A 129,046-nucleotide genomic window follows, 5' to 3' on the forward strand; every position below is an offset into this window, starting at 1 on the left:
AGATATACATATACCAACACTTTTACTTTTATGGTTTTGGAAACCATTAAATGGCTTTTTTTTAATAAAAAAAAATTGAAATGCAGCCAAGTAGTCATGAAAAGGGGACTCTGTGTCTTTAAGCTAGGGAGAAAAATAAAACCCAATCATTCCAAATGTATTGCTTTAGTCATCTGGTTTCATTCTATTAATGACCTTTAACATCTGCAAAAATATTGTGAGAAGCTAATTTTGTTTGTACTGAGGTGGTGCAGAACAGTTTCTGGCTGTCAGTCTAGGATGTGCTATAAAATAAAATTGTCTTTCTGGGAGCCTGACAAAAACCTACTGTAAAGGTTCAGTTTATTTACAACAGGCTGAAATGAAAAGGGAATTTTACAGCATTCTAATATTCCCCTCTAAAATGAATAGTACTTACATATTTATATACTTTTAAAAAAATACCGAAGCTTCCAAGATAACCAACAAGATTAAGAGCCCTATTTTGTACTTTGTGGTGCTCCACAAACATTCTAACTTGCAAGAAAATAAGCATTTCTCTGTAATTGCTCTTCACTTATATTGTATGAACGCTTCTTTTAAATAAGCCATTACACTGACTTCAACAGTCCTTTTATTAAATGGAAAAAGCCCTCTCTTTCTACTCTTGTTGCAGTACATTTAGTGCAACATCATTCCTGCACTGATCATGATGAAGTATGGAAAGAAACAGAGCAAATAAATTCTGCTTCTAGTTTGCTCACTTAATAACACTTAACATTTATATACTACTTCAGAGCGTTCAGATGGCAGTACTTAAAACAGCCCAATCCTTGGCACCTTTATTTGCAAGTAACTCTCACTGTCTTCAGTTGGACTTACTTCTCCTAAGCAAATCCCATCGATTGCTGTTCTCATCCCGTGCTGCAGATGGAAATTAGATATCAGCACCATAGGGGGGAATCCAATATGGCAGAGGCAGGCAGACTTCAGAGTTGCTGGATCTAGATTATTACCTTTAGTAGAACCCCAAGATCCACCCACCAAGTTCTACCAGTCACAGCCAGCTGCAAGGGACACCCAGTTAGAATGGATAAGCAGGATGCCTGAAGGACTTTGTTTTCAGAATCAGATCTGGAGTGAGCTCACAGTTCAGTTCATCAGCCTAATTCAAGTGGGGAAAGTTGTTTTGCTGTTGCTGTTATTAAATGACTGGCAGTCAGAAACCCTTGCTGAGCCCCTGCAAATCACCCAAAGGTCTACATAAATCATGATCTACCTTCTACCTATCCCTGCTGTACAGGGGGCAAGTGGGTGGGGGGGAGGTAGACTTTACAAGGGGCCATGGGAAGCATGCCTGAACTTCAAGCTAAGAACATAGGAAGCTACCCTATTCCTACTCAAACTATCGAGCTCTGTATTGCCTACACAGTCTGGACACAACTGTCCAGTGTTTCAGACAGGGTTCTTTTTCTAGAGACGTGAGGAATTGGCTCTGGGGTATTTCTCTTTCCTCTTGGTTTTAATGTATCTATGTTGAATTCGTTGTCTGGTTGTCTGGTTGGTTGGTTGGTTGGTTGGTTGGTTGTCGCTTTGTGTCACTCTGGGCAAGATAAAGTGACTAACAAATATAAATCATCAACACCATCATCATCATCATCATCATTATTTATCCTTTGCCCCAGCTATGCTCCTGATACTAATCAGGTACAGGGAAGATGAGTCTGCTCCTTCCCCTGGGTGGAAATTTGACAATGGTACTAACGAAAGCTTTCCTTCCAGGACAAATAGCAGGTGCAGGGGGTGATTTTGGCTTGGAACCATAGGAGCCAGCTCCTAGGGGCCAAGGTCCCATCACCCCCTCTAATAAAATATTTGAGGGGGCTGAGAGTCCCCAAAGATAATGGGGTCTACCATTCAAATGGTGTGTGTGTACTGCATCTTCTGATAGATTATGCAGAGGGTGGCTTCCCTGGGCCTCCCCCCTCCCCCCAAATTTTAATCAAATTGGCACCCTTGCTTGGGACTATGACACCACTGAAGGGTTAAAGCCCTTCCTAACCTCATGTAACAGCCTGAACCATTTTGTGTGTCCCCCTCCCCAGGCTGCTATCTTAAAAACAACAGCCATGAAGAGTTAGCGATGTGGTTAACATGGTGTTCTTTTACCATTTGAAACTTTCCAACCTCTGTGGAAGAACCTATTTGATCGCTATTCAGTGGAAAGTGGAGAGTAGCTAAGATACCCTGGAGGTGAGGAGTCCTCCTTGGAACCAAACTCTCTTCAACCTTTGAAAAAAAGGGTACCGTTGAGGAAGGAGCTTTAGGTGGAATGAGACCCAGCAAGTGTAGAAAGGGAAAAGGCATTGTTGTGTAAGAAGCTGAACATTCAGTTCTGGTAATGAAAGCAAATTACTGGGCTGAGCAGATAGGGATGGGTGGATATGTCACTTTTGGTTCTCTCTGTATCTCATTTTCCCAGTCAGCTTTCCACCTTTCTGCAGCATTCTGCAATTAAAAAAAAATACTCAAGAATATTCACCAGTTTCTTAGTGCAAATTTCTCCTTATAAGTACATTTTGGTAAGCAATTTTGCCTAATATGCATGTTTTTTGCCAACCAGCTTTACTCTAATGCAATGCATTTTTGCAAATATCTTTGTATGCAATTTTGCCGAATATATACCTTTTACCGCAGTGTGTGCATTTTATACACATTACCATGCTAGAGAACTTGCACTGCAAAATTAGGAGAAGTTCAGTTCACACATTGTTTCAGAAAGTGTGAATTTAGTAGGTTAGCCTTTAAATGTGACATTAATCAAATGCCTTCCCCATTCCTAATGTGGTGGAAAACGCGCAAGAAAGATTGAGGTGTAGCTTTGGCCTTGAGCAGCCAACCCTTCCTGTGAGTCCTCACAGGAGCACTCCTGCCCTTGAGGGTGGCCCAGCAGTGGCTTGATTGACCAGATTAGGAGCCCTAATTGCCACAGGTGGCAATCTAGCCCCGCCTGATTTGGACAGGTACATATGGTGCAGGGCAATGTAGTTGAGTAGGATAAGGATGATGGACCAAATACTGCTGAGGCTCCCTATGGCTGGAACTGGTGCTATGTGGGTCAAGGTCTGGTGAGGGAATTGTTTCTTTGGAGTTGAATATGAGAGTCTGGAGAAGGTTGATCGCCGAAGAATTGATGCTTTTGAATTATGATGCTGGAGGAGACTCTTGAGTCCCATGGACTGCAAGAAGATCAAACCTATCCATTCTTAAGGAAATCAGCCCTGAGTGCTCACTGGAAGGACAGATCATGAAGCTGAGGCTCCAATACTTTGGCCACCACATGAGAAGAGAAGACTCCCTGGAAAAGACCCTGATATTGGGAAATATTGAGGGCGCAAGGAGAAGGGAGCGACAGAGGATGAGATGGTTGGACAGTGTTTTCGAAGCTATGAACATGAGTTTAACCAAACTGTGAGAGGCAGTGGAAGACAGGAGTGCCTGGCATGCTCTGGTCCATGGGGTCACAAAGAGTCGGACACGACTAAATGAATAAACAACAACAACAATGAGGGTCTGGAGAAAATGTCTGTGATTTTCTGAGCTATGCTTGGTAGAACTAAACTAATATTTGCACTGAATTAATGTGCCCAGTCTTCTGTATTGGCATGGTGATCTGAATTTGAATGTTTGTCTAAGGAAACAAGTAGTTTGTAAAATTGGCAATGGGTAGGGGTTGTTGTTGTTGTTCCTATTTGCCTTTACATAATCTAGGTGTTGCTAATGATTTTCCTAATTACTGCTAAAACCATAAGTTACACTCTAATAGTCTGAAGGATCCAACAGATCATTTGTCCGCTATATCAAAAGGTTAATTGATTTATTTTAATTCTTTCCTCCAGGGACTATATTAATGTTTATATTTCTTTTAGCATTCAAAGGCCACTCATTATCCCACAAATCTGAGGATGGCATATTTATTTCTTAACTCTGTTCCAGGTCACTAACAGCTTCATCAAAAATGTATTTAGACAGAAATTATCCCTTCAGCCCTGTGACATGTAACTTCATTTGGTATCTGCAGAGAATTTTTCTGCACTGAAACCATGGAAACATTGAGGTACAGAAAACCAACACTAATTCTGATCGGGAACTCCAGATTCTATTCACATTGTAACATATTATGTTTATACAGTCTTCTCAACATGCACAGCACAATAAACTATACAAATAAAATTGCCTCCTGTCTTCACCATTCTCCTGTCCACACCTCACTTTCCTCCCATCATAACACTTACCTCATACATTCTGTCAACCCTGTCCCGATCTCCACTGACACTCAAATCCACCTCCTCCAACTCCCTATCCTCCAATTCCAGATGATCAGTCGGGAGCCAGGACAGGCACCCACTACTACACAACGGTGTAGTGCGTTGCTAAAGTCAGCTGTGATTGTATATCTCAAAATGTTAGATGTTTCCATGATTAAATAATTGATTGATATTATATAGTACCTAAATAAAGTAGTCTCTCAGTGGTTTAGAAAGATACAACACAAAAAAACAAAAATCAGTTAACACTACAAAATCAAATTTCAGTTAAAATGACTGCTTGAAGTTCTGTTGGGAGGGAACCAGTCTGACCTCAACTAGAAGGGAGCTTCATAATACTAAATGCATGGATCCTGATTGGTACCAGCCATGAATCCAAGTCGTGGGGGACCATTAACAGTGACTCCCCTCAAAGATGTCTGTGACTGGGAAGGAATATAAGGGGTTAGGCAGTCCTTGAAGTATTTTGTTGTTGGCATCAGTCTGTTTTGAGAGACAATGAAGTGTGCCTCCAGAGTGGTTTAAGTCAAACTACTGGAGAATCAGGGACGCGGGTGGTGCTGTGGGTTAAACCACAGAGCCTAGGACTTGCCAATCAGAAGGTCAGTGGTTCGAATCTCCATAACGGGGTGAGCTCCCGTTGCTCGATCCCAGCTCCTGCTAACCTGGCAGTTCGAAAGCACATCAAAGTGCAAGTAGATAAATAGGTACCGCTCTGGTGGGAAGGTAAACAGCGTTTCCGTGCGCTGCTCTGGTTCGCCAGAAGTGGCTTAGTCATGCTGGCCACATGACTCGGAAGCTGTCTGCGGACAAACGCCGGCTCCCTCAGCCTATTGAGCGAGATGAGCGCGCAACCCCAGAGTTGGTCACGACTGGACCTAATGGTCAGGGGTCCCTTTTCCTTTACCCTACTGGAGAATCACAGTGACTGCTGTGGCTGCAGAGGTCAGTAACTCATAACTGCTGCCTCACACATTGTTTTTGCTGTGTTAGCACCATAGTGACTTCTCTGGAGTGTAAGCCTGGGCAGTGTGTTGAAGGTCCTGGGCTGCCCAGACAATAAGCCTTTTCTTCTCCTGAAGCAGCAGACATGGAATTTTCCTCAGGGTTTACTCCTGAAGCCTTTCTCATGAATGAGTATAGCCACAAGGCAGTCAAGGTTTACGACCAGAGTTCTTCTCCATCATGGGCTGCCTTCCCAGATTGATAAGTCCCATCTGCCCCTCATTTCCCTCTACAGCATGTGCTGTAACCCTCTTCTTGACCATTGGACCCACTATTGATCTTATCCACTCAATCTGCTGGAGCTTGTCTTCACCTGCAAGGGTTTGAAACCCAACGACTACCCAGCCAGTCAAAGCCATTCCCAGCCTGTGGCCGCTGTCACATGCTGACAGCTTCTAGGAGCTGCAGGTGAGAGTTGAGTGCAGGGTGGGGAGCAAAGGTGGACAAACTACCCCAGAAGGAGCATGACATTTCCCCCAACCGAGTTACTACCCTTCCCCTAACACCCCATACACCCAAAGAAGGGCCTTATAAATTAATACAAAATAATACAAATAATTGAACATGACCCAGTAATCTATGGACAGCCAGTGCAGTCTGTGGAGCACTGGAGTTATGTTCTAGTGATAGTCTGTGCCCATTAACAGTCTAGCTGCAGTGTTTTGTATCAGCGGGACGAGGCCCAAGAGTCGCGCCAAATAGAGTACATTGCAATAATTGAGTCTTGAGGTTACCAGTGCAAGAACAACAATAATTGATATTCCAGCAGTAGTTGGTAAAAAGTGCTCCTAGAAGAAGCAGACTCGCATTTCCCCCGTCCTGCTATACAGGTCTTCCATTCAGTTCCAAAACTGCACCTGAATGCAGATTGAAACAGATCCAAGTAATTCATATTCTCCAGGAGCTGCCTGGGTACTACCCCCTCCACCACCTTACCCAAGAAAAGGGTATTCGTGACCAGATTGTGTATAGTTGTTATAAACCATAGGATCCAGGTGACTTTCTACACTATCATCAATGTTATTGTCTGTTTATCTCTGTGTGCATCCCACTGTATTTTGTCCATACTGGGTGGGCCCATGCTCAGCACATAGTCATTATAACACTTGTGGGTGTCATTTTATATTGTTTTCAAATATTGCTGAAGCATTTTATGGCTATAGTCTGCTATAGTGCTGTAACTGCTATAATATTTGTTTATTAAGGTGCAATTGCGCTGTAACACCATACTCCAAAGATGTTACAGCATTATGGTGTTTGAATATTGTACATCTCTTTTCTCTTTTACTTAAATGGCCGGGGAAACATTTTAACAATCATTTAAAAATTGATTGGAAAAAACCAAAAACAAGGTCATGAAATGCTGCTCATCACAATTGTTACAGTATAATGAATGTGTGATGAGCTGGGACAGGTCCACTTTCTTGATGTCAAAGTTCCACCCCTTTGAAAAGATTGAGGAGTAGCACTAAAAGCATCTACAACTGCAGATATTATGCTAGTCTCCTGTTCCAGTGAAAAAAGTTGGACTTTCTGCAATCTGAAAAAAAGAGATGGAAGAACCACAGGCAAAATACAGGATGACAATACATGGATGATGGTATCATATGGACGTCACATAAAAAGTGATTGAATGAAGCATGGCAATTCCCCACAAAATACCTAGTGTAGAGGCACCTTTGCTCCTTAACGGGTGTGCACAAGTTTGAAGCCTGAGGAATGAATGTGCTTCTGTATTGTTCAAGCTGTTTTTCTATAGACTACAAACCAGCAGAGCTGTATCAGCTTAACAACAAAAGAAGTTGTTGTGGTCTGTAATAAGTATGTTTTATTGATAGTGTTTGATTTGCTTGAAATGGTATGTTTGGACTCAAGTATTTTGGAAGATAGAGAAAAAGATGACAACTTATTTACTTCTTCCTTGTCCTTGTAAAATAAAAGTCCGTAAGCATCATTTTTGTGCAGAGCTCCTCAAGGGCTACATTTAGGGATATTACAGCTAGTTTTTCACTGGTGGTTGCATATTAATCATAGTATCATGACAGACATCCCCTGGGCTAACAGGCTGTTCCAGCAATTCAGACAGACAAACAGCACAAGCAAGTCTAGCTTAAGCTCTTTGTTGCACTGGATCAGCCCAGAGAAGGTTGCAGTTCATCCATCAAATGAACACTCAGTTGCAAATCTAAAATAAAATTCCCTAGCCCAGATCTCATCGAAATGCCAAAACTAGCCTTTAGCTGAAACATATATGTAGAACTACCCCCTTCCCCAAATGCATTCCAGTGTTAGCTGCCTCAAGAGCTCTACTTATATCACAGAGGAGTGGTGACTTTTTTTAAGGGACTGGAAGAATGGCAGCTCTATGAAATGTCAAATGTGAAACTTCAGCAACAGGAGCTTTCAGCTGAAAATACTTTCACCATCAACCTTATTTATGCACTGTCTCGTTATATGTGCTACGCTGCCAGATTACGGTGGAGACATGCTTGAAACAGCGGTTCTGAAACATCATGATGCTTAAATGCAATTAGCTTTTGGCTCTGCCAGAGCGAATACTGTCAAATTACTCAGTGTGGCCTCCCACCAAGAAAGCTTTAATTGTAAGAAAATCAATGAATTAATTATTACTGAATAGATGCTAGTGTGTTCCTTCTGAAGCAAACTCTGCCACTGTATGTAGCGTTTGTTCTTTGCGAAAACAACAACTACAAAACCCTCCAAGCCCAAATTTTCATTCCAGCCCATTTTCCCCCTTTGCTAGCATTAGCTTTTCATAATGTAAAACATTTCTTCATTTCCAACAGTTTCAGCTGAAAAGTAATTTTTGAAGTCTATTACTTGCATTCTTAGTGAAGAGCACAATGTAGCATTTTGTTTTAATATGCCATTGAAATTGTTTGAGTAGATACACCATGGAATCAAACACAATATGTCAAAATGGTTTCCATTAACGATGCACATTTGCACTGCTTCAGTTAATGGGTATGTTTTTGTTCTTCTCCTTCATCTTTGCATTCGTAAGATGAAATGATTCAGTTAATGTAACTGAAAAGTACATTGGGAAAGGTAGAGCAAATTACAAAAGCATCAAACCGCAATTCCACCCACGTACGTTATTTTATAATGAAGTTTAATAATGACAGAAATTGTCTTTAGATTTGAACATCAGTCATTCCTGCAATTGTAGTTAATGTGAAAATCTCACCCACGGTAATGTTTTATGAAAACATGGAAAAAACAGTACATCATATTTTAGACTAAAATGTCACCATAAAATCTTAACTAGATATTATTGAAATATATAGTATGTTAAAAGTAATTTGCAACAATTCCAGGAACAGAAATGGGGGGCTTTGGTTACCATCAACAATACAACAAGGGTGCAGATTTTTTTAAAACCAGTATTTATTTCATGAACCCGATATTGTGCTTTTCTGCTATTATGGCAAAAGAGCCTTTGGTATAAGGTATAATATAAAATACTGTTATAATATCTAAATGACTTGTTTTGTGCAGATAGTGCCATAAAATGGAGAGGCTTTTTATGGGACTGAACATAACTATGATATTATTTTCTAAGAAAGATACAAAATGGGTGTATCTATTATTATATTCAGAAGAGAAATGTCTTGTCCCTGCAGTGTTTTCCAGAAATTGCCTTAGCTCCCCCAGTGATGTCTATTACTAGGCCATGTGGGCTGATTTGAGAGGAAAGATTTGTGGCCATTCATGGTCACAGACCAGGCCTCCATATCTGGTTAGGTTATTAATAGGAACAACTTCAGAATGTTGTAGTTCTATAGGCTTCTCATGCAAAAAGCAAACCAGAAGTGGAAGTTCTTGAGCAATTCTGTGTCCAGTTCAGACGACATGAAGATTGCACTTATCTGGCCAAATGAAGTTTTAGATATTGAAATTTAATTTGGGTCAAGGCCAGATTAATGCCACTAGCTGAATCATGCTCATTAATTTCAATGTGTCTACTCGTTACCATTCCTTAGTAACATAAACACTAAAGAAGGGCCATTAACTATTTCTGTGCATCCTATATAATTTGTGCCCATGCTACTGTTTCCATAATATAAAGACAATAATTATTGTCCTTTGCTCCAAATAGACCAAAGATCCATGAGTATCTTACCACCAGACACCAGATGGCATGGTGAGAAAATGCATGTTATTTGTACAAATAATGCAAAAATGAGGGACGCAGGTGGTGCTGTGGGTTAAAGCCACAGCGCCTAGGACTTGCCGATCGAAAGGTCGGCGGTTCGAATCCCTGCGGCGGGGTGCGCTCCCGCTGCTCGGTCCCAGCGCCTGCCAACCTAGCAGTTCGAAAGCACCTCCAGGTGCAAGTAGATAAATAGGGACCGCTTACCAGCGGGAAGGTAAACGGCGTTTCCGTGTGCGGCTCTGGCTCTGGCTCTGGCCAGAGCAGCGATGTCACGCTGGCCACGTGACCCGGAAGTGTCTCCGGACAGCGCTGGCCCCTGGCCTCTTAAGTGAGATGGGCGCACAACCCCAGAGTCTGTCAAGACTGGCCCGTACGGGCAGGGGTACCTTTACCTTTACCTTAATGCAAAAATGGGTTCAAATTACTCTGGAACGGTACTACTGATCAGTAATATGCTGAAGGGATAGGTCTTCATTGTTAGCTGAAAAAAGATGTTTTTCATATATTCCTTATTCAAATATTTCTTGTGCTTACATTCAGAAATCTGGCTGCTGATAAATTGCAATTGACAATGAAATATATTCCTTCAATTGTCACCAAATGGATTTCTGAAAAGTGGAACAGTCAAACAGTCATATGTTTTTAAAAGACATGATTTATATTCTTTTGATGGAAATAGTCATAATGTCATGGACTGGCTGGATGCAGAGGACTAGTAGGAGGCACCAGCTGGGGAACCCCCAGTGAAGAAAGCTCAGAGCCAGGGAACTGGTGGTGGGATGATGATGATGAGTGGTCAGAGGGAGAAAAGGGGGCAGACAGGGAGGATGAGGTGTTGGAAGCTGAAGAGATTTAGTGAGGCTTTAGTGAGATGGAAGAGGCCACTCCAGACTCAGAGGCAGGAGAGGAAGGGGGCCAGGAGACAGAGATGAGACAGTCTGCTGAAGAATCTAGGGAATCTTCCCCTCCTGCTGCAACTAGCTCCTCTCCCCCCAGTCTGGAGAGCCAGTGTGGTGTAGTGGTTAAGAGCGGTAGATTCATAATCTGGTGAACTGGGTTCACATCTCCGCTCCTCTACATGCAGCTGCTGGGTGACCTTGGGCTAGTCACGCTTCTCTGAAGTCTCTCAGCCCCACTCACCTCGCAGAGTGTTTCTTGTGGGGGAGGAAGGGAAAGGAGAATGTTCAGGTAGTGATAAAGTGGGATATCAAATCCAAACTCTTCTTCTCTTCTTCTTCTCCCAGAACACGCAGAGAAATGAAGAGGGTGGAGCGATAAGAGGCAAGACGACAAAGCCTTGGGCTGCTGGGGAAGGAACCAGGGGGAGGAGCCTTAAAGAGCAGTGGGAAGGTGGGGACCTTCAGTCCTCACAACAGCTTCATTGGGGCAAGATCTACTGGGAAGAGTTGCTGTGACCACTAGGACCGAGCTGTTTTGTTACTCTGGGTGGCGGCTTCCAACAAAATATTAAAATACAATAGTCCGTCAAACATTAAAAGTTTCCCTAAACAGGGCTGCCTTCAGATGTCTTCTAAAAGTCTGGTAGTTGTTTTTCTCTTTGACATCTGGTGAGAGGGCGTTCCACAGGGCGGGTGCCACCACCGAGAAGGCCCTCTGCCTGGTTCCCTGTAACTTGGCTTCTTGCAGCAAGGGAACTGCCAGAAAGCGCTAGACTTCAGTGTCCGAGCAGAACAATGAGGTGCTTTAGTGTTTTGTTGCTGACCCATGCCTGACTCCAGATGCTGGCACCTCTCTTGGCCTTTCTGTGCTATATCACAAAATAATAAGATGACAAAAGCTGATCATATGTAGTCCCGTCAATGCCTCCTGAAACATGTGGTTGGTTGAGAAGCTTCTTAGTGACAGGTGAAAAATAAACAAGCTGTGTGGTTACAGTTCGTATAATTTTAAATACGATGAGGTTTCTATGAGGTTTTTGCTTTCAGAACTGCATTACTCACCCACACACATCATCTGAGGGATGATTACACAGCCACTGCCTTTCTTTACAATTATAACTCTCACATATATGATTGATGCACAACTCATTTCTTCAGTGAAAGAGTAAGAACTTGATATGATTGAATGTAGGGACACTGTCACTGCTCAAAAGGCTCCCACCAATAGGGTGGCCCTGTGTCCTACTTTACAGAGGCAGCCCTCTATTTCATTGGCTGTCAAAGGACAGTTCTCTGTGTCTGAAGGTCTGCAGTTTTCTGGTTCGAGTTCAGTTTAAGGATATCCATAAGAATTAACAGCAGAGGCCTTGAAGTTGTCACTCAACAATCAGCACTTGGACAGCAAACTGAGCAGCCACACAGAACACCTGTTGAGTCTTACCTACTCTAATAAGTTTATTTAGATTATGGTAATTTTTTATAAATGTGTTTCATGCACATAAATTAGAATATGAACATTTTATAGGAATCTGTGTGCCATTTTTGCTGAGGGACTCACATTGACTTTCCCTGATGAGGCCCCTCTTCCCTGTTGAGAAGCAATTAACAAGAAAGTAACAGTTCACTCTTATCCATATGTTACGACCTTGTAAATCTGAAGGATAGACAGTGAGAAGTAAACCTCCCTTTCTTTTCCCAGACTCCAGTATTTATCATCTATGAATGAAATAGTAGTCCTTTGTTCCATGGGTCGCTCCTCCCATCTTGCAGTATAAACATTGTTTCCTACTCTATATGAAAATCACTACCCTGATTAATATCATTCTGTTTTCTTTGTTTTGCACCTTTAAAATATATGTTAAGGAAGGAAGCTCTGAGCTTTGGTGTGTGGGTGGGTGTAGTTCCTCTGTACCTTTCCAAGATGGACAACTAAGAATATTGTGATAGTAAAGTATGTGTGTATAACTGTGTGTGTGTGTACCTGTTTTGATTTATATATGAGGTGATGCGGATTTTATTCTGTATCCCAACAGTATAACACTCTTTAAAAAGGGGGGGGGCTAATAGCTCAAATGTCTTAAGGCACTCAAAAGAAATTGTGAGGGCTCAAACCATGTAGGGCATGCTGTCCCTATAACAAACAACCCTATGTCCACTGATTCTGCTTCATCCTCTCCAAAAGTTTTGCACATTGAGAACAAAGATCTGCAGTGAGATTCTGACCATATTCAGTCAGACATGGTTAGAACCCTCCCTTTCATCATGAATTCTGCATGTTCCTGGTTGTAGATTCCGATATTAGAATCTCCTGCAGACCTTTGTGCTCACTGTATGAAAGCTCAAGAGAGGGCATGGAGAAGCAGGTGATGACAATCAGGTGCAACCAACCTGCATATCCTTGTGCTTCTACACAGTTTGCACCCCCATCTGTTCCTTTGAATTCCTGAACGAGGCTTCTGTGAAAAGTTCAACTGCTTAAGACTGTACAGCCCATGGAGGTCATTTGCACCCAGAAGGCACATTTTCTTCCAGTGGACTGGTAGCTGATGAGCAAGCTCCACATGAGAAGACCCACCCATAGTTATCAGAACTGAGCTGTAGGTAGCTTGGGTTTCAGATGGATGGAGCTCCAATCCTGTAATCATGTAGGTTCTACACCAAATGCCTTTCCACAAAGACTCTCCTCCCTGAAAGAGAGGGGAGTGGTTGTGGGCGGGAGCCTGAACACCGACCCTCGGTGACAGCAGGGGTGAGCCTATAGTTGGATTAGCATCAACAGGTGATGAACCCCTGGTGAATAAACCCACTTGTTTCGCGATCCAATGCCTAAGCCAATACCTTTTCATTGCTGTAATCAATAAAGTTGTGGCCTTTTCTAGCCCATTAACCTTATATCACGTGTCCCTGTGTCTTCTTTTCACATCGCGGTGGTCGGGTCCTCGTACCACAATAAATCCTGCGTTCAGCAGCAAGGATTCCATTGACCTCAACAGAGGCACGCTTTTGCTTCATGTACTTAAAAAACTACTACAGTAAATTACAACTAATTTAATTGGTTTAATTTTATGGACATTACAAACTAAATAAATTCCAGGTGCCGTGTAGTTTTTGAGCCAATGCTTGGAAACATCTGGGGCCAACTTTCAAGGCACAGTAAATGCTCCTGCTTTCGGGCAGCTGTGGCCATGTTTCTGCTCTTTGTTTATGCCACTTCAGAAGAGACGCAGACATCGAAGAGTCGAGTATGTAGAAGAGCCATTACATTGGCTGGGGTCTTTGTTATTTACTCCCCAGTGGATTTAAAGTCACAGATTGTACTGCTAATCTTATTAAGTATGTCCTTTTAATGGAAGTATTAGGTAATGGGAGTTAAATGAACAGAGCTAGAGCTAGCTGGTTGCAATTTCAAGTGTGTGAGGGTTGGATCACTGAATACAGGCAAATAACCATTTGCAGGCTGTTGTGGGATAATAGCAAAGATTGCAGATCCAGAGAAAGACAGACTTTGAAAACTATGGTGTCTCCAAGTACAATAAAATATGGCCCTGGTACACAATGCATTCTGGTATCTGACCAGCTTTGATAGTTTTATCATTTATTCAGGAATCAAAGGGAGTATGTCAAAGTAAATAGAAATATGCAGCTTAGGTAGAATAGTGAGTTCCATCATGTTATCTTCTTACTAGCACCTGTACTAACTTTGTATATAAAGTACTCCAAGGGAGCTAAAAGGGTGGGCTTTGAGCCTGGTTATGCATTCTGCTTTGTAAGCAACAGAACATGAAAGTCATCTCAAAGTTACCTCTTGTCCCCTTGCTCTGGCACTGGAACCTAGCCTTGTCAGTTGTCCCCAAACAGCACCAACTTCCAGACCTACATGATCAATGTTGCTACCAGCAAAGTCAGATACTTAAATGAGTATATAGCATTCCCTAACCTGATGTTCTCCAGAAATTTTGGACTACAACTCCCATCATCCTTGGCCATTGGCCAAGCTGACTGGGGCTGATGGAGGGTGCCAACTTGGGGAAGGCAGCCCCAGAAAGAGTCTGATCCACCAATCTGAGTACAAGTTAAGTACAACCAGGAACCGCACAGTTTTTACAGATCAGCTGTTATTTCCAGTTCATAAGCTGTTTTTTATTTCTGGTTAGTCTGATTTTCCATAATACAAACTTGTTTTTTGTTTAGAATCATAGAATTGTAGAATTGGAAGGCACCATGAGGGTCATTTAGTCCAACCCCTGCATTGCTGGAAACTTTTGTCCAATGTGGGGCTTGAACTCATGACCATGACATTAAGAAGCTTGTGCTCTACCGGATGAGCTATCCACACCTGTCACTGATATGTATTTCATCTAGCCCATTCAGTGGAGACTGGTATGTTAGACCAAACCTCCATCTTCCATCAGCCATCCCTCACCTGTCTACCTTCTTACTTTCAACCAGTGCAAAGAGTGGCCCTGTCTGTCTGCTTCCTCCTCATGGATCTCACTGTGCTGCCCTTGTAGAACTCAGCAGGCAGCGGGAAATACAGGAAAGATCCAAATCTACAAGGAAACAAAGTGAATGAGCATAATGTTAGCAAGGAATTCTGAAAAAGAGGATGGGAACAAACATACTTTTCTCAGTTCCTCATTAGAGCAATCCTGTGCTTGGATGAATGAAAGGAGATCAGGACCCAAAATTAGGATCAAGATTTCACTGCCCATGAGAGTTCAGTTCTCCTAATCCAGTAGGCAGCCCTGCAATAGAGAAATTATCTATTCATTGGTCTGATCTCCAACAAAGCATTAAATCTGCTTTTTGAGAGCAACGTGAAGGTGTATGGACATTAACCCATGCAAAACGGGAGTGGGGGTAATGACATGAAAGGGAAAACAACGGTTTCTATATTGTCAACTTTTTTACTTGTGATGCCTGGTGTAAATTCTTGCATTTGCAGTAAGCAAGTTTTGCCTTACTAAGCCTAAGATGTCAATGGAAATAAAGAAAGATCTTCTTTTTGGACATTCTTATAACTACCAACACATTCTTAGGCATGTCTACTTGAAAGTACATCCTACTGTTATTTGCCATCCCAATCTCCACAAGCGGGGCGAGATTCCAGGACTTGCAAGCATGCCTTAACGAAGGGTCTGTGTTCCTTTTCGACAAATGAGGCACAGCGGAGACTGTATTGTCTTTATGATATATGGTTTATTGACACACACATACATATGCAACCTGAACTTAGATGGAGGGGCTCACAGCATGGGCACCCCAAAAGGTCCCTGCTTCTTCCATAGCCGTAGCCTTGCATCCAGACAGCAAGCATCAGGCCCTGAGCCCTATCCAGCTTACATCCCTGTTAAGTCAAGCACACTGGTCTAAATCCTTGGCTTTTTATCCCCTGAGGGAGGAATTCTATTCAATTTACACCTTTCACACTTAGCCCCTTTGATGCTCTGAACTTCCTAATTGTTAGCCCATACTACCATCTCCAGGAAGCTCTCCTGACTTAATTAGCACCTAACTCATATTCATTTTCTAGGATTAAGGAGGGGTCATAATTTAAGACTTCTGCCTGACTTAATTAGCTGTCATATCTGCTAACAACAGAGGCTTATTGGGGATCCACCACACCTCTGATTACACCATAATACATATCCTAATACATCCCAACCTTAATTAAGAATTCAGGGTGTCTCGCATCACCAGATTGAGTTCCTTTGGACTTACTCTCATACAAGTATGCATAGGATTGCAGCCTACAGAATTTTTCAGCTGTGTGTTTGGGGAATAAGCAATTTTATTTTAAACTTGCAGATCAAGAATGAACAATATCTTATTTAAGCAGGGCTAGGCATCCTCCCTAATCTATGTATGCAGTCATCTACTACTCCAAGATACCATCTCAAGTGTTTAATATCATTTGGAAAACAAAAGACTACAAACCTTCCAGACATCCCATTAAATTATTTTTGAATGGAAACAAGAAACTCTGCAGTGATGACTAATGCATCCAGGTCTTCTTTTTGACCCTTTCACTGGATTCAAGGCAAAATAAAGACCCAAACACCTGTCAAAAATATGACATCTGGCTTTTTATTAAAGAGCAATCTCGAAGGTACAAAATAGCACATGCATTCATCTGATGCTCAGATTAAATAAAGTACATGAAGCTTACAACAGTAATTATCCTGTGTTTGCTTGACTTCTGTAACTAGGAACTCAACCCATAGATATGCATGGCGATCTGAATACAGGTACTTGTTAAACAGATTGGTGTTAAACATCTGTGAAGGAAGCCATGGAACTGGATCTTGCATGAAGCTGACATTTATCTATTTGGTATCATATTTGGGAGCTGATCCAACATGGATTCGGGTCCCTCATGCAGAAGTTTGTAGCACAGTTTTACACCTGTAGGATGCACTTCAACAAAGAAATAAAATCCTGCCTGTACTGCAGCTTTTGCTGGATCAGTTGCATGCCAACACTGTATTTTCATGGATTCCCATGGTGCATTTTTCTCAGGGCAAACAACTACATATGGGAAGAAAGAGACTAACACTAGTATTGTGAATAATACTGTCATAACCTTTATCACTTACAATTACAGTAAGTACAGCAGAGTGGGTTGGGGGATTTCCAAATCTACTTCTTAAACACAGATCAGGTTACAGTCCATAAGTTCAAAAGCAGAGTTCTAAAATACATAACTAAGGTAAAGGTAAAGGGACCCCTGACCATTAGGTCCAGTCGTGACCGACTCTGGGGTTGCGGCGCTCATCTCGCCTTATTGGCCAATGGAGCCGGCGTACAGCTTCCGAGTCATGTGGCCAGCATGACTAAGCCGCTTCTGGCAAACCAGAGCAGCGCATGGAAACACCGTTTACTTTCCTGCCAGAGCAGAACCTATTTATCTACTTGCACTTTGATGTGCTTTCGAACTGCTAGGTTGGCAGGAGCAGGGACCGAGCAACGGGAGCTCACCCCTTTTGGGGATTCGAACCGCCGACCTTCTGATTGGCAAGCCCTAGGCTCTGTGGTTTAACCCACAGCGCCACCCGCATCCCCAAAAATACACGACTAAGCACAAGCTAAAACATTGTATCAACACCTGACAAACACCCTGGGCTCCTCTTTTGAGGAGTGGGGCGGGCACAGTCATTTGCTTTGCTCTCATCCCAAGCAATGGGATTGGGCAAGCAAGTGGGCACTCCCACAAGTGGGTTGGATACACTCACGATGATACACCCTTAATGTTGTGTTTCACATTGCAGTAACCCACCTTGCAGTAGCATTCTGGTGAAGGGTGGGGAATCATTGTCATCTCTATGGAAAGCTGCTACTATTCCCAGGAAAAAAAACCAGCGTGTCATCTGAAAAACATGTGAAAGAAGTTATTTCACAGAGAAGTTCACAAAGGCTTCCTGAAATCCAAAATACAGTATTTATTTGCAGCTTGGATGATGGGGAGTGAGCAAGGCTTGCTGAATGCATTCCATCTTTCATAAATGAATATTGAAACAGCCGTTACATTCATTTTTGCCGCCTGTGTTCTTAAGGATCTAATGTATCATCTTTTTCACCCTTTTTCTTTTTTTTGTACCTGAATCATACATTAGGTCTGGAAGCATACAGACGTCGAAAAGCATGAAGTCCAAATTACAGCAATAGAGCTGTTGCCACCGTAAAAAGTGCATCATTTTTTTAATATAGATTTTTGAAATGATGGAAAATGCTGCTATCATTTCTGGCTTCCTTTCCGAATGGACACTTATTTATAAATGAATGGCTCTGTAATAACCCAGTGGCACCTTCATAAATCTCGGCAATGTATAGCAGTCTGTAACACATCTGATGAGAAATGTGTTTACTCTTTCAGGATTAAAAATAGAAAAACACAATGGAACAAGTTCATTGGCAGGTTCAGGTGGCCACTTAGTATATAATAGAATCAGGAAATGAAACTGCCCTGTGGCACAGGAAAAGTAACACTACAAGAACATATTTTCAGAGGGTGCGAGCGACCATCTTAACCGTGTTTTCTTAGTTGCCAGCATAAAAACAAAAAATTAACTCTGCCTCCCTGCAATCAGCTATATATTTATTCAAATCTTCAACTTGTTATTTCTTCATTAGCAAGCTTTTCCCTGCTGCTTGGTGGAATATGTGAGTAACTTTGCTAATGTCAGAAGCACTCAAGTTGAATCAACTGGGGATGTGCTAACAAGGCTCATAATCAAGTAGATGTACAGTAGCAGCACATTTCAAGCTGAGAAATAATTGATCAATACAGAAAGTTCTTCCCCATAGGACAATATTGCCATTTGTTCGTATTTTGAGAGTAGTTGGGGGACTTTTGCTCCTCATATCAAGGGGGTTAGAGTGGGTTTTCTTTTAAGTCTCAGCCAAAATTACTTTGAATCCCCCACACACACATACAAAATTTTGAACTTTTTCTTTCTTCATGCTGCTCCCAAGTCTTTGAACAATTTCTGTCCACTCCAGAGAATATTTGGCAAAATGCCTTCCCACCCCTGAATCTCGCTCTCTGCAAATAGTATTGAGAATTTTAGGAAGCTATGTTCACATAGCCCTTTTTTATTGATCTACAAGGTTTAAAAGTTTTAGGAGTACTATTTTTTTAAAAAAATACCTGCTGAATGAATGCCATTTTCACATTGCATTCTAATGTAAATGAAGTGAAACTGGATTCAGAGTAAAATAAAGGAATTGCACAGTGTAGTAGAGATGCTCAGGTACCTCTGGCACTGAAGCTCCAGTTCATACAAGAAATTCCAGGTCCCTTTCATTGGAATGTCAGAAACTTAAAGCATGATACTCTACAATGGAGATGAGTGTTCAGTGGAGGGGCAGACTGAACTCAGAAATTCTATGCAAGGTCTTGCCCTTCTCAATGTACCACAGTGCTCTCAAAATGGTGCTGGGGGTGAATCTGCATCTAGCATCTACGCACATGCACACACACAACTACCACAACACAGAGTGACACTATTACTGATGTCATTGATCATTTGTTTGGACTGTGGGACTGAATCTCATCCCTAGCTACCACCTTATTTTCAGCAACCTCAGGTGGAGAAGGGCAGATTCTCATATACAGTCAAACCTCAGTTGTCGAACGTAATCCATTCCGGAAGACCATTCTGAAACATTCAACAACCGAGGCGTGGCTTCCGATTGGTTACAAGAGCTTCTTGCACTCAAGCAGAAGCCGCGTCGGACTTTCGGGTTCCGAAAAACATTTGGAAACTGGAGCATTTACCTCCAGGTTTTCGTCATTCAGGAGCTGAAACGCTAAAAAACGGAGCCCTTTGAGAACCAAGGTTTGTCTGTAATGCCAAATTAAATGGACAAAGGATACTTTGGCAGTCTATTTGCTTGCTGGTATGTTAGATTGATTTTACAGCCACAACTCTTTTCAAGGGCTCAACCATAGTGTACATGATAGCACTTCTTTCTCACTAGTTCCCTTTAGCTAATAATGATTATATTCTTGCTGTTGCTAGTACCCATTATCACTGAACAAAATTTAATTAGGTATTGTATTCTGTTTGTACTCTGTGGAAAGGAAACACATATGTCTGAAACACTATGTTTTGATTCTGCATGTCTCCTTCAGATCTACTAAAATATTAAGACCAATAAGGCAAATAAATTGGATTACCTACTCTAGAAAATACAGAGGGGCCAGTCAATGGATGCTCAGGTTTGGAGGTCTTTTTCTCATCTGAACCTTCAGCTGATACCAGTTGAAATAACTTCACAGAAAGGGTTACAAATACGTTTACATCAACTGTGAGCCAGATTCTCTTTTCCCATAACACTCACTTTTTTCCTCCTAGAAAGTAAGGGGAAATGTCTGTGCGTGTTATGGAGGGAATGCCTACGGGTGGCATGCCTACGGATTTTCCTTCTCTAAAAACTACGTGCGTGTTATGGTTGGGTGCGTGTTATAGAGCGAAAAATATGGTACATAAATATTCAAGTAAATAATAAAGTAATGCTCTAGCATACATTTGTATTCAAAATGTCTAAAAAGAAAGAAAATGAAATACTGAAGCCAATAGAGAAATGATAGATTAATGCATTTCTATCAATCATTAAGAAAGCTCTGGTGTACAGTCTCTAACATGTTACACACATCCATATAATTCTTTAAATTCAGCAGTGGTCAGAAGGAGAGCTCTTTCAGATATCAGTTGGGGCAAAGAAACTCACAGCAAGGTTCAAATAGCTTACCTTTGTTAAGGTAAGGAGGACTCTCCTGTATGTGAGTGTCTGAGGGCCCTGCTCCTTCCTGCCACTCACCATCTGGCCTGCCACTCACCATCTGGCCTGGGGCAGGGCCTGAAGCCTCACAGGGACTGCTGGACTCTGCTGCCCAGGAGGACTCTCCTGCGTGGGTGTCTGAGGGCCCTGCTCCTTCCTGCCACTTACCACCTGGCCCAGGGCAGGGCCTGAAGCCTCACAGGGACTGCTGGACTCTGCTGCCCAGGAGGACTCTCCTGTATGTGAGTGTCTGAGGGCCCTGCTCCTTCCTGCCACTCACCATCTGGCCTGGGGCGGGGCCTGAAGCCTCATAAGGACTGCTGGACTCGGCTGCCCAGGAGGACTCTCCTGTATGTGAGTGTCTGAGGGCCCTGCTCCTTCCTGCCACTCACCATCTGGCCTGGGGCGGGGCCTGAAGCCTCATAAGGACTGCTGGACTCGGCTGCCCAGGAGGACTCTCCTGTATGTGAGTGTCTGAGGGCCCTGCTCCTTCCTGCCACTCACCATCTGGCCTGGGGCGGGGCCTGAAGCCTCATAAGGACTGCTGGACTCGGCTGCCCAGGAGGACTCTCCTGTATGTGAGTGTCTGAGGGCCCTGCTCCTTCTTGCCACTCACCATCTGGCCTGGGGCGGGGCCTGAAGCCTCATAAGGACTGCTGGACTCGGCTGCCCAGGAGGACTCTCCTGTATGTGAGTGTCTGAGGGCCCTGCTCCTTCCTGCCACTCACCATCTGGCCTGGGGTGGGGCCTGAAGCCTCATAAGGACTGCTGGACTCGGCTGCCCAGGAGGACTCTCCTGTATGTGAGTGTCTGAGGGCCCTGCTCCTTCCTGCCACTCACCATCTGGCCTGGGGTGGGGCCTGAAGCCTCATAAGGACTGCTGGACTCGGCTGCCCAGGAGGACTCTCCTGTATGTGAGTGTCTGAGGGCCCTGCTCCTTCCTGCCACTCACCATCTGGCCTGGGGCGGGGCCTGAAGCCTCATAAGGACTGCTGGACTCGGCTGCCCAGGAGGACTCTCCTGTATGTGAGTGTATGGGTACCTGCTCCTTCCTGCCACTTACCACCTGGCCCAGGGCAGGGCCTGACGGGCCTCACTAGGACAGTTGCTGTTACTGCTGGAGGGGTGCAGAGTGCTTTTAAAATGTTTTAAAATTTTTATTTTGAATTTTTTGTATGTGGGGGTGGGGGTGGGGTGGATGTTTATTGGGCCTGGGAATTTGTTTGATTTTATGTTTTTGTATTTTTTGTAATTTTTATTGTTTTTTGTTTGTATTGTTTTATTTGTGTTGTTGTTGTTTTTTTGTTTTTTAAAGGGGTTATTTTGTTCTTAATGGGAGGGGTCAGGGCTGCCGGGGAATGGGCCCCAGCCCACAAAATGGCTGGGATATGTTTCACAGGGGGGAATGCACTGGGACAACCGATCTCAGTGATCACGGGTAGGAGGAGGAGTTACGCTAAGACCAGACCATGTCATTACAGAGGAGGCAGGTTTAGTCGTTGTCTGAGGACTATTCCTGCCTCCGGGTCTGGTCCTGACCAGATGAATACTAGAATCAGCAAGGGATACCCACATGACCTGAAAGTGTTGCTGTGCAATGCCAGGTCAATGATTCATAAGACCACTGCCATCCATGACTTGATCATGGATGGAGGACTTGACCTGGCATGTGTAACAGAGACTTGGTTGGATGAAGCAGATGGGCCTGTCCTTGCTGCTGCTTGTCCACCAGGTTTCTCTTACGCACAGCAACCCAGGTCATGTGGGCGGGGAGGGGGGGTTGCAGTGATTTTTAGGAAGTCATTAGTTTGCACCAGGCGTCCTATTGGGAAGACCCAGTTTTCTGAGTGCATGTTCTGGAAGTTGGGCAATAGGGGCAGTACAGGATTCCTTTTGGTGTACCGACCTCCCCGCTGCACCAAGGATTCCCTGCCCGAGCTGCTTCAGGTCGTGGCGGATGTTCTCCTGGAGACACCTAGCTTGGTCGTCCTAGGGGATTTTAACATCCATGCCGACACGACCTTACAAGGGGCCGCTCGGGACTTCGTGGAAAGCATGGCCTCCATGGGGCTGTCCCTGAATAAGTCTGGCCCAACCCATAGCCGCGGACATGCCTTGGACCTGGTGTTTACCTCTACGGATGTTGGTGATCTGACACTAAGTAAAAGTGAAACGAAAGAAGTGCCATGGTCAGACCACTTCCTGGTGCAACTGGACTTCTCTGCGACCCATCCCCTCTGCAGGGAGGTGGGACCGATTCGGATGGTCCGCCCCCGCCACTTAATGGATCCAAATGGTTTCCAGAGAGTGGTAGGGGATGCTTTATCCCATGTTGATGGCCTTTCAGCCGATTCCCTGGTGGCCCGCTGGAATGTGGAGTTAACCAGGGCTATTGCCTGTTTGGCTCCGAAGCGCCCTCTCCGATTGCATGGAGCCCGGAGAGCCCCGTGGTTTTCCACGGATCTGAGGGCAATGAAACAATCGTTGAGACGGCTAGAGCGCCGGTGGCGGATAACCCATTCTGAATCTGACCGGACACAGGTTAGAGCTCAACGTCGAGCCTACCAAGTGGCGATAGCGACGGCGAAGAAGACTTTCTTCACCGCCTCTATTGCATCTGCAGAAAACAGCAGCAGGAGACTCTTTCAGGTGGTTCACAATTTAGCGGAACCACCTGTAACATCGGGGCCCAGTACGGGCCACATGTTCTCCTGCAATGATTTTGCAAATTTTTTTGCAGATAAAATCGCTCAGATTCGGGAAGAAGTAGACTCCACCGTGGGAGCAGGGCCGGGGCGGGAGAGTGCTAGAGTCCTGTCTGGTCAAGTTGTGTGGGATCAATTCCAATCTGTTACCTCCGAGGATGTGGACAGGCTGCTTGGACGAGTGAAGCCAACCACCTGTCTCCTGGATCCTTGCCCATCCTGGCTTATAAAAGCTAGCCGGGAAGGACTGGGCGATGGGCTTCGTGGGGTGGTGAATGCTTCCCTCCGTGAGGGAGCCTTCCCAGACCCGCTGAAAGAGGCGGTTATTAAACCGCTTCTTAAAAAACCATCTCTAGATGCGGCCACGATGGCCAATTATCGCCCAGTCTCAAACCTTCCATTCTTGGGCAAGGTGATTGAGCGAGTGGTTGCTGAACAACTCCAGGCACGCCTGGAAGAAGCGGACCATTTGGATCCCTTCCAGTCGGGATTCAGGCCTCATCATGGGACTGAAACTGCCTTGGTCGCACTGGTTGATGATCTCCGGCGGGCTAGGGACAAAGGTGAGAGCTGTTTCCTAGTTCTGCTGGATCTCTCAGCGGCCTTTGATACCATCGACCATGACATCCTTCTGGACCGTCTTGAGGGGCTGGGAGCTGGGGGCACTGTCATACAGGGGTTCCGCTCCTTCCTCCTGGGCCGTGTTCAGAAAGTGGTGGTGGGGGATGAGTGTTCAGACCCCTGGGCTCTCACTTGTGGGGTGCCTCAGGGTTCTGTCCTCTCCCCCATGCTTTTCAACATCTACATGCAGCCGCTGGGAGGGATCATCAGGAGGTTTGGGCTGGGTGTTCATCAGTATGCAGATGATACCCAGCTCTACCTCTCTTTTAAATCAGAACCAGTGAAGGCGGTAAAGGTCCTGTGTGAGTGTCTGGAAGCGGTTGGAGGATGGATGGCGGCTAACAGATTGAGGTTGAATCCTGACAAGACAGAAGTACTGTTTTTGGGGGACAGGAGGCGGGCAGGTGTGGAGGATTCCCTGGTCCTGAATGGGGTAACAGTGCCCCTGAAGGACCAGGTGCGCAGCCTGGGAGTCATTTTGGACTCACAGCTGTCCATGGAGGCACAAGTCAAATCTGTATCCAGGGCAGCTGTTTACCAGCTCCATCTGGTACGTAGGCTGAGACCCTATCTGCCTGCAGACTGTCTCGCCAGAGTGGTACATGCTCTGGTTATCTCCCGCTTGGACTACTGCAATGCGCTCTACGTGGGGCTACCTTTGAAGGTGACCCGGAAACTACAACTAATCCAGAATGCGGCAGCTAGACTGGTGACTGGGAGCGGCCGCCGAGACCATATAACACCGGTCTTGAAAGACCTACATTGGCTCCCAGTACGTTTCCGAGCACAATTCAAAGTGTTGGTGCTGACCTTTAAAGCCCTAAATGGCCTCGGTCCAGTATATCTGAAGGAGCGTCTCCACCCCCATCGGTCTGCCCGGACACTGAGGTCCAGCTCCGAGGGCCTTCTGGCGGTTCCCTCACTGCGAGAGGCCAAGTTGCAGGGAACCAGGCAGAGGGCCTTCTCGGTGGTGGCGCCCGCCCTGTGGAATGCCCTCCCATCGGATGTCAAGGCGATGGACAACTACCTGACATTCAGAAAACATCTGAAGGCAGCCCTCTTCAGGGAAGTTTTTAATATGTGATATTTTAGTGTATTTTTCATCTCTGTTGGAAGCCGCCCAGAGTGGCTGGGGAAACCCAGCCAGATGGGCGGGGTATAAATAATAAATTATTATTATTATTATTATTATTATTATTATTATGTTCATGATTTAATTGCACAAAACACTAGCAGATGGACAGACTGCAGGGTCTCTCCAATGGTTATTCTGAAAGATCAGCAGCTTTTGGCTCCTCCTTTCCTTGAACATTATTCCATTCCAACTGGTCATTACAAGAATTCTGTAACTAAGAACTACTGTCTGAGTTTGCTTTCCCCCTCTTCTAACCTGCTCCCTCTTCCTTTCATGCCATGACTTTTAGATTGTAAGTCCAAGGACAAAGACTGTCTTATTATTGATATTTGCTTTGTGAGCATTTTTGTTACCTTTTGTTTTACCAAAATGCAAGGTAAAAGGTGGCCAAGGAAGCTGCAATCCACAGCTGCCATCATCAAACAACATCCATATAGGATGGGCCTATGTACGTGTTGGCTACCACAACTAAATAGCTACTGGGGAAGAACAGATTGCTGCTGCAGACATTACTGTACTGTGTACATATACAGAGATCAACAGGCATCCATGTTCCGTGCATGTCAGTATCATCGCTAGGCCACAGCTTTTGCGATCACCTGTTTCAGACATAATTCCTCTTCCTGTTCAAGATGGTTGGAGATAGCATTTAAGGCTCATTAAATACCTACTGAGAAACCTTCCTAAAATAATGGCAGGCAGGCAGGTTACTTCCTGGTTATGAATCATGTCTGCATACTTTTGTACAGATCTGTATAAAACCCTTGTTTTATTTGCCTCTTGTTAATATTTTCATTCTCTTTGTCCAGGAGAATGGGAGGGAGAACAGAGCACCTCTGAAAGAAAAATACAAGTTTATCAGCATGATGTGCATGACTGTTACTGGTCAGGCTTGGAAGCGTTGCTGTAGGGACATGTATAAATGGGGCCGACCACAACATCCAGGGACATTTAGGTGAGCTGGAGCATATCCTGATAGCACAGCTGGAGTTGGGATCACAGGATGCAGCTTTATACATAATCAGACCACTGGTCTATCTAGCTCAGTATTGTCTACACCGACTGGCAGCAGCTCTCCAGGGTTTCAGACTGAGGACATTCCCAGTCCTATCTGGAACCTAGGACTTTCTATATGCAAAGTTGGATGCCCAACAACTGAGCTGTAGTCCATCCCAGTTGCAGCTGTCACTGGAGATGGGAATGTTATGGTGTACATCTTGTTCAGGTGTTTATCTGTTATGGACTCACCAGATTGCTCTGGTGCAAGACGGTTTGAGCATATTACACCGATCTTTGTCTGACTGCCATGGCTACCAGTTAGCTTCTGTTTTTTGTTTTTTTTTAATATAATTTTTATTAATTTTCCAGCATAGATTTAAAACAAAATAGCATACACACATAGACATACAAAAACATATAAACAAGTATAATTTCAGATCCTCTTTTCATAAACCTTCTTTCTCGGACTTCCCCTTACCTCCCCCTCTCTGCATCCTTATTTTAAATTTTTTCAACAACCCTTCGTTCCAATTAAATAATAACTTATTTTCTTTTTCAATTTTTTCTCCTAATTCATCAACCAAATACAGCTATAATTCTATCTTTTCCTTTCCTTTGACATTTTAGCACTCATCAATTTTACAACAGTTCTTAAGATATACTTTAAATTTCTTCCAATCTTCTTCCACCGTCTCTTTCTCTTGGTCACAGATTCTGCCAGTCATTTCCGCCAGTCCCATAAAGTCAATCACTTTCGTTTGCCATTCTTCCAATGTGGGTAATTCTTGTGTCTTCCAATACTTTGCTAAAAGAATCCTTGCTGCTGTGGTGGAGTACATAAAAAAGTCCTATCCTTCCTTAACACCAGTTGGCCGACCATGCCCAAAAGAAATGCCTCTGGTTTCTTATGAAAAGTACATTTAAGTACCTTCTTAATTTCATTATAAATCATTTCCCAAAAGGCCTTAATCTTTGGGCAAGTCCACCAAAAGTGAAAGAAGGTACCTTCAGTCTCATTACATTTCCAGCATTTGTTATTGGGCAAATGATAAATTTTCGCAAGCTTGACTGGGGTCATGTACCACCTATAAATCATTTTCATAATATTTTCTCTTAAGGCATTACATGCCGTAAATTTTATTCCGGTGGTCCATAACTGTTCCCAGTCAGCAAACATAATATCATGACCAATGTCTTGTGCCCACTTAATCATAGCTGATTTAACTGTCTCATCTAGTGTATTCCACTTCAACAACAGGTTATACATTCTTGATAAGTTCTTAGTATTGGGTTCTAACAATTCTGTTTCTAATTTTGATTTCTCCACTTGGAAGCCAATTTTCCTGTCTTGATTAAACACCTCCAATATTTGATAATAATGAAGCCAATCTCGTACCTTGGACTTTATTTTCTCAAAACTCTGTAATTTAATTTTTCCACTCTCTTGCTCTAAAATTTCCCAATATTTTGGCCATTTAGCTTCCATATTAAGCTTCTTCACCCCCTTAGTCTCCATTGGTGATAACCACCTAGGAGTTTTATTTTCCAACAAATCCTTGTATCGAATCCAAACATTGTATAATGCTTTCCTAACAATATGGTTTTTGAATCCTTTATGAACTTTAACCTTGTCATACCATATATATGCATGCCAACCAAATCTGTTATCAAATCCTTCCAAATCCAGAATGTCTGTATTCTCAAGAAGTAGCCAGTCTTTCAACCAGCAGAATGCTGCCGATTCATAGTACAATCTTAAGTCCAGCAGGGCAAACCCCCCTCTATCTTTTGCATCAGTTAATATCTTAAATTTTATTCTGGGCTTTTTGCCCTGCCAGACAAATTTAGATATATCTTTCTGCCACTTCTTGAAACAGTCCAATCTGTCCACAACCTGTAAAGTCTGAAACAAAAATAACATTCTAGGCAATACATTCATCTTAATAACAGCAATTCGACCTAACAAGGAAAGTTTCAAATTTGACCATATTTCTAGATCTTTCTTTACCTCTGTCCAACATTTATCATAGTAATCTTTAAATAAATTCACATTTTTAGATGTCATGTTAATCCCCAAATATTTCACTTTCTTCGCCACCATTAACCCAGTTTCACTTTGAAACCTCTCTCTTTCCACATTTGTCAATTTTTCTCCAAGACTTTGGTTTTTTGCTTATTCAGCTTGAATCCTGCTACCTGACCAAAAACTTGAATTAATTCCAAAACTCTTTTCGTACTAGTATCTGGCTCTTGTAAAGTTAATACTAAGTCATCTGCAAATGCCCTCAGTTTATATTGTTTGGCTCCGACCTGAATTCCTTTAACCAGCTGATCCCCCCTAATCATATTCAACAAAACCTCCAGGACTGATATAAAAAGTAATGGGGATATTGGGCACCCCTGTCGTGTCCCTTTTTCTATAAGAAGTTCTTCAGTAACCACATTATTTACAATTAACTTTGCTTTTTGTTCAGAGTATATTGCACCTATACCATTTTCAAACCTTTGACCTACCCCCATCCCATGGAGATTCTTCTTCATAAAACTCCAAGAAATATTGTCAAAAGCTTTCTCTGCATCCACAAATATTAAAACCGCCTTCGTATTGATATTAACTGTTAATAATTCCATAATGTCAATTATATTCCTTACATTATCTGACATACGTCTCCCTGGGAGAAAACCTGCTTGGTCCTTATGAATCTCCTCCACCAGCATATTCTTCAATCTTTTTGCTAAAATGTCAGCAAATATTTTGTAATCCACATTAAGTAATGATATAGGGCGGTAGTTCTTAATCTGATTTTTTTCTGTCTCAGTCTTTGGTATAAGTGTAATAAATGCTTCTTTCCACGATTCGGGTGCCTTTTTCCCCTCTAAAATTTCATTGCAAACCTCCTTCAACGGTTGTACTAACCATTCCTTCAAAGCTTTATAATATCTGGAGGTTAGTCCATCTGGTCCTGGAGATTTACCTAATTGCATATTTTGGATGGCACCCTCTATTTCTTGTTCTGTTATTTTCTCATTCAAAGCCATCATACTTTGTTGCGAGATTTTTTGTAGTCCATATTTCTTAAGAAAAGCTTCTATTTCTCCTTCTTTTTCCGGCCCTCGTGCATATAGTCTTCTGAAATAACTCTGAAAACAATTACTAATCTCATTTGGTTTATAGATGTTCTTTCCTTCCACCTCCAAACTTGTAACTGTATTCAGTTTTTGTCTCTTCTTCAATTGCCATGCTAGAAGTTTCCCACATTTATCTGCTGATTCAAATGTCCTTTGTCTCATTTGCTTAATTTTCCATTCTATCTCTTGGTTCATCAGTTCCATATACTGCATCTGATAAAACTTAATTTCTCTCAAAATTTCATGAGACTTTGGTTTAGACCTCAATTTCTTTTCTCCTTCTTTTATTTTTTCCAAGATCTTATCTTTCTTCTCATTCTGTTTCTTCCTCTTTAAAGAGTTCTGTTGTATTAGGAAACCTCGCATCATGGCCTTACTTGCGTCCTAAATCACTCTTTTCTCGATGTCTGTCTTCAGATTTATCTCAAAGTAGTCCTTCAAAGTTTTTTGGGCCTTTTTGTAAATCTCATCATCTCTGAATAGGGTGTCATTCATTCTCCATCTAAAGGAGCCAGCTGTTGTTAGTTTCATCTCCATCTTTACAGCGTTATGGTCGGAGCATGTCTTTGGGCAGATTTCTACTTTTCTTCTCTTTGGAGCCATTCCACTAGTAACCCATATTTGGTCTATTCTTGTCCATGTCATTTGTGCTTCAGAGAAAAAGGTTCCCTCTCTCTCTCCAGAGGGTTCCTTGTTCTCCAAATATCAATCAAGTCCATATTTTCAGTCATTTCAAAGAAGGTCTTAGGTAATCTCCCATCCTTAGAGACCACCTGTCTTTGTGCTTTGTCCATGTTTGTAGAAACCACACCATTCATATCTCCTAACAAAATTACATTGTAATCCAAATAATCCATTAAGGTCTCATGCAACTTCTTAAAAAATTCTGCCTTCCCTTCATTAGGTGCATATTGTTGGCTATTTGCAGTATGATAGCGCTGCAGAGAGCTTGCTGGGGAGACCATGCATTAAAAAGAAAGGGACTCAAAAATAACTTAAGCAAGGTTTTAATTACATAAAGCAAAAACTCCTTATACACTAAATACATTAACAACAAACCAGACCCAACCACCAACCCAACCCCCAGGGTAAAGGGAGAGCTAGGTGCTGCTCCTTATATACTACATGCAAATGCTGACACCCCTTAATCAATGCAACTCAGCAGCACCTGCTATGTTTCACAGCTGTAAAGCTGGGTCTCGTTATCTTGCTCTGGCCCTTGCTCTGGCCCCTTAAAGACATACACATTAGGTGGAACAATGATGAACCTTTACATTTAAAGAAACCATTCAACACATATATCCCAACTGTCAAAAATTTTTCTCCTTGAATTTGTATCTCGATTGCCAAAAATCTTCCTTGTTCATCTTTAAAAATCAATTTGGGGGCCAACTTCTCCTTTGCATAGATCACCACTCCTCTTTTCTTGACTTTATCTGATGAAATAAATTCCTGTCCTAATCTTCTATTTATAAGCAATTTTCTATGTGCCCTTGTCACATGAGTCTCTTGTAAACAAATCAAGTCCAATTGTTCTCTTTTCAAAATATGAAAAACCTCACGCCTTTTTCTGGGAAGGTTCAATCCATTACAGTTCCAACTTAGAAATTGCAGAGCCATTGTTATTTAGTTAGTTCCAGCTGCTCCCTGCAGCTGTTCTTCTTCCGTTGGTGATTTAAGTCCAAATGTTAAATTCGCAAGATCTGCTTCAGAAGTCAGTTCCACCACTCCTTTCTGAAGGTCCTCCTCGTTTCTTTCCAGGAATTGTTCTTTATCTTGTACTGTTCTTATTTTAACTTTCTTTCCTTTGTAATTAAAAGACAAACCTTGTGGGAATTCCCACCTGAAAGGTAAATTGTTCTTTTTCAGCAAGTAAACCAGATTCTTGTAGTGAGTTCTTGCCTCCAGAATGTATTTGGGAATGTCCTTGTAAATTTGCACGTATGTATCTTCAATCTCCAAGGTTCTCTGATAATGTAGATTCAATATTTTATCTCTTTCCTCTTTAGATCTCAAAGTTATCAGGCAATCCCTTGAGTTCTTTCTGTTTTGCCTCCTGCCCAATCTGAAGGCAGCTGTTATCTTAAATTCTTCTCCCTCTGAGTTTACCTGCCAAAATTCTGAAAATTCTTTTGTGAGAAAGTCCACTAGGTTGTCCTCTTCACTTTCAGGGACCAGTCTTAATCTCAAGTTCCTCTCCTTCCTCTGCATCTCCCACAAAGACAAGGCCGCCTCATGTTCATCCAACTTTTTACAGACTGGTGCTAATTTTCCCTGTGTAGTTTCTGCAGTAGTTTTAGCTTCCTCAGCAATTTTTCTAGTTGTAGCGTTTTCTTCAATCAATTTATTTATAGTTTCTGTGTTAGATGTAATGCTTTTAGTATTCAAATCTAATTTTGTTGAAAGTTCTGTCAACTGTTTGGTATTTTCTGTGCTCTGCTTTGTCAAATTTTCTAAAGATTCATTTATTTTAAGTAGTGCTTGTGTCACTGGATCCATAGATATATTTGTCACTTTTTCCTGCCCAGCTGCACCTGTTGGCAGTATGCTTGATATTGAGCCCCTTTTCTTTTGTGCAGCTTTGGCTTTAGATCTTGTTGCTATCTCTTCTGCTGAGCCACTCATGTCCCAAGGCATGGAAAAATCCACTGACTTGTTTTTTTACAGTCTGTATTGCAACTGTTACCCTTCAACCCTCTAGAGGGAGTAATTCAATGTATCCATTGCAGGAAAAACAAAGAAACAAGAAATCCCCAAGGAGAGAAAGTTTAGCAACAGTTTTCCAATATATACAAACTATCAATTTGTAGTTTCAATAAAGTCCCGAACTTGTAACTAATAAAGTCTCAGCTTTGCAACAAATCTTGTCTGACAGTTCACCGTCTCCGTGCTTCACTCAGGCAGTCCGTTCCCAAAAGTCAAAGACAGCAGAAAGCTTTTCTCCCTTACTTTTTTCTTTCATGCAGGTTAAACCAAATCCACCTCTCTTCCCCCTTGCTCCTGCTTGCTAGGGGGAAATTTAAGTTCAATGTCAAAGTTAGACAGTTCAAATTTACTTTTCTTCCAATTACAGCTTTGTAGTTCCGTTGCTTTAGTTATCATGCAGTCCGGAGAAGGCAGACTTCCTTTATTTTTGCCTTTCCTGTTTTCGGCCAAATTTCAAAGAAAGTTTTTTTAGAAGTCCCAGTAAGTTTTCCAATCCTACTTACGGGTGTTCAATTTCATCCAAATTTCAGGAAGGAATCGGCGCTCTCCGCTTATGGCGACGCGGCTTCACTCCACGGGCTGGGTAACGACTCTCAGCACCGCGCACCCCCGATGCCACTCCGGAGCCTTTAAAAAGGCTCCTTTACAGTAAAGGGGGGCGCAAATGGTGCCCGCCGAGTCTCCTTGTTCACAGGCTTCCGCGCCTGTGATTTTAGGGGTCCCCGCTTCGCCGTAGCGGTCAGACCGAAACTCGTGAAGCAGTCCTCCTCCAGAGATCGAAGGGAGGACCGCCATTAAGCGCTGGCGCCGACCGGAAGTCCGGCTACCAGTTAGCTTCTGGGCCCAATTCACAGTGCTGCTTTTGACCTATAAAGCCTTAAATGGCTCAGGACTGCAATACCTCAAGGACCGCCTCTTTCCATATGAACCCACCCAGACCCTGAGGTCATCTTCTGAGGCCCTTCTTCGTGTGCCTCTTCCTCAAAAGGTCCAGAGGGTGGAAGCACGAGAAAGGGCCTTTTCTTCTGTGGCTCCCTGTCTGTGGAATGCTCTCCCCAGGGAAGTTTGCTTGGTGCCTTCATTATATACCTTTAGGCGCCAGGCAAAAATGTTCCTTTTTAACCAGGCCTTTGGTTGACTTGATTGACATCCTATACCCTTTTAAAATGTGGCTGTTGGGGGGGGGAGTATTATTGTTCTTATTTTGATTTTATATTTTGTGATCTTTTCTGTGAACCGCCCTGAGACCTCTGAGTATAGGGCAGTATATAAATTCAATAAATAAATGGAAATAAATACATAAAACTCTCAAGTTGGTGTATTTTTGCTATTGGGACAATTTGTGTGGCACTCTCTGTGGTTAAGTAGGGTTCCCCCTCCCCTCCAATAATCTTCTGCACCAGTTATGAAGCTGCCAATTATGAAATGAATATAATACGTGGATACTGGAAATTAGATGGGCACCTACTTAGGGGTACTTTTGCCAATCCATCTCTTTACCTGAGTTTGCTGGGTCCTGGGTGCTTCAGTTTTTGTGACAGTTTAACTGTTAATTTTGGTGTTATAGAGTTGTTAATTTTTTTGGGTTTTTTGTATTGTGAACTGCTTTGCTACTGTCACAAATGAAAAGCAGCATTGAAAATGTTAAAATAAATGCAGGCTGAAACTAGAGAGAAAGGTAGCACCAAGAACATGGCTATGTTTATATTTGTAAGTGCCCTTGTTAAAATGCTTCAGGTTGAAAATGAGGTTGGTGTGGTGTTGAGGGCGGACAGATGGGGGGGCAATATATATTTGCTTATCTGGATCAGAAAAGTGCTACAATCTTCAAGAAACATGATACTGGTTGTGATGGTGAAGGTGATGGTGCTGATGAAATAATGCCTGTGTACCTTCTTGAAGTGGTGTGAAAACTGGCAGAGGAGTACCCTTCCATTGTTTTCAGTAAAATGGCCTTATTTCGTGACGATGGTGTGCACCTTTCCGACTGGGGGAATGATATATGGCTGGCTGACATTGCAGAGGGCCTGAGGCTTTGGTTACAGATGTGAGGGTATTTGGCAGCGAGCCTTTGGGGCTCTTGTGGCGGTTAGGCATTGTTTGACCTTGTGTGGGGGAGGGGAGATGTGGCCATCACCTGCCCCTCCATGCTTAAGGGTATTCCGTTAAAGGAACCCGGGGGTGTTGATCTAGTCTGAAACCCAGCTGGGGGGCTAAGGCCTTGACACGACCCCGACGGGAATGCCAGGGAGAGCTTGAGTTGGTTCACTTCGACAGGGCTCCCCCTACCGGTGGCTTACCCTTACTGGACTTCCTGCACAATGGGCAGGAGTCAGATATAGTCAAGTCCAATCAATGCCTAAGCCAATACCACTCACATTCTGTAATTTCAATAAAGTTGTGGCCAAAATTTGCCCAATAACATAAAGTTAATAGCCGTGTCCTTGTGTGAGTTATTTCCCAATGAGGGGGTGGCTGCGGGGTCTTGACACGCAACACAAGTGCTGAAAGTCAAGGATGGCCTCCTCTTCCATGTAGCCTCTCCACTTTTATATCCAGGGCATTTGAAAGCACAAACTGCATCTGCAAATTTGATGCCTGGCATTTGTATGCATGGAAAAGGTATATTATGGGGAGGGGATGAAAGTAAGTGTGTATTAATATATAATCTAAAGCCAGTGAAGAGTTATTTTAAAGGAAAATCCAGGGGAAAGAAAGAAAAGGTGAATTAGACTGAGGTTGCTTCCATCTGGATCTTGGTGACTGTTTTAGTGCAAAGCAGGCTCTGTATTAAAAAGCAATTACCAATAACATTATCCAAAAGTTGCATATTGAAAACAGAGTTCAGCACATTTCTGTCTGAGAGACTATAAATGAAGCTGCGTAGCCTACAGACATCAACCATAATAAACAAGCACTTCTAACCTCACTAACAACATTGAAATTGAGGGTCCCCACCACCACTAATAACATTGAAATTGTGTTATAGGTAAGGTCACCTAGATATGCAACTTTATATTTAGAAATTTGTATTTAGGCCTTTTTCTGATTCTCTCTCCCACCTGGCTACCTCTCTCTAAGTATGACCATCATGTATTGAGGAAATGCAGACAGTTTTTCCCCTGAGTGACAAAAGTCTATCCAAGTCACACTTTCTTCACAATGTGATAATATTATTATGCAAAACTATAGTAGCTCTGGGACTGGCCTTCCCATGAAATAAGAATGTTTTCAGAAATGGTTTAGAATAGGTTTATTTTCAATTTATATGAAAATTTTGCAGAAGCCTAATGGTACAGAATGGTTGTCTAGTATTATTCCTGATAACCAATGCTGATGACATGGTTTCTATTTTATGCCTTCTGCAAAATAATAATAAAAAAGAGTTTTCTAAATTTGTTCTGCAAGCTGCGGTTACATAAAGAAGAGCTATTAAGAAGGACCACAGGGTGTCAGCAATGTTAAGGAGGGTGTGTGTACGTGATTATATCTGTCAGCTCCAACTTTTAAATTCATGTAAATATAGTTTTAGCCAGCCAACCATGCATAAATATTATTGTGTCTCTTTCTATCGCCAGCCTCCAAAAGATCTCCTAAAATAGTGGTCCTGCTATAAAAGGACTGATAGAGCTGCTACTGTGTTTCCAGAAATAGGAAATTGAGCCTGATCAACATTTAAAAAAAAAAAAATCCTTCTTTACACTGACTCTCCAAGTATATTGTCTGTAATAATCCTGTTACGTGTATTCAGGTGAGTCAGCCACATTTTTGGCAGGCAGCTCTGGGAAAGGGCCCATCTTTCCAAACCCTTCATCACAGGGAGGTCCTCATCAAAACTAATTTGAGCTTTACACTTAGTTCAGGTTTCATTCTCTGACCTTGCTCTGCAGAGCCCATGAATAGAACATTGTCCTCCTACTGCAGGGTCTCAATAACTGGACATTATCCGGGTCTCTGCATCTGCACAATGAGATAGCAACTCCAATCTGGGTGCATAATACTCCAGTGCCTGCCAGGAATGGCAGCAATATTGATGCTTTTCAGTGTTGATCCCGTTATTAACAGAGTAGAGCTCCATCAAACAATGCCACAGCTTACAAGTCCGATAACACCAAAGTTACTTCCGGTCACGGAACTGCTTCTGAGGGAAAGGTTGTTTATGCATATTCCACTATGACTCTGATCCTATCGAAATGTGATCCATCTCTTATGAATCAACTATTTATTCCACACTAATGAAGCTTATGATGAGAAGGAGATACAGGCCTTTTTCTTAGTGATATGTTTTTGCCTTTCAATATGATGCCAAAGGAGCCCATTCTTAAGGAAGCAGCACATTTTGCCCAACAAGCCAAGAAAGTAGCTTCTTCCATTATGTTTTGATTAGCATTCTAAACAAGCAGCATTTACATATTGGCAAATCCACACCGTGATCAACTCCCACCCAGAAACCAATGTCCCCACTATGGAAGGACATGTGGATCCAGAATTGGCCTCCACAGTCACTTACAGACTCATTGTTAAAACCGTGTTTATGGAAGACAATCTTACTCAGCTATGAGCGATCACCAAAGAAGAAGAAGAAGACATATTCAGAGACTTCTCATTTAGGAGAAAGAGCATTCATAGGAAACCTCTGAAGAAGGGAGTTAAATAAGAGCAGCAGTTAGGAGAGCATGGATCTCCAGCCATCAGCTGTGCTTTCAACGTTTCATGTTTTTATTAGAAGCAAAATAAAGGGGCATCATTGTGGATTCTGACATACATGTATTATGGGGAAATGTTAAAGTGCCCAAAGAAATCTTTATTAGAAGGGCCACATAATGGCAAGGCATCACTGACAGCAAATGAAATCCACATGTGAGGTTACAGTAGTTGGAAAGACATGCAATCCAAAATTTGTTTTAACAGTTAAGAGACACAGGGCAGAAAGTTAAAATATTCCATAGAATTATACAGATGAGTCATGTTTTAGGGCCAACCTCCCCCAGCAGCAATATCATTAAGTCTCTTCATGGCTACAGATATTCCGCTTCTAGGACAATGCTTTCTTGGCCGAAGTGAAGGTGGCTGAATATCAGCTGTTTGTCAGGGTTCTCTACCTACTTTGAAGCAGGTAGAACCTGTTGACTTGGGGTCATCTACCATAAGAGGGAAGCCAGATATGGACCATTATAAGATCTAAACCATCATTCTCTTCCTTTGTTTCTGTTTTGCGTCAGATGCACAAGAGTTGAGTTTTACTGGAACAGCTGTCTGGAACAGCTAGGAAAGTACACTCTTCATCTAAGGCCCTGTTCTTCATTTTAAAAAGAAGCCAGAACCCTATAATTTATTTAGTAACAATATTTATATACCAATGATGGATCAAAATGAATGTAAAAACGAAACAAAACCCATCCTTAAAATCAAACCGGAAAGGAATGGTATGAGCCAATCAAAAGGCTGAGCCCCAAGGCCTGATGAAATGAAAATGACAACAAAAGAAGGAAGGTAGATTTCCTGGGGAAGGACATTCAGACATTGCAGGACCACCACTGAAAAGGCTGTGCTCTTAGCAGATACTATTTACTCGGTGACCAAAAGGATGCTTTCTCATCCTCATACCCATCACTTTCCTAATCATTCTAGCTTTCCAAGACTGGCAACCCCATATTTCTGGGCTAAGGGCTAACAACAATTTTCTAGACATGCTGTGGAGAAAATTCTGGAATATTTGTGTGGCATTTTAGAAGTAGCCAATATGGTGTCCTTCTGATGCTGTTGAACAGCATCAGCCCCAGCCAGCATAGCCAAAGGTCAGGGGTGATGGGTGTGGAGTCCATATTGGCTGCCCCTGTCATACATTCATGCTGATCATTATCTTCCCCGGAACAATCACAATTGTCATAGATTATTCCCAAGTAATGCAAATAAACACAAAAACACAAATAAACAGACACACAGATACTATCATTCCAAATGAGAAAAATCTAATTGTGATTATGAAATTTCCAAATTTTGAACAAGCATTTCTTTATCTCTCTGTTTCATATTCATCCTAGACTAGGTCTAGCAGAATGTGGTACTTAAGGTGTAACAGTATAGTTAACATGAAATATAGAATGGTGGAGAGCTTCAAGATTAGAGTAGCTCTTCCTTTTGGCTATATTAACTTTTTAATAAAAAGAACTCAAGCCTCTAACTCTGTAGTATTATATTAGAAGATTTTTATTTTGTTTCATTTAAGCTATGGCTTATTTCATGCACACGCACACACACAAAAATCCAATTCCCTTGCTATAAAATAACTCGTATTCTGGTCTTATAAATGCCTGGAATGGCAAATGCTGAAGAGATGCTTGGCAGTAAGGACCTATCTTCAATATTTTGATTAGTTCTGCTTGGCTTGTAGTTGAATGGATTTAAGATTGTGCACATTAAACAGAGTCATGTCTTTATGGTGACTTGGCAATTATTTAACCACTTCACTGTACCTCAAACCTTAGTAATTCCCAAATAAATGAAATACATTCTTCATCCAAAGTGAGACAGAATTACTATGACAACAATGAACTTCATAGGAAAATGTAAAGGGCATAATAAGCTTTAAGTTGTGCTTGGAAGATACTTAATATACTGCAGAATTCTAAATACACACTGTTCGGATCTCTTATTTTAATCTAGAAGGGCTGAATGCCCAGAAGCCCATTTGAAACTATGGATTTGCTGGCAAAATTAACTTAAAATTTCACAATGGAAATACCAGTTCCTAGACCGTAAAGATCTGTCTAAATTTAGTATAAAATGCTTTGGCTCTTCATACTTTCCTATATATTCATTATTGTTATTTTAGCATTTTATATTGCTTCTCAGTATGCAAAGTGCTTTAAAGTTATTATGCATTTATCAGTACAGTTCTTTCAGCAAACCTCCTGTCTTCCCACCGTTCTCCTGGAGCCGTCCACACTGCCTTTGCAGTGTGCACACTTGCAAAAACACCCAATGTTTTTGTGGATGCGGTATTTCTATGTGTGATACTGCAGTTTGATTGCTGCATCTTGCAGAATAAAATGATGGTCTGAAATATTTTCAGGCTGCTCTTTGCCAGTGCCTGACACCCTCCCTGCCTCCATTCCTCAGCCAACTAGCAAAAGGCAATCAAGGAAGTAAAAAATGCTAATTCCTCATGTTCGGATAAGTGAATTTTCGCATAGCAGTTGTTCCTAAAGCAAAACCTCTGGGTATGTCTCTGACTCACTTTTATCGTGGAATAAGAAAATATCTGTTTATTGCTGAAATACATTGGGTAGAAACTGAGAGAAAAGTCAAAAGATCTTTTTCCAGTTATAAATATTAACCCATAATGGACACTATATTTGAGGGTATTATCATCATCATCATCATCATAGCTCTACAGTTACAGTTCTGAGATGTAGTGTGAAGATGGGATTATATGGGGTGCACAAATCCGTGATTAAGTTTTATTTTAAATCTAGGTATGAAATTGCACACAATAGTTAGTTTCAGTCTTAAAAGCAAAACAAATGTCTTGGGGGGGGGAACGTATCCCAGCAAAAGAAAAAGAGAAAAACTCTATCCTGGATCAGTTTTGCCTGAAACTGGACCGCCACCACTACCCTCTCAATCCCCGCCCCCAAAATGGGGATATTAGCCACTTGATAATAGTTGTTCAACTCTTCTGGGTCCAGGGATACCTTCTTATGGAGGCAATGAACCATCACCGCCTTCAAAGTGGATAGTACCTCTCCATCCTCCAATGAAACTTTGATCACTCCCTAGACCCACACAGACACTCCCCTACAGCAAGCTTTAAGAAGCCAAGATGGGCAAGGGTCAAGAGGATAGGTGGTTGACTGCACTTCTTGTCTACATCCTCAGACCACAATAATAAAACCTGATCCAGGGTGCAGGTCCTATTGAACACAGTGTAGCTTACTTATGAATGAGCATGTAAGAGTTTTGTTCTTCCATCATTTTGACAACCTTGATTTCCTATATGTAAAACAAACAAAAAATAAATAAAATATACTCTTGTTTTGTTAAGTTTGTCCTGCCCAGAATTGGTGTGACTTTATATTTCTCATAGCTGTATAATATACGATGTAGATATCATCCTGACTTTTTATAATAAAATTCTGTGATAGATGAATAATTATCTCCAGTCACAGCCATTCAAAGATAATTACGCTTAAAAAAAAGGTAAAGGTAGAGGACCCCGACAGTTAAGTCCAGTCGCAGATGACTCTGGGGTTGCAGTGCTCATCTCAATTTACAGGCCAATGGAGCCGGCGTTTGCCTGCAGACAGTTTTTCCAGGTCATGTGGCCAGCATGACTAAGCTGCTTCTGGTGCAACATAGCACCAAAACCAGAGCAGCACACGGAAACACCATTTACCTTCCCACCGGAGTGGTACCTATTTATCTACTTGCACTTTGACGTGCTTTTGAACTGCTAGGTTGGCAGAAGCAGGGACCGAACAACAGAGCTCACCCCATCGCAGGGATTCGAACCACTGACCTTCTGATCAGCAAGCCCAAGAGGCTCAGTGGTTTAGACCACAGCACCACCCGCATCCCAATTACTCTAAAAGAAGGCTCTAAATGGGCTGTGTTCATACTTGTATTAAGCACAAATTGCTTAATGGCTAATCCAGCCTGGAGACCCTGATACCACAAATAACTGTGCAAGAAGACCCCTCCACTCATGTAGTCAGTAAGGCACCAACATTTCTCTGGAGTCCACTCATCAGCAGTAAAATTCATAACTAGGACATAAGACTTTGAAATAAGATGCTTATTATAAAGAGCACATGCAATTCAGTAAAACCCTTCCTTCACATTTTCAGAACCAGGTCCCACTATGGAGATACATTTATTGACATGCTTGAGTTTTCCTTATAATTCTTTCCTGGAGATGTGGCGGACAGCTGAGTGCAGATGGAAATATTTAGTCTCTTGAAAGCAGAAGGTTTTTGGCTTATAAAAACTCCTATGAAGCTACCATAAAAAACTTACTGAAATCCTATTTATTTCAATGCGGAAACTCTAATCGACTTTACTGGAAGCAGGATGAGCCCAGTTTTCAAGGTTGGAACATTACTGGGTTTGTGACTTTCAGACCACAAATCTAAGGCAGTAGATTTTGGGTGGCCATAATGACTGAGCATCTTATTTTTAAACACGCTTGACATAAATGCTCTTCTTATCTCTTAAATTTTCAAATTGCTAGGTTGAGCAGAAGAGAGCTGCTTTATATTAAAGAGTACCATGAACATTTTTTGGAATAGAACTTTTTCCTGCCCAGACCAGAAATGGATATTGCTTTATATTCCATTGTTTTATATTTTGAAAGTCTTCAAGCAAGTACTGTATCTTAGATCAACCTGATGCTCCAGAGTTCTGTCATAAAATCTCATTTGGATTTACAACTTAACTGGGAAATGTGCTACAAAGACTCAAGTAACAAGACAGGTTTCTGTCAGCCCTGTGCTGAGAAAAAGCTCAAAAAGTCCTAGTCAAATAAGGAAACTTGTGGATTAAGTTACTCCCCAGAAATTGGCTGGGGAGATGTCCATTACAGAAAGCAGAATGCTATAACTATAATTGAAAGCTGCCATGTGTAACAAATTTTTCAGGGACTTCGAGAATAGGAGAAGGGGGAGGGGAAGGAAGGTATTTCTCTGTTATTACACAAAAACAGAAAAACATCAGATCAAACATTTCATGGCAACTGCCATGATGTATGGATTAACTTGCGTGCTGCTAGGGTATATTAGGGTGATCACTTGACTAAAGAAATATTAGTTGATCAGATGCATGAATTATTATTATTATTGGGTTCACTGATCAAATGCTTTTGACTCGCCTTGGAAGGAAGAGTTATCAAGCCTTTGTTCTTCCCATTCCACCATGTGAACCCTACCAGTAAGAAGGTCTAAGCTGAATGCTCTAAGCTTAGACTCTGTGATTTAAGCAAGCCATCTTTGTGTTTCTATAGAAATAATTTAGAAACATTTACCATTTTGGAACCTAAGTTTTATTGCTTGTGTTTTGTTACTGTTGTGTGGAAAAGCATATGCATCTGACCTTTGAAGAATTTCCTGGAGAGAAGCAGCAGGACAAGAGGAAGTGTGGACAAGCCCTTACTCTGTTCTGTGGGACTTCCTCCCAGGTAAGTTTATATAAGATTGTAACATAGGTAAAGGTAAAGGTAAAGGTACCCCTGCCTGTACAGGCCAGTGTTGCCAGACTCTGGGGTTGGTGCGCCCATCTCACTCAAGAGGCCGGGGGCCAGCGCTGTCCGGAGACACTTCCGGGTCACGTGGCCAGCGTGACATCGCTGCTCTGGCCAGAGCCAGAGCCAGAGCCAGAGCCGCACACGGAAACGCCGTTTACCTTCCCGCTAGTAAGCGGTCCCTATTTATCCACTTGCACCCAGGGGTGCTTTCGAACTGCTAGGTTGGCAGGCGCTGGGACCGAGCAGCAGGAGCGCACCCCGCCGCAGGGATTCGAACCGCCGACCTTTCGATCGGCAAGCCCTAGGCGCTGAGGCTTTTACCCACAGCGCCACCTGCGTCCCTAAGATTGTAACATAAGAGGCCTCTAAAAAGGCTGTTGCTTTTTTATTTGGTTGGTTTGTTTGCTTGTTTGTTTGCTTGCTTGCTTGCTTCTACATAGCTTATCTTTTTATCTAGCAACTCAGAATAGTTAACTAAAATATTGTTAAAACAAAAATACGATATAAGCACCACAAGTGGGCTTAATGATGATGAAGAAGATAAATGAATACATTGCTTACATTGATCAAGTTGATTAGTTAGGAATTGAAAGTGAATAAGTAAAATCTGTGAAAGTTCATTTTAGTATAAAGGCCATTCATTTGCTGCAAGAAAGCAGCTCCCTTTGCCAAAGCCTGCTTTGTTTCACCTGAAACCTCTAGCTTTCCAACCCACTGAATTGTTCGGTGTTTACCTATTCATGCAGGGACATTCAAAGTTAAACAGCCTAATATAATGACAACACTTTCACTTCGGGCTAATTGCATTGGGCAGTTCCAATTATTATGATTAAGCAGACTTATGAATGAGGCAAACTGTGTAGATGTTACAAAATAAAATATGATGTTCCTGATGATATCATAAGTATGTCTTTAATTTAGCAATTTGTCGGAAACACTTTTGGGAAGTTGTTTGATTATTTCAATAACATGGTTCAGTTCTGGCCTCCATGATCTTTGCAGTTTTAATCACAATAGACAAAATCCCTGTGTTATTGTTAGAGTAATAACTTGCAGAGTACAGGATGTCCATAAATGTAAGACTGTTTAAATGTAAGACTTATTAACTGTTTACAAGATGAGGAGTCTCTGTTATAGAAAGCCAGAGCTTCTCTGTTGCTGAATCAATCTGCTACCCAGAGGCCCCTTCTCATCTCATGTGAGGGACTTAGGCAAAACCCACTTAAAGTGAGGAACCCACTATCATGAAGTAGTGATCCTGTGAGCAAGTATCACTGGGTGCGGCCTCTCAGGCAGGTGGTAACAATTAGTCCCCAAAGTGGGAGCATGCATTGGGGCTGACTGGCTGCCAGCATTCCCCAGCCCCTATAAATCTTTGAGTTAACCTGTAGGGGGAGGGAGAGAACACACAATGTATTAGACTTGCTGTTTGATGTTCTATAGCTGGGTGCCAGAGAAGAAGCCAATAAAGTCTGATAACCTGTTCAGTGCCTGCATGTGATTGATTAGTAGCCTGGAGGGAGGACTTGGGAAAGTGATCCCTTCCTTGACACCCACTTCCTCCAAAAAGGAATGTGTCAGTCAACAGTTCTCTATTAGCCTCTAGGTTGGCTTCCTCAGCCTTGTAGATCTATGAGGTATACAGTGGTACCTCGGGTTACATACGCTTCAGGTTACATACGCTTCAGGTTACAGACTCCGCTAACCCAGAAATAGTGCTTCAGGATGAGAACAGAAATCGTGCTCCTGCAGCGCGGCAGCAGCAGGAGGCCCCATTAGCTAAAGTGGTGCTTCAGATTAAGAACAGTTTCAGGTTAAGTACGGACCTCCGGAATGAATTAAGTACTTAACCCGAGGTACCACTGTAGTTAGTATTTCAGCTTCTTGCTTGCAGTTGGTCACGTCTGCTGCCTGATGCCTTTGATTACCACCAAGCTCTTTTGATTTTGCTGTATCTGCAGCCAACACTGTTTTTTGCTCCTGTTTACAAATCAGTTTAAAATCTCTTCTGTTTCTCACACTGAGAGCCAGTGTGGTGTAGTGGTTAAGAGCGATAGACTCGCAATCTGGGGAACCAGGTTCGCGTCTCCGCTCCTCCACATGCAGCTGCTGGGTGACCTTGGGCCAGTCACACTTCTTTGAAGTCTCTCAGCCCCACTCACCTCACAGAGTGTTTGTTGTGGGGGAGGAAGGGAAAGGAGATTGTTAGCCGCTTTGAGACTCCTTAAGGGGAGTGAAAGCCAGGATATCAAGTCCAAACTCTTCTTCTTCTTCTTTGTGTTTGGCCTCCTTCAGTCATCACCTCATGAAACCAAGAAGCTATTTCTCAAGTGACCACAGCCTTCTATGCCCACATTTTTCCATTGTATATACATATACTGTCACTCTGTTGCAAAGATTTGAGGTCACTGGAGCCTCTATCAAAATAGAATTTCTGTCTGGAATTCTCTCTTCCCCCCCCCCTCCATGAATTTACATAATCTTTGTGCCTCAAGTCTGTGTCCAGGTAACCAGGCAATTTGGTTCTTAGCTTTCTCCCAAACAACAGTTCACACTGGAATAGTCCATTTTGCCCCTTTGGTTCGAATATTGTCTGATTCCGCACACAGTTGCATTTACTTGCTTTCCTTCCAGGACCTGGCCCTCTGTGTGTCAAATTCTGATTTTTTTTTCCAAAGTTAAGTCAGATTCTTCAAGCAATCTTTTTCTTAGATCTGAAGCCTGAATTCCAATGGCAACTTGCTCCCTAATGAGTGAATCTGCAAGTCCTCCAAAATTACATGTCTTGCTTAACAGTCTAAGATCTGTAATAAAGGATTCAAATGTTTCCCTATCCTTCTGTGCTCTCATATGAAGCTGGTATCTCTCAAAGGTTTCATTTAATTTAGGAGTGCAATATTCCTGAAATCTCTGTAAGTAACGCAGTCTCATAATTCGTTTGTTGTTCTTCACTCAGTTGCAAACTGTTAAATACATCTAATGCTCTGACCCAGCAATATTTAGAAAAATAGCTACTTTCTGCTCACCATCTTTCTTTGTAGCTCCATTTGCTTTCATAAAGAGGTCAAATTCTTGTCTGAACCTTTTTCCAGCTTTCTGCTGCATTTCTGGAGAGAGAAAGAGGTGTTGGAGTTCTGGGTTGTTCCATCTATTTTTCTTTAGCATCCTCTATTCCTGGTCTTTTGTATCTTTTCCATCTTCCTTGTTGCTCAGTGCAGTCTGTCCAACTCGCACCTGACCACATCTGGTATCATGAATTATTCTTAGATTAATAACATACAGAATACAGGATAACATAAGATAAACATAAGATATACTTTATTAACTGTTTACACGATGAGGAGTCTCTGTTGTAGAAAGCCTCACAATCCCTGCATAACTTTCTTTGTGTTTGCATCACAACATACAGAAAGGACCATGAATTGTGCCTGTATTAGCTGAAATATATATTGTTGATTTCTTTCCAAAACATTGCTGGGCAGCAATCACAACCCAGTTCTTTTCTTTTACACACATTCACTCCAACATGTGAATTGCCACATTGATTTCCCTTTTTATGATCTGGCCTTCACCCTCAGTATACCTCAATACACCTTAATACTCACTTCATGTCTCTCAGCCACGTTACTCACAACACTGAGTGGAACAGTTTCTCATATTTATGTAAGTCTCCAACAACAAAACTAAAGCAGTGGCTGCATAGATCTACTCTAAGGACAGGGAAGCAGGGAAGTCAGAGAACTGCATAGAATAGATGATAAGCATAGTGCAAGCGCGGGGACCCTGCAGCCCTCCAGATGCTGTTGGACTCCAATTCCCATCAGCCCCATCCAGCATGGTCAATAGTGGGGATGATGGTAGTTGTAGCCTAGCAACATCTAGAGGGCAACTGTTTCTCCAGCTCTGCCATGGTGGCTATGATGAAGCAGATTTGAGACTGATATTCTTTCTTCTTTTTCGGCAATCACTCATAGCTGAGTAAGATTGTCTTCCAGACTGATCATAATGTCATTGACACCATATCTTCACCTTTCCAAATTAAATATGAGGAGTGTTTGAAGCTCAGCTGTGCAAAAAAAAAAAAAATGTTATTCAAAGAGCAGAGGGAAAATTTGTGGTTTTTAATGGGTTGGATACAGTGTTTTCACTGCACATAGCTTACTTTTGAGGTGGCTGAGTGGTTTTTTGTGTCTTTGATTCATTCTGCAATAGGGTTTGGAATGGAAACCAAATACACAAACAACAAGTTGTTTTTGGTGATCTCCTTTAGGGGCACTGGTGAAACAACTGATGATGCAAAAACATGACCCATCATCTTCAGTGGTACTGCAAGAGATGACACCACTTAGATCATGCAGCGCAATAGTAATATGTCTTCGTTCAGTCATACTGAACAAAACATACAAGCAGGTACATGCGGTAAAATAAGAGAAGAAATTATATGTTTCTATAATATATATGCACAACCTCCACATAAAACATGCAATTCTCTTAAGAAAACTTGACCATCTTAGTAGCTTTTCAAAGGAAGTCAACCTTGCTGACACAGGAGCAGCCCATTCAGTATTTTTTGATGTTTCTCTTTGTAGAAATAGCGATATCCAACATGGTTCCCTTCATAAGTTGTTGCATTACAACTCCAGTTAGTCATGCTGCCTGATGGAACTTGTACTGTAGTCCAGAAATCTGGAGGACATTAGCTATCCCCATAGTGTGAGATACATGTTTTAACTATTACCATGAAATCTACAATAAACACACTTGCTCTTTTCAAAAAGCCATTTTGCAAAGATTGGAGAGTCATTTTTTTTGCAATCTGGTATTATACAGGTCTTTCAACACTGTTTGCATGCACACACATTGGCGGGACCAGAGGGGAGAGAGTGCACACTCAGTTTTAAAAAGACTCTCTCCCTGAGTTCTTACGCTCTCTAGGTGTTATCCTGCTTCTGAAGCCCTTCGCTGTACAACTAACATCTACTGTGAAGGGTGGAAGGTGGAGTGTAGGGATTGGGGAGGAATTTGGCCCAGTTTTCATTTAAAGGCAAAGCTACCTAGGAACAAAGCACAGCCATCCTTTGAAATTTTCACTTCTCTGAATTCTGCAACACAGTTCTCTGGTCAAATAGTGTCCAAAACTGCATGTACTGGGTTGAGGTGTGTATAAAACATGTATTTATTATTTTGATAATGTACAGTCATACCTCAGGTTACAGACGCTTCGGGTAGAGCAATTTCGGGTTACGCACCTTGCCAAACCCGGAAGTACCGGAATGGGTTACTTCTGGGTTTTGGTGCTTGTGCATGTGCAGAAGCGCCAAATCGCAACCTGCGCATGCACAAATGCGGCACTGCGGGTTGCGAACGTGCTTCCCGCACGGATCACATTTGCAACCTGAGCGTTCACTGTATTATGTTAGGGCAAATTTCCCGGCAAACTTGGGTGTGAATGGGGATATTGCATAAAAATATGTGTAGAAGACCCTGAAAAAGACCCTGATGTTGGGAAAGATTGAGGTCACAAGGAGAAGGGGATGGATGGACAGTGTTATCAAAGATACCAACATGAGTCTGACCAAACTGTGGAAGGCAGTGGAAGACAGAAGTGCCTGGCATGCTCTGGTCCATGGGGTCACGAAGAGTCGGACACAACTAAATGACTAAACAACAACAAATGTGTTGAAAAGGTTAACAGCTTCAGTTCCCAGAGTTCTTTGGGAAGAGGAATTGGTTGTTAAACCAATTTGAGAATTGTATCTCTGGGAGTGGAATAGGAGTACCCTAACAACTCTCAGAGCCCTTAAGGAAGTAAAGTTCTCAGGGTTCTTGTGGGGAGGGGAGCCATGGCTGCTTAAAATGACATGGCCCTGGTTGAAGTACTGGTTGAAGTGAAGAAGGGACCTGAAATGCTAACACATTTTGTGAGAAGGTTTTCTTAAAAACAATTATAAAAGGATGTGGAAATTTAGAGAACCAAACTTAAGAATGGAAAAATGAGGACTTGGGAGAAACCAAAATTGACAGATTCATCCACCCCTAGCTGAGGAACCCTTTTAGAGCAGGTTTTAGATGCACACAGGCAGCTGCAGGGGCAAGAAGGGGGAAATCCTGCCCCATTTGCTGGCACAATGTTAGGTATCACCCTAAGTTTCCACACTGGTGCTTCCACAACAAAGGAGCCAATGGAAGGGAGAGAGAAGAGTAACAACCAACAAAAGGAGAAGGAAAGGAATGGAAGAGGAAAATAAATACGTTATCCTGTACATATCTCTTTATTCACATGTCTTCTTAATTTGCTACAGCTTTTTCATCTGTCTTCTGTATTAGAACAATATGACTGCTCTGTTTACCAGGAATATAGTTAAAGGTGGACTGCTTCTGATCTCCATTAGCAGTGTATCTCATCAAAACAGCTTAACTAATACTTATTTACTCTTTGGCTAACAGAAACTGTGGGATAAATGCATTAGTAAATTAACTTAGTAAATATCTCTCCCCAGCATGTTCTTTTTTTATGGACTATTTTAGACATTTTTCTTCCCTTTAGAAATATAGTACCTCTGGGAGATCAGGCTTAATTTTTGTTTAGATGTTGGTCCAGCAATGTGTGTGCTTTGTACATCCTCTGGTGGCAACATATGGAAATGCCTGTCTTTCTGTTTGCTGACCTAATGCTCTAAATGCATTTGTGTTACCTTTTCTTTAACATTGGCTTTGCCGTGTGCATGGGAAACAAAGATTTCACAAGCAACCCAAAGCGCCAGAAGGACAGCTGCCCTACAACACACAGGAATGCTTTCAGCAGATATACAAGTGTTTGTTTGCTATGTAGTTTCAGGACAGCTGATGGCACTATCACTCCACAGGTCTGATATTGCATGCTGCTGTTTCATAGAGAGAAAAAACATTGGCAAGTTCTTGGGTCAACCTCTATTAGCAACTGAGTAACCAAGAAATCTGCATTCTAAATTGGAAAAGAGACTCAGGTATTTTCTTAAACGTAATATTGTCATCACCAGGTGCAGGTCAGCAGTGAGACTGCTCATGTCAGTAAAAGTATATATATTTATATGTTTTAAAGATAATGGCGGAAGCAAAAGTGGCAAGTATATCCTCTTTAAAACATAAAAGACTTTTATGGGCTTGAATTGTAAATATACTTTTACTGACATGAGCAATCTCATGTCATATGTGAACATAATTTTGAAACGAGTTACATCATCTAAGTAGGTAAGGTGGCACTGTCTTAGGGCCAAATCACATGTTTAGTTAGCTATGTCTCTGTGTCTTTAAATGCACAGGTTATTTTTCTTTCACACACAAATGGCCAACGCAAAGGGCCTGATCCAGATTGAGAAATCAGTGTAGGGAGCTTGTTTTGTAATTTAATTTTGTATCAAAGCCAGCTTGGCAAAGTAGTTACATTAAAGTGCATCTTGTAAATTTTTTTAAAAGCATTTACCACATCCCTGCAGTGGTTATGATCCAGCTCAACACCCCAATCCAGTCAGTGCATGAGAAAAAATCATCATCATCTTGTTTACTTCAGTGGCGGGTATTTTTTCCATGCAAATTACAGGTGCAGGGTCCCCAATCTGGGTAGGAACCATGGGGGCGAGATTTTGTGCCCCAATCTGGATCAAGGGGCCCTGCACAAGCAATTTGTATTTTTGAAAAATGCACGCAATTGCATTGAATAAATAAATGAAATTCATTAATTAATTGGCTGCATCATTGGTAGCTATAGTCCCCAAACCAGGTGGAAATGGACCAGAGAAAGTAAGAAATCTGGCTTTCAAGGAAGTAGCAGGTGGTTTCCAGGAATGTTGAGCACCTCCAGAATTGACCACACCATTAGGCAGAGGGAGGCAATGTCCTCAGGTAGCAGGTGCAGGGGGAAAGCAGCAACCACCACTCCAGCCATTTCCTTGAGCTCCCTGGTCATTCCCTCTACTGAAGTCATCTGTCAAGTCTGGCTGACTGCTGTACATGAAACTGAAGGGGTGGGAAGTAGGAAACTTGTATTTTGCATCAGGCAGAGAAAGGGTTTGGGGCAGCCTTGCCAGCTTCTATAGCTGGAGTCAGTTGGAATTGGGCCAGACAAAGAACAGGGTACGAGGGGTGACTGGAAATTCAGAGCTAGAAGAAATAATCCAAAAAGATACCAGCAGTACACACTGCAATGAAATAGAACAGATCTCTCTTTTGTTTCTAACAGATGGCATTTGGGAGAGTCACGGACATTCTTTTCTAAAATATACGCCTCACACCTGGAGCAGTCAAATGCCAAGATAGCAGGCTTGATTCTCCATGCGCCTCTGAGTATCTGTGTACACATTACACGCATTGCCCAGCAGCCCCCTGACCCATGGGACATGTCAACAGTCAGTAGTATTATTGTGTTAAGATGAGTTATGGATATGATCTACTAATCACTTTTGGCACCAACCTTTCAGTTATGCCTACTCTCTTCTGCTGAAGACAACAGACACTATCCAGAGCAAGATAGGCATACTTATATCTCACTGAAATCAACACACGATATAAATGCTCAGTTAAGCTTAATGGAGTTGTCCTTGGCAAGAAGAGTCTTTGTGTGTCCTCTCCAACATATTTCATTTTACAGTGCTGTTACAGTAAATGTGGTGTATTCTCTGTGTTTGTAATAGACCCATACTTGTCAAAAATGAGAATAGGTCTTTGGAGTTTGTTTGGTTTACTGTTCATTTGCTACATTTCTATACATCCAGCCAGACAACTTTTTTTGAGTAATTTGCATAAGAAAAGACAATTTGCAACAAACACCAATTTATTCCACCCAAAAATAAGTTGCAAAGCAGAAAGCCCAGTGAAAATGCAACTAATGATTTGCTAAGGAAAGTGTGGGCTCCCCTCCCTTAGGCCAGTTTTATGTATTTTAAGCCGACCAGGAGGTGGACGTTAATGAAGAGCTCCTTAAGAACAATTTATACATGACCCATTGATTGAGCAAATGGTTCTATTCTGCTACATGTCTTGAGCATAAAAGAAAGCAGCAGGCAGATATTTTTCAGAGGCTGGTTGAGGCTGCCAGGGAGGGTCCTTCCCTGCACTCACCTACTCCCATGCCAAGGGCTAAAGCAAGTTCTGGGACAGGTTTTCTTGACCACAAAGAAGGAGGCTGATGGCTTACTTCTAGTGACCAGGACAAGGTGGTGTAGGGTGTGCCCATGGCACTTTTACTTCAGCCCATGGGGGAAGGTAAATGTTGGGATGGATCTCCAGCAGGTGCCATGGTCAAGCACTGACTAAATAAGCAAGGACTAGCTAGTTCACATGGCTGCTGCAAGCACATGATGTGGTTGGTCTGCACAGACGACTGGAAGCCTCTTTGCAGGTGCAATATCACATCACCTGCAATGTATGAATTAAACTCTCCCCCTCCCATTTTACATGCATAGCTATGAAATCTAAAATCCCATTTAAGGCTTCAGTTAATCACATTGTGCCTCTAACATTTTCCACTTTCTCCACACCGCTCTCAGGAACAACTTTAATGCTTCCCTGGACATCAGACCAATAAATGGGTAAAGGCTCTATTTGCTGTCTGCAGGTTTAGAAGGAGAATTTAACGTCCTGGTTGTTTTTATTCATCCAAGTGCAGGATCACTCTAATACAAGCTGAGAAAGGTATAACCTTGCTGCTGTCCCTATTTTTAGAGTTCAGAACTCACATTATGCTCACTCACTCTCTTTTCTTGTAGATTAGAGTATTTCATTTAAATAAATGGTGAGTGTGTTAGGCACTCATGATTTCAATGTATTTCTACATGCTGTTCCACATTGGTTGCCACTCCTTTAATAAATGCTTGCTTTCTTGTAATGAAAAATATCACTTTTTAAATAAGCCTTGTATGATTATATGTTTGGGGGACTAAATAAGGGTTATGTAGGCCCACTTTAGAACAGTACTTGATTGCTTCTCCTGCAAATGTTCCCGCCTCTTATGAGTGTGTGTCTAAGGTCATGTTTGAAGTCCGTACACCTGCATGCTCCTGCATGCATAGCAAATGTTGATGACAGAAAGTAGAAGCTTGGTTCCAATTCCTCAAATAATCTCAGGAACATATCACAAGCACTACTGAACTGAACAGAAGCAACACATGTTTTTCTGCACATTTATACCCTTTGGTTGCTGTAACCAGGTTTGTGTAGAAAACTTCCCATTGGATCCTGCTCCCACTGACTTCCATTAATGTCAACAGGAATCAAATGCATTAGCTGTCTGGGTTGTTTGTTCTCAAATAATTGAGTATCACCTTTAAACAGAAGAGGAATCAGTATGTCTTTTCAGTTTCCATTTCTGTGAATCTTAAATCCACTGCTGTGAGTCAAGGATTAGGAAACTTTCTATGTTCGTTTAAAGTCACTCATCCACTCACAGTAATTACAGGGTGTGTGTGGGTGTGTGGGTGTAAAGATATCACAGCAAAGGAATGCACTGAAGAAGGCAGGGTTTAAGAAACTCTCATAAAATATATTCTGTGCTGGTGATTGGCTTCTATATATACCCCGTTTCCTGGATATTTAGTTGAAGAAGTGGCTTAATCCAACACAAGCATCCTTTCGGATGCCTTCTTCCATGTGTATGAAAGGCTTAAAAGAACCATAAGATCCAGGAGACATGAAACAGGAATCTGATTTCTTTAACTGTGGAAATAAGTAACATATTTTTTATTTTCCAGCAGTCATGTTGTGCTCCAAAATTTAAATCTTCCATCATTATAAAAACTGGATCTGCTGGAGAGTGTGCCCTATATTTAGTTGTAAGAAAGTAAACATGCACCTTGATACATTTGAAGCTATAGAGGGGTTTTTTCCTTTGATGCAGTCCCCTCAGAACCCAGGTATAGAGGGTTTTAATACAGAGGTCTTGCGCAAGCTAAATATAACTGTTGTACAATACCTCTGTATCTTCCATTGTGCCCAATTTGAAACATGATAACTAAGGGCTATTAATGTTTGCTCTTGCATACTTCCTGTAAAAAAGAAATAGCTTAAATGTCCATGGCTCAGACTCAGAAATATCGGCATGCAGACTCTGAACAGGAAAAGATAGTGGAGGATGAAAGAGGAATTATTGAGATGAGGGGCAAGAACGCTTAGTGGCATGGATAGGACAACAGTAGTATGTTGTTGTTTAGTCGTTTAGTCGTGTCCGACTCTTCGTGACCCCATGGACCAGAGCACGCCAGGCACTCCTGTCTTCCACTGCCTCCCGCAGTTTGGTCAAACTCATGCTGGTAGCTTCGAGAACACCATCCAACCATCTCATCCTCTGTCGTCGCCTTCTCCTTGTGCCCTCAATCTTTCCCAAAACAGTAGTATAGCTATGTGAAAAACAAATAAATTAAAATTGCACATGTAGGATACTCACATGCCAGGTTCCTGTTAAAAGACCTACTTATTTACCAACACACTTGCTGTTTATGAATAAAAAGCTCTTAGTCTCTTGTTTTAGATCCTGCCAATATTGTGGTTTTCATGTATTGATCTTATGGAGATTGGATTACATTGCCTGTAAACTACCCTGGAACTCGTTTATTTATTTTAATGGAGGGTAGTATAGAATTGTGTTAAATAATTTAAATAGATATTTATTCCCCAAATAAAACATGTTTCTTATCTAAGACTGCACTAGAGTATCTTGGCTATGAGATGGAGAATATGTTGCAGAGTAAATGACGTAACGTCTCCCCTTTAAAGAAACCATTATTTCCCTTTCCTGTGCTCCTTTCCTGTGTTTATTGTAGTTTCAGTTATTACCTTAACACTGTAATTTCCAATGCTGAAAGCTGCACAGTGAGAAAAGGTAGTTGATCAACATGTGTATTTAAAAAACAACAACCGACAATCACTACCCAAGCATTGATTTTGAGCACATTGGCCCGGATCCAGTGCTAGTCATGCATGATAATAAGAAGCTCCTGGGACAAGGATCCACATCAAATCAAGTGATTTTAACAGGGCCCTGACAGATTGTTTATTTCCAGCCCTTCAGGTAAAAAATATCCTCATAAAAAACAAAACCTACCAGTTAAAAGAATTCTTCAAATGTTCCTCCACATGAAAAAACCAAATTCATTTCTAGAATAAAGGCCATGTGAAGTTAGCATAAAAATGGCTAGTTAAATGTCACCACAGTTCAGCTGGTAAATGGCCTGCCTCTTTAAGAAGCATGCTTGGTCTGTAACTTGGGTTGCCATATTTCAAGTACTGAAAATCCAGAGCTTTTTAAAGAAAATTCCCAAAGCTGAGATTTTTCGGTTATGTTGACGAAAATGTGGACATATGACCACCCTACAGTGGGTGTGGTTCTCTCCATAATAATAATAATAATAATAATAATAATAATAATTTATTATTTATACCCCGCCCATCTGGCTGAGTTTCCCCAGCCACTCTGGGCGGCTCCCGTATTTTTCGTCCTATAGGGCGCACCGGTCCATAGGACGCACCTCGTTTTTTGGGGTGGGGAATGAATAATTTAAAAAAAATTTCCCCCCAGCCGCGGCTGCCACCCCAAGCCTTGCACACGCCTGCCCGAAGCACGGGGCACCCTCCGGAGGGCTCCGTGTGCTTCGGGCGGCAGGCTGCCGCCCCAAGCCTCACGCGCCCTGCGGGAGCTCCTGCCGGGCGCGCAAGGCTTGCAGACACTCACCCGAAGCACGGGGCACCCTCCGGAGGGCTTCGTGTGCTTCGGGCGGCAGGCTGCCGCCCCAAGCCTCACGCGCCCTGCGGGAGCTCCTGCCGGGCGCGCAAGGCTTGCAGACACTCAGCCGAAGCACGGGGAGCCCTCCGGAGGGCTCCCTGTGCTTCGGGCAACAGGCTGCCGCCCCAAGCCTCGCGCCCTCGGCGGGAGCTCCTGCCGGGCGCACAAGGCTTGCAGACACTCGCCGGGGCTGCAGGCTGCTGCCAGCAAGCCTTGTGAGCCCGCAGGAACTCCCGCCGGGCTTGCAAGGCTTGCGATAGCTTCCTGAAGCCTGGAGAGCGAGAGGGGTCGGTGCGCACTGATGCCTCTCGCTCTCCAGGCTTCAGCGAAAGCCTGCATTCGCCCCATAGGACGCACACACTTTTCCCCTTCATTTTTGGAGGGGGAAAAGTGTGTCCTATGGGGCGAAAAATACGGTAAATTTTTTTGAGTCAACAAATGCTAGACCCTTATGAATCTTGTGCTAGCCAGGTACATATCCAGATAGACATTTGCCGCTGCATCACTTGTAACCCTGGCAGCCTAGCCCTGTCTATGGATCTTCCTTCCTGAATTGAAATGACCATATTTATATTAAAAGAATAATGTCCTAGCCTATTTACAAGAATATCCTGAAGGTTTCAGGAGTACAAATTGTCTCTTTTTAAAAAATGAGAAAATAATAATGGGGCATTTGGATGCTTAAAGAGGCCCCTACAAGAGAGGAGCCTGTGAAGAATTAACATGCAGCTGCTTAGGCAGCCATGTCTGAGCTTGATTTATTTCCTTGTTGACCTACTGAGGCCAAAAATCCTGCAACAGAATGGCAGCTGGGACATCTAAGGACTGAGATGGGAACTTCTAACATCTTTGCTGCCCCAGAACTCCCTGCATCTGCCCCCAGGTTCAGAGGCTATGGGAGACATCAGCAGTAGCCCAGGGAGAGAAACATTGGCCTATGGAGAGCTAACCCCAGGCTGCTTCAAGACTCTGTTCCAGGCCCTGAGATTCAGGTGCAGAGTGGCAGCTGGAACATCTAAAGCCTAAGGTGGAACTTATAGACACCTTTGTCCAACTCCAGATACTATTGTGTCATTGCCTATTATATTGCATTTAAACTACATTATAAGCTACTTCAAGAACTTCAGTTAATAGGCAGAATAAATACTCCAAAAAACAACAACAACAGGTCCCGGGTTCAATGCCTCGCAAACCCAGTTGAAAGTATGATGGAGCAAATGATGGTGTTGGCCTAAGATGCCAAAGAGCCTGAACCTACAATCCTAGGCTTAGCTCAACCCTGGTACAAGGCAAGCTTTCTACGTTTGTGGAAAATGCAACAGAATTTTCTTACATTTGCATGACTTTGTCACTGTGGCTACCTTATTCCGTCTTGATTTATTACCACAATAAACTTCCTAAACACCTTTTATTGGGATTAACTGAAAAGTCAGAACTCTTTGTCAGGCTTCATGTTAACTGGAAACAAAACAAAGGGATGGGGTCAGGGACAGAGAAAGATGTTGCTGGATAAAAGTCCCAGTCTTCCATTTTTGTAATAGGCTTCAAGATTAAATGGAAGTGGTGTCAAGAAAACTTGATTAGGTAAGATTACTGCAAGTGTAAAAAACCTCTGGTTGCCCAAAGCATAGCTGGGGGGTGGGGTGCTTTGGATCTGTCTTCAGAACTACATTTCAAAGAACACAGCAGAAATAAAGAAAAATGTTGCCATCCTTATACTGTTACCTGTTTCTACATGTTATATACATTTACATAAATATAAATGTAAAAGTGTATACAGCAGATGGAAGAGTCCTTATTTTCATGTAAATTTTCCTTCCATTCATAGAATGGGTGCTATCCAGTATAGACTACCGTGAGTGGAAGGGGAGGGGCTGTTTTAGTTTATTCCCCTCTCATCCTGTAAAAACCCACCCACACATACACATCACCTCCCATGCTTTTCTCCAATAGGGTATGTGCAAATTTTCAGACAGTGCAAGGGAATCAGCAGAAATTATTTTCCTCCTTCCATTTGCGGGAGCTGAAAGCACCCATTCCGGAAGAGGAACTGTTCACAGATCTCTGGACCTGACCGAACCGTGTGTGTGTGTGTGTGTGTGTGTGTGTGTGTGTGTTTACTGGTCCGTGCTAGAATCCAAATAACTGCTAGATATATAGTTGCATTTGCTGCAACTCTGTTTCATCTGGACTCTGATGTTTACATTTACACTATTATACCAAGCAGCTCTGCTGCATTAAATAAATAGGACTGTTTGCACAGGAAGAGAGCTTGGTGTGTGTTACTGAATGCACATGTCATACTTGCAGGTCATATGATGTTTAGCATCAATGACTATTGCAAAGGTGGGAGATATATAACCATTACAGATGTCTTCATGAATGGTGAGCCTCAGGATATTTTTATTATTTTTGCATTTCATAATAACCTGGTCTTACCAGCTATCCCTTTGTTTCGCAATCACAAAAATATGATTTATATGGTTTCCAATCTCAATAATATAATCTTAATATTCCCTGTGATGAAGGGGATATCTCTGGCCAACTCCTATAATGTTTTTGGCTACAATCTTATATGCTCTTGCCTGGAAGTTAAGTCCAATTGAACTCAGTACAGTTGTACCTTGCTTCTTGAATGGAATCCGACATCCAAGAATGTTTGAAAACCAAGACACGGTTTCTGATTATCTACAGGCGCTTCCTGCACTCAATCGGAAGCTGCAGAAGCCACATCAGATGTTTGACTTCCAAAAATAGTTCACAAACCAGAACAGTCACTTCTGGGTTTGTGATGTTCAGAAGCCAAAACATTTGAGAACTAAGCTGTTCGTAAACCAAGGTACGACTGTAGTCTTGTGTCTGTGTAAATATGTAGAGGATTGCATTGTTGTTGCTGAAACAGCTTTGGCCACTATATCCAGGCCTTTGACTTCATCCCCTACCCAACAGCCTAGCTGCTTCAAAAGAGGAGGTGCAAGTTCTGCACTAATATTTTGCAGTTGTGCAGTCAAATCTGTGCAGTGTGGCAAAGAATAGCAGTGAACTGAACTATGTACCCAGATATATAAGTCAAGATCTAAACTGTAAATAAATTTTGTTCTCATTTGAGAAAGGACCCTAGTTCAGTGATTCAGCTGCAAAAGTTTCCAGGTTCAATTCCTGGCATCTCTGGTTAAAAGGAATAGGCTACAGGTGCTGGGAAAGATTTTAGTCTGAGACTCAGGAAAGCCACTGTCAGGCAGAGTAGGCTAAGGATAGCCACTATGGTACTCACCAGATACTGTTGCACTACAACTCCCATCAGTCCCAGCTATGGTCTGGGATGTTGAAAGTTGAAGACCAGCTTCTAAAAGGCACCCCATTGGCTCTCTCTGTGGGGGACAAATCTGGGCAAATATGGCCTGCTATAAGGTTTTTGCCTAGCCAGCATTTTAAATCTCTTTCTGGTGGTTAGCGCTTCCTTTTTTGCAGCATCACTTTTCACTGGATATAAAAGCAGTCAGTGGTTTGGATCTGTCACTTTTGCTCTGTTTGCAGAAGGGGCTTCCATTTAGATCACGTCAATGAGTCCAAGTTGCCTTCCATTAATGGGGGTCCTGTCAGGAGAAAAGGTGGGCTGATGATAATGAAGATGAAGATGATGATGATGATGATGATGGAGCATCTGCGCCTTTTATACTAGAATGATGCAAGAGAGGAGAATAAATACTAAAAAAAAGATGTTGAGAGCTGCCATTATTTATACAATCCCTTTGAGGTGTGTTGTTTTCACTCATCATTTTCCCACCAAACATGCTGGGAGTTGCAGACTACTATAGAGTAGTGCAGTGCAAAACCTGGTTGTCATGAGCAATAAAAAGTTAAGACTAGCTAGTTGGGAGTTTTAATGTGTTTTCTCCTTGTAATATAAAGCTCATTCCCAGAATTTCACTGGACCGTGTGGACAGGGCAACTGTCATAGCTGTCTATCAAGGCTGAATTAGATGAAGGCAGACAAAGCAGGCTTTGTGGCGAGACTGAAGCTGCAGCCTCAAACGTTTCCATTTCTCATCCAAAGGCACTGTGGGGGCATTGTCTTCCCCCTCTCTGAAAAGAGAATGGAACAATTATGTTACTGAAATTCCACAGTGAGCCTGAAAGACTGTTTATGTCCAGCCAGGGAGACAGTGAAAACTGAAAGGAGTTTCATGACAGCAGGGGTGGAGGTTTCTCGATATATTCTTCAATAGTATGGTGGGCCTGACTCTTCTCTCTCTCAGCAGTGTAAATCAGGAGAAAATCCACTAATGCTAATGGAGTGGAACTAGTTAGAACAAGTCTCACTTATCCCTGACATTTTCATCGAGTTGCCCCACTCTGTGCACAGTGGATTTTATTACTTTCAATCAGTTATGTACCTTCTTTCCAAATGTAACCTAAAAGCCTTATGTTTTGTACAGAAACAGAAAACAGCAATGTCTTGAATGGTGCACAGAACTTTGGAAATTCCCACAGTTTTTGCTTTGAACAAATCCTCTGTATACAACTATAATACCAAGTTTCCCTTCCTGAACTAAAAAGGAAAAAGCTAATAGGAGTCCAGTTGTTTAAAGTTCCCATTGAATATGATACATTTAGTTCCTTTTGGTGTGTACATAGAGGGCAATGAGATCCCCACAGCTCCTAAAGCAAATGATCTATCACTCCTGGGGTGAGTCAGGAATAGCCACCCATAATTTCTTGTCAACTGCCCAGCTGCAACTATAGATTATATAAGTCTGTTTAATAGTGTTCTTTACTGATATTAATTTTGCGCCAAGAATACTATAAGCATGTAAGAGCAAATGCACAGAGATTATCTTAAGCAGCGTGCTCTCCTTTCACAAGAAGTTACTCTTGGGAGTAAGTCCCAGAATGAAGTGGGACTTCACTGCCTCCAACACTGCTGTTCCACACCTGAAGCAGACTTCCATTTACACAGTAGAACTTCCCCTTCCCCTCCTCTCCTTTGCAGGGCTCCATGCTTCTTCAATCTCTCTCCTCCAGCAGCACGTTCAAAACAGCAGTGGGGTAGAGGTGGGGTGGACTGAGTAGCTGAAAAAAAGTCAGCCTTTCATGGCACACATAGTCTACATAGTCAAACTGGTATAAGGCTTTGATTTGACGTGTTAACTTTACTTCTGAATTATTTGGAAGCTGAAGCTATTGTTGCAGATTTTCTTAGTTGCTGCACACACACAAAAAACCATCCTAGCTTATAATTGGAAAGCTGCACCAAACTCTAATGATTATGGAATGGTTAATTAGCATTATGGAGAAAGCAGCCTTGCATTTTGCACATGTAGTCAGATTTCCACAGATGTCTTATCAACTGATGTCTTTTATTTTCAGTCTTGCACAGAGTTTTTGCTAATTGCTATTTTTTATCGTCAGAACTGTGAAGATGTTTGTTGTTCACTGACTTTTACTGCAGCTCTCGCTTTTACTGAATAGATGTTTCACACTTGCTTGCACTGCCTTCAAGGTCACCTGTGAGCTCACTGATTGCCTAAACTCTTTTTCCTGAGCATCTCACAAGTATTAATTTGTGTATGTCTGATGGTTGTTGCCCCACCAGTTCCTCTCTATACCTTACAGGATCTCTTCAGTAGCTCACATTCTAGAAGTTCTTGATTGCTTCCATGATCAGAAGTCTAGTTTTGCTTTTTTCTGCTAGCCTCTAATTATAACCTCCAGTGTCCTGTGTTATATCCAAACCTACAGAATGATCCATCACTAACCAATTACTTCCCACTCGTGCTCGTAGCTTTTCCATGTGTGATATTCCCCTACTGTTGATTTCTTCCTCCCTACACCTGTAGGACATGGACTGGATCAAGCTCTTAGATTTATAAATTATTCTTCTATATCAAACTTACATTGTACTTTCCACATTACTATCGCAGTCTTCTCCATGCTCTGAATAATCAGCTGTGGGTACTTTCACCAGGTCCTGAGCTAGAATATTGATAATATATCAGTTTTGGCATAGTTTACATACTGGCTTCAGACTTTACTAACAGCACTTCAGCTATAATCATAATAATAATTTTATTACGGTATTTATACCCCACCCATCTGGCTGGGTTTCCCCAGCTAAATGACTCATGTATCAGTTTTCCATAACAATGTCCAAAACAAGTCTATACTATAATATTTTGACAAGGTACAACTGGGTGCAACTGCACCTATGTAGCCACCCAACAGATGATTGGCAAAATTTGCTTTGAAAGTGCAAACCACCTTTCAGTGTGGGCGATTTTTCCCCTCTACCCATGTAGCCAAATAGGTGATTGCATCACAGGCCATTGCTAGGCACTTGACTAAGTCAAACAGAATCACACCTGCGGTCCTCAAAGAATTACCAGTCAAACATTAAGATAAAGAACCATTTAACCACTTCCCAGGCCTTTGAGGGACTAAGCTGGTTTTGTTCTGCTGTTAGCTTCCAAAGCTTCGTGTGACTGTTATAGGGGGTAGATATGTGGTGTTTGTGAATGAATTGTCGGTGCTGCATGAAAATGTTGATATTATATATTATTCCCCCTCGCCATGGTATATTACAAGTTGCTTTGAAACATTTTAGATAACAGGCAGCTAATAAGTCTAATAAATAATAAGAATGAACTGTATTAAGGGTCATATTAATAGAAGTTAAAATTCTGAGCTGTGTTGGATCTCAGTTGCATAAATCACAAGTCACCTTCAGTGACTCAGGCTCATCTCTTGTAAATAATAGAATGATACAATTACAGGAATCTTTGGCTCATTGTTTGGCTATTGACTAAATGAGAAAATTAGTACAGTACTGATTTAAGAGAGCACAGTTTACACACACACACACACACACACACACACCAAGCAAGCACTCCTCAGAGAAGATGAAAACATAGTTTAATTTGGGCTGTGGCTTACTGTGAAAGTTCCATGTTACAATATGCAGAAATAAACTGAAGCACTGTTGTTATGACAGCTTTTGCTAAAATCTATCTCATGGCAGTCACATACTTTCTCAGCTTCAATTAGCACTAAACTAATTAACACACTGCTCTCCCATATACTTGTGAACAGTGGCTTTTTTCTTTCTTAGCCAGTCCCAAGTGTGATGTAAGAGTGATTGAGTAGCTAATTACTCTTTAATTGAATTTACACATTATACCCTTTTCACTTGTTCAAGCAGAATATTCGTTCAGAAATGAAATTAAGCTGTACCAGCATGTGAAATATACCCACTGTATTAAAGAAATGAAACATAACTATAAGGAACCACGTGAAAGCGTGTTTTATTTCATTTATTATAGCTGTGTTGAACAGGAGGCGACACAAACAGCTTTTCGTGTTAATTATAAATTAGGTTAATTGAAAAGAAATGTGTGACCTATAGTTTTCCATAAAGGTAAAAGTCTCGATATAAAAACAAACTTAATATGAAAATTAGAAATGCTTTAGGAAAAGGTTTTATTGGAAATTATCAAATAAACACATCCCGACATTAGGTGTTGATTTTGGATATGGATTTATATCCCTTTTTCATATATTCATGTTATTTATTTTTGTTGGTTTGTTTATTTATGTTCCACCTATATTATAGCACATGTTATATTTGATGAGAACCAGTGTGGTGTAATGATTAGAGTGTTGAACTAGGACAGAGAAGACCCGGGTTCAAATTCCCACTCCTGGGTGATATTAGGCCTGCTCTGTTCTTTCTTTGTAACTACCTCAAAGGGTTGTTGTGAGAATATAACAGAAGGGGAAGAAAACTGTGTATGTATGCACCTTTAGAGAAAAGGTAACATATAAATACAATAAATAAATAAATAAATATTAAAGGCCTGTGTGATGTCCTGACTTGAATGACATTAATTTGAATTAGATATTAGCATAACCCTGTCAGAAAAAGCTTACAGAATATTGGAAGCTCAGGGTTCCATCAATACATTACATATACAGTGGTACCTCAGGTTACATACGCTTCAGGTTACTTATGCTTCAGGTTACAGACTCCGCTAACCCAGAAATAGTGCTTCAGGTTAATAACTTTGCTTCAGGATGAGAACAGAAATCGTGCAGTGGCAGAGCGGCAGCAGCAGGAGGCCCCATTAGCTAAAGTGGTGCTTCAGGTTAAGAACAGTTTCAGGTTAAGAACCGGACCTCCAGAACGAATTAAGTACTTAACCTGAGGTACCACTGTATTGTCTGTTTTACTTTTAACTGGAGATTATTCTACAGCTTCCAAAAATGTAATTGTGAAACTATTGGCTGAAAACCCATGAATTTTCCGGAAAACCAATGAATTTGTTATTAATAAGTTTAATTGAGGGAAAGACAGTACTCATCATTTGCAATGCTGTTTAAATGTAATTATGATTTGGTTGACATAGAGATGCATACTCTTCTTGCTATAGTGCGTGCTGATCAGTAAACAATATTTCAAATAATTAGTACTAATACATATTGTGGACAGATTACATTGAAGCAAGTTCAAAGGGGCTCATGTTTTTTCAATATTCTGAGAGTGAGATTTGTTACTTCCTAAGTCCCATTTTTCTCTTCTTCGTGTTAGAGAATTCTTTATTCTCTGTCTCTTATCTTTCCCGTCAGGCCTCTTCATATTGGCAGGAGCACATCTGATCCCCTTGGTAGAGACCGTCTGATCTCTAGATTCCGAAAATAAAGAAATACTGACTTTCCCGTATTGTTATTTCTTCATTACTTTCAATAAATTAATATTCATACTTTCAAATAGGCTTATGTTTATTAAATAAAAAACAGGAAAGAGAGAAGAATGACTTATGGAAAACCACTCCAGCTACTGAGTTAACATATTGGAAAAGGACAGAATTCTAAAATGTTATGTTTCTCTCCCTCAGGCCACTCCTTAGTATGGCTCAGAAATCCACAAAAGCTTCTAGTAATCAGGGTAGAATAAATACATATCGACGCGAAACATCAAGGACTCTTAGAAAACATCAAGCCAGCAGAAATCAACTTATTTAATTCAATCTTATTTCACAGGGATATACTGTATCATGTATAATTGTTTATCAAAGCATATGAATCGTAAAACAAAATGTGTAGGATACAGAGGGAGTCATATATTTACCAGCATTACACAGGTTTTACTATGCACTTTTCAACTCTTATTTTCAAGAGGATGTTAGGGTCCCATCTGCAAAATACTTTAAAAGATGTATTATACCACCTAAACAGTCATGACTGTAGTTTATTACGGGTGGTGAGAGTTGTTAGAGATTCCCGTTCCCCTCACAGAGCTGAAATTTCAAAGTGGTTTACTGTATTTTTCCATGTATAAGACAACCTTTTTTCCTAAAATTTTTAGTAATAGATTGGGGTTCATCTTATATTCAACAACTTCCTTAATTTTTAATTTTTTAAATTTTGGGCTCCCAAAAATAGTCTTATACATGGGGTTGTGTTATGCATGGAAAAATACGGTAACAATCAACCCTCTCTTCCCCAGGGACTTCTGGGGATTGTTGCTCTCTGAGGGGAATAGGGGTTTCCTAGCAACTCTTAGAACCCTTAGCAACCTTACAGTTTCAAGGATTCTTTGGGGAAAGCCATAAAGTGGTACAGTACTGCTTTAAATGTATAGTGCAGATGGGCCCTAGAATGGGTTAGCTATGTGTGACAAAAAAATGGCAAATGTTTTTCTGGGGTGTAGTGACGCCTCGCTTTCTGCATACCTGTAGATGCCTCAAATTACCTTCAGGTCTATTCTTCCATTCTTTGATTGCAGAAGTAAAATAGACAGTAACATAAATGAAATAACACTTGAGAAGGATACAATAACTACTTGGACTTTTCCTATATGGGAACAGATTCCAAGATACATTTTCCTTCAGCTCTCCTCCAGCAAAAGTAATAAGCATGTATTCAACCAGGCACAAGATGTCCTATTCCAGATGCCGTGGACAACTTCTAGATCCTGGGCTAGGCCATGGATGACTGACTCAGGTGCTTGAGGTTATCAGCAGCTGGTGAAAATTTGTAATTGGAACTGAGCAGGTAGTGTAGAAGGGTACCAAAGGTCTGCCAAACTTAGAACAGCTTCACAGGTAACAGAAGTTACTCCGATAAAGGATAAAATTCATCAGAGTTCAGTGCAATCTGAAGGCTGTCTAAGCTGAGGTTGAAAGGAACAGTGTGTTCCAGATTGCATCCTAGCTCTGTGACATTGATAAATGGCCTAATGTTCCACATCCAGTCATCTTTACTGAAGAGCCTACAGGGGAACAAACAGTAATAGGTGAGTCGGTGTGTTGATTCAAAATCCCTGCTGGAAAGATCTGGTTGACTGCTCTTAAGAACAGAGTGCAGCAGCATGTCCTCCTGGAAAGTGCTGCCTTTGGGGTGTACTGCCCACTGATCTGTTTAGGTAAGTCTAGGGGGTACAGAATCCCCAGGGCAGGATCCCCTAACTCAAGATCACTATGAAGAGCTCAGTCATGACACAACATGAATACTTTAATATTGCATTTATTACTATTGGTGCACACTTTTTACCAGTTTCTCAGCATTAATGTTGGCCCAGCATTGTGACATAGCTATGGCCAAGGGAAGGACCAATACTCCCTGGGATCTTGTGGGGCTTCCTCCTCTTGCATGGCCCAGCAAGATCTTGGGGGCATTCTAGTCCTCTCTCACCTTGTGACTGGAGGTTTTCCTAGCCTCTACACACACACACACACAGACGTCCTAGGTCTTCCATTGAGGCATTGAGTGGCTGCTACTTTACAGAGCTGGAAAGTAATATTACTCTTTAACCAGAATTAGCCTTCAAGTTGAGAGGTTTCTTTCAATGGATAGCAGGTGACTGTTAGGCATCATCTACATAGCTGTTGATCATAACTTGGGCTTAAATGGCATTGAGTAGGATCTCAAGGCCCTCTTAAGTTGGGCAGACAGCTCTGCACTTGAGCTCTGTCTAGGCCAAAGCCAGCGCCATTCATCTCAGGTTACCAGCAGGATTCCAGTCACATGATGTGCACCACATTGGGCCCCTATATGCTGGTCAACTTGCACAGATCTTAGGGGGTTAATGAATCCTGACCCAATGCCATGCCAACCCCCATTTACCTCACTTTGGTCAACAAATATTGTGGCCTGTTTCCACCCACACCTGTGTCCTGTATTATTTAATCTCTACCTGGTTTGGGAAGCTGACCACAATGCGTTTGTCAATGTGGTGCTTATTGTGGTCAGTCAGGCATGAAGGGAACCAAAGATTAACAGGATCTGAAGGATACTAAATTGCTGCGTGGGATAAAATAATGTGTGGCAAAACACATTCTTTTGATTCTAAATTCCTAAATTATTTAATTGGCTCAACTTTCCAGTGAATACCCACTTATATTGTTTTGGATCTAAGTATTACCTTGTAAGTTATGGGCAGGTTGACAAAGTTGTTCCCAAGAATTATTTTTAGATGCTGTTAAATGTATTGAAAGAGCTTTGCCATTTCAGATCAATATTTTTTAGAAGTAATTCTTCCATGCTTAAAATTCAAAGTCATCTTGTCAAATAACTTTGATGCTACTGATATTTGAATTACCGGCAGTGGCCTTAGGACATTATTCATTCTCTCACAAATAAAATTTACATGAGTATGTCTGTGACTTCCCCCTCAAGTAATCTCTATGCTGGAATCCAGATGCATTTGAAATCACTCCTTCCAAAAACAAAGTAATTACATTGTGGAACTGCAGAAGAGTACTATATAATTGAAATTCCAATATGGTGAAGGGCAGGCACACAACAGGAGAAGAAGCAAAAATTCAGGAAGAGAGGGCAGTGGTTCCTTGGCTTATGCAGTCATCTGCAAAGTTTTCAGATGTGGGACTCACATTTAACTGAGTGCCAATGCAAGAAACACTGCTATTTCTATGACATGCATGACTCTCTCTTTTCTTCTATGCTCATGATAAGGGAGACAGCACTCCTCTATCTGTAGGCCATCAACAGTTGTGTGAAAGAGTGAATTCTGACAGGTGCAGCTTGTCCTGTAAGGATGGAGGCAAACTACACCTACCCAAAATCTAAGTTGGACACAAACCTTAAAGAGTTCTGCCCCCTTTGCATTTGGTCTCCACTCCCACATGTCCCTTTCTATTTTGTTTTTACTTACATTATGATTATTTCCATTATTTGTCTTTGCTACTGGAAGGCAGCCCTTATGACTCTGTCACTTAGTGGCTGTGTGGGTCTAAAGTTATCTCCTAGTGTTCCATCGCTGCCTTCTAGCAGTTCTGCCCCTTTAACATGTGTCCTCAGTCTTCGAAACTCTTCTATCTAATAAAAACAAGAAAACAGTTGTTGTTTTATACATCAGCTCCATTGTAAGGAAATGTAAATACTGTTTATTTTTCTCCTCTCCCTAAACTATCGTATTTTTCGCTCTATAAGACGCACTAGACCATAAGACGCACCTAGCTTTTGGAGGAGGAAAACAAGGGGGGGGGGATTCTGAATCCCAGAAGCCAGAACAGCAAGAGGGATTGCTGCGCAGCGAAAGCAACGATCCCTCTTGCTGTTCTGGCTTCTGGGATAGCTGCGCAGCCTGCATTCGCTCCATAAGACGTACACACATTTCCCCTTACTTTTTAGGAGGGAAAAAGTGTGTTTTATAGAGCAAAAAATACGATATATCCCACCATTCTACCATTTGTGCTATGGCTTTTTTTTTCTTAGAAAACCTTATAAAATCAGGAATTTTATTATAATCCCTACACATTCCTACTCCAAATCCTGCAGAAAACAGGGTTTTGTTTACAAGTGAGTTTTCAAGGACTGTGACACCAGTTCAGTGCTGGTACTAATTCCTAGGCCCAGAATTCTTTAAGTGCCTTGTGTCTTTTGCTCCAGACTGTGGTTGGCAAATCTCAGGGTTCTAAAAAAAACAAAGTAGATCCCACAAGTTGCCTTGCCGCATTTTGACGGGGCATTCTTTGTGATAATGCCCAGCTTGTGGAACTCCCTCCCTGGGAAGGTACGTCTGTCCCCATACAGGCTTTTAAACACAAATGAAAAACATATCTGTTCTCCTGGGTCTTTGACACATGAGTGTTGACTGCAATTTCAGCTGGTGGTATTCTTTTAGCATATGGGTTTTTTTCTGTTTTTGTGGTACAGTGGTGCCCCGCAAGACGAACGCCTCGCAAGACAGAAAACCCGCTAGACGAAAATGTCTTGCGAGTTCCTGCGGGGTTTTTTCCCTTTTTTCCCCCTTTTCCTAAGCCCTAAGCCGCTTATCAGCTGATCCGCTAAAAGCCGCTAAACCGCTAATAGCGCTAATTCACTAAGCTGTCAATGGGCTTGCTTCGCAAGACGAAAAAACCGCTATACGAAGAGCCTCACGGAATGGATTAATTTCGTCTTGCGAGGCACCACTGTATTGTAACACATTTTCATGGATTGTTTTTATGATGTTCACTGCCCTGGGTTCCTATGGGAAGCCAGGTTGTATAGAAGCAACAGGAACAACCACAACAACTTCTTTACATTGATGAGCAGCAGCTTGCCAGGGCTTCAGATGTGTTTCCCTTCCACACTTTGCTTGGAAATGAACCTGGCACTTTCGCCATACAAAGATGTGATTTGCTACTAAGCTCTTCCTTAAGCTTCTTTCTCCCAAAGCTCCCACTCCATAATGAGCCATTTGCTTTGGGATCCACAAAATAGCTGATATGTTAAATATATATTGCTTAGACAAACCTCTGCAATATGAATTTTCTCTTTTTAAGCACTTGGTTCTTATTAATGTTTTCAATTATATTTTAATGCAGTTTTTTCTGATTTTATTCTTATTAGGTTTACACCTTCTTGATATATTTTTATGAAAATGTGGGTTATATGCTAAGCAAGTACAGGCGTACCTTGGATCTCGAACGCCTTGCAACTCGAACATTTTGGCTCCTGAACGCTGCAAACCCAGAAGCGAGTGTTCCAGTCTGTGAACGTTCTTTGGAACCCGAATGTCTAATGCAGCTTAGGCAGCTTCTGATTGAATACATGAAGCTCCTGCAGCCAATCGGAAACTGCGCCTTGGTTGTCAAACGTTTTCGGAAGTCGAATGGACTTCCGGAATGGATTCTGTTTAATAACCAAGGTACGACTGTACCGTATTTTTCCATGTATAAGAACTCCCCACATATAAGACAACCCCTATTTTTCTGAACCCAAAGTTAAGGGGAAAAATCACCCCTAAAATAGATAGCATTTGCATTAGGTGTATCATATATTCCACAGGAGGTACGTTCACACCCCCATGCTTTAACAACAACAACAACAACAACAACAACAATCTATTCTTGCCCTTACCCAGATTACAAATTTTACTCCTCATAGAAAATATTGCCAAGGTTTAAGAATGGGGAAAGGAGGCTTCTCTGTGTGCAAGTCAGTGTAGGATCAGATTCAACTCAAGATTTATCTTCACATCGGTACAGTGGAAGGACAATGACATTTCAGAAGATAACTATAATTATGGTTGCCATCTACTTCAAAACTGACTTCTTTCAATACACTTGTTTATTTGATGAACAGGTGGGTTGCTAAGATTATTTTTCCTCAGACTAGTGCTTTTGAAATCCATATTGTTTCTTTTTAGCTTTGAAAGGCAGAATGGAGCAGCTTTCATAGAAGAGATGAAAGGAAGGAACATGGTGGAGGTTCTTGGGAGATACTTAAAAGGAAAAGTTCAGATTGTGAAGATGTTCGTTGATTTTATGTCTATTTAAGTGGATTAAGAAAAAAAATAAGTTTCTCTGAAAACGTAAGTATCTTACAGAAGAATAGTAAGATTTTGAGTATCTTACAGAGAGGTAACATGCTTCAAATGAAACCTGAACTGAAACTTCACTAAGATAGTTTGATGTCATTGCAGTTTAGGAAAAAGTGATTTCTCCAACACACTTCAAAAGTTTCAATCTTTGGAGTCTTGGAGAGATAAAGCAAACAAAAATGAGATGAGAAAAAAGCTCCATCACAGTTGCAGTACTTCTGAGTAGTACTAGGAGACCTTCAAATAAATGCATGTTGAATAGAGTGCCTCACACTTGTAACAAAAGCTTTATTTTAATGATGTTTTTGATAAGAGAGAGACTCAACATCATTCAGTGGGAAGCACTTCTCAGTCCTTACTTCAGTAGGAGAAGTGAATACCAGATATATTTAACTGTTAACTCTAGACAAACCTAACAGAACATAAATGGGCAGAGAAATCCTAAGGTGGTTAGCAGGGGGAGGATCTGGCAGAGGTGCCCCTTCACTGGGTTCTTCTGATGAGGTGACTCCACCACCAGTGGCATGCGGTGAAATTTTTCATAGGGGAACAGTTAGGGCCAGAGGTGCCAGCTTGCAAGGGGCATGGGGGGGGTCAGTGTCATGCGTGGGATGTTGTGACGTCCTGACGTTGTGCACGTGAGCATCGTGCCTCCCTCCCTAAGCCAGGCAGAAGCTTCCCAGGCTTCGTGAAGGAGCTGCCAGGGCTCTGACAGGATGACTGAACCCCCCTGCCTCCTTCCAAAAGCCAGATGGGCTTTGGGAAGATGACAGGACAGCTCTTGGACCTATCAGAGACTTGCGCCTGCCTCCCTAAGCTGGGCAGAAGCTTCCCAGGCTTTGGAAAGGAGACACCAGGGGAACATTTAGGGGACTAGCCTAGTCCCCTTAGTCCAGTGACCACACTGGCCACCCCCATGGGGGCCTCTGCTGCACCCACCCAAAGTGCAGCAGGTTGCAGGATACCATTGGAAGTTAAATGCTTAATGTAGAAGCACTCTCTCACACACACATGCCAGCAAAGATTTTGCGGTGGTTACATTGCTTCGTTTCACATTAGCTCATCTCTTGTAGCACCCTGCTGAAATCCCATAGCTTTTTATACCACAAATATCCTGGTTTAATTTTGGTTTTGTTGCGCTACAGCCCCTCTGGATACCATTAACGTGGTAGCATTGCGGAAGTGTTGAAGAACAAAGTAAAGCTGAAGGAATCTACCACTAATGCACTGTTATTTTGTCAATACTATGTTGCATAATGCATCCCCAATAGAACAGAAGCCCTGTGTCTGCGGGGGGGGGGGGTCAGACATAAGCAGGCGGGCATGTTCAGTACCCACAGGAACCCTCACTGCACAAACAGAGTTATTGTGTGCCTTTGTTCAAACAACTAGCAGTAATTATTTAAAGGCAGACAATGACAAGGGGCTACATTTCTTTTTTACTCTGTGATTTTTATTTTTATTTTGTCTTTCCCATATATATATATATATATATATATATATATATATATATATTTGGCGCATAGGATAAAAGTCAACAGAGTTCTTTTTTCCATTTCTGACCTTTCTATTGCTTTCAGTGACACAAAAGATTTAACCTTTATTTTAAAAGCCATGCTCCAACTGATCTAATGAGATCTTCAAGATGAAGCAGGTATCCTGCCCTGCAATATATTTTGCACGCTATAACCTTTCGCTCGGAATTACATTCTAAGGTCATTATAAGCACAGCCATTACCTGAAGTTGGGATACAGTTAAAGGATATCTAAATAAGATCCATGTAACACCTTCGCTGCAGGGGGGAACCGTGAGAGAGCCTTCGTACACCCAGTAATCTCGTAGCAGGGGGTCTGAAATTAAATGGAAGAGATTGGTTTGAAAACCTGCCATTATGCTCCATCTTTCTTTTCAAAATCAAGGGCACAATCCTGTCTTCAGTCTATCTAGAGCTGTGCCAGGTGCAGCCGGAGGGGAGCATGTTGGAAAACAAGTCTTAGCCGCAGGCACTTCATCCCCAAACTACATCCCTGCAAAGAGATGTTGAATGGAACATCAGACTGCAGCAAACTGCATCTGAATGCTTTTCCCAAGAAGGGTCTAAGATGGGCTGCAATCCCCACTGGTGTGGGATACTCTCCTCTCGTCACGGACTACCAGCAAGGGCTTTCACTAGCATGCCCCTTCTCAGTTTATGTGTCTCTCTGTGCAACACCATAACAAGGGCTTTCTCAGTAAAGCCCAGATTTCCCCAAATACAGGCAGTCTAAGCATGTCAAATATGAAGGTCAGCCTGTGCTTCTCACTTGCTGCCATCATTGTGCAAGGTGCATTCCATGGCCAGGTCAAAAGAGGAATCATGCCTAGAGCAGCCATGGTACAGCCATGGGTTTGCCTCTATCAAAGCTTTCAGGGTCTGGCTGCAGGCACTGGCAGCACCACTCTTGGCCTCTATAGTCTTTTGTGCATGCATGGTTTTGTGGCATACAAATAAGCACTTACCTGGTAATAATGTGTTGGGATTAAAACACGGTATTGTCTTGGACTTTCCCTGAAAATTTAACAGAAATCAGTCTTGTCTCTCTAGTTTTTAAGAGAGAGCAGATTTTGAAACAATTGACTATCTAATAAAAATATCAGATTATACGATAAATTATTTATCAAACTCTCTCTTTTTTTAAAAAAAAAAGTTTCTATTTTTACAAAATGATGCCACCTATGTTGGATATAGCTAAGCTACTTAATAAATCAGAAAACTCAAATGCAGCCTGCAGCTAAAGGTAAAGGTAAAGGTACCCCTGCCCGTACGGGCCAGTCTTGACAGACTCTGGGGTTGTGCGCCCATCTCACTCAAGAGGCCGGGGGCCAGCGCTGTCCGGAGACACTTCCGGGTCACGTGGCCAGCGTGACATCGCTGCTCTGGTGAGCCAGAGCCGCACACGGAAACGCCGTTTACCTTCCCGCTGGTAAGCGGTCCCTATTTATCTACTTGCACCCGGAGGTGCTTTCAAACTGCTAGGTTGGCAGGCGCTGGGACCGAGCAGCGGGAGCGCACCCCGCCGCAGGGATTCGAACCGCCGACCTTTCGATCGGCAAGTCCTAGGCGCTGAGGCTTTAACCCACAGCGCCACCTGCGTCCGCAGCCTGCAGCTATCATACTTAATTCATTTCAAAACATTTTTAGAAAGGAGAATTAACAGCTTTACCTTATATTGGATGTCTTGCAGAATTTCAGTAACAGCCTTCAGGCCTGAATGCTCTTTTCCTATCTGAAACATAATGCACAATAAATAAAGATAAACACACAGTATTCCCTCCTCTGATGAAACACAGGTTTCAACAAGTGAAGTCAGTTCCGTACTCATTTCCACCAAATTGGATGACCTTTTGCATGAAGTTCAAGCAAAGATGCAGAATTAAGTAACTTTCAGAAAGGTAAATGGAGTGGACAAGATAAAAACAAGAGTACCAAGGTATCAAACTTCAGGATAAGCCAACTTGCCTATTTTTGCCTGAATGTTTCAGTAATTATCATATGTCATGTCATAATCAAGCATCATTGTGTGACATAGAGAGCAAGGTTATCGTTTGCTCAGCTCTGAAAAGTACACAGATAAAGTTCAGATCTTTGGCTCCTCTTGTTCTGAGTGGATCTGCACATTACAATGAGGGCAAGAGTAAATTATTTTACTCCTGGCACTGTATCCTGCCCTTCCTCTGAGCAGTTCAAGGTGGCCTCTCTCTCTCTCTCTCTCTCTCTCTCTCTATATATATATATATCCTCTCCCCGCCCCCATCTTATCCTCACAACCACCTTAGGTGACTAGCCCAAGGTCAACCCTAGGGAGCCTCATTGCAGAGTTTGAGCCCCAGTTCAAATCTGATATAACCTACTACACAACTAGCACAACTAACTACTACACAGGTAGCTGAAGACCATATGCTATGAACCGTGAGGATAATGTGCATGCCAACACCATACACCTCACTCGGGTTTTTGAGAGCTAGAAGTCTATACAGAGAGCTGGTTCATTGTGGCTGAAGAAGTCAGCATGGTTTCACTGAAAGCTGCCTTATACCATGTATCCAGAGAAGGTCAGGAAGCCAGCATTTCAGTCACCTCAATCATGTTCGGGGGGGGGGCGGGTCCTGTGTACATATGGGGCTTCCATAACTCATGAGTAGGGCTGGAGGAGAAATTCAATCAGTTCACATTTAAAATTGAATTTGTCCAATTTGCACTTTCCAAAATAATAATAATATGAGAACCATATCAAAGACATTCGTCAGAAGTTGCACTTATCAGAATATTGCAGGGTAATTCTCCAACCCAACAACACTTATGAACATGTGTAAATCAGGGGAAATGTAAATAAAAATGAATGCATTGGTGAAAATAACTTACAGAAATGTGTTATGTTAGGGGAAATTGCTTGCAAAAATGTGTATGTTGGTCAAAACTGCATCCAGAACTGTGGTTTTTAGGAGAAATCCTCCAGGATTTTTAAAAAAGAAAAATTCACAACTTGCTGGACAAATGTGGAGAACTGAATTTAAGATTGATAAAAAATTAGAAACTAAGAAAACTCAAATGTACCAAGCCTTCCCTCACCCCTCAGGAGGATGAAGGGATGCATTCACATGGTAAAGCAAATGGAGGACACTCCCGTCTCAACATTGCAGGGTACACGGGACTCTTGTCAGGCCAGGAGAAGATTTCTCTTACTTTGGATAAATTTGTTTCAGATGCCAAATGCAAACAACATGTTTAGAAGCATTTCAAGTGTCAAAACATTCACCCCAACCCAGCAAGAGGGATCCGTGTGGTTAAACAACCTTATACATGTGTTGCCAGTGCAGACGTACCAATGCAGATTGCCATCCGTTCAGCTTAGCATCAGATTTGCTTTAAGCCATAGGCCATAACAAGAAAAATGTCAGACAAAAGTAACCACTTAAGCAATAAATAAATCTCAGCTATCAGGGAACAGAGACACAAACAGCAACTTTGAAACGTACACAGAAAGTTCTTTAAGAGCTTGCTTCTTGATTACAATCCATTTACGAGAATTGTAATGGATCTGTCATTGTTTTGTGGCTGTCAAGGCAAAAGTAGCCATGGTGCCAGGAATGCCTTTGTTTTCATTGGCCAGAAGAAATTCTAATTTTGTGCAGTGTTGACCAATATTCCTCATTTTTCAACTGCTTGATAAGAAAGCTATTCCTTGAATATTTCAATGTAATGTAGGAAACTGTCTCATACTGAGTGACACCACTGCTTCATCTTGCTCAAGTTCTGTCTGGCACTGACTGACAGCAGCAGCTCCCCAGGATTTCAGGCAAAGATGTCTGCCTGGAGATGCTGGGGACTGAAACAGGACAACTACAGCTGGATGAAATCCACTGAGTAAAGTTGGCTTTCTTCTAGTAGGCCATTAAGCAAAGGGCACCCAACTCTCCATCAAGTTTAAGGATGCAGTGCAGAAACATTTTCAATTAAAATAAAAATACTGAGCAATGCAAAAAAGAGAAAAGGGATGGGTGGGAGCCCCTTGATTAAATTGAATTGAAAAAGTGGAGAGAGATTATTAAGCTAAAGAGTTTTATTTAACAATTTTACATAACTTTCTGAGTAACTCCAAGGTTAGTTCTGCTGAAATTGGAAGGCCGCTTCAGAAGCAATTATGGAAGAGTCCTCTAGGATACAAAACCGAGTGAACTGAGAGCTGCTTCCATTATTTTTAACGGTCCTATTTCTGCATCAAGACCATAATCAATACACTTTTACATTCAAACAGTCTTGGAGGCATTTATAATCATATTATAAAACATGACAAATTAATAGAAGCAAAAAAAAATATAACCTAACCCAGAATCAATTTGAAACATAAAGGACAACTTTCCCCACCCCATCCATACAATATTGAAACGGCACAACTAGTTATGAAAAGGCAGCCTTCACCAACCTGGTGCCCCCTGGATATTTGAGACTACAACTCCCACCAACCAGCATCAACGTGGAAATGAAAGGAAGTTACATAAATAGTTACACAAATCATCCAACTTACATTAAATAGCAGACAGCAAGATGATTAACACAGTATTTGGCAGAAACCAAAGTGCAGTGGAATGGAAACAGATCAGAATGGGAATTGCTGCCTTCATTTATTCATTCATTCATTGCATTATTCCTGTTCTGATTGCTGTATGTCATCTACAAACTCAAATAAGCCACAAAGCTGAACTTTGAAAACCATATTCATGCTCTTCTGCAAAGAGATAAGCTCTGCCATATCATAAAAAATAAGTCCATTTGCAGCTGTCCTTATTTGAAATATTATCACTGCAAATCCTATGTTTCTTTAACCAAGTTATTAAATCTGATCCATTTTGATCTTTCTAAAGTGTAGAATTGTTCTAATGCCCACTACAAAATAAAAAATAATGTTATTTTCTCACCAGCCCACTAATAACCCCCACACAATCATTTTCATTTCCAGGGAAAATTTATAACCTAAGTTTGACTGTGTTCAGAATGCCCTTCTCTTTCTTCTCTTAAACCTAGTATTTCATAATATTCTACTGCACACATTATGACATTTTTTTGAACACACCGTTTAAAAGAAATAGTCATGATAAATGGTCATGAGCTGCCTGTGGCAAAAAAGCAACTAATGGATTTAATGATGATTATGATTATGACAAAGACAGCAGAAAGTTACCTGCACAAATAAAGCAATAATGGCTATGCCGTTCTTCTTCCCCACTGCTTCATCAATGTTGTGGTACATTGTGGAGTTCCAGTGAACTAGATGGAGCTAGAGAGAGAAACAGAGAAGGAGTTACAATATTTTTGTCCTATCTTAGCAGAGGAATTTCCAAAATGGTTCACAAAACAAATTTTAAAACTATTACACAGGAACAGTAATATAGCATCATCAAATATACTAAAAAAAAACCAAGCAAACATTGTAAAAGCCATAATAAATCAGCATGCTCCTTACGAGAAAATATTTTTTTCCCCACTCCACCTGAAAAAACCGAAATTGCGCCTGATTACTCTTTTGGAATTTGGGATGCTGCATCAGAAAAATCCTTGTCTAGTAGCCACCCACCTAAGCACAAAAGGGAACGGGAAGCTATACTGATATCTAATAATATCAGTAAATTTGGCCAAGTTTACATAGAAGGGACGTGGGTGATGCTGTGGGTAAAACCTCAGCGCCTAGGACTTGCTGATTGCATGGTCGGCGGTTCAAATCCCCATGGCGGGGCGCGCTCCCGTTGCTCGGTCCCAGGGCCTGCCAACCTAGCAGTTCGAAAGCACCTCAGGGTGCAAGTAGATAAATAGGGACCGCTTACTAGCGGGAAGGTAAACGGCGTTCCGTGTACTGCGCTGGCTCATCAGATGCAGCTTGTCACGCTGGCCACGTGACCCGGAAGTGTCTTCGGACAGCGCTGGCCCCCGGCCCCTTAAGTGAGATGGGCGCACAACCCTAGAGTCTGGCAAGACTGGCCCGTACGGGCAGGGGTACCTTTACCTTTACCTTTACATAGAAAAAGGACACCCTTCAGATACCCTAGCCCTGGGACTCCTCTACACTCATGGTTTTTAACGCTAAAACTGAGTTTTAAAGGGTTATGATAATAGCCCGTGGGTAGGCAAACTAAGGCCCCGGGGCTGGATCCGGCCCAAACACTTTCTAAATCCAGCCCACGGATTGTCTGGGAATCGGCGTGTTTTTACATGAGTAGAATGTGTCCTTTTATTTAAAATGCATCTCTGGGCTATTTGTGGGGCCTGCCTGGTATTTTTACATGAGTAGAATGTGTGCTTTTATTTAAAATGCATCTCTGGGTTATTTGTGGGGCATAGGAATTCATTCATATATATTTTTCAAAATATATTCCGGCCCCCCACAAGGTCTGAGGGACAGTGGACCGGCCCCCTGCTGAAAAAGTTTGCTGGCCCCTGATATAGCCATATACAGTGGTACCTCGGGTTAAGTACTTAAATCGTTCTGGAAGTCCGTTCTTAACCTGAAACTGTTCTTAACCTGAAGCACCACTTTAGCTAATGGGGCCTCCCGCTGCCGCCGCGACGCCACCGTGCGATTTCTGTTCTTATCCTGAAGCAAAGTTCTTAACCCGAGGTACTATTTCTGGGTTAGTGGAGTCTGTAACCTGAAGTGTATGTAACCTGAAGTGTATGTAACCTGAGGTACCACTGTAATGTTCTTTAAAATGTTAATGATGTGTTATCAGAATGTGACACCAGAGGGTGCTGCAGAGCTTGCCCTGTAAAATAAGTGGGTAGACCTTATGTTTTAAAGTGATAAAAAAAAATGTTCTAAGAACATTTAAAGAGTGAGCATAGATCCAGCCCTGGAGTGTTTAGGGCTTTCTCAGTTGTAGTCCCACCGACAGTAGCTGGCAGCTAACGTGCAGATCTTATCTGCCCCATTCCTCCTTGAGCTTTGCCCAGGGTGAAAGGCAAGCGTCCATATGCAGGAATGGCTCCCTTGTGCCATTAAGCCATGCTGCTGCCGCCTACCAGAGGCCGGAATTGCCTGCTAGGTGTGAAGGAAGAGTATATCACTGCATCCACTCTCAGAATTTGCAATAATCTTTTGCAAGTCTTGTTAACATGTGATAAAGGTGTGTAATTGTCTTAATCAAGTATATGTTACAAGATGAAAAATGAATAGTGAAACCCAAGCTTCCAAAATTTAAGTGCCACCAGGGCCGATCCACCCATAAAGGCAAGGTGAGGCAACTGCCTCAGGCAACCACCTTAGGCAACAGGGGCCACAGATCCCAGTACAGTGGTGCCTCGGGTTAAGAACTTAATTCGTTCTGGAGGTCTGTTCTTAACCTGAAACTGTTCTTAACCTGAAGCACCACTTTAGCTAATGGGGCCTCCCACTGCCACCGCGCCGCCGGAGCACGATTTCTGTTCTCATCCTGAGGTAAAGTTCTTAACCCGAGGTACTATTTCTGGGTCAGTGAAGTCTGAATTGTATGTAACCTGAGGTACCACTGTATAGATCATTATTCCCCCCTCTCCCGCCTCCTCCGTTCCTGGTGTATTTCTTTACTTGCCCCTACTTTCCTGGCAGAGAGAGGGACGCCATTTTGTGGTTCACCTCAGGCACCAAAATGTCTTGGGCTCACCACCAGCTAGTTAAGTGCTGGACATTGAAAAATCTTCACCTGTAATCATAGTATGCTTTCCTTTTGTTATATATATATATATATCTTCAGATTAAACAATATACAATTAAACATCAGGTACTTATTACCCAGCTTGGTATTCAGAAAGTGTGGCATGTTGAATGAATATGAAGAAGCAAATTATGCTGTTATACTTTGCTCTTTTCAATTGTTTGTCAATTTTACAAGCATGCTTAATTCTACCTTTGACTAATGTTAAATTATCCATTTAAATACCAGATCCTATGTTGACATTTCAGCCCCAGTCTCTTCTACAGGAAAAGCAATAGAAATGAAACGACATTATTCAGACGGGATATTGAAGTCTATGTGTAATGGGTGCCCCAAGACAAAATGGCAAATTTAGGTTGCACAATTACGGTTGATTTGGTCTCTTGCAGAACAAACCCAGTTTCTCCTCTGCTCCCAAATCAGACAAGGAAAGTAATGGGGAAATGAACTTGAAAGTGTAGGATATGCAGTGTCAGTCACATCTGCACTACACATTTAAAGAACGATTATCCTGCTTTCAGTGTCATAGGGAATCCTACAAACTGCAGTTTAAAGGTGCTGATCACACAAAGCTACAATTCCCATTCCAGAGCAATGTGCAGAGCGATTTAACTCTCTTCACAGAGAATTCTGGGATTTGTAATTCCCAGTATAATTTGGTGGAAGCCATGACTCTTTAAAGTGGTATCATAGTGTTTTAATTGTATGGTGTGCATGTGGCCTAAGAGGTGGGAGTGACCGTCATCTGACCTCTCTGCAAATGATTCGGAAGGAATGCTTATTAAATAGTCAAAAAGAAATCAGGATGCATGCTTAATAAGCAGGTCCATCTGGAAGCAACCTGCATCTAATCTCCTGGAAAACTTTGTGCAAAGAAATCAAGATTAATGCTGAATGAATGGATTGTCTAGGATTGTGCCTTTTATCGATTGCTTTTGCTCTTGATCGCCACAAGAGGGCACTCATGCCGCCTGATGAGCATAATATATACAGCGCGAAAAAGAAACTCCATGTATGGAAAGAAACTCGTTGAATTAAAGAGTTAACGTTTTAGCTACTGACCCTATTGGGAAAACAATGCTCAGTTCCACTCCTATTGTTATCTTGTTAAGGTCAACATATACCTTGCCACCAGCGGCTGTAACAATGCTCCAATGGACAATAACCAATGTCAGAGCTGCCCCTAGGTCCCAGCTCACAGAGGACCAACGCCAGGCTGTCGTTATGTACAAAAGTCTTTATTGAAGTTCGGTTTCCATTTCAAAGCCGCAGCGTGCAACTCTACGTCTTAAACTCTAGACCGGCGAAGCTCCATCTGAGTCTCCTCCCCTTCCACACCAGTTTAAGACTCTAGCCGTGCTCCACCTCTTCCTTAGCTCCTTCCTCCTCTGGGCCCTCCTGCCCGCTGGGGTTTCCTCCTTTCTGGACTCTTCTGACGCTGACCCCCCTGATTCTTCCCCCTCCTTCCGGCGGGCTTTAGGACCTGGTTCCCTATCCGGGCTACCTGCTGTGCCGCTCGCCTGTACATTTGAACTTGGCGCGCGCGCCCAGCCGGCAACCTTCCTCTTGACCGTTCCCCCGCTCTCCGATGGAGGCGTGGTCAATCCTGACTCATCTCCTCTCGCTGGTGGTGAATACGCTGGTCCCGATACCTGGGACTCCTCCCCCCCACTGCGCTCTGGTGGGGAAGCTGGTCCTGATTTCCAACTGCTGCTCTGGGAGTCCCTGCTGGCCCCTTGCTTCTGGGGTGTCCCCCTTGTGGCCCCCCTTGCCCTGGCCACCGGCGCCCCCTTCTGTGAATCTTCCGATTCGCTGGAGAGGCTCATGGAATCTCTCAGGCTACTGTCATCTTCTCCTACGCTGCCCTCGGATTGCTCCCCTTCGCTCTCCATCTCCTCCCCTCCCTGCGCTCCCGCTGCGTCCCTGACATCCAAGTTTAGAGTGACCACTTTCCTGAGTCTCATTGTCACCTCTTGGATGGAGCTACCACAACTTTCTTGACGGGTCACATTTGAGAGGTAAGGATCTGAAACAGACTCCCTCCCCACTCCCGCACCGAAGTCCCCAAAACTAAGTTATTTTAGGATTCTTAAAAGAAAAGTATGTTTGTTTGTGTGCTCCATAAATGAGAGAAAATATTGTACTCCCCATTAAAAAGAGCCTAACTATTTTGTGCAGGGCAATCACATTTTATCTTTTAACCTGAAACACAAAACTTACTTATAATACTCCCCAAAAACTTGAGAGTAAGGCTCTGTATACACTGTCCTGTTTAATCTGCATCCGGGGCACTCCTGCTGCTGGTTTGGGAAGCGCTAGTCACCATATCGATCCTGTTGTTTCTTAGCTTTGCTTTAAGCAGGTAACGTTGTACTGAGATGGGCACTGGTTGTTGCTTTGATTTTAATTTACAGTTTTAACTGTTTTGCTTTGCTTTGGGACACACCCAGAGAATTCCTGTTTAGGGAAGTGATATAAATGTAGTTAATACATGAACAGACCCAATGTAACTGGCTTGTCCATGTTGCTACCCTCCCACGGCCAGAAATTCCGCATTGAACCAACTAAAAACAAGCAAGTCTGGTTTCCTTTCATGCACATAAAGTTCTGTTGGGTGGGTGTGTGCATACCCAATCATACTTAGAACATTTGGTCCTCTTCCTACTGATATTAATTCTGCTACGTCTTTCTTGTCATCCGTGGCCTTGAGAGGTCTACTGCTAACTCCAGCAGAGCACTTGGCCCCTCCCTAATTCCTCATTTTGCCAGTAAGGCAATATTTTTTGAGGACATATGTTCTCCAATTAAACCATTTCATTTCTGTCCTACAAGGAACTTACGTTGCATTCATGACTCTCTTCTTCCACATTTTACCCTCACAACCCTGAGACCTAGGCTGACAGGGAATAGCCCAAGGTCACCCAGGGAGATTTCATAACCCTGTCCTCCTGCACTCTAATCCATTTACTATCACCCCACATTCTGGAAAGAAGGCATAGAAGTGAGTAAGTTGGTGGCAGGAGGAATAAAAGTTTAGAGGGGACTTTGTTAATAGTTCTGTGTGGCAGCTTTAAGACTAACCAGTTCAGGCTCCAGTCCTATCTGGGAGCTATCCCCATGGAATTTAATGGGGCTTACTTCTGAGTAATATATGGTTATTGCAACATTATTCCATTATCCCATACAGTGGTGCCTCGCAAGACGAAATTAATCCGTTCCGTGAGTCTCTTCGTCTAGCGGTTTTTTCGTCTTGCGAAGCAAGACCATTGACAGCTTAGCGGATTAGCGCTATTAGCGGTTTAGCGGCTTTTAGCGGTTTATCAGCTTAGCGGATCAGCTGATAAGCGGCTTAGCTGCTTAGAAAAAGGGGGGGAGGGGAAAAAAACCCGCAGGAACTCGCAAGACATTTTCATCTTGCGAAGCAAGCCCATAGGGAAATTCGTTTTGCGAAGCGCCTCCAAAACAGAAAACCCTTTCGTCTAGCGGGTTTTCCGTCTTGCAAGGCGTTCGTCTTGCGGGGCACCACTGTACTAGACATTGTGACAGCAGGGACCACTTCTAAACCAAGGTTGGACACAGAGAGAGAGAGAGAGAGAGAGAGAGAGAGAGATCATTTTATATATCTTCCATTCCTGCATATTTTACTATAACTATTCAAGTCAGTTTTGCATTTTTATACCATTCAAACATTAATTACACTGTTGAATTTATCTTAATGCAACCAGCGTTTTCAATTGTGTACAGTTATTTTCCATATATTCAATAAGTGTTTTCCACTCTTCTTTAAATATAAGTTCTTATTGTTCTCTTATTCTATGTGTTAAACCTGCAAGTTGTGCATATTCTAACATCTTAAGTTGCCAATCCTCTTTGTCTGGGACCTCGCTTGTTTTACATTTGGGGGCTAACGAAACACAGACCACTGTTATTACATACATAAATAAGCTTTTCTGACACCTAGGAATTTCTGTCTGGGTTATTCCTAATAAAAAAGACTCTGGTCTTTTGGGGAAGGTAATTGTAAACATTTTTTCCAACTCATTATAAATCATTTCCCAATATTCTTTTACTTTTTTACATGTCCACCACATATGAAAAAGGCCCCCTCCTTTTCTTTACATGTCCAACACATATCTGGTTGTACTTTATATATCATAGCCAACCTACTTGGAGTTAGGTACCATCTATGAATCATTTTCAAATAGTTAAGGTTGGACATTTTTCAGGTGAGTTAGGCACTAAGGGCTGTTTTGTCTACACCTTTGCATAGAATGAGAATGGGAAGAAAACCAGAACTTTGGCCTGCCCATGTGACCACATTGGCCCTGCCTACATGGCCACTTTGAGCACAGGCCACCCTACCAGCTCTAGGGGTTGTCAGACACTACAGCTTAGCCTAACACCTCTTTTTAGATAGTGGGTCTGTTAGATAATTAAGCTGTACAACCCTTCTGAAATTCACAGCAATATTTAACCTGTTGCAGCTGTTCATGAAATCATCCAATTCATCTTTGAATAGATGCGGGGAGCAACATGGATGCATGGAGATATAATACACATATATTATACACATATAATACACACATATACATATTGCACTGATTTGACTATATGGCTAGTAAACATCAATAACTGATGTGAATATGAACATGCATCTTTTCAAATAGCAGACTCAGATTCCAGGAATTTGCCATTATGTTGCACTGGGTCATCCATCATTCACAGTACAAACAAGCCAGAGATACCAGGAAAACAAGAGAAGGTTATGTACAAGTTGCTCAATCTAAGACTTTGATTTACAGTAGCTCCAAAGTTACTAGGGAACAAAAACATACACAAAAAGCCACACAGCTATTGTGCTACTGAATTATTTCAAGTAGAAGTGGATTGGGTTCTGAAAAAAATATTTGGCTGAATCAGCAAACATTTACAGAAAATGGTTACAATATTTGAGAGAGGGTCTTCTATGCCATACAGTGGTTTGTGTTTAAAATACAGGGAAATAAGAAAATTTAAGCGACTAAATATCCAAGTTGTGGCTGGTACAAAATTGGAAATGTAGGGGGGGGATATTTCTTCTTTAGAAAAATTACATGCAAATAGCATAGTTCCCTGGGGAGATTATGGACTCTCCCTCCTTGAAGGTTTTTAATCCTTCCTTTTAAGGTTGGACGGCCATTTGCCATGGATGCTTTAGTTGCAGGGGGTTGGACTAGATGACCCTTGGGGGCTCTTCCAGCTCTACAGTTCTATGACTTCAGACTTTTATGGGTGCTTCCACATGAGGATTTATTGTAGGATCAGTGCTGCTCATGCATGAAAGGGGGTTTTTTGTGTGTGTATTTTGGCAGAATTTCTGTGGGTGCATTGGCATCAAAATGCCAGCCTGCATTCCCCCCCTCCATTTAATCTGGATTTACCCTCTGAAAAGATGGCAAGTTTAAAAATGCTGCTCCCACTTACCTGCTTGCAATATCCAATGAGCCATTTAGAAGTGCTCTTTATTTTGGAATACCAGAACAATTACCATATTTTCAATATCAAAAGAAAATGGCCTGGGGAAAAGCAGTTCTTTAAATGGACTCTCAGTACTACTGATGAAGTTTCAGGGGAAGTTTTTCTCATTTAAAAACAAAGCTTACGGTATTTAGACAGTATTTGCTTTTGAAAAATAAGTTTCTTTTTTTTTTTAATGTGGGGCTTGCAAAGGTTGTGAGTTCAGAAAACAGAAATATTATATTAAGATCTAAGAGCATGCACTTTAAACCTGTTACCAGAATACACACCAAGAAGCCCAGCCAGGAAATACTAGCTCAGGTGCCTGAACTCAGACATCCAGGAATACAAACTGAAGGTTGAAATGTAGCTCTCTTGTTCCTCCAAACTGTTCCTAGCTGACCATATCCTCCAAAGAGCAATGAGGTCAATATGAACCCCACCTCTCTCATTTCCTTCCGTCATTCTTGAAAAGTACATCATTTGTGACAAGCTTCTATGTAGCAATGCCCTATGAAAAAGCCACAGCTTGTTTCCTCTTACTACAGCACCCCAAACAAATGTAAGCATATTGCAATTTGCACACTAAGGCAAGAACGTTGATACTTAGCTCTGCAATTAGGGATTGTACCCAGGGAAAGATGAGCCACTCATCTCTCACTTCATTGGACTGGAAGCAAGTGGAAGCATTTCTTCCCTGAATGCAGGAAAAAGCTTGCTTCCTTTCCAGGCCAATCTGAATTTGATCTACCACCTCAAAGGACAGCTTCACCAAGCAGGAGATTAAAGTCTCCTAGCAGTGCAAAGCAGGCCTGTGCAGAGTGGGACACAACCAGGTACACTTGTCCTGGGCCTCAGAGGGCTAAGCCCAGGGGGGTCCTGCCAGGAACCGGCTGCTTTTCTGTTTGAGTTTATAACTGCATTCAAACAAGACTCCTTCCTTGGGCCTCAGACAAGCTTTGCACGGGCCTGGTGCAGAGTAATATGCAGGCAGCCAGAGTTCATGGGAGCTTTGGACAAGTTAGTACAGCCGAATAAGGTCTCTCTTTCAAAAGCTTTGACACTGGATTGCTCAGAATAGTCACAGAAAGGGACTACCGCAAAGAAAACCACACTGTGTGGGACAAAGGCTCACGATCCCTTTCGCTAGGTGTGGGCATTTGTCCCTGACAATGGTTTTAAGGGGTGCAGATTTTTTTCCATTGATGCAATTCAAATGGAGACAGTTGAATCAAATTTGCTGCTGGCAAAAACACAAAAGGAAAGAAAAACCACAGGTAGAAGACACAAAGCCCACCACCACCAAGGAGCCCCTGGCCAAAAAAAGAGAGACCTGGGTAGACATTTGCTTCTCATTAGTTTGCTTCTTCCTTTTCCTTTCCTGGAATTTGAAGGGAATGGAGGAAAGAGACACTGCGTGGAGGCAATGAGTATTGGAGGAAAGGCAAGTAGAAGACAAGAAGCTGGGGGTGCTTCTCCAGGGGGTCCTGGTGCCTACCTCTTCTTTAAGAATCCCAGAGGTATAAATATTCAGGCCCAAGCTCAAGGAGTTTTCGTCACATTTATGGTATATGAGCAGGACATGAAACAGAAACTATGGTAGGAAGCTGACTCAATAAGTTCAGCTGTTTCTCTCCCACCCCCTTTGAAAGGTCGGTTCACATCATTTGCTAGAAGTATAAGAAACTGGTAAGGACACACTGACCCTGGATCTGGGCACCAGACACCAGCACATCACAGGAAGTCTGTGGCAATTCCACGCCATTAGTCCAGATGGACTGAAGAGGCTTAATGCAGCGGTTTCAGCACCCATTGCACTAAACCAAGACTAGTAGAGGGATTCAGATCGTAGGTCCTTCCTCTTCCTAGAAGCACATTTCCTTCAGCATTCATTTTAAAGCACATTACTCCCCCCCCCCCAAGTCCTGGAAGCAGTAGTTTGTTAAGGGTGTTTGGAACTATGGTTCCCAGGGTTCTTTGGGGGAAGTGATGTGCTTTAAACGTGTGGTACACTTAAACCAGGCATAGGCAAACTCGACCCTCCAGATGTTTTGAGACTACAATTCCCATCATCCCTGATCACTGCTCCTGTTAGCTAGGGATGATGGGAGTTGTAGTCCCAAGACATCTGGAGGGCCGAGTTTGCGTATGCCTACTTACACTTATAGCCTTGGTGCTATAGGTGTAGGAAGAAGCAGCTATTGAGAAATACACCATTGTGAAGTAGGATGACAAAATTCTGGATGCTCCAAAACATTTTTCTGCCTTTTGCATCATACGGTTAAATGATGGGTAGATCCACACCAAAAATTCAAAGATCATCCAATGCACTTTTAAAACACATGACAATCCTCAAAGAATCCTGGGAACTGTAGTTTTCTCCTTACAGAAATACATTTGCCAGCACCCTTAACAAACTTAAAGAACTACAGTCCCCAGGATTCTTGGATGTGCTTTAATGTATAGGGAGGATCTGAAACACACCTGGACAAATATGTTTGTAAATTTATTCTGTGGTAGATATCATTACAACAGGGATAGACACATTGTGGCTCTTCAGATGTTGTTCTGACAACTCCCATCAGCCCCAGCCAGCTTTGTTTATTAGAGTCGGAGTCCAACAACAGCTGGAGGGCCACAGGTTCACCATTCCTGCCTTACACTCTGTTTTCTAACTTCTTTATTTAAAATTCTGTGCTGCCAACATTAAGGGGGGGAATTGTGGCAGTGAACAGCATAAAATCAATTGCATTCATAAAACATATACAAGATATGTAAACACTAGATCAGATTAATACAGCAACATAACTAGATCACCCCTCAGGGAAAGCTTATGTGAACAGATAAATTTTAAGTAGATGCATAAATGCTAATACTATAAGCATTATTATTTGAGCTAATAAGGCTGGGTTTCTTGCAAGTTAAGGTGTTGAATTGGGAATACATTGCAAACAAGTGACTTTAATGGTGTGCTAATATGGACCTACCTAAACCCTTAGATTGTCATTGGAGGTCCCACCTCAGCTGTAGCTCCCTGTCTGTGGAATGCTTTCCCCAGTGAGATTTGCAGGGCACTAACAGCATGTATGGGTGGCTCCATAGCTCAGTGGTTAGAGCACTGGTCTTGTAAACGAGGGGTTGTGAGTTTGATCCTCACAGGGGATGCACCATGGTCTAAACCACAGAGCCTAGGGCTTGCCGATCAGAAGATCGGCGGTTTGAATCCCCATGATGGGGTGAGCTCCCGTTGCTCAGTCCCTGCTCCTGCCACCCTAGCAGTTCGAAAGCACGTCAAAGTGCAAGTAGATAAATAGGTACCACTCTGGCGGGAAGGTAAACAGCATTTCTGTGTGCTGCTCTGGTTCACCAGAAGCGGCTTAGTCATGCTAGCCACATGACCCAGAAAAACTGTCTGCGGACAAGTGCCGGCTGCCTCAGCCTATAAAGTGAGATGAGCGCCGCAACCCCAGAGTCATCTGCAACTGGACTTAGCTGTCAGGGGTCCTTTACCTTAAACAGCTTTTTGGTGCCAAATAAAATCTTACCTTTTCCCCAGGACTTTGAAATGCTGTCGTTTTTGTTTTATTGTTAGTGTGCTGTCAGAGCTTCTCATTGCTTGGGGGGGGGGTTGTATTGTTTGTTGTATGAACTGTTAGTGTTTTCTATTACAGTATTTTTTCTATGGTATGTTTTTAATTGTAAGTAAATCTCTTGGAGACCTTTGGGGCTTATTGAGCTAAATATAGGAGTTGACTTCAGCATAGTAGTAATACCTAGATGACCTCTTGAACCTACAAGTGCTACAGTGCTATTTAGCCTTTGCTATTTAGCCTAATAGAAGCAATGGTGGGAAGCTATATCTGTTGATCAATAGCTATTATAAACAAAAAATTGTTCATACCTTAAAAAAATAGATTTTTTTTAAAAAAAGGATAGACAAACCTTCCCCCAAACTGTCATGAGGAATGCACATGAACAAAGCCTTCCCAAAAGAATGGAATATTAGAAACAGTTAAAAATATTGATGCAGAAGAAAGGCAGTGTGCTTCACTTTCTCCCCCCATCCTTAGAGATGGATCAAGTAACTCTGATAAAACTCTACTGCTCATGTTGATGGCTAGCTTACTGTGCAATCAGTCCTGCCAGCCTACAGCACTTTGGGGCCATCCTCAGAACTATGCATTTTATTCAGTTTATTTATACTTTGTCTCCCAGGACAGCTCACAAAAAGTTAAACATTACAATAAAGCAGATGCATACAGTGTCTTGCCAGTTTGGAGCTGACTGAGCAGCATGCTTCACAGCCAGTTCTTCTCTGGCATGGCAGCATCGAGCTTCAGTGCCAACTATGCAGTAAGGAGAGGGGATGGCCCCTAGGTTGCCGCCATCCCCTCCCATAAAAACCCTTTCCATTAATTGCCTTAAAGAACCACAAGTTCTCAGCCTCCTGACTCACTGAAAGCTTTGCAGGAAAAGGATCCCATTGAATATAAAAGCTATCCGTTTTCAAAGGACTTATAACGAAATCCTGCTAAAGATCACTCTGTTTCGGCTGCAGTTCTATATACCCACTTAAAGGTAAAGGTAAAGCTACCCCTGAACATTAGGTCCAGTCACGGATGACTCTGGCATTGCACGCTCATCTTACTCTATAGGCCAAGGGAGCCGGCGTTTGTCCGAAGACAGCTTCTGGGTCATGTGGCCACCAACCTGGGAGTAAATCCCCTTGAAAAGTAAGCCCAGCCGTGTATAATGATCTAAACCCATGACATGCCAAATTAGCAGCGCACACCCAGAAATGCCAGGCATGAGTGAGCTTACAACTTGAAATGGGAGATAGCAAGCAAATACAATAGACAAGCCTCAAACTAACAGTGAAATGTTATTGCAGTAAACATAGCAGCAACTCGGTGAGATGAAGCTGATTATATGTCTGGAATGATAAAGTGGGCAAAAGCAGGAAAGCTCTGAATAGGAGAAATGGCCAGTTTGAGAGAATGGATTTGTTGATGGGATAGTGCCAAATCAGTGTTTGTTCAGAACATTGGTTTTAGGGAAACGATGAATAGTTAATGATATGGAAATCTCAGAGACCACTGGAATTATTTTGTGCTTAATTGAATGGGGCATTAAGCATCACACATAGCACAGATTTTACACCATTCCTATCCACAGAGCAGCTGCAACAGTTTTACAGGCAATGAAGTTAAGATTTGTTGTGAATTTGGAGCAAATGGTCAGACAGAATGCTTGCCTGAAATTCAAAAGATTTCAAGAAATAAACTGACCTGATCCATTCGCTCTTCTTAACATTTCAGGAAAAGTTCTATGTACAATGTTAACAACTGCAACAGCAACAACAAAAGTTCTGGTGCAGGGAAACAATTGTGGAAGATAAAGTAGAAGTGGGATATCTTTACTTTAATCAAAGAGTGTACATGTTAGTAACTTCATCTCAAACCAAACAGAATAAATATTTTTTTTAAGTAGTATGGCATTATCAAAAGAACTTCCCACAAGGGCAGAGATTTAATATGGTAAGCTGTTTTATGCTAGTCCAGGCTAGACCTTTTCAGGGAACAGGTTTCCACAGTCTCGGTTCTTTGGCACTACCTAAGATCTGTTTCCTTTCCTCAGCTCCCATTTCCTGAGGGTGGATCAGCTTAATTTGTACAACGCACACCTAATGGGACTGCCATGTAATGCTGGAAAGGAATTTTCAGCCTAGCATACTATGTGGCAGGAGGAAATTTTATTTTTCATGAATATGAGATTAGAGACCATGCTTTTGACTTAGGCAACATGGTCTAATGAATAAAGCACCCTGGGCTAGATCTGTTCCGGCTACTTTTGTAGCACACTGTTAATTTTCAGCAAAGCATGAAACGTCTCATGTCACCTTATCCACTTCTGGAAAGCAATCAGAAGCCGTGTGGCTTCTTATGAGAAGCTACACACCACTGCTTTCTTTATCTTCAGACCCATTGCTGCCTCAGCTGATGTAAGAGGAATAACACTGAGCATGGCGATAGGATACGAAGCCTACTCCTAACAATCAGTCCCTCTGGAAGGGCAGCCAACCACCAAAGGCTTCCTCTTTGAATGTGCAGCACAGAGAGGTTATGCTTTCATGCCAGTCTGCACACTTCACTAGCTGCATTCACATATCCCCGTTGCCCTGCTGCCCTGACTTGGAGGAAGGAAGGATAGATGACTCATTCATCCACAAGCCCCTTTTAATCCCTCCACACAAACCCTTTTATTCTGGTTTTGCTTAGAAACCCAAGGTGCCACAAAAAGTTGAGAAGAGGGGAAAGAGGGGCAGTGAGGGTACCACCATAAATCTCTGCTCTGCAATTCCCTGCAATATTTCAGCAGCGTAGCTGTGGCAATATTGCTGTGTTAGATTTAAATTGCATCATTCTCACTCTCTCGTCTTAAATTTTATGTGCAGAACAGATCGAAAGAAAAACACACCACTTCTGATCAAAATTCTAATGTTATTGTTTCAAAAGTAGCCGTAGAGCAGTTAGAAGGATCTGTTGTTTGTTCTGTGTGCCTCTGTAGGTTTGCAGCATCTGTCTTTATCTATGCAAAGAAATAGCTCTGGAAAATATGGAGAACATGGAGCCTTAAAATGATATGTATTTTCACTTTCAGCTCTTCTGTGATCTGCTTACTTCCATAGGGTTCGATACTGCTTTGAGTGGTATAATACTGCTTTAAATGTATAGTGCAGATGGGTTCCTAATTCATGGCCTTTTTCACTATGCTATTATATTGCTATTTAAAATATTATTTGAAGTATTTTAAATTAGCATCAATGCATATAAATTAGCATATATATATATGTATATATGCATGTTATACATATCTGTATACTCCTTGTCCTCTTCTTTGGATGATGACTTAGCTTTTGAGGCCACCCTAGCTTTTCCTGCAACATTTCCCAGGAAAGGAGACCAGTTTTTGAAAATGCCCCAGGGCAGCCCCGACAGCAGTGCAGTGCCAAGTTGTTAAGTGTTCTATCTGCAAGTAATATGTGTCGTTAATATGTCTTAGTTAATTAGCAGCTGCAGTATTCAGTACCCTCATTACTCAATTACCTGAAACCAAAGTCCATCTCAGGCCCTGCGAATGTACCACTTGCATCAAATAAAACCTGATCAAACAAACCCAATATTCTGAAGACCTTATCAACAGATAATAAAATAACTGCTACGCTCTCATGCCTCTTCTTTGTATTTAAAGGTGGTATCAACTGCTTCCCCCCCCCCACACACACACTTTTCATTCTGTGACAGAAGGTTAAGGATAAGACTTCAATTTTATAAAGCATACAAATTTACCATTCTCTACAATCTGCTACTAGGAAAACATTGAATGCATTTAACAACTGTGAACGGAAGACTGTGAAACATCTGCTGTTGCGCTGTTCTCTATGCCTGCTCTAAGGGTCAAATAAGATGGGGTATTAAGTGTGTCATGAGCCCTTAAATTAGTGACTTTAAAAATGCCTTTCGGGGGGGGGGGATGGGAAAGGGACAATGGCCTGGGGAGGAGAGGAGCTTTAACCCTTTGCCCCCACCCAGTTCTAATCTGAATTTGGACACCAAGCTTTTGCTATTTTTCCAGGTGGGAAGCTTTCATTGAATGGAAGCTTTCCTCCTGGAGCAACTAGCAGGCACTGGGGGGTCCTAGTTTTGATTGGGACCATGGTGGGGCAAAGGAGTAAAGCATTCTTTCTCAGCGTGCTAATTTTTGTGAGAGAGGGCTGAGCTTTTTTAGTTGTGGCTATGAGTAAGCAACTGGGAAGCAGATACCCTTGACTATCTACTGCAAGTCATCCAGAGGTCTACCAGGAGATTCCAATCTACCTTCAGCCGACCCTTGGTCTACCATGCCTGGCTGCAGCTGTCCAGAGCATTTTTGTGAAGATTTTACTGAAGGTTAACAAATACAACCAAGAACAACTTCTGAATTTCATAAGGAGAGTTGGTCAATAGACAACGCAATAATTAATTTTGAGCATGTCAGTTTCCAGAGGTCATACTGGAAACCTCTAGTTAGCTAATCTGTTAAGCCATGAACCAAAAAGTCCTAACCTTGAGTACCAGTTTCCCAGATATGCAGGAAGAATGAAATTACATTGTTTCACTTAAAGATACAGGATGTTGTTTTATTCTCATTTTTAAAATGAAAAATAACATGGAACTTGGCAATATTGAGCTTATCCAAGTTTTGGAAAAAATAATAATAACATTCTTCTCAATGTTTCTATATGGATATATTGTTGGTATTCTGCAGCTTTCTGGCAGAAACTAAAATGAAAAAGCAAGTGAATATGCAAAGCTAGAATCTTTTGTCATTTGCTCCATTGGCTTCAGTAGATTTAGATATCTAACATCATTCAGTAGCTAAAGCCTGTGGTTCCCGTCTTAAAGCTGTTCACAGATTTAGCTAAATCTCTTTTTGTACCACATGATTAGCTTTCTCCTCAAAACTTTATCCAGATTATTCATTGTCAATCTTTAAAATATATTCCAGGTTTCGAAGGCAAAAAAAAAAAAGTATTTTAAAAATGTATTTTAACATTATGCTGTATTAGCTAGGAATTTTAGGGCCAATAATTCTGTAAATTAAGCTAATGTTCTTTTTAATTTTTGTACAACTAGAGGAGACAGAGATACATGAAGACCTGAGGTTCACAAGTTATGAAATTAATGAGTACACACCTACATGTATATTATGAGTACAGTCATACCTCGGGATAAATGTGCTTCAAGTTAAGTATTTTCGGGTTGCGCTCCGTGGCGACCCAGAAGTAACAAAGCGCGTTACTTCCGGGTTTCACCATGCGCGCATGCGCAGACGGTCAAAATGACGTCACGCGCATGCAGGGAAGCAGCAAAACGCGACATGCGCACGCACAGATGCAGGTTGCGTTCACTTCAGGATGCGAACGGGGCTCCGGAACAGATCCCGTTCGCATCCCTAGGTACCACTGTATATTTACTGTATACACCCAAAGGTGGGTGATGCTAACATGCAATTTCATCTGTGTATATAGGTTGCAGAGATTCAAAGCCAATCGTGCTACTCCACCTTCAGCATGCAGTTTTTAAAGGGCACGTTTCCTCTATCATATTATTAGGCAATGGGGGCTGGTGCCCATTGAGATCAGCAGGGCATCCTGTTTCACCACTTGAGCCGAAACAGGAAATGTCATCTTGCCACTGCTGCCTGCACTGCCAGCCCCACCACCTCCACCACCAGTTGAGAAGCAGCATTAGCATCACGGCCAATCTGAGGCAAGATCTCATGTGCTCCACAAGATTCAGAATGTTTGGGCCAAAAGAAATAGCATCCTCTCCCATTGATATTTCATCCTACTTTTTAAAAATCAGGACAGGGCTTTTGATTTTCAAAAGGGGGAGTGAGGCAGACCTATTTCATTTGTATGATCTTTATGAAAACCAGCAAGCTTCAACAGGCCCTCAGATTGAGACTAAACTGGGAATAGTTGGAGGAAGCTGGCATTGAGGCTGTTTTCAGATATGAATTGATTGCAGAGGGCTGCAGCTGCAACATTAAATGTCCTTTTTCTAGTATAAACTAAGCATACCATTGGGACATGTGACACTCTCAGCAATGCCCCATCTGAGGAGTGCAGTTACTGGGCAGGGATTGATGAGGCAAGGTGGTTCCTTAGGTAAATTGGTCCCAAGTTTTATGCGGGTGATGTAACATGAGACTTTGTTTCCATGTTAATAACCGGATGCATAGGATCTGGTTGGGAGAAGCAACCCAACATACACATAGAGCCAAACTAGCGGTTACATTCAAATGCTTGTTTTTAAACCATGGGGGCTGTTTTGTATGGAAAGGAATGATTTTCAGGGGGGGAGGAGGAGGCAGGGGTGATTACTCATCCCTACTTTTTCCTGCTGCAATATCACCTCCAGGTTGTCTTTCCCTGCCTCTCACTAGGATTGCCTCCAGACTATGAGAATTTTGCATGAAAGATTCAGCTGAATACCAGCAAATTCAGTTTTGTGCAATTACAGTAGATTAAAGTGCTATTGTGCATCAGATCCGCTTGTTTCTCAAAAACTGACTGTCTGTGGTAAGGAAAACAATGGAACATACACGACTAGTAAACGTGGGATAACGATTGATGGGAAGTTGTGTAGCTTCCACACAAGCAACTCAGGATGAAGCTCAATAAACAGGTCACCTGGAAGCAACCTGTGGCTCAAGAGCAGACAAAACAGTTCTGAACTTGACTCTGTAAGAGAATGCCTTCCTTGTGCTTTCAGATTGTTGCACAACAATCATACAAAGATTAAAATTGTGTTTAACTTCCTTAGTTCCAGTAGAAAAGTTCCCCCCTAAAATGCATGTTTAGAAGAGGAGGAGAAGGAGGAGTTTGGACTTGATATCCTGGCTTTCACTCCCCTTAAGGAGTCTCAAAGCAGCTAACAATCTCCTTTCCCTTCCTCCCCCAAAATAAACACTCTGTGAGCTGAGTGAGGCTGAGAAACGTCAGAGAAGTGTGACTAGCCCAAGGTGACCCAGCAGCTGCATGTGGAGGAGAGGGGAAGCAAACCCGGTTCACCAGATTACGAGTCTACCGCTCTTAACCACTACACCACATGGGCTCCCAGGGAGTTCATACATCAAGGATGTGATCTTAACACCACATACCTGGAAGTAAGCACCACTGAATTCTATAAGACTTACTTCTGAGTAGGCACACTTACCTAGACCTCGATGGGATTTACACCTGAGTAGACCTCTGCACTGTGATTTATGCTCATTTTCAGAACAATGATGATGAAATTCCTGACGTTCTAAAGGAACAGAACTGGCCCTTCCTACTTTTAATTTTCTCAATTAACTGCTCGAGGTTTTGTGCAGATTTTCAACTGTTTTAATGTTTCCCTTTTAGTGACAGAGCAGAGCTAATGTCTGAAGTGGGCCCAAAATCCTTTTGGCATAGTACTTAAAAACAAGCCTTTATCACAGCAGCTCAGTGCTTCGTAACAAATCCCACAAAGAATTAAAATAGCAAGGAAATTTGTTTTCAAGCTTCTAAGGGGATTAAGATAAATAGCATGAAAATATTTAAAGCCAAACAAATATGCACTGAAAGAGCTTTTATAATATAAAAAGATTAACTGCATAGCATGAGGAAACACTTCAATATCACCAACTAGCACCATAAATGCACGCATGGAGTTGGACTACCACGCATAGCTCACATTGTGGACTGTAGTAACCCTATACCTGTTTTTAAAAGTTGCATTTCACTAAAAACTGGAAACCAACTGTGGATCAGTACCATTCAAGACCTTGCTTTTAAGTGATGAAAGCTGTTTACGAACAAATCCATTGATGATTTTGGCTTGGTTTATGTTTATTTGTCAATAAAAAAACAGGAAGTCAGGTGTGCCTCTGCCCATGTTCCAGCTAGTAGTCAAGGAAATGCTAAGTTTAGCAGATGTTGTTAGAATATTATTAATGCAGAAGTTAATAGTGCTGAAGGTTAACTTTATGACCGATTAATCATGCAGTAGAATTTGCACCAGAGGCACAATGCTATACATGTTAATTATAAGTTCCCAATGCATACTTAAGATGACAGCCTTTAAAAGTTACTATAAATCAATAAGCTGCAGGGTTAAAATCAAACCAACAGGTTTTTAAGACATTGGTTTCAAATTCAAAGGAAAAGTGTAAGGCTAGATAAGGGCAAGACCACTCTTACCTCCATGGGGAAAGCTTTGAAATTAACTGTGTGTTCAGAGCCACGCTGATTTTCTCTCCCCCAATGAAACCGGACATCGTGCAGTTCAAATTCATGCCCCCGAGGCAAGGGTCCTCCTGCTAACGCTGCAAAAGAACACAAATAATAGCAGGTGACATTCATAGCCTGCCATTTTCTGAAGATTTTCTCAGCCAACAGAACATTAGTTAGTGAGAATGAGAGAGAGGTCACATGTGACAAACTGTGCTCCATGGCTGCACACTTCTTGTTGCGTTCTTAATTTGATGAGGCAGAGCAGTTTTCATGAAGATAAATTTTCTGGTCTGTATTTATCCCTTCTAGGTGTGAATGTGTATATATCCATACATCAGGCCTGCATCTTTACTAGCTGATGGAGTTCTGTGCATACTATGTAACTTACGTTTGTTGTGAGGAAGCTGAACATGAAAAAACAAAACAAATTCCCAACCATTTTAGTCACATATGGGCCAAGTCTAGTCAAGTGCAGGCACAGCACCTGTATGCATTAAAGAGATTAATGGAGCCCTGTTTTCCCCATCCAGCATGTCGGGAGAAAACATGTGTCTATTGAGCCTGGCAGGGTCCCTCTGAACATGGGTGCTGCATCCATGCTCATCTGAATTGGGCCCATAACGGCTAACAAACTAACAGCTTGTCCTAACTGACAGACATAGATAGATAAGATAAGCTTGAATCCTCAGCAATATCATCTTATGCATGAAATAAACTGTCTATTATTCTATGGCCTCGCTTTTAAAAAAGTATAAACTTGCTAATCTTTCACAAACCCAGCATATCCAAATGTCAGAGCCCAGAAGAAGAAAATCAAAATATATATCTGCATATAATTTCTACAAGAACTAGAACACTGAGTGAATGATCTACAGTGATATGGCCTGGATCTGCAAGTCACAGCATTATATATTTGGAATATTGCCAAGAACACTGGGGTTTTTTACAGTCTACATAAAAGCACCAAAGTGACCCAGGTTTGACTGACACAGATTGTAATGAGATATGCAGAAGGAAGGGATACGAATGGATGACAATAGAAAAGTAACCATGACGTTCTTCAGAGAGTTGATTCAGTCCTTTCAGAGCAGAGAAAGTAAGGAAGATCTCCCAAGGCTGACTTTTCAAAAGACATTATTTTGCCACATGCCTGTAAACTCAGTAGGCACAGGGCTTTGAAGAACTACTCTCAATTCTAATGGGTATTTTATGAGTCCCATGCTAGAAGCACTTCTTTCAGGATGGCTTCCGGTAGATTCAGGGCTGAGACTCAGAGGATGGTCTATAGAAAAGCCATTACATGAGCAATTAGTGATCCTGTGTTCCCCTGGTTACAGAAACTGGCAGAGTCTGTGGCAAAACACGAGACTCTCTTGGATCCTGTATATAAAACTGCTACCTTTAAGGCTGACAGTCAGCTTCCTCTTCATAGTTTTTCTCCCTTTGACAACTGAATGCAAATTTCCAAACTGGTAAAGGAAGTTCTATAGCACCTCAAAGACTAACTCGTTTATTGCAGCAGGAACTGCTGAATACTGGCTTTCGTTGTCAAATACTTATGTTGCAGCAAATCAGATAGTCTTTTAGGTGCTATAAGACTCTTCATCTGCTTCACTGTAATAAGGCTGCTCCTCCAGAACATGAATAGAATATCTAGACAGAATATGCACATTTCCACCTTTAACCATATAACACATCTCTTTTGCTATTAAAAGTTAACTCTACCCATATTATCTATTCATGGTTTGCTCTCTGCTGAAAAAGTAGATATATACTGTACATGAATGATCAGTTCTAGAGGTGCAGTAAGGACATTTTCAGTGGGGAATGTCTGAAATGTTAGGTTTTTTCTCATGAGATACTAGCAGCAGTGAAAAAGTTAGGGATTTTTATAGCCCTCTTCCTGATATTGAAATACCGTGGACCATTTCAGACATTTTCCACATAAGGTAAGAGAAGGAGGATCTGCTTTGCTTCCAGATAATATTGCTGGGGGGAAATCTATGCGCATCCCTGAGGATGTGCATTCTGCCTTGAATTTGAAGATATTTTCCCATACAAGTTAGATGCTTTTCTCCAATTTGGACATGGCCTTCAAGTGCAGACAGATGAAGCACAAGTCAGTTGTACTTCCTCTCCTGTCACTTCTGCAGAATATTTTAAGTGGCTCTAAGAAGAGCAGCAGAAAGGGAGCCTCCCTCAAACACCCCCACCAGCAACTGTGGGATAAAGGGCTCTTGTAACATCAGCACCCTCTGCCTCTCAGGAAGAAAATTGGCAAGGGGAAGAGAGACTGAACTGGCTTTATCCATTGGCCACTGAAGGAGCAGCTGCGCCAAAGGTTTTCCTCTTCCCTCCCATTCCTTTTCCCCTTGGAATCATGTCTATTCAATTGTGAGCCTGCAGGTAGGGACTGCAGGTGGGCAAGGGCCATAGCTCAGCAGTAGGTAGAGCTATGCAGAAGGTATTGGGTTCAGTCCTTGAATGCCCCCTGCCTGAAAATCTGGATAACTGCTTCTGGTAAGTGCAGACAATACTGAGCTGGATAGACCAAAGGACTGAGCCGCCTTCCTGTGTTCTTCCCAACCTAAGAGTTGCAAGCATCCGGTACGGGTCCATTGACAAATATTTCCTGCTGACCAGCCAGCTAGAGACACAGTGAGAACTTTCCTTGTGGTCTCCCAGCTGCTTCGTAGCATTTAGAGACTGCCAAGAATATGATAAATAAAAGGCTTTCTTCCTATTGCTAACTCTTGATGCTGGTGTCGTATGTCAGCATATAGTGGCAAGTTGGAGAATTCTCTTTTTAATAGAAGTAAAAACAAACAAACCATAGAGACAGTTTTAAATTTGGGGATGGGAGAGGCACGCAAAGACCCATGATTATGGAGAGGGCATCTTAAGTGTTGCCCATTTTTGCCAAGCCAGTTCCCATCACTGTTACAGATTATTACAATTCTGTTGGTTAGAAGCCAATTCTAGCATTATTTTTCCCTATTTTATGTGTCTAAACCAGAGGAAGGCAGCCAGAAAGTGGCTGAAAGCACATATGCTTGAAGCATTGCACTCCTTGCCTGAACACTTCTGGGACCTTCTTTGCGGTCTTATGACTTGTATCTGACTATTTTTATGTTACAAACAAGCATCCACAGAGTTTTCTCTGAGAGTTTTTCAATAAAGAAAAAAGAAGGGTATGTCGGGGGTTTATGACTTGCACAATGAAGGGAAAAATGAAATGGGAGCCTGTGTCTGAAGTAGCTAAGAGTGTGAAGCATGTCAGTCAGTCCCTTGTTCAATGCTCACCTCAGCCGTAGACTTGCTAGGTGGCCTTAGGCAAGCCATTCTCAGCCTCAGTCTTCACACCTGTAATATGGGGATAATAACACCGACCTTACAGGGTGCTTGTGAGAATATTGAGTTAATGTGTATGAAACTGTCTGCTTTTTGTTGTTGATAAGGATAGGATAATTTAAAAATGTGACAGTAATGATGGATTGGACATATCCCCAAGCAAACAATAAAGAATAGGAAAGCATACCTGATTTGGACTTTAAGAGGATCTGAACCGAGTGTCCATCATTAATGACCTCACAGTCACGGCACACAACATAGTTTGGTGATAAACATACTTCCAACAGCAAGGGGTCAAATTTTGCTTCTCTTGAATTCAGGTTAATAGGAGACTGGTATTCTCCATTAGCATCAGGAAAGACTAATCCCCACTCAACTCCTAGGACAAAAGAAAACATACTTGTTTGAAATTAAATATTAAAGTATTTCTATATGCTCTTTGAATCATGAGCCCTAAAATATATTCCATCTACATCCTTATGCTGATGCAAGTTTCTCAAAACTCTCTGGACAGCAATGCCTTTTTATCCAGCATCTGATTCAGTTAAGCCCAAATCATGGAAACCCAGTTCTGGTTTTGAAGAGAAACTTTGCTGGGACAAAATCAGTTTCAAATAAAACATCATGAAGCAAATAAGCAAGTATCTGTGTTCACCAGAATGCTTCTTCGGATTGAAGAAAATGTCAGACTATGCTTGCACCCAATATCTTGATTTTACTAATCTCATTAAGTTTTCATAACATCTTCACTTCATCATAGAAACTGTAGACTTGGATCTTTTCACCATATCCAAGCAACATTGCAGGTAATACCCATACCCACCCCCCACACACTCCGTAAGCTTGAAAGTTCACCCACTACTTCGTGAAGGTTTAGTTGGCTTCAATAAAGAGGTATTACCCAGCTGCTAACTTTTAGGATCCCCCACTAGTGGGCTAACACATCTAACCAGCAATTTTTGTTTTTCTTAGCCTTCTGTCACAAGACCATCATTTCCACAACTCATATACAACTGTGACTGTGTGCTTCATTTACACATTGCTGCCATTTGTGAGTCCTAGCCACAAACATTTCTGTACCCATGTTATTAAATTCAGCTTGGATTATCAAATGTGTGTGGAGATTAGAAATCCCTTTTGATTTCCCTCAGTCTGTGCTCACTGGACAGTAAAAAGCAACAAAAGCAATCCAGCTTTTTGTGTGTACAGCCAGTGGCGCTGTCAGAGCTACAGTGTTTGGCTTTCAAACACAGCGAGGGAATGTGCAACTTATTTGTGGAAATGCTGCATCTTTGCCTTCAGAAAGAGAAGGGCTTACTGCTGAAGCAGTTCTAGAGTTTCTGTGTTTTGTGTTGGTTGGTTTTTTTTTAACCTAAAATTAAATAACATGGTTTTCTTAACCCGATAGTTTGCACACACACCCTTTTTCAATGTGCTAAAATGACACCTGATCTTCAAACAGTATTTCCAAGGCGTACTGGTGACAAGAGTAAATGTGAACTTTATATTTAAGTTTTCTCTCACACACATGCACACTCAGGCACACAGTGAAAATGCTTCACTCGCTCAGCCCACCTAACAGCTCACAGTTTCAAGCCCCAGCCTCCTTACCTTCTTCATAACCCCACTCCAAAGTCTCCTCTTTCTCAGGAAAGAGATCCGATTCCTCAATGTAGCTGTCAGCCATTCCCAGGCGCTCTCCAGCAGCTCCGTCCCTCTGAGCACTCTGGCTGTCTCTGGAAGGCTGCCTTGCGGAAGTCTGTTCTCCGCAGGCAGCCAGGCTCTGTGTGTGTGTGTGTGTGTGCGCGCGCGCGCGCGCGCAAAGCAGGAGCTGGAGACTTGCACTGGAGAACAGCTCGTCTATGACTGCGTGTGACAAATACATACGAGAGTCAGGAAGCTTGGTTGATGTTTGTTTGGCCCCTGTCACTTTTATATGCATTTCTAGAGAATCCTGAAATGTGATAGTATTATTAGTCAGTGTATGATATGGGTTAATGAAATATAATACAGTACAGGGATGGGTGGGTAGGTGGAGCAATCAAATCCAGGCATTTAAGGCAAACAATTAGGCTGTGAAGAAAGATAGATGCTCTACAAGGTGAAGGGATTTGTTTGCCTCCAAGAGCCTCTAAAACAGGGGTGAGGACCCAAATGTTGTTGGAGTTCAACTCAAATCAGCCCCTGCCTGCATGGCCAATGGAAAGGGAGGATGGGAGTTGTAGCCAACAACATCTGAAGGGCCACAACTTCCCTGTTTGAAACCAACTCACTGAAGAACTGTGACGTGTGTGTCCAGCTGTGTCTAGACTTGTAGCTAAGCCGACAACATTTGAGCAGGAACTGTCCCATGTTAGAATGCATCTGTTCAAAGAACAAAGTACAGTGGTACCTCGGGTTAAATACTTAATTCGTTCCAGACATCCATTCTTAACCTGAAACTGTTTTTAACCTGAAGCACCACTTTAGCTAATGGGGCCTCCTGCTGCTGCTGCTGCTGCTGCTGCGCCGCTGGAGCCCGATTTCTGTTCTTATCCTGAAGCAAAGTTCTTAACCTGAAGCACTATTTCTGGGTTAGCGGAGTGTGTAACCTGAAGCGTATGTAACCCGAGGTACCACTGTATTGCTTTCTGGAAAGACTGGTGAAAGATATGTTGCAAAGTCCCGGGGCACAATGACCAAAGCACTGACCACATGACTCCAGAGTAGCAAGTTTACTCTGTATGCTGGAGAGCCTCCAGCAATCTGTCTTGAGTTAGACTCACTTGCATTTTAAGAAAGAAGGCTACTTCTTTTTCATGCCCTAGAATGCTATTACTAAGCATTCCAGACTCTCATTGTTTTGAGGGAGGGGTTCAAGTACATTTCTGAAGTTTATGTTTGTGTAATAAAAACGGATTAAAACCCTGCTGCAACAAATTCATTTTTTAAAAAACATGACTTTTTGCCATTTGGAAAGTGATGGTGAAAATGCACTAAAAAGTGTGAGGTGAATGAATGACTAGTGGGAAGACATGTGTAAAGGCCCTACAAGCATATCAGGATGAATGAAGAAGACAAATGCTCATTGTCTTATAACTCAATTGCCACACTCATATGCATGTCCAATTTGACAGGACTTTACTTAGGTACCAATTATCCTAAACCTCCAGCCTGTAATGATTACTGTGGAGAGCAGGATGACTTCCCGGGTTAATTTTATAAGAAAACACCTTAACAACCATATCTTAGGCTGTGCATGCCTTGGAACCAAACTGGAAATTTAGGAGAAGTTCCTAGTAGCAACAGTAAATAAAATACAGTGCTGTAGGGCCTCTTCACATCAGGCTATGCAGGTAGTGGGCCTATCCTGAAGCCACTGATTAGTCAACCTATTGTGGAACAGATCAACATTGCTTGCCATACACAATCTGATGTACTGAACAAGCCCAGCTGAACCCTTCAAAAAGCCCTGCCTGTAGTTCTTTACACATGCCATAAACATCATTTTAAAATGGATTTCAACATGGCTGTTTCGTAGCAGTGATGCACTCAGTGTCCTGAGTGACTTCCAAAGTTTCCCTTTGCGTGCATCTTGGCAGTGAAAATTGTAGACACATTATACACAGCTGCAGAAGGTGCTCAGAAACATGAGAACAAATTATGAACTACATTTTGTGCTTGTACATTTTTATTAGAGGAAGGTGCAAAGAGGAAGAAGACAAAGAACACCAAACCCTGAAACAGAAATGTCAACACAAGCTTCTTTTTGCAGGACCTTTGTTGTTTGTTCTTTGATCAACAAGCAAGACTCTGAAGTGAGTCAATGTGCTGAATCTAATTTGACCCTTTGGGGACCAGAAGGTTATTCATCTTTCTACATTTGCTTTAAACAAGGATGTGCCCAACTATAAGTCTACATGGCCACAAGGGCAGTGAGGCTGTGTAAACAAAGCTTGGGGGAAAGATTAACTTTTCAGAAAAACAAAAACAGAAATGCATACCTTATATAATAGGGGTTTTCCATAATAAAGAAGGTAACATTGCTTATTCAAGGTTGTCTCTGGGCCAGAACTCAGGGGAAATTTTATTGTACTGCCCACCAGCATGGGTTACACAATGTGTACACTTATGTATAGTAGATACCCATCACTTTTACTTGTTTTTAAGAAAAGCAGCTCTGAGAGGAGATGGTTGGGAGTAGAGGAATTACGTATGTGAGGGAAACAGTGTTTAATTATCTCAACACCCTTCTCCAAATTGCCCTTTTTTGCTCTCCCAAGAGGTTTCAGAAGTGTTACTGCCTGCACAAAGCACTCATTTTGAACATTAAGGGTAGAGAGTCACTAGGGGAAGTTTTGGAATAGACATATGGTTGTGAATCTTCCCTGCTTGACCCACATGATCCCAGTCGATCAAAGCTACTTTTCTAAAGGGGAAAAGGGGGCATCTGTTACACACCCCTAGGCTATCTTTACATTGTTTGACTGCTGGTTAGTAGACTCAGGCTAGTAATCCTGGTGGCTATCAAATATGAAGGATACATCCATTGCTTTATAGTGTGTGTGATAACCTACCAATATGCATATATACAAGCAGTGATTCAGTTCCATGTTTAAGGCAATGCTAAATCTGAAAAACATTATGGGAGGGGGGAAATTACAGCTACAACAAAATTCAGTTTGGCAATATAGTTAAAAGACTTTCTAAAATATTTAGCCAAAGAGGAAAACAAAAGAGGAAACAAGAACTTTGTAACGCAGAGCAAGGGAAGGGGGTGACACACAACAAGGGGTATGAAATAGCAATATGGAGCAGGATTAACCAAACAAACTCCATCAGTGGAAGCCCTGTGCAGAGACTTCCACTTAATTGGCTCAGGGGGTCAGTAGAAACCACAGAACGACACACAGGGGGAGGAGAGTGAGGATCATTCTGTTTGGAAAACTGAAATGCTAGTGCAGATGGAATGTCTGCCATAGCATGATGCTGAATTTCATCCATGATGTCTTTGTAGGAAAGATGCAGGATACAAAATGCACAGCAACATAGGATGCAGAAAGTTGCCTTGTACCAGATCAGACCATTGGTCCACGTAGCTTGTCTATGCTGTCTGGAGGTAGCACCTGCCCTGGGTTTCAGACAGGAGTCACCAGTCCTACCTGGAGATCTTTTTGCAATAAAAGCATGTGCTCTATCACTAAGCTATGGCCTTTACCATAAACTCAAACTCAATAAAAGGAATAGAATGAGATTTTCTAAACAAAAACTGCCGTCATGAGGTCCTGAAAGATCATTCGCCTAATCTTAATCAGGTTGAAAGCCAGAAGGGATTCCTGAAAGAATTAGGGAGACTAATCAGGTCATTTGGGACATTCTTGGCTTCAGTTGGTCTTTTTATTTATTGTGGTGGGGTCAGAAATTAAATATTACCTAAAGTAACTGAGTGAGCTGGGAGAAGCTAAAAATTCATGTGAACAAGCAAGGGCTGGAGTAAAAGGTCACATAATATAAGTGCAATTTTTTAAAACCAAAGAAATAATGAATTTCAAATATTAGAATTAATTATTGCCTTGCCTGCCTCCTGTTTTGTCTGTTTACATAATATTTATTTAACAGCCTTGGTCTCTGACCATTTTTAATGAAGGAAACCCACTTGTTGAACATATTAAGAGAGCAAAATACTTTGGGTATAACACAGGTAGTGAGAACAAGCGTAAGATACCCCATCAAGTAAATATTGTTTATTAGGACATAACACAGAAGCATCAAAAAGCAACGCAACTTTTCATGCTTCCGAGTAAGAACCGGTTGTGGCTTGCACTTCTCCATTGGGAGACATTTAGCTCACAGTGGTGCCTGCTTCCTCAGACGTTACTTGGGAGCATAGAGATATGATGTGCTTCACAGTAATGTATAAAGCTGATCAGGCCCACCTAGCTGAAATGAATCATTTTCTGCCTCATCAGGCTGTTTGCTAATGTGCAAAAGTTGCTCTTGGACATATAGTTATATGCAGTGATAAACCAGTTTAATGTTATGTATATGACCCTCAGTCTCTTCTGTTTTCCCCACTACTCTTTTCCTCCTCTGCATGTAGGAGATCAGAACCATCTGCTCCCATTTTAAGCTAGCAAATGTTGTTTCATCTGAACTATGGTTTGCTAGAACAAGCCAAGAGCAAACCAAGATCCTGCCTTGTTCAGATAAACCTCAGTTAAAACTAACCACAGATTTTAGTTTGAACACAACAACAAAATGGTTAGTTTAAAACAGAAGTGGATGCTTCCCATCTCCTCTTTGCATCTACACTGAAGGAGATGGGACTGGGGAGCAGGCTCACACATATAGCATTAAACTATGGTTTAGCTGAGTGCTGGGGAACCTGTGGTTCTTCAGGTGCAGCGCCAGATTTAGGGCAGTGCAGGCGGTTCCCCCCCACAGGGTGCTGAACAAAACTGAGAAGATCCATTTGGGGGCACCAAATTTTGGTCTCACATAGGGCCCCATATTAGGGATGCGGGTGGCGCTGTGGTCTAAACCACTGAGCCTTGGGCTTGCTGATCAGAAGGTCAGAGGTTCGAATCCTCGCAACAGGGTGAGCTCCTGTTGTTCAGTCCCAGCTCCTGCCAACCTAGCAGTTCAAAAGCACATCAAAGTGCAAGGAGATAAATAGGTACTGCTCCAGAGGAAAGGTAAATGGCATTTCCATGCACTGCTCTGGTTTCGCCAGAAGCGGCTTAGTCATGCTGGCCACATGACCCAAAAAACTGTCTGCAGACAAACGTTGGCTCCCTTGCCCAATAAAGTGAGATGAGCGCTGCAACCCTAGAGTCATTCGCGACTGGACTTAACTGTCAGGGGTCCTTTACCTTTTTTAGGGCCCCATATTACTAAAGATTACCCAAGTCCACCTATTCCAAGTGTTATCAGACTCTAATTCCTGTTATTCCCAATAGTCAAGGATGATGGCAGCAGTAATCAACCAATTTCTGAAAAGCCACAGGTTTCCTATTCATGTTTTAGTGTTACTTCTGAACCTGATCATCATTATAGAGGACCATCTGCTTCATCAGTGAAACACAAATTGCTTCTGCACAACTCAAAATGCTAAACAGAAGATTGTAGAACAGGGTGGCAGAATATCCTGCAGCTGGTCTGGCACACCATTTCTTCATACTTCAATCCTCAATTCTTCGATTTTTAACAATGTAAATTGGTATAGCAGTTAAAATTCCATTTTAGTCGGGTACCTCTGAGCACTCTAAAATACTAAAGTGCTGGATATTATTGCTAACATTTATAATTAATTGTTCATGTTCTAGCTTGTTAACTGGCTTTAAATTTAGAGCAACTGCAAGTACTGAGAGTCTTATTTGGGTTCTTTTCATTTGCCTGTGTGATGATGAGATGTTATATTCCAAAACATTAATGTACTCAGCATTTATAAGTAATATTAAAAACCCTAATGAACAGAGTTCCAAAGTGACATTAAACCTTCTTGTTGACAAATTTGAAATGAAATCTTATCTTTCTGAAGGGCAATGCAGTAAAACAGACAGGAATATAAAGGCAGAAAGAGCCATGTGCCACAAATATAACAAATGGCAATGTTCACTGAAGCTGTGTTCTTTCTGCTGCATTCTCTCTCTCTCTCTCTCTCTCTCTCTCTCTCTCTCTCTCTCTCTCATTTTCTTTTAAAAAAAAACACCAGACAAACTTTAATGGGTGGTGGGGTAATCATAGTGCTGATAGACTTTGCCAAGCTAGCCAAGATTATGAATGGGTGAAATGTTAGTCTGTAAAATTTCTTTATCTGTAAAACAAAGCAAAGAAACCTACTATGGAAACATAGTTTAATTGTTGTTAGCATCTGTGTGACCAGTGCAGAACACAAAACCACAAATCTGTTACTGTATTTCTAGGAATGAATAGGCATGTGAATGACCTGCTTTATTTTTGTCGATACTTGCCCTCCCCCACCCTGAGTTGTTGTTAGGGGACACATGACCGTGGCAGACCCATGTCTTTAAATGCAGCTTTGCCCCAGTCATAGGCGGGCGGGCAGGGCAGGAGGGCTGGAAGGTGAGATAGGTGGCTTAAAATACAAATGGGGACAAGGATGAGCGCGTTGAACTTCTTATCACCCGTCACTCCCCCGCCATAAACTGTCTGTCCACTAGGGTCACTTTGTTCTCAGCCAGGCTCAAGACTTTGATTACTATGGCCATCTGAAGTGAGGCTATTAACTTTTCTCTGGGCTTTCTGCAGATCTGACTGGCTAAAAGGGTCAGTTCATGGGGAACTGACGACTACAAAAGGCTTGGTTAAACAAGCAATAGTGGGTTTCTTTTAGCTTATAGCTACCAAGCACACCTTAGCTGCTTGAGTGGAAGCTGGAGAAATACAATTTATAGTTTCTGAAAGCAAAGATGGAGGAAACAGGGGGTGTTTTACAACTATCCATCAAGGAGAAGCCTGAGGAGATCCAAGGGTATGTTGTTTACTAGGGATGTGTAGAGGATTCAAATAAATCCTGCACTGAGGCAGAGGAATTTTGGGCTGGCCCAAGACAAAGCAGGATCTTTTTGCTTTTTCACTTGTTGAAGCAGGAAAAGTCCTGAAGCACTTTGTGGTGATTTAGGCAATCCGTTTTGTTTTTTTTCCAAAAAGCTACAGACAACTGTCTACTAAAAGGGAAACAATGTCTCTAAGTTTATAAGCTTATTGTATGAGGAAAAGACCAGAATGTGGATGGGGTGGAGGAGGAAGCAACTTTGCAAAATTAATACCTACATCTGGAGTTTAAGGAAAACACAAGAAAACAGAAGGCAGGAGGGGGAACTCCTTTGCAACTAATAGCCCTGGCTTGTAGTCCAGGGGGGATGACTTCACCCAGACTGTGAATTTCTTTGAGTTCCTCTTAACCCCAAATAAACTGAGTTCAAATGCTTGTGAACCTATCTGCCTGCAATTTGGCAGATTTCTTTTCCAGGGGCACCTTACAGACCAATTGCTCACAAGACACATGGGGAGGTTAAGTTATTTCTTTTATTTCTCTCTCTCTCTCTTTTTTTTTACACTGCATTGACTACCCTTAAAGGAAAATCAAGTATTTAGAAGGGGAGACACTGCCTGCAAATTTTATCAGCTTCTGCCAAAAGCAAAAACATTATAACTATTTTTGATTTCTCAACAGCCAAAGGTGGCAGAGGTGGTATTGAGAAATGAAGTAGGCTCAGATAGGCCCTGGGCAGACTTCAAAACACCTCAGACCAAAGTGGAGTGCTCCATGAAGTGACAAAGTTGAGTCTAAACCCTACAGTGTGGTTGGTGCACACTCTTATTGTTTGCTTTGGCAGAAACTGACACTGGTTTGAAGATTTAACATTACACCGCTAATCCTTGTCTCCTTCCCTGAGCTCAGCTTGTATATTTCCAGATAAACAGATGTTACAAACAGCACTATTGTATTCCAGTACAGTGGTACCTCAGGTTACAGACGCTTCAGGTTACAGACTCCACTAACCCTGAAATAGTGCCTCGGGTTAAGAACTTTACTTCAGGGTGAGAACAGAAATCACACGGCAGCCGTGTGGTGGCAGTGGGAGGCCCCATTAGCTAAAGTGGTACCTCAGGTTAAGAACAGACCTCTGGAACGAATTGAGTTCTTAACCTGAGGTACCACTGTATTCTCTTCTCATAATGAAATGGAAGTTGAAAAAATCTGCTTCTTGAACCATCCTGCTCCTTGTAAAATGGGGAGCATAAAACATTAGCTGCGAAGGACCAACAGGTGTTTCACTGTTTGGGGCTACTTTGTCTTTGCTTTTCCAATAGCCATCTGGGTGGGGACAGGCTGGTAGGAAGAGTGTGATATATGTCTTTTAGGGTATAGCCTGAGCAGATGCCCTGCCTGTCTGGATGCTTTCTACACACCTATAGCATACCCACAGTCATGTTGCCCATGAGAACTACACTACAATCCTGTACTAAATAGTGATGAAAGCCTTGAGAAATTGACATTTGCAAGCCTGCCTGTTCCGTTTCTTGTTGTTTTGAAGCACTAATTTCACACACTGCTTTTCTTGTAGTGTGCTGAGGCAAAGGAAAACAGTGTGTCTAATGTTCAGCGTGCCTTGTCAAAACACGCTGCTTGCATCTTAAGATGTGGAAATTGTAAAACTCACAGATCTGAGCTCCTAATTTACATATTTCACGGGGCTAAATGAAATCACCACACTATAAGGTTTAATGGCACATGCAAATAAACAAAAATATATAAGCAGGGTTGGTGTGAGACCACAGTGGGTGAAATAAAATGGGGAAGGCACTCAAGCGAGGGAAGGGCTCCTTCAGAAAGCTGCCTATCACTAATGTCGCTACACCAGAAATTGAGAAGCAGTGGCCCTCCAGATGTTGCTGGAGTGGAACTCCCACTATCCCTGAACGTAGACCAAGCTAGCTGGTGCTAATGTGAGTTGTCATCTAGAAGCATATGGATGGCCACAGTTTTCCTATCCTTGCTCTACAGCCTCCAACGTATTCTGTGCCCCACACCAACAAAGTTTTCAGTGGAGACTAGGAGGACAGAAGCAAGTTTAAATAAACTTGTAGCCAGATTGTCAACCACTTCTTAATCCCTATATGCACAATTGTGCACTTGACTGGGAAATGGTTTTTTTAGTGTGCAGTGGTGCCAGAGGTTTCTATTTTTATTTTTGGAGGATTATTCCTCCCCCATAAGCACACTCCAGAGAGCAACTCACATTCAAGCTTGTTTTTCAGAAAAAGGCAAGTTTTCCAGTTCACATTGCAATGCTTGTTTGTGGTTCGAGGACCCGACCCCGCAAAGTGAAATGAAGACACAAGGACACGTGATATAAGGTTAATGGGCTAGAAAAGGCCACAACTTTATTGATTACAGCAATGAAAAGGTATTGGCTTAGGCATTGGATCGAAACAAGAGGGTTTATTCACCAGTAGGTGGAGCCTGTTGATGCTGATCCAACTATAGGCTCACCTCCTGCTGTCACCGAGGGTCGTGCCATGGCCTCCCGCCAAGCAGGCATCGGACAGAATACACGACCACCAGATTCCTTTAACGGAATACCCCTAAACATTGAAGGTATAGGCGATGGCCACACCTAGCACTTCGACACACCACAACACATTATTCCAATGCCTAACCTACCCACCAATACCACAAAAGTTGTGACGATTGCTACGAGGTAGGCGAAAAAACCAAAAAGCCTAATGCCAAATGGAAAAACTCCTACCAGGCCCCCTGGACAACCAGGGCGACCAACCTAAGGTCTATAGCAAGGCCAATGACCTAGGCCCTAACTAAAAGGGAGTGGAGGGTGGGTGACACGCAACGGGACGACGAGGAATGAGGCCAGGGAAAGGCTGGCGATGCAGCAAAAGGCTGCTGAACACGCCCCCTCCGTGGCACCTGGTTGGATGGCCACAGGGGGGGCGTGAGCGCCAGCCAGGTGAGCTGGAGGCAGGGGGCAAATGCCCCCTGCTGGGCGGTGCTCGGGCTCCCGCCCACAACCACTCCCCTCTCTTTCAGGGAGGAGAGTCTTTAGCTGTTTGTGCTTCTGTTTAGTTAGAAATTGCTTCTGCGCTATTAGAGTGTGGGTGTGTGCTCAGTATTCATATATAAATCGTTTGTGTACCAACACCTAGCACACAATTGACATTCAGTACAAGATAAAGCAGTTTTATAAAAGAATCACTCACCTTTCACCCAGCAAGACTGCAGCAGGGCTGTGAAACGAACTTGGCCGAGACATGGCAAATGCTGTAGACAAACAGCCACAGATTGAGAACACAAACCACATGGCCTTGATCTGATGTTGCCATAGCCTGGATCACATTGAGAAATGTGCAGAGGCAGGATGGGGAAGTCAGACCTACCTGGGGTGCCACCAGCCCTTGGAAAGGAAGAAGAACAATAAATAGCTGTCATTGTTTTCACAAAAGTGAAAGACTGGTGCCCAGTGAAGATCACATCCTATACCTGCATTTCAGGCAGATGTGGCAGTTAAGGAGCTCAAGGGTGAAGGCTTCCTGTCCAGCTCAGCTCTGAGGTGCCAGGAAAGCTTAGATGGGTTATCTGAAAGTTTGGGGGAAATGCATGAGGAAGGTTTGGGGCCTCTATTCTGCTCTCCTCATTATTCTGCACATTCTTGAAGACCGGGGGGGGGGGGGGGGGAGAGCTTGTCGCAGTAGGAGAGGGACACACCCTGGATCAGGGGTCAGCAAACTTTTTCAGCAGGGGGCCGATCCACTGTCCCTCAGATCTTGTGGGGGGCCGGACTATATTTTTTTGGGGGGGGAGGATGAATTCCTATGCCCCACAAATAACCCAGAGATACGGTACATTTTAAATAAAAGGACACATTCTACTCATGTAAAAACACACTGATTCCCAGACCGTCCATGGGCCAGATTTAGAAGACGATTGGGCCGGATCCGGCCCCCGGGCCTGGATTCTTCAGCAGCCTCTTGACCACCTCTTCCTCTGCTTCATCCTCCGAGTCTGAACTGCTCCCTGTCACCACCTCTTCCTGCTCAGTAAACCCTGTTTCCCTTTCAGCATCCAGCTCCTCCTCCCCATCTTTCCCTTCTGAACTCTCCTCAGTGTCCCACCACCAATCCCCTGGCTCTGAGCCTTCCTCCTCTGGGGGTTCCCTTGGGGATTCCCTGGCTGCTGCCTCCCACCACTCCTCTTCATCCAGCCAGTCCCTGACTAAAGCCACCCACAACCCCAGATTAGGTACAACTGAGGGGCTTACATGACCAGACTTTTATATTGCCACCTTTGATTTCTGCAACCAGTTGGACAGGGCTGGGCAGATAGGAGGAATCCATCCAATTGAAGCAAACATCTCTCTGCAAGCATTTCATCTGCTGTTGCCTCTTCATCATGACAAGAAGCAAAAGGTTCCTAATTTCCCTTTGCTGAAACTGAAGAGGCAATTTCTTACAGCAAGGATGGGGGACTTGCAGCCTTCCAAATGCTGGTGGAGTCCAGAGCCAGCAGGGCCAGAGATTATGGTTCTGTAGCTCAACGACATCTGGATGACCACATGTTCCCCATTCCTGCCTTGCATGGATACTCTACATGTTGTAGATGTCAGCCATGCAAACTAGACAGGGATCACGCAGCTGGTGCCTTTCTTCTTACGCTGCAGGATTCAAGCTACAGCGCCATCTGCCTCTCCTGGAGCAGTTGTGAAGTTGTTTAAATGTCTTCCAGGATAAATTGCTATCTAGAAGTGTTCCAGGGTCAGATTCAAACTCATCTAACCATCTAATCTATTGATTCATTTAATACATTTCTATACCCGCTTGATTCAAAATTTCCAGAGTTGTTCACCATGATCACAATTGCCTCTTCACAAGTTATATATTTTCATTTGATTGCCTCCCCTCTGCACAAATACACACAACCTTCTTTGAAAAAAAGAAAAGTACACAATGATTGCCAGAACAGCTTCTGTGCATCTCTGCTTTCCCCTGATGTGTGAAGCAATTTAACCACGGCATGCACAATACGATTTTTAACAGTTGTTATATTTAGCTTCTATTAACTATTCCTCAATAAGAGCAAGATCAGAAGACATTCAATTGAGGGTGACTTTCCGCTACTGCAACCGTACTCAGCAATGAAAAGCAGTTCTATCAGGTTTTGCTGCTGTAGGAAGACAAAGGAAGCATTCATGTCTGGCATGCACATGATCTATGCAGCCTAATGGCATTAGACCAGCTCACTGAAGCATTCAGCAAGTGAGAAAGATAAGAGCACACCCCACCTTTCCTGCTAGGACCCCAAGGGAAGGGGGTTTGTTTTTGTTTTTGCAAGTAATCTTCCTTGAAACCATAGGCATAATGAATGGGATTTTAAAACAGACGACGTTTGTGTTCTGCCAAAATATTACCAACTGGAATGCTACTTTGAGGTCACTATATATCTCAAAATACAGTATTTATTATCTGAGTATAGTTCCGGCTCTTACTCCTTCACTTCATTATATACATGCTTATTTCAATGTCGAAATAATTTATTTTATTTCAGTTACAGAAGCAGATGAGATTTTAAACCCCTCCCTTCCCTTGTGGATTTTAAATCGGCCTTAAAGATTGGGAGAGTGATGGGCAGAACCTGAGGTACCACTGTACTTGAGGGAACAGCTCCTTTTTTGTGTAAGATGCACATGACCAACAAAGATTTTAGTTATTCTTAACAGAGGCTATTTCACTTCTGGGCAGCCCCTGCTTTTACTCTTAGCATTATATACATACTGCCATAGATATGCTCTGCATAGCCAAAGGTGTTGTTAGCCATAGCATTTCTTTCATATAGCAAGTGACCACAGGTTTGACAATACACACAGTCTCTGGGGATGTCTTGTCATCTCCACTTTTCATTGTTTATACCTGCCAGTAGGAGTTAGGCATGCAAAAGGGGGCTGCTCAGTATGAGAAAGTGCTTTTGTCATAAGAAGAGCTCCAACCCAACACAGCCTGAGAAGCAGAAATATTACGCGAAAATCCAGCAGGATTGATTGCTTATATTAACCTCATTTCCTCATTTAAATCATTTTAATATTAGTTAATAAATCAAAGGAATAGGCTTTGGTTGGAAGCTGCATATTTATCAACATCATAGGAACACTCTTAAAAAGACATTGCTCTTCATCACTAGATCAATCGTCATATTGCCACATTCATCATACTATGTGGACTCCACATTAGGTTAGCAATATGTAATAAAGCCTTCATTTACTTTCCCTGCTCCAGACCTTCTCAGGGCCTATTTTTCACATATATTCTCCTCATGCAATGTGGCTTGATACAGACCTGTATCAACACTGGGATACATTGTAGAATGCACAATTGAAAACTGAATGCACACTTCCTTATTATTTTCCTTTGAATTAAACTTTTCAAAATGCATGGAGAAGGGGGGAAGTAATTCGGATTTGCTTTTCCTCACGAGTTCCTTCAAACAATTTGTATTAAAATACCAGAGCCTATTGCTGTGCTATATATATATATATATATATATATATATATATATATATGTCAGTTGGAATTCTATACGCAGGCATCCTGATTCAATAAAGCAGCTCTGTGGATGAAGACTGGTGGTCATGTTGTATGAAGGATGATTACCCTTTGGGATTCAACCCTGAGCATGTTGAGGAAGAGGTGGTCAGCATCCTGAGCTTCTCCTGGAGACTTTGCATCACATGCTCAGCTAAACTGATGTCTCTGGCAATGCTCCTCACTACAAAATAATCTCCACTTTCAGCAAGGGTAGACGAGATCCTTGACTTGCAGTATTACACATACAGCAGTATAGTGGAAGGGGAACTTGGGCGAGAACAGCTCCCTCTGGGACCTTTTCCTCCAAAACAGAAATGATGATGTCATCTGCTGGAGTGCCAGGGTAATTAATGGACCTTCCTTGCTCTCAAAAGCCAATGATAATGGGGCTTTCATGTTTGCTTTTGACAAATAGACATAGAAGAAGTCAGAGCCCATGTGGCTCCTAGCACTACCCAATAATCGCTGTTCTGTTATAAGCTATAAGGTCAACTGCACTTTCCACACTATCAGGAATATTGCATTTTTCTATGAATACACCTCACTGTGTTCTGTCCACAAAAGTGGGTGTGACATGGCTGCTGTGGGGAGCCATTTGCAGTTTATCTAAATTTGTATACCACCCTTCATCCGAAGATCATTGGGCTGTATTCACTATAAGCCTTGTGCCATTTCATGACCTTGCTTGTATTTCATTTTTAATCAAAGTTTTAATTATTGCTAATTATTGCTAGGGATTAATTTTTTAAAGATCACCTGATACTGCTGCAGCAAGCCACATAATTAATGCATTGTGTAGTTAAGTGTTAAGTACCATATTTTTCACTCTATAGGACACACTTTTCCCCCTCCAAAAATTAAGGGGAAATGTGTGTGCGTCCCAAGAAGTGAATGCAGGCTCCTTGGCTTTAGTTATAGCAACGTGAAGCCTCCGAAGCGTTGCTTTCGCTGAAGCCTGGAGAGCGAGAGGGGTCCATGCGCACCAACCCCTCTCGCTCTCCAGGCTTCAGGGATAGCCGCCTGAAGCCTTCGGAGTGCAGCGCGAGTTCCCGCTGCACTCCACAGGCTTCAGGTTCCTTTCGCTGAAGCCAGGAGAATCTTGCTCTCCTGGCTTCAGCAAAAGGAACCCGAAGCCTGCGGAGCGCAGCGGGAACTTGCACTGTGTTCCGAAGGCTTCAGGGATCTTTGAGGCTGGCGGTGGGAGAAAGCAGCGCCTTCCCCCCACCGCCAGCCCCACAAGCTCGGGGGGCAGCGGGAAGGCTGCACGCAGCCTCTGCGCTGCTCCCCAACCTGGTCTTTGAGGCTGGCGATGGGGGAAAGCAGTGCTTCCCCCCGCCAGCCCCAAAGAGCAGGTTGAAAGGAACCCGAAGCCTCCAGAGCGCAGCGGGAACTCCTTGAATGCACCTTGTTTTAGAGGGGGAGAACATGGGAAAAAATTATCCCCCTCTCTGCTCAGCGCCCCTTCAGCGAAGCGGCAGGAGAAATGGAAGGGGCTCCGTTTCTCCTGCCGCTTCGCTGAAGGGGCGCTGAGCAGAGAGGGGGAGATTTTTTTTCTTGTTCTCCCCCTCTAAAACAAGGTGCGTCCTATAGAGCGAAAAATACGGAAATTTTAAGAATGTGTGCCCCTGCTTCCTTCCTTCTTAGTATGGTTTCCTTTCCCTAATGCCTCTAGATTAGGAGTAGCCAATGTGCTGCCCTTACAATGCCCATCTGCCCCAGCCAGCATGACAAATATTCAGGGATGATAGGCTGTAGATGATACTCCCTAGTTATAGATGATCTTTAGCAATAATGTACTTGTTAAAAATGTGCAAATACTACATAACATCCCTTGATCTACAGCTATCCTCTCAAACTTTCCCAAGAGAATGCAACCTGAGCTTTATCTTAACACTAAGAATTGCCAGAAGCCTTCCTCCCCCCCAAAAAAACCTCCCCCCACACTATAACTGACTTTTTCATTCAAGATTCCTAAGGGAAACACTTTCTTGTCTTCCATTATCTCATTTCCAGCTGGTTTTCACTGCAGTTTAGCTGTTCGTATCCGCATGAATTCAGTGACAACGCTATTAAGAGTTTACTCTTGCAATGGCTTTATTTATCCTTGCACAAAATGATGGTGCCAGCCAAAATCTTTGCAAAGTAAAGAAGTTCATTACACATATATTCTAATTTGCGACTATTTTTTTCCTTGGCAAATGTTCCACTGTGATTTTCAGCGCTATAATACTAGCTACATATGAAAGTTCACATAGCAGTAAACACAATCATATGGATTCGGAGTCCTGTTTATGCTCAGAGAACAGGAATGGGGAACTAGATATTGTTGGATTCCAACATGCTTTATGTTGGCTGGATGGTGTCTGACATCTTCAATAAATAAACCAAATAGTATGCTTGATAAATGAAAAATAACAACTCAGTAATCTTTCCTAGGCACCAGCAGTTAAGCCTTCTATTATATGCATATAATTCAGCAATTAATCAATTAATATTTCCCAGGAACTTGTAAGAACTCTTTGCTAGAAAATACAGTAGATAAAAGACTGACATACTAAGATTCACTTACTAAAAATATAATTTCATTGAATTAATATGGCTATACTTCAGTGTTAGATACATACTTGAGGCAAGTTCTCCCCCTAGTGGATTGATTTCTAATCCTAGAAATGAAACATAATGGTTCCTTAACTTGTATTGTATAGCAATATAAGGAAAAATAGACCAATAATATAATAAATGTCACGTTATTATCTTTTCAGATAAGCCCTTGACAGGCATTTGTTCCGGAAGATGCTGGGTATTGTTGCCCGCAGCAAACTTCGGACTCAGGTTATCCAGTGAAATCTAGAATGTTGTTAAGATCATGGCTGCATATTTGGAAGCAACTAATTAGAACATCAAATGTGATTTTTGGAGACCTGAAATGACATATGGAGTAAATGTGCTCACAGACAATTAGGGTAGGCTTCTCACATAAATAGCCATCATTCATGCACAGAAAAATATGCAGAATTGACTCCAGATTTCCAAGGAATGCAAACAGGATCACTCACAGACATGAATATCACCAAATAAGAGGTGAGAAGGGGATCAAAAAATTTCAAAGACACCTCCTGCCTGATGACTGACAGTCTAGGTACTGACATGAAAGAGCCAGCGTCATCCATGAAATAGAATGGTAGAAGATTCAGGACAGACAAAAGGGATGCCTTCAAACACTGTGCATAGTTAAACTATGAGATTCGCTACCACAAGATGTGGCAATGGCCACCAATTCAGATGGTTTCAAGAGGGGAGACAAATTCATGGCATACGGTATATCAAAAGCTTCTAGCCATGATGACTATATGCTACCTCCAGAATCAAAGGCAGCATGTTTCTAAATAATAGTTGTTGGGGATCACAAGTGGGACAGTGCCATTGTGTTTATGTTCTCCTTCTAAGCATCTCTAAAACATCTGGTTGGCCACTGTGAGAACAGGATGCTGGATTAGAGGGGCCTTGGATCAGATCCAGCAAGTTCTTCAGACAAAGGACAGGAGGAGGAGGTAAGAATATGTAAAAAGATAAAATACAGTGGTACCTCAGGTTACAGACGCTTCAGGTTACAGACGCTTCAGGTTACAGACTCTGCTAACCCAGAAATAGTACCTCAGGTTAAGAACTTTGCTTCAGGATGAGAACAGGAATCATGCTCCAGCGGTGCAGCAGCAGCGGGAGGCCCCATTAGCTAAAGTGGTGCTTCAGGTTAAGAACAGTTTCAGATTAAGAACAGACCTCCAGAACAAATTAAGTACTTAAGCCAAGGTACCACTGTAAACAGAGCTCAAATTACTGTTTTTGTTTATGCTATATGGCAGGAATGCTCAACAGGTCGATCGTAATCTACCGGTCGATTGCAGGGCATCCCTGGTTGATCTTGGTTGATCGCGTATTCCTGATCGTGATCAGTGCTCCCCCAAAAAAGCTCAACAACTTTGGTCAATACAATGGGTAGATCACTGCTAGTTTTTTTTTTTAGTAGGAGTAGATCGCAATCTCTTGGAAGTTGGACATTCCTGAGGCAATGAACAGATAAAAGGGATAACGGTAGGAAGTAAACAATATAAGGTTAAGGCCTTTGCTGATGACTTGGTACTAACTTTGGAATATTCGACAAATACTGTAACAGAAGTTTTGAATGAAATAGAACAGTTTGGCCAATTGGCGGGATTTATTTTGAATAAGAAAAAGACAAAAATGATTAGTAAAAATATGGATCGAGAAACTATCGATAAAGTGCAGCAACAATTAGAAATAGAAGTGGTAAAGAAAGTTAAATATTTAGGAGTTTGGTTAACCCCCAGAAGTATTGATTTGTATCAGAACAACTACATACCAACCTGGAGTAAGATTAAAAAAGACTTAGAGGTGTGGGAAAGAATGAAATTCTCATTTTGGGGAAGAATTGCAATAATAAAAATGAACGTGCTACCAAAGATGTTATTCTTATTTCAAACCGTTCCAGTAATCAGGGGGGCAGCTATCTTTAAAAATTGGCAAAGAGAAATTTTAAGGTTTATATGGCAGGGTAAGAAGCCGAGAATAAAGTTTAAGCTAAATTTACCTAAATAAAGAAGGTAAATGGAGGTTGAAGTCGTTTGAAGTAGTTAAGGAACATGTTAATGATTGGCTGCACTATTTTCAAATCAATGAAATGTTTAAAAAAGATCTAAAACTAAGAGGTTTTGAGGATAAAGAGTTGAAATTTCAGAAAGAAATAATAAACAGTGATTTTAAAGTTTTGGCTAAAATGTATAAGATATTATTAGAATGGTATACAAAGGATGAAGAGGTAAAATCTGTTATGATTGACTGGGCCAAAGATTTTGGATATAATATACAAATGGAGGATTGGGAGAAATTATGGAAAGAAGGTTTAAGATTCACTGCATGTACAACAATAAAAGAAAATGTGATGAAAATGATGTATCGATGGTATGTAACACCAGTGAAGTTAGCAAGGATGTATAAAGGATGTAACAAATGTTGGAAATGTAAAGAAAAAGAGGGTACATTCTATCATATGTGGTGGGAGTATAAGAAAGTAAAAAGCTTTTGGGAAATGATATATAACGAATTGAAGAAAATGTTTAAGTACACTTTTGTTAAGAAACCAGAAGCGTTTTTACTTGGTATTACAGTGACTGCAGCAAGAATACTGATGGCTCAGAAATGGAAGCAAGAGGAGCTACCTACATTAGAAGAATGGAGACTGAAGACGACGGACTTTGCAGAACTTGATAGACTGACGGGAAGGATCCAAAATCGACGAGATCAGAGATTTATAGAAGACTGGGAAAAGTTTACAGAGTATATGCACAAATTAAGTGATAATCAAATAACGCCTGTAAGCTTCAATGAAGCTCTGTAAAAAGAAACGTTAGAATATGAGTAAAATTAGATTTAATTTATAAAAATAATAGAAGTAAGGTTTTAGAAATGTGTAAGAAATCAAGAAGGGAAGGAGTATCAGTCAAGTTGAGGGAAGTCAAAAAAGAGAATGGATATAAAAAAGATGTATGAACTGTATAAATTTTATATTGGAAAAAATTGAATAAAAAATTATTTTTTAAAAAAAGGAAGTTGGACATTCCTGCTATATGGCATGGTTTTATTTCTTCTACAAATTGTAAGGTACACAGTCGCTCAGTGTCACCAGTATATGCAAATGTTTGTCTCAACGAAGATGTTTTAGAACCTTTATGTGTAATAATGCACATAAAGAACTAACAGATGGAGAATACTTTTGTCTTTACATCTTTGTTATGTGTAAAGGGAATCTTTGTATGAGCTATCCCTTTGGAGCTGTGCTATATCTTTATACTTTTCTCCTTCCAGGATGTGACTCTTTATGGTTTACATTTTGTGTGTGTTTGCTCTCTTTCTTTTTGTTATGTTTGCACTTTTTAAACAAATACATTAAAATATTAAATGTTTAAAAGTTAAAAGGGATGATTTGTAGAAAATGGCACTTCAATCAATGGCAACTCTTTTTCCAATTTACAAAAATTAAACCAACATATTTAGGAAGGAGAACAAAAAAAAAATGTTAGGTTTTTAATGTGCACTTTAAAGGAAAAGGCCTGTGATAGGGTGTCGCAAGAGGAAGAATTCCAGTTATAGGGGAAAGGAAACAAGGGCAGCCAAAAACAACCAAACCAGTCTAAAGAAAGAATTAAAGGAAAGGCAGGCACAGAAAACAGAAGAGTCGTAGATAACAGAAAAGGAAGGCAGTATCATCCTGTTTTTAAGTAAGGTGCTGACATGATGACATGCTGGATCAAATATCTAGACCAGGCATGGCCAAACTTGGCCCTCCAGCTGTTTTGGGACTACAACTCCCATCATCCCTAGCTAACAGGACCAGTGGTCAGGGATGATGGGCACTGTAGTCCCAAAACAGCTGGGGGGCCAAGTTTGGCCATGCCTGATCTAGGCAGTCTCAAGTCAAATGGCTGGCTGTTAAACCTGAAAGCGGAAGCTCAGCCATCCTGGCTTCTGGGAAGTGGGGTGGGTGGCTAGAACAGGGAAACAATTGCACTGCTAGATTGTCAGGCAGAAGCACTGGTTAAAATGGTAATGCGGGGTGTGTGTGTGTGTGTGTGTGTGTGTGTGTGTGTTATGTACTGAGTTGAATAGGATCCAAAATGCAGCAGTCTGATTGGTCTTAGAACAACAGGATTCAGAATGCAGCAGTCTGATTGGCCCTAGAACAATAGGATCCAGAATGATTCGGTCTGATTGGTCCACAGGAGCCACCCAATCCAGCTCCAGGTGGAAGTGAATCCGCAACCTGATTGGCCTACAGGTGAATCCCAGAATTAGCTAATCACGTGGGGCCCATTGTGTAAATAATGTATATAAAGCAGACATTCTGGGAGAACTTCCATTCCTCCTCACCACTATGAGCTGAATAAAGAGCATGAAATCCACTCTCAACTCCGAGTATATTTCAGTGTGTGTGTGTGTGTGTGTGTGTGTGAGAGAGAGAGAGAGAGAGAGAGAGAGAGAGAGAGAGTTTGGAACAGGGCAAAGTATGCCAACATGCCAACAGAAAGCTAAAAAGAACTTTTAAGTGTAACATAATTTATGAATTATCTGAAATACCCAGTCAGCAAGCAGCCAGTCATGTGGCAAGTACACCAATTATATTATTGAGGCAGCTGTAAAAAAATGAATATTTTGAAGTATCATGAATCATTGTTCCGTTCATTTTTATTGCTTAAATGCTACTGTCACATACAGGTTGTCGCTACAGGGTTGAGTGCCCTGCGTTGTTCACAGGACGTGGATAACTTTTTATCCCAGTTGGTGTCAGCACTGGACTTGAAATTGTTTCGACAGTATATGTAATTGTTTTCATATGTTTGTTTTAACTGGCTTGTATCCAGTGCAGCGCTAAGTAAGCTCCCGTCAGCGCAAGGCTTCATGCTTTCCCCACCCTGCTCCTCCCGCACCTTGTGCCGACAGGACACTTCTCTAGGGCTGCATTAGATGCAAGCCACTGCTTTTATAAATGCATTTTTAAAAATTATGTTGTGAGATCACTTTGAGATGCTTCATAAGAAGCAATTCATAAATAAATAGAAATAATAAATAACTAGCTTTACTGATTTTACAGTCATTATCTGCATGTATCCTAGGCTCACAACATATCAAATCACACTTGCAATTGGTGAGGTTTCTGAACAATGGTGAATTAACAGCCTTCTAGTCCAAGAGTGGGACGCGGGTGGCGCTGTGGGTAAAACCTCAGTGCCTAGGACTTGCCGATCACATGGTCGGCGGTTCGAATCCCCGCGGTGGGGTGAGCTCCCGTCTTTCAGTCCCAGCTCCTGCCCACCTAGCAGTTCGAAAGCACCCCTAAGTGCAAGTAGATAAATAGGTACCGCTTTATAGCGGGAAGGTAAATGGTGTTTCTGTGTGCTGCACTGGTGCTGGCTCGACAGAGCAGCTTCGTCACGCTGGCCACGTGACCCGGAAGTGTCTCCGGACAGCGCTGGCCCCCGGCCTCTTAAGTGAGATGGGCGCACAAGCCTAGAGTCGGACACGACTGGCCCGTACGGGCAGGGGTACCTTTACCTTTACCTTTAGTCCAAGAGTGCAAATACAATGTTGACTAGAATTAATAAGTTATGGAACTTTTTCCTATCCAACATTTACACAAAAACAATAAGCAACTTTTCATACAGGAACCATGTGGAAACAACAACAAAGGCAGTCAGCGTATACCCAGAGTATATCAATTTTTATTTTTATTTTTGCTTGAAATCATCTGAACCATGAACTAACATTTGTTTCATGTGTCAGGTTGTTTTTGTCATTATTATTTTCTTATTATGAAAGAGCTCTTTGAACAGCTATAGTAAGAGCAAATACTGCTACTAGGTTTGCTCCCATATTATACAGCTGAAAGCAATTTTCGGCAGATTGCTCTTTGCAGCTACAGGAAGAGAGGAAGCAGTGCTTAATTATATAATTAAAGTTGTGGAAAGAAATAAACTTCCCTTGGGATGGAGTTGTACTTCAAAATTCAGTTTTTCTAAAGATGATAAATAATGGATGTGTAAAATTTTGAATATCTTTTGCATGTTTTCCTACATGATAACATGGGGGGGGGGGGAATCCATCCTTTTCATTACTCAGACATCCTGATAGCATAGTACTATGCATACTTTCTCCATAGTTTGTTTAGGATTGCTGCCTAAAACGCTGAAGGCATGGTGACAGTCCAAGAAATTTGATAGTAGGGATATTGTTATGAGTTTGTTAAATTCCTGGATCTAGTAGGAGTTAAGGCTAGGTGTTAAGTCTGGGTTCCAGATGCATAGCTGTCAACTTTTCCCTTTTCTTGCAAGGAATCCTATTTGGAATAAGGGAATTTCCCTTTAAAAAAGGGAAACGTTGACAGCTATGTCCAGACACATGTGTACTAAGCCAGACCTGGGTGTATTAAGCTGTGTGTTAGACACTTCTAAATCCTGTAATCAGCAAGCATTAAAAGCAAATTAAGCTAGAAATATGAAATTAGCATGTGTTAAAGGCTAATTAAGCCAGGCTAACATCCTCATGAGATGGGGTATGAGTCATTAAAGGAACACAATGGATCAAAGGAACTTGGTATGAGATGACAAATGAGTAGTGCCTTTCACTCCACAGAAACAACCCCTTCTGCTGCTTTTTGCTGATTGCTGGAAACAGTGCCTTTTGGGGCAAATAGCAGCCCGGGGGGGGGGGGTTTCCAGCAGAAAATGAACACAGGGCCCTGATCTGGTTGCTTTTTCTCCAACACAGAAGTGGCCAGGTTAAGCATCTTTTTAAAAGATGTGAATAATATGTGTAGCTTATATATGAGATGGTCAGGAGCATAGCTGTCAAGAGTCCCTTATTTGGCGGGAAACTCCCTTATCCCAGCGCCGTGTCCCCGCTGCTATCCCTTATTGATGATGTCTCTTAAATTTCCCAGGTTTCAAAGGAAGCAGCTCCTCTCCCTCCCTCCCTGCCGGCCAGGGAGGAGGGAGGCTCCAACTGTGTTGCTTGGCTGCCCGGCCTGCCCCCCTCCAGCCTCCTCTCACCAGCCTCAGCCCCCGGGAGCCCCTCCCCACCAGGACTGGTGGGAACCTTGGGCCCTTCCGCCGCCATCCTCCACACGGCTGCCGAACTGAGCGTCCCTGCCTGGGGCCTCCCCTCTGCCCATCACTGCCGCCGCTGCTCCTGCTAGGCCGTACTGTGGCTGCGCCGCTGAAGGACTCGGATGAGATGGGCAGCCTGGCGCGCCCTATGAATTGCTGAGGAGCCTTGAGAGGAGAGCAAGGACAACCATAGAGAAAGCAGTTCAGAGAGAGGAGGAGGAGGAGGCGCAGGCGCAGGCAGGTGTTCCAAGGGCTAACCATAGAGGGGGAAAGCGGAGGACGGACCGCAAGTGCTTCTCCCATAGATTTGTAGTGGTAGACTAGCCTAGATGGTCTGATCTGCGGGTTTACTTCGGGTGCTATTCCCCCCCCCTTCCTTCCGCCCCGCTTGATTGAACCAAGAGCTGCAGATGGAGCACGAGAGAAAAGATACAGAACTACAGCAGCATCTTCGTAGCTTGGACTTTTTTGTGCAAAACGTGGCTGCTGCTTGTAGTTATTTAATTGCAGTGTTTCATCAGCTGGTGTCTTGAGCAGCAACCTCTGGAAACAAAGGGCTAAAAACCAGCGCTGCTCTCCAAAATTATCTGGTCCCTTTTAACTTCGTATTTCAGCTGGTTGACTAAAATCCCTTATTTTGGCTGCTAATCCCTTATTTTCGAGGCTGCTGGTCCCTTATTTTCAAATCTGTAAGTTGATAGCTATGGTCAGGAGAGTACCTAGGGTTTGACAAAGTTGGCCCCTGCCAAGGGCATAAGCCAGTGGGGGGTGGCACAAAAACTGTGCCTCTCAACTCTGGCTTGGAGTGGTTAGGAACTGTTATAATAATTTTAAGGTCACACACACACACACACACACACACACACACACATATACCACATGTCTGAAAACAGTACAGAAAAAAGTCCTGATACCATTTCGTCTCTCCCAAACTGACCTCAAATGTTTCTCTGCAAGCAGGGAGGAAATGAGAAAAACCTCCCCATTGTCTCTTTGTTCACAAATCCTGTCTTAAGGGTGTGTCTGTGTATGAATAGGGTGAGCCTGTGACCTGGATTCAGGAATTAAGTAGTTATCATCACAAAAGAGTGGCCAAATGACCCAGGTAATACAATCAATGATCCATTATCAGGTATCCTGGCAGACAGGAGAAAAACAACACACTCAGATTTCTGTTGTAGACACCCCTTCTGTGATGTATGTATAACAGGGGTAGGCAACCTAAGCCCAGGAGCCGGATGTGGCCCAGTCGCCTTCTCAATCTGGCCCGTGGACAGTCTAGGAATCAGCATGTTTTTACATGAGTAGAATGTGTCCTTTTATTTAAAATGCATCTCTGGGTTATTTGTGGGGCATAGGAATTCGTTTATTCCCCCCCCCCCCAAAAAAATATATATAGTCTGACCCACCACATGCTCTGAGGGATGGTGGACCAGCCCATGGCTGAAAAAGGTTGCTGACCCCTGATGTATAATGGATGGAGGGGTGGTGGTCTTGGACTCCAGGGTGGGCAATTTCAAATGTGTCTATATAAGGGCTTGCGCACCATTGTTCGGGGTCCCTCCGGCCTCCAGCGTGTGGTTTGTGAGCACCCTGTTGCAACAGTTAATAAAGATCAGGCTTACCAGCTGCTTTGCTTCTCAATATTCTCTGGTTGGCCCCTGTTATTTTCTCCTACTGATAGAGAACCTACAAAATGACTCTATATGGGCTCTCGGGTACCCCATAAGGGAAAAGGAGGTGTGTTTTTTCTTGTAACAGAACCCACCTACCAATCTGTGCACTCCCCAGACCACTCTTCCACTGCTCTGGGTGGCCAGGTGAGGCACACAGGCTCCTCTGGGAGTCTTGATGGAGCTGCTTGCCAAGGGCACAATGGACAGAGGGTGCTAATACAGCTCCTTGCCAAGGGCAGAAGGGAGACTAGGTATACCTGTGGAGGCAGTTGACAGGAAAACAGCTCATGCTGCACCAAGTTGTGGGTTTCTTCTGAGTTACCTGATGTCAGTCCAAAGCAGAGGTAGGGAAGGGCAAACGACTGGGGAAGGGGGGTAGGCAGAATATGTGTCCATCAAAATTGGCAGCCACCAGCTTCTAAAGCAGTACAGTGGTACCTCGGGTTACAGATGCTTCAGGTTACAGACTCCGCTAATGCAGAAATAGTACCTCGGGTTAAGAACTTTGCTTCAGGATGAGAACAATAATCGTGCAGCGGTAGCACAGCAGCAGTGGGAGGCTCCATTAGCTAAAGTGGTGTTTCAGGTTAAGAACAGTTTCAGGTTAAGAATGGACTTCCGGAAAGAATTAAGTTCTTAACCTGAGGGTACCACTGTAATAAAGAGGGCTCCTTAACTCACACACAGAGTTGTTTTCCACCATAGACTAATCACACCCTGCTTGAAAACACCTGTATTTTAAGACAGCGATTTCCAAGTCAGAGGTAGTCACTTTCAAGCAAGGTGGAGCCCTGGTACCTCTCCCTTTTAGAATTAAGCAGTGAAATGAAGTGTAGGGAATTGTGTGACATACAGGCAACTGTGCATATTTCTAGCAGAGTTTTATCGAAGCACTAGAAATTTGCTCCCCCCCCCACTGCAGTTTCAAAATGTCATTAGTTGTTACGTTGTAAATGAAAGCATTGTTCTCTCATTCTCTCTTTTTTATAGCCCAAGGAATGACCAGATTATTTCAGTATTTCGTTTAACTTATACAGTGACTTTCACAGTACTGAAGAGTAGTCCATGTGTTTATTTCTGCTATGATTTGATTATGAGTTAATAGCTACTGTGCAGAGCTACTGCAGAGGTTCACTCGGCAGATGACCAAACACTCTGGTTACCCAGTTGAATAATAAAGAGCCGTCTCTTTGACAAACAGATCTCCAATTGTAGCACAGCATTTGTCAAAAGGCCCTTTCTGTCCTTAGTTGCATTAGTCTCATAAACGATACACAAACACATTATGCTCTTTTCAACAACAGTGCAAGCACTTGCAGATGTCACTTGTAACTGTCACTTTTTCTATAATTTAGGCAATCTTAAGAATTTTAACAAAATGTGTACAAAGCCCAATTCAGTTCCCGCTATTTAAGGCAGTACACTTACCCTATACATGAAGTTATAACAAAGAGAAAGTTGCAGATGGCATTTAGGAAAGCACTATATTATCTCTTTTATGAAAATGCTTTGTACGTATATGTCAGGGAACTGCCATCGGAGCCAGAGGGAGAGAGAGGGCTCCAGAGGGATTCTGGAGAGCGTCCCGGGATGAGGAGAAGCAGCCCATCTTCTGAGGAAGGAAATCAGCGTAGCGCCAGTGGAGAAGGGGGGGCAGATGGGGGAATTGGCGAGGCGGTCCCATGACTCCTCGCCGGGGACCAGCGGGGAGAGCACGGGTCCTCCGCTGCCCACACCCTCCTTGCGCAGAAGGCTTCCGCGCAGGGAGAGTAGGCGGAGACTAGGCGTCAAAGAGCTTCTTTGCTGGAAGAAGTTCAAGAAATGCCCACTGACGGATTCTGCCAGCGATTGAGACAGCCACGGGCGAGTGGCTGTCCAGACAGAAAAGGTTCACTCAGGCAACCCAGCCAGGTGTGGCGTCGGTTTACGCACGAGCAACCCCTAGAACCACCACAGTATATCTCAGCTATGGTTGCCAAATGACTGCATCAGTGTGTCAAATTCATATGTGTCCTTCTGAAGTGACACGAGTCCTCACATAAGGGGGACTTTGTAATCTCAGTTTCATAGTAGAAGCCATTTGGCTTGAATTGTGTCTACATGAAAACCATGGACCATCGCACCTTATCTCTGCCAAGGTTGTACAAATAATATATGCATACCAACATTTACACCCAAAACAAAAAATCTAACAGCAGCAAAAGTAAAAAATGTTACACAGCAACAGAACTGGGTCTTACTTATTAAACATGAGTCAAAATAAAAACATCTCCAGCTTCTAGCAAGAGACACAAAAGGAAGCTGGACAAAGAGTACTTCAATTGGAAGGGTGTTGCTGAATTGCTACATTACAACAGAAAGGTCTTTTCTTTCATGTTCGCTTTCCAAATCTCCTGAGATGGCTCTAAGAGGAAGGCCTGGGTAGCTGCTGAACAAGGCAGCCATGTCCTGGTAGCTAGACCTTTGCCTGGAACGGGAACTGCCTTTCGTTGTTTTTGTAGGAATGGATTTAGACACCAGCAAAGAATATATTTAGCTAGTACTTTTCCTTGTCTACGTTAGTGAGATCAGCAGAGTACCATCTTTCGCAGCTTAAACTGGGAAGCAAAGATAAGGTTGATTTAACCTTCTAGAAGCAATAATGCAAGATGCTTTCAGGAACATTGGATATCACTCCTTTTCTCTACCTTAAAACAACAATCACACACAGAGTTCTGTGAAGAAGGAAAAGTACAGTAGTATTTACCTACATAATATGTAGGTATGAAGGCATAATGAAGACAGGTTTATAAGTACTATTTAAGTTACAAAAGTACAAAAATATGTTCAAAAATGGTGAGTGATCTGCAGAGCTCAGACATGTACACGTGGTCAGCTTGGAAGCATGATGGAGAGAAAAAAATATGTGCAAGCAGGCAGGAAATATGTAGCGTTACAGC

The 129,046-nt window shown here is 42.2% G+C and overlaps 1 protein-coding gene and 1 long non-coding RNA gene across 7 annotated transcripts; one reads left to right on the top strand and one right to left on the bottom strand.

Annotated features, from left to right (window-relative positions):
- Positions 1-41,894: 41,894 nt before the first annotated feature.
- Positions 41,895-100,747, top strand: LOC307220682. 4 transcript variants are annotated; one of them, XR_013841036.1, is made up of 5 exons: positions 41,895-42,141; positions 69,609-69,773; positions 80,118-80,175; positions 80,941-81,023; positions 100,628-100,747. It is a non-coding gene; the product is annotated as an uncharacterized lncRNA (long non-coding RNA). The 4 variants fall into 4 exon arrangements; XR_013841037.1 differs by lacking the exon at positions 100,628-100,747 and adding an exon at positions 84,783-85,297; XR_013841038.1 differs by lacking the exon at positions 41,895-42,141 and adding an exon at positions 65,159-65,249 and having other exon boundaries at positions 100,628-100,720.
- Positions 63,274-101,521, bottom strand: CA8 (carbonic anhydrase 8). Of its 3 annotated transcripts, none has more exons than XM_079984664.1 (9): positions 101,267-101,521; positions 99,843-100,034; positions 96,272-96,396; positions 76,503-76,598; positions 72,987-73,049; positions 72,283-72,331; positions 71,521-71,633; positions 67,124-67,291; positions 63,274-63,636 (listed from the first exon to the last, which is right to left on the bottom strand). In XM_079984664.1, the coding sequence occupies exons 1-8, from the start codon at positions 101,340-101,342 to the stop codon at positions 67,157-67,159; spliced, it is 849 nt and encodes a 282-aa protein (XP_079840790.1). In that variant the 5' UTR covers positions 101,343-101,521; the 3' UTR covers positions 63,274-63,636; positions 67,124-67,156. The 3 variants fall into 3 exon arrangements, with proteins under 3 accessions (XP_079840790.1, XP_079840789.1, XP_079840791.1); XM_079984663.1 differs by lacking the exon at positions 63,274-63,636 and adding an exon at positions 63,953-65,225 and having other exon boundaries at positions 101,267-101,428; XM_079984665.1 differs by lacking the exons at positions 63,274-63,636; positions 71,521-71,633; positions 72,283-72,331 and adding an exon at positions 63,953-65,225 and having other exon boundaries at positions 101,267-101,430.
- Positions 101,522-129,046: the final 27,525 nt, after the last annotated feature.

The sequence above is a fragment of the Podarcis cretensis genome, assembly GCF_951804945.1.
Source record: "Podarcis cretensis genome assembly, chromosome: 7".
In the NCBI taxonomy this organism is placed as follows: Eukaryota; Metazoa; Chordata; class Lepidosauria; order Squamata; family Lacertidae; genus Podarcis; species Podarcis cretensis.

What these genes read in the sequence shown, in the direction of transcription:
- CA8 (XM_079984664.1), bottom strand. Translation starts at nt 101,342, where the DNA reads ATGGCTGACAGCTACATTGAGGAATCGGATCTCTTTCCTGAGAAAGAG. An exon ending in TGCAAGACATCCAATATAAG is followed by an intron (nt 72,332 to 72,986) that starts GTAAAGCTGTTA and finishes TTAAATTTTCAG; the next exon opens with GGAAAGTCCAAGACAATACC. An exon ending in TAACTGTATCCCAACTTCAG is followed by an intron (nt 67,292 to 71,520) that starts GTAATGGCTGTG and finishes TGTTTTTATTAG; the next exon opens with ATAGAAGAGTTTCGAAGACT.